General features: G+C 49.4%; 2 protein-coding genes across 3 annotated transcripts; one reads left to right on the top strand and one right to left on the bottom strand.

The window, feature by feature from the left end:
• Positions 1-645: 645 nt before the first annotated feature.
• Positions 646-10,507, bottom strand: LOC142906779 (murinoglobulin-1-like). The gene is made up of 4 exons (XM_076055252.1): positions 10,332-10,507; positions 7,173-7,401; positions 2,838-3,073; positions 646-649 (listed from the first exon to the last, which is right to left on the bottom strand). The coding sequence occupies exons 1-4, from the start codon at positions 10,406-10,408 to the stop codon at positions 646-648; spliced, it is 546 nt and encodes a 181-aa protein (XP_075911367.1). The 5' UTR covers positions 10,409-10,507.
• Positions 10,508-31,495: 20,988 nt separating this feature from the next.
• LOC116957173 (alpha-2-macroglobulin-like) lies at positions 31,496-135,335 on the top strand. 2 transcript variants are annotated; one of them, XM_076055184.1, is made up of 36 exons: positions 31,496-31,685; positions 33,662-33,890; positions 41,558-41,714; positions 45,474-45,526; positions 46,282-46,302; positions 47,211-47,388; positions 48,795-48,879; positions 49,735-49,855; positions 51,456-51,570; positions 52,731-52,840; positions 63,988-64,161; positions 65,206-65,445; positions 67,509-67,569; positions 68,122-68,264; positions 72,612-72,761; positions 76,584-76,733; positions 79,407-79,521; positions 85,244-85,328; positions 86,333-86,558; positions 90,664-90,790; positions 91,902-92,023; positions 92,551-92,602; positions 93,573-93,659; positions 95,099-95,275; positions 96,250-96,331; positions 97,600-97,759; positions 103,640-103,708; positions 104,731-104,893; positions 107,955-108,202; positions 109,457-109,714; positions 111,428-111,552; positions 122,356-122,446; positions 123,043-123,114; positions 125,531-125,633; positions 126,984-127,066; positions 132,599-135,335. In XM_076055184.1, exons 1-35 carry the CDS (start codon positions 31,609-31,611, stop codon positions 127,031-127,033), a joined length of 4,476 nt encoding a protein of 1,491 aa, XP_075911299.1. In that variant the 5' UTR covers positions 31,496-31,608; the 3' UTR covers positions 127,034-127,066; positions 132,599-135,335. The 2 variants fall into 2 exon arrangements, with proteins under 2 accessions (XP_075911299.1, XP_075911298.1); XM_076055183.1 differs by having other exon boundaries at positions 79,407-79,566.
• The last annotated feature ends 8,844 nt before the right edge of the window (positions 135,336-144,179 follow it).

Here is a 144,179-nt window from a genome sequence, read left to right as displayed (position 1 = left end):
TATACTACACCACACCATACACCACACTAGACACTACACTATACACTGCACTGCTACACAATACAATATACACTACACTATACTATACACTATACTAGACACTACACTATACACTACACTAGACACTACACTATACACAACACTAGACACTACACTACACTATACACTAAACTATACTATACACTACACTAGACACTACACACCACACTATACACTACACTATACACTGCACTATACACTACACTATACACTATACTACACCACACTATACACTACATTATACACCACACTATACACTACACTATACACTACACTATACACTGCACTGCTACACACTACACTATACACTACACTATACACTACACTATACACCACACTATACACTACACTATACACTACATTATACACTACACTATACACTACACTACTATACACTACACTATACACTACACTATACTACACCACACTACACAATACACTATACACCACACTATACACTATACTACACCACACTATACACTACATTATACACTACACTATACACTGCACTGCTACACACTACACGGTGGTGTAGGCGAGTCAGCGCTACGCTGCAAAACCCGGCGACCCGAGGTCGATTCCCGCTCGTGGCCATCACCGGTGACGTCATCTGCATCGGCACCCCGGGCCTCCCCGAGTGCGATGTGCAAAACAGCAGCGCCACGGGGGAGACAAAGGCGGCCGGGCGTGGTGTTGGCCACCCGCGGTTTAAGCAACCTCGGCCCTCTTCCTTCTCCTCCCCAACACTTAAACCCCCTTCCCCCCCCCCCCCATCAAATAAATAACGAATAGAACACTCGACATTCCTGTAAAGCTCTTCGACATAAGCGCTGCGTGTAAAAGCCTGGATAGGTTAATGTAAGGTGCTGCTACTCGCTAACTAACAGCACTTGCCCCGACAGTCTGTTAGAGGCTACACGGGGGATCTTTGTCTGTGTATAGGCGCTGCTGCTACTCGATAACAGCACTTGCCCCTACTGTCTGTTAGAGGCTATACGGGGGATCTTTGTCTGTGTATAGGCGCTGCTGCTACTCGCTAACGGCACTTGCCCCTACATCCTGTTAGAGGCTACACGGGGGATCTTTGTCTGTGTATAGGCGCTGCTGCTACTCGCTACTACTAACAGCACTTGCCCCCTGCAGCCTGCTAGAGGCTACACGGGGGATCTTTGTCTGTGTATAGGTGCTGCTGCTACTCGCTACTAACAGCACTTGCCCCTACAGTCTGTTAGAGGCTACACGGGGGATCTTTGTCTGTGTATAAGCGCTGCTACTCGCTACTACTGACAGCACTTGCCCCTGCAGTCTGTTAGAGGCTACACGGGGGATCTTTGTGTATAGGCGCTGCTACTCGCTAACAGCACTTGCCCCTACTGTCTGTTAGAGGCTACACGGGGGATCTTTGTCTGTGTATAGGCGCTGCTGCTACTCGCTAACGGCACTTGCCCCTGCAGCCTGTTAGAGGCTACACGGGGGATCTTTGTCTGTGTATAGGTGCTGCTGCTACTCGCTAACGGCACTTGCCCCTACAACCTGTTAGAGGCTACACGGGGGATCTTTGTCTGTGAATAGGTGCTGCTGCTACTCGCTAACGGCACTTGCCCCTGCAGCCTGTTAGAGGCTACACGGGGGATCTTTGTCTGTGTATAGGTGCTGCTGCTACTCGCTACTACTAACAGCACTTGCCCCTGCAGCCTGCTAGAGGCTACACGGGGGATCTTTGTCTGTGTATAGGTGCTGCTACTCGCTACTAACAGCACTTGCCCCGACAGTCTGTTAGAGGCTACACGGGGGATCTTTGTCTATGTATAGGTGCTGCTACTACTCGCTACTAACAGCACTTGCCCCTACAGTCTGTTAGAGGCTACACGGGGGATCTTTGTCTGTGTATAGGCGCTGCTGCTACTCGCTAACAACACTTGCCCCTACAGCCTGTTAGAGGCTACACGGGGGATCTTTGTCTGTGTATAGGTGCTGCTGCTACTCGCTAACAGCACTTGCCCCTACAGCCTGTTAGAGGCTACACGGGGGATCTTTGTCTGTGTATAGGTGCTGCTGATACTCGCTAACGGCACTTGCCCCTACTGTCTGTTAGAGGCTACACGGGGGATCTTTGTCTGTTTATAGGTGCTGCTGCTACTCGCTAACAGCACTTGCCCCGACAGTCTGTTAGAGGTTACACGGGGGATCTTTGTCTGTGTATAAGCGCTGCTACTCGCTACTGACAGCACTTGCCCCTGCAGTCTGTTAGAGGTTACACGGGCGATCTTTGTCTGTGTATAAGCGCTGCTACTCGCTAACAGCACTTGCCCCTACAGCCTGTTAAAGGCTACACGGGGGTTCTTTGTCTGTGTATAGGCGCTGCTGCTACTCGCTAACAGCACTTGCCCCTACAGCCTGTTAGAGGCTACACGGGGAATCTTTGTCTGTGTATAGGTGCTGCTGCTACTCGCTAACAGCACTTGCCCCGACAGCCTGTTAGAGGCTACACGGGGGATCTTTGTCTGTGTATAAGCGCTGCTACTCGCTACTACTGACAGCACTTGCCCCTGCAGTCTGTTAGAAGCTACACGGGGGATCTTTTTCCGTGTATAGGTGCTGCTGCTACTCGCTAACAACACTTGCCCCTACAGCCTGTTAGAGGCTACACGGGGGATCTTTGTCTGTGTATAGGTGCTGCTGCTACTCGCTAACGGCACTTGCCCCTACAGTCTGCTAGAGGCTACACGGGGGATCTTTGTCTTTGCACACACACACACACAGAAAGACAAAGCCCCCCCCCCCCGTATAGCCTGAACAGACTGTTGTGGAAAGGGTGGGTGGGGGTGGGTGGGTGTGGGAGTGGGGGTGGGGGTGGAGGGAGGCCTTCCCATTCACCGCTCTGGCCGGGCTTGTAGACGGGCTTGTCCGTCTGCACGAAGACGACGTTCTTGGCCCTCCTCACCACCACCGCGTGCTTCTTGCTGAAGTTCAGCCCCGCGCCGGCCACCCGCACCACGAGATCGGCTTTCGTCGTCCCCTGGACGTCGGGGACCTGCGACATTGTTCGCCGCGCGAGCCGGAGGGGTCGACGTCAACGGGGGTCGTCGTCATCACCGTCATAGTCGTCGTCAACGCCGTCATAGCCGTCGTCAAGCACGTGACCTGCTGACGATCTACTCATTGTTCCCGCTTGGCAATGCGGTCTCCTCGCCGTTTGGTGTGTGTGTGTGTACGTGCGTGTGTGTGTACGTGTGTGTGTACGTGTGCGTGTGTGTGTACGTGTGTGTGTACGTGTGCGTGTGTGTGTACGTGTGTGTGTACGTGTGTGTGTACGTGTGTATGTGTGTACGTGTGTGTGTACGTGTGTGTGTACGTGTGTGCGTGTGTGTGTACGTGTGTACGTGTGTGTGTACGTGTGTGTACGTGTGTGTGTGTACGTGTGTGTGTACGTGTGTACGTGTGTGTGTGTGTATGTGTGTGCGTGTGTGTGTACGTGTGTGTACGTGTGTACGTGTGAGCGTGTCGGTGGGGGAGCGGTAGTGTAGCGGCTAGCGCAACATCGGTCACGGAAATAATGAGGGAGTGAAGGAATAAGGCGAGAAAGGAAGGAAGCAGGGATGGATTGAGGGAAGTGTAGCCAGTGAGAACTCTCACCTGTGATGAATCGCACCGTGTGTAATTGTGCACTCTGTAGCATATGGGAAGCTAAGCCACCATTTTGCATAGCTACAGGAAGAATCCACGTGCGTTGTCTTATGATTATTAAGATCAGGAAATATGTTTCTCACTGGCAAAGATGTTCAATTAGGGGGATCCCCGTTTTGCAAGCATAGAGAAGGGAGGGCATGGCCGTGGCTGAGAAGACCCGAAGCTTCGTGTAGAGCGACATACCAGGTAGCTTCCACACAGCGTTACGCAACCGATTAAAAGATAACGCCGTTCGACTGATTCGGAGTGAGACCTCTGCTGTCAAACTGTAGCCGGTCATGAGCACACTGCCTAGGAATGGAAAACTCTCCACTCTCTCAACAAATGCCCCATCACCAATTGGGATTTGTGGAGGTGGAGTGTTTGATGTCACAAAATACCCAGGCAGGTGCTTAGTTTTGGTGGGGCTGATAGTAAGGCCCCACCTCTTAGTGGCACACTCCAGGTTCATCAGCAGCGCCTCAAATTCCTCCTCTATGTGAGCAGCAATCACCAGATCATCAGCATAAGTAACACGATTGACCAATAGGGAGCCATCCCTTGACTGCACCTGGGCATCGATCAGCGTCCCACTGTATCTGTACCAGGTGGAAAGTCCTGACGAACCATCTGGTCGAAAGAGATGTTAAATAATTTGGGAGCCAGAGGACATCCATATCACACCCTAAGGTTTTCAAGTTTCAAGTTTTCAAGTTTCATTTATTAGGTATAGCCCTGTAAGCCATGCGGCTCTTGAATCGGGTGCAACTGCAACAAACAAAATATGAACAGAGAAACATCTTAAAGCGAGGACGCGCAACAGAAACATCCTGGGATAGAGCAGCAAACCTTCCAGAAAGAAAACCCACCGGTGAACAGGGAATGGCTCCAACTCCCGGCCACGTAGTTTTACCCGGGCCTTGCCCACCATAATGAGGTTCCTTAATGATTTTGAGATCAGAGTCTGGATCGCCTTCTGTACTTCCTCAGTAGATGTACACTTCAGCCAAACTCAGCAGGATCATCCCCACTTTGCGCCATTATGTTTTCAGGAGGAGGGATTTCCCCTAATCCAAAGACTTCACAGAAATGCTCAGAAAATCTGCAAACCTGCTCCTGGGGGTCAGAGATTAGATCGCCCAATTTTTGTTCCGCTGATGGCGATGGAGTCAAAAAGTGATTTGTGATCGCGGGCTGCTGCGGCAAACTCCATCTCCTCAGCAACGCACGACCACCAGCCATCCTTGCAGCGCCAAGTGAAGGCTGTGGCAAACCTCCGCATTCTCCGATGTGGGATGCTGTAGACGTTGTGAGTGGGCCTGTCACTTTTTCTCAGCTAGCCGAAACACCTCCTACATCAGCCAGGGTCTCTGGGGAGGCTCAGACTGTGTACCCAAAGCAGCCATTGCAGCTGCACGAGTCACAGTCCTAAACCTTACCCCATTTCCTCTCGGCATCAGGAAGATGCCAACTCCAGCCGCAAGCGATGATTAAATTCCCACTTGCAACTTTCATCAGCGAGCTGAGACCAGGCTTCTGTGGGTTTGAATGGGGGTCCTGGGTGTACACCCACCACCGGAGTGTAAGAATGACAGGCGCGTCTTACATATGACAAGAGGATAGTCAGTGGGCAGATCAGCTCCACGGTAAGTTCTGGTGTCAAGGAAATTGGCACGCATGTGCTGTTCCGTCACTATGTAGTCCAGCAGATGTTCTTGCTTGGACCCGGAGTGCATCCATGATGTGTGGATGCGCCGATGCCAGAAGAAAGTGTTAGTAATTACAAGCCCATAGGCTGCATAGAAGTCTAGCAGCCTCCTACCGTTGTGATTGAGCTGATCTGGTCCATGCCTTCCAATCACTCCAGCCCAGGTGCCAGCAGCATGACCAACTCGGGCAATTGAAGTATCCCAACAAGATGACTCTATCCCGAGGGGCCACTTTAGCTAGCACCGGTGACAGAAAGTCATAGAAGACACCTGACTCATCCGCCTTGCCTGCATCCCTCCACGGATGTTCATCTTCGGTGGTGGCATAAGTAACAACCACCACCACTCCAGGGGCTTACAGCTTCCCACACCTCACTGCCATGTCCCCATGCCCCCTTCATTGTTTTTTTCAGAAGAAGAGCCGCTCCACTTTGTTTCATAGTCTCCTGCCCCGAGTGGAGGATTATCCACACATCATGTTGGCTGGAGCCAGAGCCGGTCCACCGGGCCTCCTGAATACCGGAGAGATCCAGGCGGTACCGGTCCAGCTCCCGACAGAGGAGTGGCAGCCTCTACCCCGCAGTGAGCGTTCGAACATTCCGCGTGGGCCACCCGCAATGGCTTTTTGCTGTTTCTGGAGGAACTCCAATGGTAAGGATTCAGTCTCCTGGCTCTGCCTCGTCGGATCTTCTTTACGAAAAGGTCAAAATGCAATGCTAAGCGGTATTCAAAAGTTGGGCGCACCACAAAAGCGCGTGAACCACGGATCGCCTCCCGGCGCGTTGCGTTGCGCTGTTCGTTGGGAAGGCAATGAAGAGCGCACAACGAGCTTACATTTAACTGCTGAGCTAATGGGGGGGTTGAGCCGGGCCCAGGCTTTTCCCGCACAGGTTACTTTGCCAATTCGCGTACAAGAAAGACCAACATGCTTTACACGTTTAGCGGTCGAAGTATTTCCATGGTTTTGAATATTGTTAACGCGTGAATTAGTTCATTATTAATTGCATAAGCACGTATTGTCGCGTTCACGTAGCATTAGCAGGAGCCGCGGGGAGGCGCTACGGATGTTTGATGTTACGTATTTAAACGTTTCCTGTTAAATGCCTGTTAAATAATAATCACGTTGAATGATGCTGAGTGCGATAAGCAGCTGCTAATCACGACAGAGACGTGGGGCTCACGTCAGGACCAAGACATACAGCTGTGGCGTTGTGACGTTGTCGGGTTATCTCCGATCGCTTTTGCAGATTTCACAATTGTCCCTTCCGACGAGGGCTTTTGAGAAGACGTGTTTGCCATTCCGCAGAACTCACAAACCCCCCCCTACCATCGTCAAGTCATCCCACGTCTCCCCGGAGGACATCGTCTCACAGCTCCATGATTTTATTGGTGTTGTCTAGAAGGCCGACCTGTTGCCCCCTCCGCCCACCCCCCGACCTCGTTGAAAGGATTAACGATGGGAGGAGAGGAAACAGGCAGCACCGTCTACAGAACGAATGAGGGAGGGAAGGAATGAACGAAGGAGAGAATGAAGGGGAAGGAATGAATGAATGAGGGAATGAAGGGGAAGGAAGGAAAGAATGAATGGGGGAAGGAATCAGGGAATCAGGGAGGGAAGGAGGAAGGGAAGGAGCGAAGGAATGAGGGATGGAAGGAGCGAAGGAATGAACAAATGAGAGAATGAAGGTGAAGGAAGGAATGAATGAGTGAAGGAATGAGGAAACGAAGGGGGCGTCGCAAGTGGGTTGTCCGCACCGTGAAGGAGAGGCAGCGGTGGAGGTCACCGCCGCTGGGATGGAGCACCACGCCCGCCTCCCCTTCTCCCACCACGGTGTGGTTCTGCGCCACGTGGCTGGTATCTTGCCAGTCCTTGTAGTGGAGCGTCGCTCGGAACGTCACCTCCCCGGGCACGCCCAGCAGCGAGAAGCAGAGCCGCTCCGCTGATAGCGCATGCAGCTCGGACGGCACGAACACCAGATAGTGCCTAGCACCACGCACACAGACACCAGCCAGTGCCTAGCGTCACTCACACAGACACCAGCTAGTGCCTAGTGTCACTCACACAGACAACATCTAGTGCCTAGCGTCACTCACACAGACACCAGCCAGTGCCTAGCGTCACTCTCACAGACACCAGCTAGTGCCTAGCGTCACTCACACAGACACCAGCTAGTGCCTAGTGTCACTCACACAGACAACAGCCAGTGCCTAGCGTCACTCTCACAGACACCAGCTGGTGCCTAGCGTCACTCACAGACACCAGGTAGTGCCTAGCGTCACTCACACGGACACCAGGTAGTGCCTAGCGCCACGCACACAGACAACAGCCAGTGCCTAGCGTCACTCTCACAGACACCAGCTGGTGCCTAGCGTCACTTTCACAGACACCAGCTGGTGCCTAGTGTCACTCACACAGACACCAGCTAGTGCCTAGCGTCACTCACACAGACACCAGCTAGTAACTAGCATCACTCACACAGACACCAGGTAGTGCCTAGGGTCACTCACACAGACACCAGCTAGTGCCTAGGGTCACTCACATAGACACCAGCTAGTGCCTAGCGCCACGCACACGGATAACAGCCAGTGCCTAGCGTCACTCACACAGACACCAGCTAGTGCCTAGTGCCACTCACATAGACACCAGCTAGTGCCTAGCATCACTCACACAGACAACAGGTAACAGCTAGTGCCTAGCGTCACTCTCACAGACACCAGCTGGTGCCTAGCGTCACTCTCACAGACACCAGCTAGTGCCTAGCGTCACTCACACAGACACCAGCTAGTGTCTAGCGTCACTCTCACAGACAACAGCTAGTGCCTAGCGTCACTCACACGGACAACAGCTAGTGCCTAGGGTCACTCACAAAGCCACCAGCTAATGCCTAGCGTTACTCTCACAGACACCAGCTAGTTCCTCGCGTCACTCTCACAGACACCAGCTGGTGCCTAGCGTCACTCAAATGGACACCGGCCACTCGCATGTACACCGCTTAGTGTCTAGCGCCACTTGCACGGACACCGGCCAATGCCTGGCTTCACTCGCACGGACCAACCATCGACGATTCACTTGTGCTATCGTATGTTGGGCTTCTTTCATACCATGCGTAGCCAGCTAAAACCTGAAATTGACGGTGACGTCACCAAGGGGCTTGTGCCAGGCTAGGTGCACGTTGAGTCCGCTGGCAGGAGGTCACAGGGCAGACCCAGCAGGTGCCACGGTGTCGATTGACTGAGATGAGTTGCCGATGCACCACCTGCGCCCCCTACCGTGCCAGGCTAGGTGCACCAGAAGGTCACGGGACAGACCCAGTAGGTGCCACGGGGCCGACTGAGATGAGTTGCCGATGCACCACCTGCGCCCCCTACCGTGCCAACCTGCTGTGCTTTATCCACCCGGCGCTCCACACTGCCCGCACAACACAAGGCAAAGATCCCCCGTATAGCCTGACCAGACGGTTGGGGCAAGTGCTGTTAGTGAGCACCTATGAAGGCCGACACGGCACACGAGGAGGTGGGTGGCCAGCACCACGCCCGGCCGCCTTTGTCTCCCCAGTGGCGATGTTTATACATTGCACCAGGTACTCATTTGAGGCTGAGTCGGGATAAAAATCGCCACTGGTGTTGGCCGTGAGCGGGAATCGAACTAGGGTCGCCAGGTTCATAGTGCAGCGTAGCGCTAACCGCTACGACACTACCGCTCCCCGTACAACACAAAACACACACAACAACAACAACCGCCATTCGCCACTAAGTGGCGGTGACGTCACCACGACGCTTGTGCCAGGCCATGTGCACCTTGAGGCCACGTGAAGTGTCGAACGCCCGCTGGCAGGAGGTCACGGGGCAGACCCCGGTGCCACGGGTCGACTGACTGAGATGACTGGCTGATGCACCACCTGTGCCCCCTACTGTGCCAACCTGCTGTGCTTTAGCCACCCGGCGCTCCGCTTGTTGTTGTGAGCGTCGCTCCTCTGCCCTCCGTTGTTGTTGGCGTGCGACTGCCTCCAACTGCCCAGTAGCATCCTTCACGAGCCTCCTCCACAGAGGCCGATCTTGACACCGCTGCTACCGGTCATCGGCAAGACCACTCAGCTCCACATCCTCCTGTACCACATCACTCCATCTCTTCTCTAGCCCGTGCCACGCCCGTTTAGCCCCCTCGATCCGGCCAAACAAAAGCTGTTTTGGCATGCGGTGGCTGGGCATGCGGGCTACATGACCCAGCCAACGCAGCCTTGCCTGCCAGAGGAGCTCACCGATGGGACCTTGCCCAGATCTTTCAAAGATTTGTGAGCTCCTCACACAATTCGGCCTAGTCAAACCCAGGATGGATCGTAGGCAGGCTAGCCTAAATATTTCTAACCGGCGAAGATGTTCCATTAGGGGGGTCCACGTTTCGTAAGCGTAGAGAAGGGAGGGAATGACCGTGGCCGAGAACACCTGAAGCTTAGTGCGGAGTGACAGACCAGGTAGCTTCCATAGAGCGTTATGCAACTGATGAAAAGATATTGCCGCTCGACTGATTCGGAGTGAGACCTCTGCTGTTAAACTGGAGCCGGTCATAAGCACACTGCCCAGGTATGGGAAACTCTCCACTGTCTCCACAACTGCCCCATCACCGATTGGGAGTTGTGGTGGTGGAGTGTCCAATAGTACAAAATACCCAGGCAGGTGCTTAGTTTTGGTGGGGCTGATGGTAAGGCCCCACCTCTTAGTAGCACGCTCCAGTCTCAGCAGCAGCAGCGTCTCCAACTCCTCCTCTGAGTGAGCAGCTATTACCAAATCATCGGCATGCATAACGTGGTTGAGCAATAGGGAGCCATCCCTTGACCGCACCCGGGCATCGATCACACACAGACACACACAGCTGGAGCAACTGCAGCAGCAGCCTCTGTCCATCCCCCGACTCACCCGGAGGTCTGCTCGTCCGCGCTCACGACAGCGGCCAGGGCACAGAGGAGGAGGAACGCGTGCCCGGCCATACCCATGGCTCTTGCGTGGGTGAGTGGGTTGGGTTGGGTGCGTGGGTGGTTGGGCGCGTGCCTCGTGTTGGGAGCACCGTCCGGTTGATCGGTCGAGACGTTAATTTGGGAGAGGTAGAGAGGCTTTTATATGTGGGGAGGGAGGGGGAAGGGAGGGAGGGAGGGGGGAGGGAGGAGGGAGAAGCGGGGAGGGTCTGGAGACGGGTGGGGCTGGGGTGGGGCTGGGGTGGGGGCGTGGTGATGCTGAGAGAGGGGTGGGGTTGGGGTGGGGTTGGGGTGGGGGCGTGGTAATGCTGAGAGAGGGGTGGGGCTGGGGTAGGGGGCGTGGTGATGCTGAGAGAGGGGTTGGGCTGGGGTGGGGGCGGTGTGATGCTGAGAGAGGGGTTGGGTTGGGGGCGTAGTGATGCTGAGAGAGGGGTGGGGCTGGGGTAGGGGGCGTGGTGATGCTGAGAGAGGGGTGGGGCTGGGGTAGGGGGCTTGGTGATGCTGAGAGAGGGGTTGGGTTGGGGTGGGGGCGTGGTGATGCTGAGAGAGGGGTGGGGCTGGGGTAGGGGGCGTGGTAATCCTGAGAGAGGGGTGGGGCTGGGGTAGGGGGCGTGGTGATGCTTGAGAGGGGTGGGGCTGGGGTAGGGGGCGTGGTGATGCTGGAGAGGGGTGGGGCTGGGGTAGGGGGCGTGGTGATGCTGAGAGAGGGGTGGGGCTTGGATAGGGGGCGTGGTGATGCTGGAGAGGGGTGGGGTTGGGGTGGGGGCGTGGTGATGCTGAGAGAGGAGGGTGGAGGTAGCGGCAGCCTCTCTCTGCGCTCCGAACCCGGCGACCCGGGGTTCGATTCCCGCTCACGGCCAACACCGGTGACGATTATCTAAACCGGGTCCTGGGCCTGCCCTAGGTCGACTCGGCCTCAAGTTAGTGCCTGGTGCGGTGTATAAACATCGCCACTGGGGAGACAAAGGCGGCCGGGCGTGGTGTTGGCCACCCACCCCCCCCTCGTGTGCCATGCCGACCTTTGTAGGTGCTCGCTAACAGCACTTGCCCCTACAGCCTAAGACTATACGGGGGATCTTTGTCTTTGGTATGTCCCCGAGTGTGGCGTGTGAAGGATGCTGCTGCTGCTGGGGGCAGTTGGGGGCAGTCGTCCTCCAACAACAACAGAGGGCGGAGGAGCGACGCTCACAACATCGAGATGAGCGCCGGGCGGATAAAACGCCGAAAGTTGGCGCAGTAGGGGGGCACAGGTGGTGCGTTGGCCACTCATCTCAGTCATTCGACCCGTGGCACCTGCTGGGTCTGCCCCGTGACCTCATGCCAGCGGGCGTTCGATACTTCACGTGGACTCAACGTGCACCTAGCCTGGCACAAGCCCCTTGGTGACGTCACCGCCACTTCGTGGCGAACGGCGGTTGATGTTGTTGTTGTGTGCTTCGGGGAGTGGAGGCACAGCAGTTAGCGTGATGCACAACAAAGCCAGCCAATGTATTACTAGTAGTGAAGCACACCGGTGTGTTGGAGAGCAAATCCACAACATTTGCAATGTATTTTGATATAAAGCTTTCGTGACTGCAGGGATTCATATTCTTGGTTCTTTCGGTAAAGTCACCACGTAGAAGGGAAACAAAATAATAAAAATATAAAACAATACAATTCTCACGACGTTTCGACTGCAACACAAGCAATCATCATCAGGTGTGAAAACCACAGCAAGAAGATTTGAAAAAAGTGGCGGTTATTTTTAACGTTAGCACCACGGAGAGCGATTTGACAGTTTGTTCAGATGGACGAGTCCATCTATGTTCGGAAAAGAGGAGGGGAGAGACGAAAAATAATTGATGCGGGCGTGATCAATCAATTAAGACCCGAAATGGTTTATCAAATCCTTCCAATGATTGCTAATCTATAATCCATCTTCTCGGTTGAAATTGTCTCCGTGTTTGTATATGTGGATAGCCTCATGAACGAATCCCACCTACAAACTGGCTCGTTTTCTGTCTGGAATCCTGCGGCCTTTCACTGGAAAAACCACCTCTGCGGTACAAAATTCTACTCACCTGGTATCGACAATCAAGGGTATTTCCCTTTCCCCAGACGACCTGCTTGTCAGTTTTGATATAGTTTCCTTATTCACCAAAGTTCCTGTACCTGACACCATCGCAATCATTGAAGACTTGGTTCATCAAGGACTAAACACTGAGGTACCCCGCTGGTAAGACACTGCTTAACCAATACATACTTCACTTGGAATAGAACTTTCTACAAATAAACTGAGGGCACCCCAATGGGCTCCCCCCTATCTCCGGTTGTAGCCAACATTTTCATGGAGAAATTTGAGACTGACGCCATCCAGACTGCCACTCTGCGCCGAACCTTATGGAAGAGGTACGTGGATGACACTTTTGTCATCTGGCCACATGGCCGGCCTGCTCTAGACCAATTCTTCGACCACATCAATTCCATACACCCAGCCATCAGATTTACCATGGAAGTCGAAAAAGATGGCAAGCTACTTTTTTTGAATGTCCTAATAAAAAAGAGACCTGATGGTTCAATGAGCCACTCTGTCTACAGGAAAGCTACCCATACGGATGCTTACCTGAAACCGGATTCCCACCACCATCCATCCCAGAAGAATTCCCTCATCAAGACTCTGTACCATAGAGCCCAATTCATATCCGACCAGGAACACATAGCAAGTGAACTCAAGCACGTACACCAAGCTCTTAAGGCTCATGGTTATTCCGATTACACAATCTGCAAAGCTATCACTCCAACCATGAAGAAGGACCCTCTTGAGGAACCTTTAAAAACCATCACTTTACCCTACATTGTGGGGATCACAAAAAAGATCTCCAAAATCACAAGATCCAGGTCGGATTCTACAAATTACATAAAATCCGTCATCTGGTTCCGTCTGTAAATATGTGATTCCGGACATACAGTACCCTGGTGTCTACAAACTAAGTTGCCTCTGTGGTAGTAGTAACATTGGAAAAACCAAACGCCATGTCTCGGACCGCATTCGTGAACACAAAGCAGACCTTAAACACGGTAGGACCAACACCTCGGCCGTGGCAGATCATTGTTATAATTCAGTAGGTTCACATGACATTGACTTCTCCAAGACAGAGGTTCTTTGCAAGCCATCTGGCTACCATGAGAGATTCGTTCATGAGGCTATCCACATATACAAACACAGAGACAATTTCAACCGAGAAGATCGATTCTGGCTTAGCAATCATTGGAAGGATTTGATAAACCATTTCGGGTCTTAATTGATTGAACACGCTTAAGGTGGCTTTCAGACCACATCCATTATTTTTTGTCTCCCCCCTCTTCTTGTCCGAACATAGATGGACTCGTCCATCTGAACAAACTGTCAAATCGCTCTCCGTGGTGCTAACGTTAAAAAACCGCCACTTTTTTCAAATTTTCTTGTTGTGGTTTTCACACCTGATGATGATTGCTTGTGTTGCGGTCGAAACGTCGTGATAATTTTTTTGTTTTATATTTTTATTATTTTATTGTTTCCCTTCTACGTGGTGACTTTACCGACATAACCAAGAATATATATATTTGCAATGCAAATGAGAGAAAAATCCACAACATTTACTAACTGGCTGTGTCGGGTGGTGGCGGGTTTAACGACACGTTTATATTTACGCGATCTAACCCAAATAAACGCACCTACCGTATAGACCTCCGGCTTTATTGTCAGAAAAGGTAAAAGCTTAATCTTACTGGTAGGAACCTCCTGGTTACACCACCAGCCCACAGGGGATTATTGTTGTGTCCGTCCGGCCGTCATGCATCCAAAAATGGGAGGGGTGGGGCTGGGTGGAGAGGGGAGGGTGGGGAGGGGCTGGATGGGGGAGGGAGGGGCTGGGTGGGGGGTGGGAAGGGTGGGGCTGGGTGGGGAGGGGCTGGTCACCCCGTGGTTCCCTTATAAAACTCAACGTTTAAACCTACTCACGCCGGCTTGTGCCCGCCCTCACAGTCGGGCATATTTGCGGAATACACCACGCCGCCGTTGACCCTGGCCACAACATTTATACATTTACGCGGTCTAACCCCCAAAAAACCTCTGTTATGGACCAGAAGAGTTGTAGACTCGCCTCACAGACACCCCTGTGTGGTCTAGAGTTGAAATAGCTCCAAAGTCGACCCCTTCCACCACCCAATACCAACTCATTCCGCTACCCAATTCTGCATCTTCCACTACCCAATACCGACCCCTTCCACTACCCAATACTGATCTCTGAGACTTACTCAGAGACCCATAGACTTACTCAGAGATCCATAGACTTACAACAGATATCCATAAACTTACTCAGACACCCAAAGACTTACTCAGATATCAATAAACGTACTCAGCAATCCATATACTTACTCAGAGATCCATAGACTTACTCAGAGATCCATAGACTTACATAGAGATACCCATACTCAAATAGAGACACACAGACTTTCACAGAGATCCATAGACTCACAGATACACAGACTGACACAGGGTGATGGTGACTGGGTGTATAGACAGACATGACCATTATTACTCTTTGGTTCTTTCGGTAAAGTCACGTAGGTATAAAATGAAATTAAATCACGACGTTTCGATCGCAACACAAGCGGCCGTCCACAGGCGGAAAAAATATAATCCAGCAGTGGAACAGCTGAACTATTGAGAGAGCTATATTCTTAGTTCTTTCGGTAAAGTCACGTTGAAGGGAAACAACAAAATAATAAAATATATATAAAACAATAAAAATTCTCACGACGTTTCGACCATAACACAAACGGTCGTCTTCAGGTGTGTTGGTTTGCATCAATTTATTTTTAAACGGTGCATTTACTTATTTATAAAAAACGTTAGCGCCACGTGCAGCGATTTGGCAGTTTATTTAGGACTAGTCCATATATGTTATATATATTTTATTATTTTGTTGTTTCCCTTCAACGTGACTTTACCGAAAGAACTAAGTATATGAATTACTGCTGTCACGAAAGCTTCAAATCAAAATTTATTAAGAGAGCTGTTACAACAAGGAGGTTATATACGTGGCGATGTGCAAGCAAGCGGGGCCTGAGCTTGAAAGAAATCCCACCACCTCGGACGCAAGCACGTCAGTTGTGTTAATGAGGGAGATTAGGGAAAGAGAGAGAGATTAGTGAGGGAGATTAGCATGAATGAGCTTCCGTCGCCGTATAAGAGTATCATGCCTGCATGTGCGCACAACAGCAGTGTTGATGAGAGATTAGCACCATGAGAGTGCAATCCAAAGGGCATGTGACCATTATTAATGATCTATGTATCGTGCAATAGTTTCCGTTCCTCGTCAGAAAACACTCGTGTTGTTGTTGTTGCTGTTGTTGCTGTTCTGATTTCTGTTTACTGCGCAGCTGGGCTCTGTTGTCATTTGTGTAGCGAGTCGAAGACAAGTCACACGAAGAGCCACTTTTATTTGAAGACTTCCACAATAAGCGACCCGAGGCTTCTCGGCGGTCTTCCAACTTCTTTCTTCCTTCTCCGAACGTCCCCACTCCTCGTGCTCTCCCCCCCCCCCCTATATACCCCTCAGGCCCCCCCCCCCTTTCTCGAATGTTCCTTCGGCGTTATTCCGCTCAGCCAATCCCCTGTCTTTTCCCTCTCCAACGGATCCAAACCGTCGCCCCTGGGTCCCGCTTCGCGTCCCCGCCCATTCTCGTTCACAACTTGTCCCGCTCCAATCACTTCAAAAGCCCCTGCCTCCTGACCAATCCCTGTGGAGGCCTCTTTACATCCAATCGGAGAACCTGGTTTTGTCTTTGAATGGCCGTTAGGCTGCTGCACGTTGGCTTGGCGTCGTTTTCGGTCATTACATTTGTTTAGGTGCCGTCATTGTGGTGACCCGTACGTTCATGAAGCAGTTGGCAAATGCGCAACTCCCAGGCAGTGGAACAGTGGGCGAATGAGTGGGGTGAGTGATTGGGGTGAGTGATTGGGGTGAGTGAGTGAGTGAGTGAGAGTGAGTGAGTGAGTGATCGGGTGAGTGAGTAGGTGAGTGGGTGGCTGAGTGGGTGAGTAGGTGAATGAGTGAATGGGTGAGTGATTGGGGTGAGTGAGTGAGTGGGTGGCTGTATGGGTGACTGAGTGGTTGAGTAGGTGAATGAGTGAGTGGGTGAGTGATTGGGAGGGTGGCTGGGTGTGTGGCTGAGTGGATGAGTCAGTGGGTGAGTGGGTGACGGGGCGAGTGATCGGGTGAGACGTTTAACAAGGTAATGTAACTCAAGAGAGTCGGAATTCACTGCTAACATAGGCAGGTAGGATGGAAGCATCACAGCCAGTTATGTTAGCAGTCATTTCCGGCTCTCTGAGTTACATTACCTTGTTAAATTTATTTACATTAACAGGCTAAATGTCTCACTAACATAGCTGCCGCTCCCTTTTCCGCGATGAGGCGGTAGCACTCATTGTTTAATAAGCTGAATGCCTCTCATTAACACAGCCGCTGCTGTGTAAGCCGTCTCACATTGACATGCTAATCTATAATCTCGAGCAATACAATGGCTTCTTCAGCACCCTAGTCGTGGGGTTACATTAACACATTGACATGCGAATCTCTAGCAACGCAATAGCCGAGGTATACCAAGCTCTGCGATCTTACATTTATTTGCAAATTCCATCTCTAGCCCCGCCGACTTACCCATCTCATTTATAACCTTTGGCTGCCTCAGCAGTCCGCCTGCTGTATTTTTTCACCTGAAGACGATTGCTTGTGTTGCGATCGAAATGCGGTGATTTTATTTTATTATTTTTCTATTAACGTCACTTCACCGAAAGACACAAAGAGTATAGTATACTACACTACTATACACTACACTATACACTGCACTATACACTACACTACTATACACTACACTATACACGACACTATACACTACACTACTATACACTACACTATACACTACACTATACACTACACTATACACTACACTACTATACACTACACTACTATACACTACACTATATACTACACTCTACACTATACACTACACGATACACTACACTATACACTGCACTATAATTGTAAATGTTGTAGTGGGTTTACTCTCCAACACACAACCGGTTAGTGCTGAACTAGCATACTACACTATACACTACACTATACACTACACTACTATACACTACGCTATACACTACACTATACACTACACTATACATTACTATACTCTACACTACTATACACTACACTACTATACACTATACACTACACTACTATACACTACGCTATACACTACACTACTATACACAACGCTATACACTACACTACTCTACACTATAATTGCAAATTATGTAGTGGGTTTACTCTCCAACACACAACCGGTTATTGCTGAACTGGTATAATATACTATACACTACGCGATACACTACACTATACACTGCACTATAATTGTAAATTTTGTAGTGGGTTTACTCTCCAACACACAACCGGTTAGTGCTGAACTAGCATACTACACTATACACTACACTATACACTACACTATACACTACACTATACACTACACTACTATACACTACACTATACACTAGTAAACTATACACTACACTATACACTACACACTACACTATACACTACACTACTATATACTACACTATACACTACACTACACTATACACTACTATACACTACTATACACTACACTATACACTACACTTTACACTACTATACACTACACTATACACTACACTACTATACACTACACTATACACTACACTATATACTACACTATACACTACACTATACACTACACGATACACTACACTATACACTGCACTATAATTGTAAATGTTGTAGTGGGTTTACTCTCCAACACACAACCGGTTAGTGCTGAACTAGCATACTACACTATACACTACACTATACACTACACTACTATACACTACGCTATACACTACACTATACACTACACTATACATTACTATACTCTACACTACTATACACTACACTACTATACACTACACTACTATACACTATGCTATACACTACACTATACACTACACTATACACTACTATACACTACACTACTATACACTACACTATACACTACACTACTATACACAACGCTATACACTACACTACTCTACACTATAATTGTAAATTATGTAGTGGGTTTACTCTCCAACACACAACCGGTTATTGCTGAACTAGCATAATACACTATACACTACACGATACACTACACTATACACTACACTATAATTGTAAATGTTGTAGTGGGTTTACTCTCCAACACACAACCGGTTAGTGCTGAACTAGCATACTACACTATACACTACACTATACACTACACTATACACTACACTATACACTACACTACTATACACTACACTATACACTAGTAAACTATACACTACACTATACACTACACACTACACTATACACTACACTACTATATACTACACTATACACTACACTACACTATACACTACTATACACTACTATACACTACACTATACACTACACTTTACACTACTATACACTACACTATACACTACACTACTATACACTACACTATACATTACACTATATACTACACTATACACTACACTATACACTACACGATACACTACACTATACACTGCACTATAATTGTAAATGTTGTAGTGGGTTTACTCTCCAACACACAACCGGTTAGTGCTGAACTAGCATACTACACTATACACTACACTATACACTACACTACTATACACTACGCTATACACTACACTATACACTACACTATACATTACTATACTCTACACTACTATACACTACACTACTATACACTACACTACTATACACTATGCTATACACTACACTATACACTACACTATACACTACTATACACTACACTACTATACACTACACTATACACTACACTACTATACACAACGCTATACACTACACTACTCTACACTATAATTGTAAATTATGTAGTGGGTTTACTCTCCAACACACAACCGGTTATTGCTGAACTAGCATAATACACTATACACTACACGATACACTACACTATACACTACACTATAATTGTAAATGTTGTAGTGGGTTTACTCTCCAACACACAACCGGTTAGTGCTGAACTAGTATACGACACTATACACTACACTATATACTACACTACTATACACTACGCTATACACTACACTACACACTACACTATACACTACACTACTATACACTACACTATATACTACACTACTATACACTACGCTATACACTACACTATGCACTACACTATACACTACTATACTCTACACTACTATGCACTACACTACTATACACTACACTATACACTACACTACTATACACAACGCTATACACTACACTACTATACACTATAATTGTAAATTATGAGTGGGTTTTCTCTCCAACACACAACCGGTTAGTGCTGAACTAGTATACTACACTTTTCACTACACTATACACTACACTACTATACACTACGCTATACACTACACTATACACTACACTATACACTACTATACTCTACACTACTATACACTACACTACTATACACTACACTATACACTACACTATACACTACACTATACACTACACTACGCTATACACTACACTATAATTGTAAATGATGTAGGGGGTTTACTCTGCAACACACAACCAGTTAGTACTCAACTAGTATACTACACTATACACTACACTATAATTGTTAATGTTGTAGTGGGGTTACTTTCCAAAACACAACTGGTTAGTGCTGAATTAGTATACGACATGATACACTACACTATACACTACACTACTATTCACTACGCTATACACTACATTATGCACTACACTACAATACACTACTATACACTACACTATACACTATAATTGTAAATTATGTAAGGGGTTTACTCTCCAACACACAACCAGTTAGTGCTAAACTAGTATACTACACTTTTCACTACACTATACACTACACTACTATACACTACGCTATACACTACACTATACACTACACTATACACTACTATACTCTACACTACTATACACTACACTATACACTACACTACTATACACTACGCTATACACTACACTATACACTACACTATACACTACACTACTATACACTACGCTATACACTACACTACTATACACTACGCTATATACTACACTATACACTACACTATACACTACGCTATACACTACACTATACACTACACTATACACTACACTACTATACACTACGCTATACACTACACTATACATTACACTATACACTACACTACTATACACTACACTACTATACACTACGCTATACACTACACTACTATACACTACGCTATACACTACACTATACACTACACTATACACTACGCTATACACTACACTATACACTACACTATACACTACACTACTATACACTACGCTATACACTAGACTACTATACACTACACTTTTCACTACACAATAATTGTAAATGTTGTAGTGGGCTGAACTAGCCACGAATTGGCTACGTTCTGTTTACGTAACAAACCTTACGAATTGGCTGTGTCGGGTGGCGACGGGTTTCACGACACGTCTTTTTTTATATATACGTGGGCTGATTCACATGCGGTGTGGGGAGAGGGGGCTTGAGGTGTAGGAGCTGCAGAGGGGTAGAGCCATGTCCCCTAGTGTGGTGCGTGAAGGACGCTGCTACTGGCCATTTGGAGGCAGTCGCCCTCCAACAACAACGGAGGGCGGAGGAGCGACGCTCACAACAACGAGCGGAGCGCCGGGTGGCTAAAGCACAGCGGGTTGGCGCAGTAGCGGCGGGGGGGCGGGGGCACAGGTGTTGCATCGGGCACCTGTGTCTGTACCGTCACCTCCTGCCAGCGGGCGTCCCGACACATCACGTGGCCTCAACGTGCACATGGCCTGGCACAAAGCGCCTTCGTGACGTCGCTGGCACCGAGCGGCGAATGGCGGTTTGCGTTGAGTTCGATGCCAGTGATGATCATTCGAACCGTTCCTGGGCCTCCCCAAGGGAGGGAAAGCCAGCCCCAAGTTGAGTACTTGGTGCGGCGTGCAGCTGGACGCCGTCGCCAACTGCGGGAGACAAAGGCGGCCTGTGTGGCCCTGGCAACCCGCATCGATTTGCCGTGCCAACTTTCATACGGCGCTGCTCATTACTGACAGCGCTCGCCCCAACAGTCCGCTGCAAGCTGCACGGGCGATATTTTTGTTCTTTGTTTTGGAAGCGGTACATCAAAGTGGCGCAGACCAACATGTAAAGTAGCCCCAAATCGATCGAGGGGTTCCATGCAAATATATACGTGCGTGTGCGTGTGTGCGTGTGGATAAAATAATTAGATAAAATGTTTTTATGTTATGTATGTAGGCCCTGCACAGTTAGACAGATTATCGTAGCTACGCATGTCGTGATGGGAACGGGCAGCGGCAGAGCGTTGGACTCACGATGCGCGGATTCGCCGGTTATGGACTAATTGCAATAGATTATGCATAAAAAGTTTTTTTTGTGATAGACTGCATAAGTTCAAATGCTTCGTTAATCCCACCACCATCCAACACAGGCAAATTAGTGAGGTTTGCCACGTAAACAAAATGTGCAAATTCATCACTCGTGTAGTGACTCTCGGACAACTAGAACTGTGTAGAGGTTTCTTTACTTACTATTTAAGGCACTTCACGCTGATAACTTGGGCCAGGGATGACACGCTGATAACTTGGCCATGGATAACGCACAGATAACTTGGGCCAGGGATGACACGCTGATAACTTGGCCAGGGATAACGCACAGATAACTTGGACCAGGGATGACACACTGATAACTTGGCCATGGATAACGCACAGATAACTTGGGCCAGGGATGACACGCTGATGACTTGGACAGGGATAATGCACAGATAACTTAGACAGGGATAACGCACAGATAACTTGGGCCAGGGATGACACACTGATAACTTGGACAGGGATAACGCAGAGATAACCTTGACAGGGATGACATGCTGATAACTTGAACAGGGATAACGCACAGATAACTTGGCCATGGATGACACGCTGATAACTTGGACAGGGATAACGCACCGATAACTTGGGCCAGGGATGACACACAGATAACTTGGACAGGGATAACGCAGAGATAACCTTGACAGGGATGACACGCTGATAACTTGGACAGGGATAACGCACAGATAACTTGGACAAGGATGACACACAGATAACTTGAACAGGGATGACACGCTGATAACTTGAACAGGGATGACACGCTGATAACTTAGACAGGGATGACACGCTGATAACTTGGCCATGGATGACACGCTGATAACTTGCACAGGGATAACGCACAGATAACTTGGCCATGGATGACACACTGATAACTTGGACAGGGATAACGCAGAGATAACCTTGACAGGGATGACACGCAGATAACTTGAACAGGGATAACGCACAGATAACTTGGGCCAGGGATGACACACTGATAACTTGAACAGGGATAACGCACAGATAACTTGGGCCAGGGATGACACGCTGATAACTTGAACAGGGATAACGCAGAGATAACTTGGGCCAGGGATGGCAGGCAAGTAGCGACGACACGAAGACAGTCGACCCGATCCCACGGCAGCCCCGAGCCTCGCCTCTCGCCTCCTTTTATTCCCGGCGTGCCTCTGACTCCGCCCACTGGCAACGCCCCCTCTCTCAAACTCTCTAGCCCGTTCTCGAACTTCCCAGATGGTTCCCATTCCGTAATTGCCCCTCGTGACCACTGGGCCATGTGCTGTTACTTTACCCCCGTTGACTCTACACACGCATTGTCTCTACACTCTGATACTGGCAAAAAAAATCCCCCATGATATATCAGCACCTCCCAGCAGCGAGCAGGGAGAGTTTAAGTTTGGGGCACTGCGGTGGCTCGGATATGTTGATTACCTCGCCTGGTATGGAGGAGGTCGTGAGTTCGATCCCAGCACTGACGCTGGCTGTATATTTGTAATCTGCGTGTCTCTCTCTCTCTCATCATCACCACGGTGACTAGGAGATGTTGATGACCTCGCCTGGTATACAGGAGGTCGTCGGTTCGATCCGAACCCTGACGCCTGCTGTATATTTGGAGTTTGCGTGTCTATCGCTCTCTCTCACTCCCCATGATCCCGTGGATTTTTATCCAGTTCCTACAGTTTTTCCTTCCACATTTAGAATCAACTTGTTCGGAGAATTACGCTACTGCTATGAATTTCGACGTGATGATAAGCAACTTAATTGACCTATAATTTTGTCATAGCCCGGAGTCTATTCTGAACAATGGAATAGACCCCTGGCTCAGTGGGGCCTTACCCAAATAAAGAATAGCTTTACGTAAAGTTTAGTTTAATAATTGACTCTGAGTATCGAACACATCCCATGGCAGATGTTCATTTGAAATGGAAACTAAAGTTAAAACGAAATCCCCATGGGCAGTTTATCGTTGTCGCTGGTGGTCAAATATTTGACTCCAGCGGCATTATCGACATGCCGTGGTGCCCCGCTTCGAACCGAGGTTAAAGATAAAACAAAATCACGACCAAAAAAAGATTATTAACAGCCAGTTATGACATTGATCAACAGCATCTGCTGCCTGGGTTATCCACCTTGTCCCAGTCCGGCTCACGTGCCTACTATCTGGCACCTGTTGGGGGGGGGGGCAGATGCTGCCTCCACCTGGGCTTTGACCCCTAGGCGACCTTGATCATCGTTCCCGCTGCTGACCCAACCCCACCGGTCAGGCCACTGCATCTGCGTCAGCGCTCGCGGGGCTGTTTCAGGGCGACACCTGCGAGTGGTCCGGATGGGGGCCCCCGTTGTTGTACGGCCGTGCCGTGACCTGCTCGCTAGGCCACTCACGGCACACTCGCTCAGCCACCCACCTACTGGCTCACCCGATCACTCGCCCCCTCACCCGCTCGCTCATCTACTCACCGACTCACTCACCTGATCACTCGGGCCCTCACCTACTCACTTAACCACTCACTCACCTACTCACCCACTCAGCCACCCACTCAGCCACCCACCCATCCATCCACCCACTCAATCAGCCATTCAGCTACTCGCTCACCCGATCACCCGCCCCCTCACCCACTCACTCATCCACTCACACACTCACTCACCCACTCAGCCACCCACCCAGCCACACACCCACTCACCTACTCACTCACCCGATCACGCGCCCCCTCACCCACTCACCTACTCACTCACCCACTGACTCATCCACTCAGCCTCCCACTCAGCCACCCACCCACTCACTCATTCACCTACTCACGCACTCAGTCATCTACTCAGCCACCCACTCACCTACTCACTCACCCGATCACTCAACCCACTCACTCACCCCACTCATTCGCCCACTGTTCCACTGCCTGGGAGTTGCGCATTTGCCAACTGCTCCATGAACGTACGGGTCACCACAATGACGGCACCTAAACAAATGTAATGACCGAAAACGACGCCAAGCCAACGTGCAGCAGCCTAACGGCCATTCAAAGACAAACCACGTTCTCCGATTGGATGTAAAGAGGCCTCCACTGGGATTGGCCAGGAGGCAGGGGCTTTTGAAGTGATTGGAGGGGGACAAGTTGTGAACGAGAATGGGCGGGGACACGAAGCGGGACCCAGGGGCGACGGTTTGGATGCGTTGGAGAGGGAAAAGACAGGGGATTGGCTGAGCGGAATAACGCTGAAGGAACATTCGAGAAAGGGGGGGGGGGGGCTGAGGGGTATATAAGGGGGAAGTGGAAGCTTATTGTGGAAGTCTTCAAATAAAAGTGGCTCTTCGTGTGACTTGTCTTCGAGTCGCTACACAAATGACAACAGAGCCCAGCTGCGCAGTAAGCAGAAATCACGACAGCAACAACAACAACAACACGAGTCAATTTTTATTTAAAGCTTTTGTGACTGCAGGGATTCATATTCTTGGTTATTTCGGTAAAGTCACCACGTAGAAGGGAAACAATAGAATAATAAAAATATAAAACAATACAATTCTTACGACGTTTCGACTGCAACACAAGCAATCATCATCAGGTGTGAAAACCACAGCAAGAAAATTTGAAAAAAGTGGCGGTTATTTTTAACGTTAGCACCACGGATAGCGATTTGACATTTTGTTCAGATAGACGAGTCCATCTATGTTCGGAAAAGAGGAGGGGGGAGACGAAAAATAATGCATGTGGTCTGAAAGCCACCATAAGCGTGAACAATCAATTAAGACCCGAAATGGTTTATCAAATCGTTCCAATGATTGCTAAGCCAGAATCCATCATCTCGGTTGAAATTGTCTCTGTGTTTGTATATGTGGATAGCCTCATGAACGAATCTCTCATGGTAGCCAGATGGCTTGCAAATAACCTCTGTCTTGGAGAAGTGAACAAAAAGCAGACCTGAAACACGGTAGGACCAACACCTCGGCCGTGGCAGATCACTGTTATAATTCAGTAGGTTCACATGACATTGACTTCTCCAAGACAGAGGTTCTTTGCAAGCCATCTGGCTACCATGAGAGATTCGTTCATGAGGCTATCCACATATACAAACACAGAGACAATTTCAACCGAGAAGATGGATTCTGGCTTAGCAATCATTGGAAGGATTTGATTAACCATTTCGGGTCTTAATTGATTGATCACGCTTAAGGTGGCTTTCAGACCGCATCCATTATTTTTCGTCTCCCCCCTTCTCTTTTCCGAACATAGATGGACTCGTCCACCTGAATAACTGCTAAATCGCTCTCCGTGGTGCTAACGTTTAAAAACCACCACTTTTTCAAATTTTCTTGTTGTGGTTTTCACACCTGATGATGATTGCTTGTGTTGCAGTCGAAACGTCGTGAGAATTTTATTGTTTTATATTTTTTATTATTTTATTGTTTCCCTTCTACGTGGTGACTTTACCGAAATAACCAAGAATAACCACACGAGTGTTTTCTGACGAGAAATGGAAACTATTGCACGAAACCCACATCATTAATGATGGTCACATGCCCTTTGGATTGCACTCTCATGGTGCTAATCTCTCATTAACACTGCTGTTGTGCGCACATGCAGGCATGATACTCTTATACGGCGACGGAAGCTCATTCATGCTAATCTCCCTCACTAATCTCTCTCTCTTTCCCTAATCTCCCTCATTAACACAACTGACGTGCTTGCGTCCGAGGTGGTGGGATTTCTTTCCAGCTCAGGCCCCGCTTGCTCGCACATCGCCACGTATATAACCTCCTTGTTGTAACAGCTCTCTCGATAGTTCAGCTGTTCCACTGCTGGATTATATTTTTTTCCGCCTGTGGACGGCCGCTTGTGTTGCGATCGAAACGTCGTGATTTAATTTTATTTTATACCTACGTGACTTTACCGAAAGACCCAAAGAGTTATAATGGTCATGTCTGTCTATACACCCAGTCACCATCACCCTGTGTCAGTCTGTGTATCTGTGAGTCTATGGTTCTCTGTGAAAGTCTGTGTCTCTCTATTTGAGTATGGGTATCTCTATGTAAGTCTATGGATCTCTGAGGAAGTCTATCGATCTCTGAGGAAGTCTATGGATCTCTGAGTAAGTCTATGGATCTTTGAGTAAGTCTATGGATCTCTGAGTAAGTATATGTATTGCTCAGTAAGTTTATTGATATCTGAGTAAGTCTTTGGGTGTCTGAGTAAGTTTGTGGATCTCTGTTGTAAGTCTATGGATCTCTGAGTAAGTCTAAGGATCTCTGAGGAAGTCTATGGATATCTGAGTAAGTCTATGGAACTCTCAGTAAGTGCGTGGATCTCTTAGTATGTCTATGGATATCTACGTAAGTCTATGGACCTCTAAGAAAGTCTATGGATCTCTGAGTAAGTATATGGATTGCTGAGTAAGTTTATTGATATCTGAGTAAGTCTTTGGGTGTCTGAGTAAGTCTGTGGATCTCTGAGTAAGTCTATGGGTCTCTGAGTAAATCTGTAGATCTCTGTTGCAAGTCTATGGATCTCTGAATAAGTCTATGGGTCTCTGAGTAAGTCTCAGATATCAGTATTGGGTAGTAGAAGGGGTTGGTATTGGGTAGTGGAAGAGGCAGAATTGGGTAGTGGAATGAGTTGGTATTGGGTAGTGGAATGAGTTGGTATTGGGTAGTGGAATGAGTTGGTATTGGGTGGTGGAAGGGGTCGACTTTGGAGCTATTTCAACTCCAAACCACACAGGGGTGTCTGTGAGGCGAGTCTACAACTCTTCTGGTCCATAACAGAGGTTTTGTGGGTTAGATCGCGTAAATATATGAATGTTGTGTCGCTAAACCCTCCACCGCCCGACACAGCCAATCATTAATGGGGGTTTGTCACGTAAACCGAACGTGGGCAATTTGTTACTAGTACAGCACTAGTGGATAGCAGTGTAGTGTATAGTATAGTGTAGTAGTGTAGTGTATAGTAGTGTAGTTTATATTGTAGTGTATAGTAGTGTAGTGTATGGTATAGCAGTGTAGTGTATAGTAGTGTAGTGTATAGTAGTGTAGTGCATAGTGTAGTACACTAGTACATCACACCGGTTGTGTGTTGGAGAGCAAATCCACAACATTTCGAATCCGAGTACGACGTTTCGCCGGTAATTACCATACGCTTCATTAGGCGGACAGACATATTCGTGGAGAAATTCCCCGCTGTTTCTTTCCTTAAATAGAGGGGTAGGTGTGATGACGTCACTAATGAGCTCTCACGTGTGAAGGGTGGGTGGTGGTGGGGGGCATTAATGAATGAAAAACAGATGCACATGTCCGTTTATTATACCTTGACACATCCAACCAGCCACAGTCACTTTTCAGAGGTGATTATTTATTTTAAATTAACGGGACCCTTTTTTCCAGCGTCAGAGTATGAAAATGAAGAATAAGCTTTCACCTTTTCTAACAATAAAGCCGGAGGTCTATACGGTAGGTGCGTTTTTTTGGGGATAGATCTCGTAAATACCGACGTGTCGTTAAACCCGCCACCACCCGACACAGCCAATTAGTAAATGTTGTGGATTTTCTCTCATTTACATTGCAAATGTTGTGCATTTGCTCTCCAACACACCGGTGTGCTGCGCTACTAGTGATTGATTGGCTGGCTTTGTTGTGCATCACGCTAACTGCTGTGCCTCCACTCCTCGAAGCACACAACAACAACAACAACATCAACCGCCGTTCGCCACTAAGTGGCGGTGACGTCACCACAGCGCCTGTGCCAGGCTATGTGCACGTTGAGTCCACGTGAAGTATCGAACGCCCGCCGGCAGGAGGTCACGGGGCAGTCCCAGCAGGTGCCACGGGCCGAATGGTTGAGATGAGTGGCAGATGCACCACCTGTGCCCCCCTACTGCGCCAACTTTCGGCGTTTTATCCGCCCGGCGCTCATCTCGATGTTGTGAGCGTCGCTCCTCCGCCCTCTGTTGTTGTTGGAGGGCGACTGCCTCCAAATGCCCCCAGCAGCAGCAGCAGCATCCTTCACACGCCACACTCGGGGACATACCAAAGACAAAGATCCCCGGTATAGTCTTAGACTGTAGGGGCAAGTGCTGTTAGCTAGCACCTATAAAGGTCGGCATGGCACACGAGGGGGGAGGTGGGTGGCCAACACCACGTCCGGCCGCCTTTGTCTCCCCAGTGGCGATGTTTATACACCGCACCAGGCACTAATTTGAGGCCGAGTCGACCTAGGGGAGGCCCAGGACCCGGTTTAGATAATCGTCACCGTTGTTGGCTGTGAGCGGGAATCGAGCACCGGGTCGCCGGGTTCGGAGCGCAGAGAGAGGCTGCCGCTACCTCCACCCTCCTCTCCAGGATCACCACGCCCCCACCCCAACCCCACCCCTTTCTCAGCATTACCACGCCCCCGACCCCAGCCCAACCCCTCAGCATCACCACGCCCCCTACCTAAACCCAACCCCTCTCTCAGCATTACCACGCCCCCTACCTCAGCCCCACCTCTCTCCAGCATCACCTCGCCTCCTACCCCAGCCCCACCCCTCTCCAGCATCACCACGCCCCCTACCCCAGCCCAACCCCTCTCAGCATTACCACGCCCCTACCCCAGCCCAACCCCTCTCTCAGCATCACCACGCCCCCTACCCCAACCCAACCCCTCTCTCAGCATTACCACGCCCTCTACCTCAGCCCCACCCCTCTCGCAGCATCACCACGCCCCCTACCCCAGCCCCACCCCTCTCCAGCATCACCACGCCCCCTACCCCAGCCCCACCCCTCTCCAGAATCACCACGCCCCCGCCCCAGCCCCACCCCTCTCTCAGCATCACCACGCCCCCTACCCCAGGCCCACCCCTCTCCTCGAGCATCACCACGACCCCTACCCCAGCTCCACCCCTCTCGGGCATCACCACGCCCCCTAACCCAGCCCCACCCCTCTCTCTGTATAACCACGCCCCCACTCCAGCCCCACCCCTCTCTTAGCATCACCACGCCCCCTAACCCAGCCCCACCCCTCTCCTCTAGCATCACCACGCCCCCCACCACAACCCCACCCCTCTCCAGCATCACCACGCCGCCTACCCCAACCCAACCCCTGTCTCAGCATCACCACGCCCCCTACCCCAGCCCCACCCCTCTCTCAGCATCACCACGCCCCCTACGCCAGTCCCACCCCTCTCTCAGCATCACCACGCCCCCTACCCCAGCCCCACCCCTCTCGAGCATCACCACGCCCCCTAAACCAGCCCCACCCCTCTCTCTGTATAACCACGCCCCCTAACCCAGACCCACCCCTCTCCAGCATCACCACGCCCCCACCCCAACGCCACCCCTCTCTTAGCATCACCACGCCCCCACCCCAACCCCACCCCTCTCTCAGCATCACCACGCCCCCTACCCCAGCCCCACCCCTCTCCAGCATCACCACGCCCCCACCCCAGCCCCACCCCTCTCTCAGCATCACCACGCCATCTACCCCAACCCCACCCCTCTCGAGCATCACCACGCCCCCACCCCAGCCCCACCCCTCTCTCAGCATCACCACGCCCCCTACCCTAGCCCCACCCCTCTCTCAGCATCACCACGCCCCCACCCCAGCCCCACCCCTCTCTCAGCATCACCACGCCCCCTACCCCAGCCCCACCCCTCTCCAGCATCACCACGCCCCCACCCCAACCCCACCCCTCTCTCAGCATCACCACGCCCCCTACCCCAGCCCCACCCCTTTCCAGCATCACCACGCCCCCACCCCAACCCCACCCCTCTCCAGCATCACCACGCCGCCTACCCCAACCCAACCCCTGTCTCAGCATCACCACGCCCCCTACGCCAGTCCCACCCCTCTCGAGCATCACCACGCCCCCACCCCAACCCCACCCCTCTCTCAGCATCACCACGCCCCCTACCCCAGCCCCACCCCTTTCCAGCATTACCACGCCCCCACCCCAGCCCCACCCCTCTCTCAGCATCACCACGCCATCTACCCCAACCCCACCCCTCTCGAGCATCACCACGCCCCCACCCCAGCCCCACCCCTCTCTCAGCATCACCACGCCCCCTACCCCAGCCCAACCCCTCTCTCAGCATCACCACGCCCCCTACCCCAGCCCCACCCCTCTCTCAGCATCACCACGCCCCCCACCCCAGCCCCACCCCTCTCTCAGCATCACCACGCCCCCCACCCCAGCCCCACCCTTCTCTCAGCATCACCACGCCCCCCACCCCAGCCCCACCCCTCTCTCAGCATTACCACGCCCCCTACCCCAGCCCCACCCCTCTCTCAGCATCACCACGCCCCCCACCCCAGTCCCACCCCTCTCTCAGCATCACCACGCCCCCCACCCCAGCCCCACCCCTCTCTCAGCATCACCACGCCCCCCACCCCAGCCCCACCCCTCTCTCAGCATTACCACGCCCCCTACCCCAGCCCCACCCCTCTCTCACCATATCACCACGCCCCCACCCCAACCCAACCCCTCTCTCAGCATATTACCACGCCCCCTACCCCAGCCCCACCCCTCTCTCAGCATCACCACGCTACCACTCCAGCCACACCCCTCTCCAGCATCACCACGCCCCCTACCCCAGCCCCACCCCTCTCTCAGCATCACCACGCTTCTCCCCCCTCCCTCCCTCCCTTCCTCCGAACTCCCCACATATAAAAACCTCTCGACCTCTCCCAAATTAACGTCTCGACCGATCAACCGGACGGTGCTCCCAACACGAGGCACGCGCCCAACCACCCACGCACCCAATCCAACCCACTCACCCACGCAAGAGCCATGGGTATGGCCGGGCACGCGTTCCTCCTCCTCTGTGCCCTGGCCGCTGTCGTGAGCGCGGACGAGCAGACCTCCGGGTGAGTCGGGGGATGGAGATAGGCGGCGGCTGCTGCTGCTGCTGCAGTTGCTCCAGCTGTGTGTGTGTCTGTTTGTGTCACTTTAACAGCAGAGGTCTCACTCCGAATCAGTCGAGCGGCAACATCTTTTCATTGGTTGCGTAAACGCTGTGTGGAAGCTACCTGGTCTGTCGCTCCGCACTAAGCTTCAGGTCTTCTCGGCCACGGTCATTCCCTCCCTTCTCTACGCTTGCGAAACGTGGACCCCCCTAATGGAACATCTTCGCCGGTTAGAGACATTTAGGCTGGCCTGCCTAGAATCCATCCTGGGTTTAACCAGGCTGGATTGTGTGAGGAGCTCACAAATCCTTGAAAGATCGGGGCAAGGTCCCATCGGTGAGCTCCTCCGGCAGGCAAGGCTGCGTTGGCTGGGTCATGTAGCCCGCATGCCCAGCCACCGCATGCCGAAACAGTTTTTGTTCGGCCAGATCGAGGGGGCTAAACAGGCGCGGCACGGGCTAGAGAAGAGATGGAGTGATGTGGTACAGGAGGTTGTGGAGCTTGAGTGATCTTGCCGATGACCGGTACCAGCGGTGTCAAGATCGGCCTCTGTGGAGGAGGCTCATGAAGGACGCTGCTACTGGGCAGTTGGAGGCAGTCGCCCTCCAACATCAACGGAGGGCAGAGGAGCGACGCTCACAACAACGAGCGGAGTGCCGGGTGGCTAAAGCACAGCAGGTTGGCACAGTAGGGGGCACAGGTGGTGCATCGGCCACTCATCTCAGTCAGTCGACCCCGTGGCACCTACTGAGTCTGCCCCGTGACCTCCTACCAGCGTGTGTTCGACACTTCACGTGGCCTCAACGTGCACCTAGCCTGGCACAAACGCCTTGATTTCAGGTTTTGGTTCCTTGTCTTTCGGCGCCCCTATGATTAGCTAATCACTAGCTGGTGTCTGTGTGAGTGTCACCAGGCACTAGCTGGTGTCTGTGTGAGTGACGCTAGACACTAGCTGGTGTCTGTGTGAGTGTCACCAGGCACTAGCTGGTGTCTGTGAGAGTGACGCTAGGCACTGGCTGTTGTCCGTGTGCGTGGCGCTAGGCACTAGCTGGTGTCTGTGAGAGTGACGCTAGGCACTAGCTGGTGTCTGTGAGAGTGACGCTAGGCACTAGCTGGTGTCTGTGAGAGTGACGCTAGGCACTAGCTGTTGTCTGTGTGAGTGACGCTAGGCACTAGCTGGTGTCTGTGAGAGTGACGCTGGGCACTAGCTGTTGTCCGTGTGCGTGGCGCTAGGCACTAGCTGGTGTCTGTGAGAGTGACGCTAGGCACTAGCTGGTGTCTGTGAGAGTGACGCTAGGCACTAGCTGTTGTCTGTGTGAGTGACGCTAGGCACTAGCTGTTGTCCGTGTGCGTGGCGCTAGGCACTAGCTGGTGTCTGTGTGAGTGACGCTAGGCACTAGATGTTGTCTGTGAGAGTGACGCTAGGCACTAGCTGGTGTCTGTGAGAGTGACACTAGGCACTGCCTGTTGTCTGTGTGCGTGGTGCTAGGCACCAGCTGGTGTCTGTGTGAGTGACGCTAGGCACTAGATGTTGTCTGTGTGAGTGACGCTAGGCACCAGCTGGTGTCTGTGAGAGTGACGCTAGGCACTAGCTGGTGTCAGTGAGAGTGACACTAGGCACTGGCTGTTGTCTGTGAGAGTGACACTAGGCACTAGCTGGTGTCTGTGAGAGTGACGCTAGGCACCAGCTGGTGTCTGTGTGAGTGACGCTAGGCACTAGCTGGTGTCTGTGAGAGTGACGCTAGGCACTAGCTGGTGTCTGTGTGAGTGACACTAAGCACTGGCTGTTGTCTGTGTGAGTGACGCTAGGCACTAGCTGTTGTCTGTGTGAGTGACGCTAGGCACCAGCTGGTGTCTGTAAGAGTGACGCTAGGCACTAGCTGGTGTCTGTGTGAGTGACGCTAGGCACTAGCTGTTGTCTGTGTGCGTGGCGCTAGGCACTACCTGGTGTTCGTGCCGTCCGAGCTGCATGCGCTATCAGCGGAGCGGCTCTGCTTCTCGCTGCTGGGCGTGCCCGGGGAGGTGACGTTCCGAGCGACGCTCCACTACAAGGACTGGCAAGATACCAGCCACGTGGCGCAGAACCACACCGTGGTGGGAGAAGGGGAGGCGGGCGTGGTGCTCCATCCCAGCGGCGGTGACCTCCACCGCTGCCTCTCCTTCACGGTGCGGACAACCCACTTGCGACGCCCCCTTCGTTTCCTCATTCCTTCCCTCATTCATTCATTCCTTCCCCTTCATTCTCTCCTTCGTTCATTCCTTCGCTCCTTCCATCCCTCATTCCTTCGCTCTTTCCCTCCCTCCTTCCCTCCCTGATTCCCTGATTCCTTCCCCCATTCATTCTTTCCTTCCTTTCCCTTCATTCCCTCATTCATTCCTTCCCCTTCATTCTCTCCTTCGTTCATTCCTTCGCTCCTTCCATCCCTCATTCCTTCGCTCCTTCCCTCCCTCCTTCCCTCTCTGATTCCCTCATTCCTTCCCTCCCTCATTCCTTCTGTAGACGGTGCTGCCTGTTTCCTCTCCTCCCATCGTTAATCCTTTCATCGAGGTCGGGGGGGTGGGCGGAGGGGGCAACAGGTCGGCCTTCTAGACAACACCAATAAAATCATGGAGCTGTGAGACGATGTCCTCCGGGGAGAAGTGGGATGACTTGACGATGGTAGGGGGGGGTTTGTGAGTTTTGGGGAATGGCAAACACGTCGTCTCAAAAGCCCTCGTCGGAAGGGAAAATTGTGAAACCTGCAAAAGCGATCGGAGATAACCCGACAACGTCACAACGCCACAGCTGTATGTCTTGGTCCTGACGTGAGCCCCACGTCTCTGTCGTGATTAGCAGCTGCTTATCGCACTCAGCATCATTCAACGTGATTATTATTTAACAAGCATTTCACAGGAAACGTTTAAATACGTAACGTCAAACATCCGTAGCGCCTCCCGCAGCTCCTGCTAATACTACTTGAGCGAAATAACACGTCCTTATTCAATTAATAATGAAATATTTCATACATTAACAATATGCAGACCACAGAAATAATTCGACCACTAAACGTGTAAAGCAGTTGGTCTTTCTTATACGCGAATTGGCAAAGTAACCTGTGCAGGAAAAGCCTGGGCCCGGCTCAACCCCCCCCCATTAGCTCAGCAGTTAAATGTAAGCTCGTTGTGCGCTCTTCATTGCCTTCCCAACGAACAGCGCAACGCAACGCGCCGGGAGGCGATCCGTGGTTCACACGCTTTCGTGGTGTGCCCAACTTTTGGACACCGCTTAGCATTGCATTTTGACCTTTTCGTGAAGAAGATCCGACGAGGCAGAGCCAGGAGACTGAATCCTTACCATTGGAGTTCCTCCAGAAACAGCAAAAAGCCACTGCGGGTGGCCTACGTGGAATGTTCGAACGCTCACTGCGGGGTAGAGGCTGCCACTCCTCTGTCGGGAGCTGGACCGGTACCGCCTGGATCTCTGCGGCATTCAGGAGGCCCGGTGGACCGGCTCTGGCACCAGCCACCATGATGTGTGGATAATCCTCCACTCGGGGCAGGAGACTACGAAACAACATTGAGCGGCTCTTCTTCTGAACAAAATAATGAAAGGGGCGTGGGAACATGGCAGTGAGGTGTGGGAAGCTGTAAGCCCATGGAGTGGTGGTGGTGGTGGTGGTAACTTATGCCACCACCGAAGACGAACATCAGTGGAAGGATGCAGGCAAGGCCGATGAGTCAAATACCTTCTATGACCTCCTGTCACAGGTGCTAGCTAAAGTGGGCCCTTGGGATAGAGTAATCTTGTTGGGAGGCTTCAATGCCCGAGTTGGTCACGATGCTGGCACCTGGGCTGGAGTGATTGGAAAGCATGGACCAGATCAGCTCAAACACAACGGTAGGAGGCTGCTAGACTTTCTGTGCAGCCCATGGGCTTGTAATTACTAACACTCTCTTCTGGCATCGGCGCATCCACACAACATCATGGATGAACTCCGGGTCCAAGCAAGAACATCTGCTGGACTATATCGTGACGGAACAGCAGATGAGTGCCAATTTCCTTGACACCAGAACCTACCGTGGAGCTGATCTGCCCACTGACTATCCGCTTGTCATATGTAAGATGCGCCTGTCATTCTTTCACTCCCGTGGTGGGTGTACACCCAGGACCCCATTCAAACCCACAGTAGCCTGGTCTCAGCTCGCTGATGAAAGTTGCAAGTGGGAATTTAATCATCGCTTGCGACTGGAGTTGGCATCTTCCAGATGCCGAGAGGAAATGGGGTGAGGTTTAGGACTGTGACTCGTGCAGCTGCAATGGCTGCTTTGGGTACACAGTCTGAGCCTCCTCGGAGACCCTGTCTGATGTAGGAGGTGTTTCGGCTAGCTGAGAAAAAGTGACAGGCCCACTCACAACGTCTACAGCATCCCACATCGGAGAATGAGGAGGTTTGCCGCAGCCTTCACTTCGCGCTGCAAGGATGGCTGGTGGTCGTGCGTTGCTGAGGAGATGGAGTTTGCCGCAGCAGCCCGCGATCACAAATCACTTTTTAACTCCATCAGCGGAACAAAAAGATGGGGGATTTAATCTCTGACACCCAGGAGCAGGTTTGCAGATTTTCTGATCATTTCTGTGAAGTCTTTGGATTAGGGGGAATCCCTCCTCCTGAAAACATATTGGGGCAAAGTGGGGATGATCCTGCTGAGGCTGTGGTGCCTAAAATATTGGAAGAAGTAGTCACCTGTTGTGAGTGGCTGGCTGAAGTGCCATCTATTGAGGAAGTACAGAAGGCGATCCAGACTCTGTGCTCAAAATCATTAAGGAACTTCATTATGGTGGGCAGGCCCAGGTAAATCTACGTGGCCGGGAGTTGGAGCCATTCCCTGTTCACCTTGGGGTGTGATATGGATGTCCTCTGGTTCTCACATTATTTAACATATATTTCGACCACATGGTTCGTGAGGACTTTTCATCTGGTACAGATACAGTGGGAGGCTGGTCGATTCAAGGGGTGGCTCCATATTGCTCAACCACGTTATGTATGCTTATGATCGGGTAATTGCTGCTCACTCAGAGGAGGATTTGGAGGCACGGCTGCTGAACCTGGAGCTTGCCACTAAAAGGTGGGGCCTTACCATTAGCCCCACAAAAACTACGCACCTGCCTTGGTATTTTGTACCATCGGACACTCCACCCCCACAACTCCCAATTGGTGATGGAGCAGTTGTGGAGAAAGTGGAGAGTTTCCCATACCTGGGAAGTGTGGTCATGACCGGCTCTAATTTGACAGCAGAGGTCTCACTCCAAATCAGTCGAGTGGCATTATCCTTTCACCAGCTGCCTAACGCTGTGTGGAAGCTAACTGGTCCGTCGCTCCACACGAAGCTTCAGGTCTTCTCGGTCACAGTCATTCCCTCCCTTCTTTATGCTTGTGAAACGTGGACCCCCCTAACGGGACTTTCTTCGCTGGTTGGAAACATTTAGGAGCTCATGAATCCTTGAAAGATCTGGACAAAGTCCCATTAGCGAGCTCCTCCGGCAGGCAAGGCTACGTTGGCTGGGTCATGTAGCCTGCATGCCCAACCACCGCATGCCTAAACAGCTTTTGTTCGGCCGGAGAGGACTCCCTATTGGTCAATCATGTTACTTATGCTGATGATCTGGCGATTGCTGCTCACATAGAGGAGGAATTGGAGGCGCTGCTGATGAACCTGAAGTGTGCCACTAAGAGGTGGGGCCTTACCATCAGCCCCACCAAAACAAAGCACCAGCCTGGGTATTTTGTGACATCAAACACTCCACCTCCACAAACCCCAATTGGTGATGGGGCATTTATTGAGATAGTCGAGAGTTTTTCCATACCTAGGCAGGGTGCTCATGACCGGCTACAGTTTGACAGCAGAGGTCTCACTTTGAATCAGTCGAACGGCATTATCTTTTAATCGGTTGCGTAACGCTGTGTGGAAGCTACCTGGTCTGTCGCTTTACACGAAGCTTCGGGTCTTCTCAGCCACGGCCATGCCCTCCCTTCTCTATGCTTGGAAAACGGGGATCCCCCTAATTGAACATCTTCGCCAGTGAGAAACATATTTCCTGATCTTAATAATCATAAGACAACGCACGTGGATTCTTCCTGTAGCTATGCAAAATGGTGGCTTAGCTTCCCATATGCTACAGAGTGCACAATTACACACGGTGCGATTCATCACAGGTGAGAGTTCTCACTGGTTACACTTCCCTCATTCCATCCCTGCTTCCTTCCGTCCTTCATTTCTTCCTTCCCTCATCCCTCCTTCCCTCATCCCTCCTTCCTTAACATCTCTCCTGTGCCGGCCTTCATGCCACAAGGCAAAGATCCCCCGTATAGCCTTAACAGACCGTAGGGGCAAGTGCTGCTAGCGAGCACCTATCAAGGCCGTAACGGTACACGAGGTGGACGGTGGCCAGCAACCACGCCCGACCACCTTTGTCTCCCCAGTGGCGATGTTTACTACACACCGCACCAGGTACTCATTTGAGGCCGAGTCGACCTCGGGGAGGCCCAGGACAGGTTCAGATAATCGTGACCGATGTTGCGCTAACCCCTACTCTACCGCTCCCCACCGACAGGCACACACATACACACACGTACACACACAAAGACAACAACAAACAAAGATCCCCCATATAGCCTTAACAGACTGTAGGGGCAAGTGCTGTTAGCGAGCACCTATGAAGGCCGGAACGGTACACGAGGGGGTGGGTGGCCAGCACCACGCCCGACCGCCTTTGTCTCCCTAGTGGCAATGTTTAGACACTGCACCAGGTACTCATTTGAGGCTGAGTCGACCTAGGGGAGGCCCGGGACCGGTTCAGATAATCGTCACTGGTGTTGGCCGTGAGCGGGAATCGAACCCGGGTCGCCAGGTTTATAGCGCAGCGCGCTAACCGCTACACTATCGCTCCCCACAACAGGCACACACATACACACATGCACACACACGTACACACACGTGCACACACACGCACACACACGTACACACACACGTACACACACACGCACACACACGTACACACACGTGCACACACGTGCACACACGTAAACACACGCACACACACGTACACACACACGTACACACACACGTACACACACGTACACACACGCACATACACGCACACACACGTGCACACACGTGCACACACACGTACACACACGTACACACACGCACACACACGTGCACACACGTGCACACACGCACACACACGTACACACACGTACACACACGCGCACGCACGCGCACACACGTACACACACGTGCACACACGCACACACACATATGGCATCTGTGCAGGACCGCCCTTTCCTAAAACCGCACTGGGGCTCCGAAAGCCTCTCCTCAGCGTGCCTGGCAAGGCGATGTTGAATAATCCTTGCCAGGACCTTTCCCGGCACACTGAGGAGTGAAATGCCCCTGTAGTTGTTACAATCTGTGCGTTCCCCCTTCTTAAAGAGGGGGACCACTAGGGCATCCTTCCAATCCTACGGAACCCGTCCAGTGGTCCTGACTGTTGTTATGATGTCATATAGGGCAGTCTGTGCACAAACTCCACCTTCCCTCAGCATTTCGCTTGGGAGATCATCTTTGCCCGCTGCCTTTCCTGGTCTCAGACTCCGGATCGCCCTCAGTACTTCCTCAACAGATGGCACCTCAGCCAGCCACTCACAGGGGGTGACTTCTTCCAATATTTGAGGCACCGCAGCCTCAGCAGGGTCATCCTCACTTTGTGCCAAGATGTTTTCCTGGCTGAGGGATTTTCCCTTCCCCAGGACCTCACAGAAATGCTCAGCAAATCTGCAAACCTGTTCCTGGGGGTCAGAGATTGGATCACCGTTTTTTCCCCTAATGATGGTAATAGGTGTGGCGCTGCAGGATACTTTTTTGATGGAGTTAAATAGAGATTTGTGATCGCGGGCCACTGAGGCAGACTCCATCTCCTCAGCAACCCGCGACCACCACCCATCCTTGCAGCGCCTCACGGCTCTCCGAACCTCCGAGCGAAGGTTGCGGTAAGCCTCCTCATTCTCTGACGTGGGATTCTGTAGCCGATGACAGTGGGCCTGTCGCTTTTTCTCAACCATCCTGAACACCTCCTCTGTCAGCCAGGGTATCTGGGGAGGTCCTGACCGTGTACCCAAAGCAGACATTGCAGCTGCATGAGTCACAGTTCTAAACCTCGCCCATTTACCCTCTACATCAGGAGGAGTGGGGGACGATGCCAACCCCAGCCGCAGGCGATGATGAAATTCTCGCTTGCAACTTTCATCAGGTAACCGAGACCAGGCCAATTTTGGTTGGAATGGGGTCCTGGGTGTACACCTACCACCGGAGCGGAAGAATGGGCGGCGCATCTTACAGATGACAAGTCGATGGTCAGAGGGAAGATCAGCTCCACGGTAGCTCCTGGTGTCAAGGACATGGGCTCGCATCCGCTGGTCCGTCACTATGTAGTCCAGCAGATGTTCTTGCTTGGACCCGGCATGCATCCATGATGTTGTGTGGATGCGCCAATGCCGGAACAGCGTGTTGGTAATTACAAGTCCATGGGCTGCACAAAAGTCTAGCAGCCTCCTACCATTGTTATTAAGCTGATCCGGCCCATGCCCTCCAATCACTCCAGGCCAGGTGCCAGCATCATGACCAACTCGGGCATTGAAGTCACCCAACAAGATGACTCTATCCCGAGGGGCCACTTTAGCCAGCACCTGTGACAGGAGGTCATAGAAGGCATCTGCCTCATCGGCTTTGCCTGCATCCCTCCACGGATGTTGGTCTTCGGTGGGGGCATAAGTAACCACGACCACCAATCCTCGCCTCCGATTGATGGGAAGGCGAGCCCAAAGTAGCCTGGGTCTTACAGCTTCCCACACCTCACCGCCACGCTCCCACGCCCCCTTCATTTTTTTGTTCAAAAGAAGAGCCACACCCTGTTGTTTGGCAGTCTCCTGCCCCGAGTAGAGGACTGTCCACCCCTCATGGTGGCAGGAGCCAGAACCGGTCCACCGGACCTCCTGAATGCCACAGAGATCCAGGCGGTACCGGTCCAGCTCCCGACAGAGGAGTGGCAGCCTCTCCTCCGCAGTGAGCGTTCGAACATTCCACGTGGCCATCCGTAATGGCTTTTCGTTGTTTCTGGAGGAGCCCCGAGGGTTGAGATTCAATCTCCTGGCTCCACCTATTGGGGTTTGGCCAGGAGACGTCATAGACGCCTGTCCCCCCGGGGCCTCCGGCACAAGCTTATTAGTTACATATTTAAGTTTAAGTCGTAGTTTCGTGGTAATTTTTTGAAGGTGGAGGGGTTACCAGCCCCTCGCACCCGTCCAGAGCCCCCGTTTAGCCACTGTGGTGGTCACAGATGCCATGAGGGGAGGAACCAATCGAAATTCGCCCTCCCTACCACAGCACTGTCCACGACAGAGTTGCCCGTCCGGCACCGCGAGGAGGTAGGGGGTTGTTTTGCCGCACGCACGTACACACACGTACACACACGCACACACACGTACACACACACGTACACACACGTACACACACGTACACACACCAACACACACGTACACACACACGCACACACACGTACACACACACGCACACCGAACGGAGTGAAGACCGCGGGGCCAAGCGGGAAGAATGAGTCGATCAGCAGCAGGTCACGTGGTTGATGACGATGATGACGACGATCGCCGTGACGACGACGACGATCGCCGTGACGACGATCGCCGTGACGACGACGACGGCGGCCGCCTGCGGGTCGAACGGCGAGCGACGACCCCCGTTGACGTCGACCCCTCCGGCTCGCGCGGCGAACAATGTCGCAGGTCCCCGACGTCCAGGGGACCACGAAAGCCGACCTCGTGGTGCGGGTGGCCGGCGCGGGGCTGAACTTCAGCAAGAAGCACGCGGTGGTGGTGAGGAGGGCCAAGAACGTCGTCTTCGTGCAGACGGACAAGCCCGTCTACAAGCCCGGCCAGAGCGGTGAATGGGAAGGCCTCCCACCACCCCCACCCCCACTCCCACACCCACCCACCCTTTCCACAATAGTTTGTTCAGGCTATACGGGGGGGCCTTGTCTGTGTGTGTCTGTGTGTGTGCAAAGACAAAGATCCCCCGTGTAGCCTCTAGCAGGCTGCAGGGGGCAAGTGCTGTTAGTAGTAGCGAGTAGCAGCAGCGCCTATACACAGACAAAGATCCCCCGTGTAGCCTCTAACAGACTGTAGGGGCAAGTGCTGTTAGCGAGTAGCAGCAGCGCCTATACACAGACAAAGATCCCCCGTGTAGCCTCTAGCAGACCGTCGGGGCAAGTGCTGTTAGTAGTAGCGAGTAGCAGCAGCACGTATACACAGACAAAGATCCCCCGTGTAGCCTCTCACAGGCTGTAGGGGCAAGTGCTGTTAGTAGTAGCGAGTAGCAGCAGCGCCTATATACAGACAAAGATCCCCCGTGTAGCCTCTAACAGACTGTAGGGGCAAGTGCTGTTAGCGAGTAGCAGCAGCACCTATACACAGACAAAGATCCCCCGTGTAGCCTCTAACAGACTGTTGGGGCAAGTGCTGTTAGTAGTAGCGAGTAGCAGCAGCGCCTATACACAAAGATCCCCCGTGTAGCCTCTAGCAGACCGTCGGGGCAAGTGCTGTTAGTTAGCGAGTAGCAGCACCTTACATTAACCTATCGAGGAATTTACACGCAGCGCCTTTGTTGAAGCACTTTACAGGAATGTCGAGTGTTCTATTCGTTATTTATTTGATGGGGGGGAAGGGGGGATGGGAGTTTAAGTGTTGGGGAGGAGGAGGAAGAGGGCCGAGGTTGCTTAAACCGCGGGTGGCCAACACCACGCCCGGCCGCCTTTGTCTCCCCCGTGGCGCTGCTGTTTTGCACATCGCACTCGGGGAGGCCCGGGGTGCCGATGCAGATGACGTCACCGGTGATGGCCACGAGCGGGAATCGACCTCGGGTCGCCGGGTTTTGCAGCGCAGCGCTGACCCGCCTACACCACCGTGTAGTGTGTAGCAGTGCAGTGTATAGTGTAGTGTATAATGTAGTGTATAGTGTATTGTGTAGCAGTGTAGTGTATAGTGTAGTGTCTAGTGTAGTGTCTAGTGTAGTGTATAGTGTAGTGTATAGTGTGTAGTGTATAGTGTAGTGTATTGTGTAGTGTGGTGTAGTATAGTGTAGTGTATAGTGTATTGTGTAGCAGTGCAGTGTATAGTGTAGTGTATAATGTAGTGTATAGTGTGGTGTAGTATAGTGTAGTGTATAATGTAGTGTATAGTGTGGTGTAGTGTATAGTGTAGTGTCTAGTGTGGTGTAGTGTATAGTGTAGTGTATAGTATAGTGTAGTGTATAGTGTATTGTGTAGCAGTGCAGTGTATAGTGTAGTGTCTAGTGTGGTGTATAGTGTAGTGTATAGTGTGGTGTATAGTGTAGTGTATAGTATAGTGTAGTGTATAGTGTAGTGTCTAGTGTGGTGTGTAGTGTATAGTGTAGTGTCTGGTGTAGTGTATAGTGTAGTGTATAGTGTAGTGTATAGTATAGTGTAGTGTCTAGCGTAGTGTATAGTGTAGTGTATAATGTAGTGTATAGTGTGGTGTAGTATAGTGTAGTGTATAGTAGTGTAGTGTATAGTAGTGTAGTGTATAATAGTGTGGGGTATAGTGTAGTATATAGTGCAGTGTCTAGTGTGGTGTATAGTGTAGTGTATAATAGTGTGGTGTATAGTGTAGTGTTTAGTGTGGTGTATAGTGTAGTGTTTAGTGTCGTGTATAGTGTAGTGTATTGTATAGTGTATTATAGTGTGGTGTATAGTGTAGTGTATAATAGTGTGGTGTCTAGTGTGGTGTATAGTGTAGTGTATAATAGTGTGGTGTATAGTGTAGTGTATAGTGTAGTGTATAGTGTAGTGTATAATAGTGTGGTGTTTAGTGTCTAGTGTGGTGTATAGTGTAGTGTATTGTATAATAGTGTAGTTTATAGTGTAGTGACTAGTATAGTGTATAATACTGTGGTGTATAGTGGAGTATATAATAGTGTAGTGTATAGTAATGTGTCTAGTCTAGTGTCAAGTATAGTGTATACTAGTGTAGTGTATAGTGAAATGTGTATAATAGTGTAGTGTATAATAGTGCAGTGTATAGTGTAGTGTATAGTAGTGTAGTGTCTAGTGTAGTGTATAGTGTAGTGTATAGTGTATTGTATAATAGTGTAGTGTATAGTGTAGTGACTAGTGTAGTGTATAATAGTGTGGTGTATAATGTAGTGTATAGTGCAGTGTATAGTGTAGTGGATCATAGTATAGTGTATTGTATAATAGTGTGGTGTATAATGTAGTGTATAATAGTATTGTGTAGCAGTGTAGTGTATAGTGGAGTGTATTATAGTGGAGTGTATTGTAGAGTGTAGTGTAGTGTGTAGTGTATAATAAGGTAGTGAAGTGTATAGTAGTTTAGTGGCTCTTACCCACACATATGCGCGTACAAAGGGGGTCACCATCGTGATTTGATCTGGCAGGGAGGCGGGGGGGTTATCCGGTCCGTCTCACGAACGCTCGGTTCGCGATAATAAACAACCCCCCACACGGCGTGGACGTGCTCTGTCCAGCGGGTCGATGACATTTTGGAATTTTTTGCGTGCGCGAAGAAAAAATTGTCACGTCGGCACGCGAGGTCGTCACAGAGACTCACACAGAGACTCACACAGAGACTCACACAGAGGCCCATAGACTCACACAGAGACTCACACAGAGACCCATAGACTCCCACAGAGACTCACACAGAGACTTACACAGAGACCCATAGACTCACACAGAGACTCACACAGAGACTCGCACAGAGACCCACAGACTCACACACAGACTCACACAGAGACTCACACAGAGGCCCATAGACTCACACAGAGACTCACACAGAGACTCACACAGAGACCCATAGACTCCCACAGAGACTCACACAGAGACTCACACAGAGACCCATAGACTCACACAGAGACTCACACAGAGACTCACACAGAGACCCACAGACTCACACAGAGACTCACACAGAGACTCACACAGAGACCCACAGACTCATACAGAGATTCACACAAAGACTCACACAGAGACCCGTAGACTCACAGAGACTCACAGACTCACACAGAGACCCATAAACTCACACAGAGACTCACACCGAGACTCACAGAGACTCACAGAGACTCACAGACTCACACAGAGACCCACAGACTCACACAGAGACTCACACAGAGACCCTCACACAGAGACTCACAGACTCACACAGAGGACCACAGACTCGCACAGAGACCCATAGACTCACACAGAGACCCACAGACTCACACAGAGACCCACATACTCACACAGACTCACACAGAGACCCACAGACTCACACAGAGACCCACAGACTCACACAGAGACCCACAGACTCGCACAGAGACCCATAGACTCACACAGAGACTCACACAGAGACCCATAGACTCCCACAGAGACTCGCAGACTCGCACAGAGACCCACAGACTCGCAAAGAGACTCGCACAGAGACCCACAGAGACTAGCACAGAGACCCACAGAGACTAGCACAGAGACCCACAGACTCGCACAGAGACCCACAGACTCACACAGTGACCCACAGACTCACACAGAGACTGAAACAGAGGTCTTCATATGTGCTGCTCGCTAACAGCACTTGACCCAACAGTCTGTTCACACTAGACGGGGGATGGTTGTCGTTGTTTGTGTCTCTGTGTGTGCAGTTAAATTCAGAGTGGTCACCTTGGATGAGAATTTTGCAACCGTCTTGCAAACGGTAAGACATCGTCTCTAAGAGTTTCTGAACCAAATGGTTCTTATAACCTTCAGTGCGGCATTGCACCCATTTGGTTCACAAACGTAAATGTGAGCGGGAATCGAACTCGGGTCGCCAGGTTCGTAGCACAGTGCGCTAACTGCTACACCACCGCTGCCCACACACACAGACACACACACAGACACAAAGACACACACGCAGACACACAAACACACGCAGACACACATGCAGACACGCAGATGCACACACACACACAGATACACACAGAAACACACACACGCGCAGACACACAAACACACAGCCACACGTGTCTCAAAGTTGGCGAGCAAATCTCAAAGTAAGCGGACATCAAGGACGACGCGAGGCCATGTGTGCAGATAAGGCTTTGTAATATTTAACCGGGCATTGCCGTTTTTCGCTGACTCGCCATTTCCACGCCTGACCCAGGGGTGGGTTCTGTAAACACCTGGGGGCAGATCCACCAGCTTTGGTTCGAGCAGAGCCCGACCCTGCTGGTGATGATGCTGATGAGACACTGAATGTTGAAACCAGACCTTGTCAGGAACCATCTGGAGCACTTCCACCAGCGTCGGTGCTAGCAGAGCCTGACTGCTGCTGCCGCTGATGAGACACTGAATGTTGAAACCGGACCTTGTCTATAAACATCTGGGGGCAGTTCCACCAGCGTCGGTTCAAGTAAATATCTGTGTGACCGTTGATAACCAATCGTGCTATGTGTTTCGTATCTTTTGCAGTACGCTCTCATATATATCGAGGTAAGATGCCGCAATGGATACCTATATTATTAGAGTTTATTATTATCTGTAATAAGTCCCACATTCCTCCTGTCGATTGCAAACATGGTGTACAGCATTTACACTCAACACGATGAATGTTTTCGAAAGTTGTATAATCTCCTGTAGATGTAGATGCCACTGGTTCTTCACCTTCTGCAGATGTAGATGCCACTGGTTCATGTTCTGTAGATGTCTAGAATTAATGTCACTGGTTCTTCACGTTCTGCAGATGTAGATGCTACTGGTTCTTCACGTTCTGCAGATGTAGATGCCACTGGTTCTTCACGTTCTGCAGATGTAGATGCCACTGGTTCTTCACGTTCTGCAGATGTAGATGCCACTGGTTCTTCACGTTCTGCAGATGTAGATGCCACTAGTGTCTTCACGTCCAACCACTATCATCACCCCATTCACCACCGTCACCACCACCACCAGTATCTTCACCCCAACCACCACCGTCATCACCACCGTCACCACCACCACCACTATCATCACAACTACCGCCACCGTCATCACCACCGTCACCACCACCACCATCATCACCCCAACCACCACCGTCACCACCACCACCATCATCACCCCAACCGCCAACTGCCATCACCCCAACCGCCACCAACAGCACCACCACCACCACCATCACCACCACCACCATCACCGCAACCACCACTACCACCACCACCACCCCAACTGCCACCACCATCACCCCAACCGCCAACTGCCATCACCCCAACCGCCACCAACAGCACCACCACCCCAACCACCACCCCAACGACCACCCCAACCACCACCCCAACCAACACCAGCACCACCACCCCAACCAACACCACCACCCCAACCACCACCCCAACCAACACCAGCACCGCCTGAGTGTCCACACGTCACCGCAGGACCCGCAGAGGAACCGCATCGCGCAGTGGAGGAACGCGAGCGGCCGGGCGGGCATCGTGCAGCTCGAGCTGGCCATGCCCTCCGAGCCGCCGCTGGGCACCTACAACGTGGCGGTGTTGGAGCAGCAGAGCGATGGGGACGTCGTCGCCTCGCACACCTTCACCGTGGAGGAGTACGGTAGGGGAGAAAGGGCTGTGGGGGGCGGGCGGTGGATAGGAGGTCGACGTCCGTTCAGTCGAAATGTCACATGGGGGCGGCTAGGGGGTTGCCTCTGTGGGAGGAGTCTGTGGGTGTCTCTGTGTGAGTCTGTGGGTATCTGTGTGCTGAGTCTGTTGGTCTCTGTGTGAGGAGTCTGTGGGTCTCTGTGTGAGTCTGTGGGTGTCTGTGTGAGGAGACTGTGGGTCTCTGTGTGAGGAGACTGTGGGTGTCTGTGTGAGTCTGTGGGTATCTGTGTGCTGAGTCTGTTGGTCTCTGTGTGAGGAGTCTGTGGGTCACTGTGTGAGTCTGTGGGTGTCTGTGTGAGGAGACTGTGGGTCTCTGTGTGAGGAGACTGTGGGTCTCTATGTGAGTCTGTGGGTGTCTGTGTGAGGAGACTGTGGGTCTCTGTGTGATCCTGTGGGTGTCTGTGTGATGAATCTGTGGGTGTCTCTGTGTGAGTCTGTGGGTGTCTCTGTGTGAGTCTGTGGGTGTCTGTGTGAGTCTGTGGGTGTCTCTGTGTGAGTCTGTGTGTGTCTCTGTGTGAGTCTGTGGGTGTCTCTGTGTGAGTCTGTGGGTGTCTCTGTGTGAGTCTGTGGGTGTCTGTGTGAGTCTGTGGGTATCTATGTGCTGAGTCTGTTGGTCTCTGTGTAAGGAGTCTGTGGGTCTCTGTGTGAGTCTGTGGGTGTCTGTGTGAGGAGTCTGTGGGTCTCTGTGTGATCCTGTGGGTGTCTGTGTGTTGAATCTGTGGATGTCTCTGTGTGAGTCTGTGGGTGTCTCTGTGTGAGTCTGTGGGTGTCTGTGTGAGTCTATGGGTGTCTCTGTGTGAGTCTGTGTGTGTCTCTGTGTGAGTCTGTGTGTGTCTCTGTGTGAGTCTGTGGGTATCTGTGTGAGTCTTTGGGTCTCTGTGCGATCCTGTGAGTGTCTGTGTGAGGAGTCTGTGTATCTCTGAGTGAGGAGTCTGTGGGTCTCTGTGTGAGGAGTCTGTGGGTCTCTTTGTGAGGAGTCTGTGGGTGTCTTTGTGAGTCTGAGTCTGTGGGTGCCTGTGTGAGTCTATGGGTATCTGTGTGAGTCTGTGGGTGTCTGTGTGAGTCTGTGTTTCTCTGTGTGAAGAGTTTGTGGGTCTCTGTGTGAGTCTGTGGGTCTCTGTGTGAGTCTGTGGGTCTCTGCCGCGAGTCCGTGGGGCATTGTGTGAGTCCGTGGGTCTCTGTGTGAGTCTGTGGGTCTCTGCATGAGTCTGTGAGTCTCTGTGTGGCAACAGGGAGGCCATCATCCAGCAGTGGATTGACAAGAGTGCTTTACGTGTGCACAGTGTATTTTAATTAACCATGCACATGATGATGATGATGATCGCTACGCGATAATTGTTGTTTCCATTCTGATTGCAGTGCTCCCAACTTTCGAGGTCTCCATTCAGACGCCATCCTACCTGAACTATCTGGATGAGAGTGTCACTCTGAAAGTCTGTGGCAGGTATGCACTGAGCTGAGTTTCTCTCTGGGTTGGTTCACAATGGCAGTGTCAGAGACATTGAGAAAATATTCACGAAAACCTGAGTTTGAGCCCTGGGTCTGGGTGTCTTTCCTGATTGGTTCACAATGGCTATGTTGGAAACATTGGCCCAGTATGTATGAAAACTTGGGGTTGAGCCCTGTATCTGGGTGTCTCTCTCTCTTTGGGTTGGTTTACATTTGACCATGTTTGAGACATTGAGCCAGTATGTAAGAGTCCTGGGTTTGAGCCCTGGGTCTGGGTGTCTTTCTCTGGGGGTTCATAATGGCCATGTTAGAGACATTTAGCCAGTATTTATGAGACCCTGGGTTTGAGCCCTGGGTCTGGGTGTCTTTCTCTGGGCGTTCATAATGGTCATGTTAGAGGCATCTAGCCAGTATTTATGAGTTTCTGAGTGAGACACTTCAGTATTTTATTAAATGAAAGTAGATTTTGTGTGACCCTGGTGAGAATTCACGAGACCAAGACGAGAGCCGCATTAGGCTGAGGAGTCATCAACGTGACAACACAAAACTCATAAACGAGAGCACATCACGTCTGTATGTGAATGGATGTGGGGTTAAAAAAAATGGGTGGGTGGGATTCCTCTCTCCCTTCCTCCCTCCCCCCCCTCCTCACCCTCCTCCCCCCTCTCCCTCCTCCTCCCTCCCCTTTCTCCTCCTCCCTTCCCCCTCCACCCCCCTCCTCCTTCCCCAGTCTAAAATAAAGATTCCGAACCTCAATATATAATCGGAACCATTTCATTTAAGCTGCAGTGCCGGGTGTTTCATTTTTTTCGTACAATTTCGTCATTTTGCCTTTTCTGCATGTCCACAGGTACACGTACGGGAAGCCAGTGCACGGTACTGTGAATGCAAGCGTGTGCATTCAGGGTCAGCCCAGGTTCTGGTGGCGGGAAGACTGCATCACTCCAGTCTGCAACGAGTTCTTCAAGGAAGTAAGCGAGTTGGCGGTGCGGAGCAGGGTTGGCTGTGCCTTGCTGTCGTGTAGCGTTTAGCCCGCGACGGAACCCGGCGACCCAAGTTTGATTCCCGCTAACGGCCACTAATCCATAGTGACCGGTTTCTCCCGGAACAATTGTTATTTTTTTACTTGAAAAATGTCACTGAAGAATCCATCTCGGCCACTGGACATTGGTGGGGAAAAAACAAACTGCTGGTACATCCGGTAGAAAAAAAGAGCTTCATAGCTTCTCAGATTTCCTCCAGTAGACAGTTAATGCGGGGCACTCCTTAACGTTCATGGACAGATACGCTCCTGGAAAGGGATTTGCGTAGCTCCAACGTCGCGTTACGTCAAAAAGCAATTTTCCCCTTAAAAAATTAATGTTGAAGGGTTTAGGGGATATCACTAACGGCTCGCACACATTCTCGCCGATATTATCCTAACCTGTATCGATACAACACGTATACGCAATATAATACTCGGTCCTTCATTCTTAACAACTTGCTACAGCACCCTCTCATTCATTATCCCTTCACAACCTGTACTCTTATTCTTGGTTCTTTCGGTAAAGTCACGTAGAAGGGAAACAATAAATAAAAAATATATAAAACAATAAATTCTTACGACGTTTCGACTGCAACACAAGCAATCATCAGCAGGTGTGAAAACCACAGCAAGAAAATGTTTTCACACTTGCTTGTGTTGTAGTCGAAACATCGTGAGAATTTTTTTGATTTATATATTTTTTATGTTTTATTTTGTTTCCCTTCTACGTGGTGACTTTACCGAAAGAACCAGTAATATGAATCCCTGCAGTCACGAAAGCTTTATATCAAAATTTTCACCTGTGCTCTCTCTAATTTCTCCTGGCACCTAATTTTTGTTATTTATAAATCTGCAGCAGCTCCGCGTTTAGGCCCCCGGCTTGTAACTCTGCCCGCCTTGCGCTGGGGAGACGAAGGAGGCGTAGACGCAGCGAGGTCGCCGTGCCGTTGAGCAGCGGCACTTGCTTATCGTACCGCACTGGCCACTGGCAATGCCGTTGGGATGCGGCGATTGGCTCGGGCGGCGCGTACCTCGCGTTGCCACGGGTCACGTTGCTCCCGGCAATTGCCTCGGCGCACGTCAACGAAACGGAGAAGAAACGTTACCCGGAGCCACTGAAAGACGTTTGCAATGGAGGAGAACGCAGACGCTGATGGAAATGCGGTTAAGGGATGATCAATGAGAGGGTACCGTAGGAGGAGGAGACAGGTGGCTGAGATTTCAGGACTGGGAGGCAGATTTAAAGGGGGAGCGTCGCCTGCCGTAGGCGCGCTTGCCTGGGACGAAAGACGGAGGCTGCACAGCTACGCTGGAGCTCTTACTCGTCAAGAGTTCTGAAACGCCCCCCCCCTCCCCACCCACCTTGGTAAACTGTTAATGAAAGGCTCTTACCTTCCTTGTCTTCATCACCGCGTCAGAGCTTCTTCACAAAAAGGTCTCAACGCAAAGCGAGCGGTATTCGAAAGCGGGCACGCCGCAGAAGGGCGCGAAACTGCGGATCGCATCGCATTCTGCATCTGACCCATCGCGAACGTCCGATATGCCAGGTGGGGAAGGACGGATGCGCGGAGTGGCAAGTGGACAACGCCAAGCCAAGCAACGCCTCCTGTCACACGACGCACATTCTGAAAGTCGTGGCTGTGCTGGAGGAGGAGGGAACAGGTTTTGTTTTTGTTATTGCCGATCTTATTTCGTTTTGAATGATATTTTGCCTCGGTGGCTGGGAGATGTTGACTACCTCGCCTGCTATGCAAGGAGCCCGTCGCTTCGATCCCCCGACCCTGAAGATGCCCGTTGTATATTTGGAGTTTGGCACATCTGTCTCTCTCCCCGTAGTGGTCGCATTGATTGAGTGAGTGGGTGGGTTAGTGTGTGTGGGTGAGTGGGAAAACCTCTTCTCATATTTTGTACTGGCAATGGAGGTCCCATGATGAAGTCTTAGAGTGTTTGGCCGCTATACATTTCCACGTGATAATGGTGATGATAAGATGCCACTCCGTTGGGCGATCATTTTCGATAGCCAGGGGCCGGCTTCTGACAAAAGGGCTACGAATCCAATCAGTGGGGCCCTTACGCTTTGTAAAATTAAAACTTTTGATGCTGGAACATTACCGGCGAATTCCTCGATGTTAATGGCACACACGCAGACAGCAGCAACATCGCCCCCCCCCATCTGCCTTACATCTGCGACAACACTAAAGTACCCCCCCACGCCCCCTCCCCCCCCCCCCCCCCCCGAAACATTCCTCCGCTTCGACGCTCGATATTCCAGTTGAAAGCGTTCGCTTGCTTTTCCAACGTTTCCAGGGTAAAAAAAACAAAACCCAAATCGATTGCCACATTCCCACCCCCACTGCCCCCCCCTCTCCACCCCTGCCGCGTCAGGTGGTGGAGGGTTAATGGTGCGAGACCATCTCTCGCCTATGAAGGGCCTTCTTAGGTGACACTACTCGCTCACGGCACTCATGCCAACGGGTTGTTAAGGCTAAATGGGGGATCTTTGTCACCCCCGGTACTGTAGCAGTTAGCGTTGCACTGCAAACCCAGGTCCAATTTCCCGCTCACGGCCAACACCAGCGACGATGATCTAAACCGGTTCCTGGGCTTCTCCTGGGTCAAATTGTCCTCAAATGAGTACCTGGTGCAATGTGTAAACATCGCCACTGGGGGGAGACAAAGGCGGCCGGGGGTGGTGCTGGCCACCCACCCCCTCGTGTGCCACAGTGCCGGTAGCCTTCATAGGTGCTGCTACTCGCCCACAGCACTTGCCCCAACAGTCTGTTAAAGGCTCTTTGTTTCCCCCCCCCCCACCGCCTGCACAGGAATGAAAATGAAACAGAAGGCAGAGAAGAACTTTGAGACGGACATATCCCGGATCTCGTTCGTCGACATGCCCTCGTGGTACCGATACGGGCTTCCGATTGTGGGAAAGGTAACCCGAGCAGAGCACATCCCAGCAGAACTGCGGTGTATCATGACCCATCATTACGCCTTCATCCTCCTCGTTATAAGTCGCCGCCCTCCCAGCTCGTGAACAACCAGGCCCCCCGGCATTGCATCTACAAAGTCGAACCTCTCTCTGTCTCTCCCCGAGTCGTTAGTTTATCTTTAAAGTGACTCCTGTAACTGCCCGTCGTCGCGTGATGGGTTCGTATGAAAATTTAATTTTTCGTGACTGAAATGTAAATATTGGGTTTGAATTTATTTAATCCGAATTATTTTTCCCCCTCTAATACACGTGAAGTTTGGGTGTAAGACAATTTGACGGTCATCTACACGAAAAGTTTTCCTCGCGATTTAATTTGTTGTTGTTGTTAAATCCACACTTTGGTGACGTTATTCAGAAATTTTCGTTGCATCTTGGCAAAGCGGCAACTGAGTAAAGTTGCCCGTTGTGGAATAAAAAGAGCAGGTTCGTTGAGATCAAAGCCATTGTACTCGAAAGGCATTTGTGCTTGTGACTTATTGACAGCGATAGCAAATGCAGGAATGATAACTGGATAGATTACTTATTATTATTCTGTAACTGTGCAAAACGAACATATAAAATACTAAAACAGGGGCACGCGCCAATGTATATTTTTTGGGAAAATTGATGATCCTTAGTAATAACAAACTAACAATTAGTTACAATTTAAAAAATAAGCCTTTCGTCAACAACAAATACACTTAAAATTGCATGAAAATCCACGCAGCCTAGGCATCAGCGTAATGCACGGCGGTACAGAGCATCAGGCGTTAGGCACAGATCACCAAAACTACATGGATTATTGCAAAAGAGGTCGCAGACTTTTCTTGCACTGTAACACAGCCAAAGTATCCCCGTCTCATACCAGATAGGATTGGGGTGGATTCATTCAGACTCTTGTAGACATTGCTTGTAAGCTATGCTATGTGTGATAGGTAGCCAGTGTAACCCATCTCGTATCACTGCTGGGCCGAGATAGAATTGGGGTGGAATTGATCCATGCTCTTGTGGATGAGTTTAATGCATTGGACGACCAATATTATCCGTAAGTATTTTTTTGGGGTAAATATAGATTTGTATTGTTGAATCCACCACCACCTGACACAGCCAATTACTAAAGGATTGTCATGAAAACAAAACGTGTGACCAATTTGTTACTCGTACAGCACTAACCAGTTATGTATTGGAGAGTAAACCCACGACAACATTTGCCAATCGAGTACTTGTGGAATGGGTAGAAGTAGTTTGTAAGGGATGCTACGTTTTGATGGGCAGCCAATGTAACCCATCTCGTATTGAGATCGTGATCGGACTAATCTACCTACTCTACAGTAGTATCTACCTACTCTATAGTCCTATATACCGACTCTACAATAGTATTTATTGACGCTATGGCAGTGAACCACTAACTTAACAGAGTGCTGTGGGGAGGCCTAGTCCTGTGGAGAGCCCCCGGCCTCGCCTAGCTTGCCCAGCCGGCCGATGTGGTGCCTTGGCCGGCTGGGCCGCTATCCCCCCCCCCCCCCCACTATCCCGCCGCCCACACTACGGTAGTATCTATGGACTATAGGATTATTTACCGACCCTATAGTAGTGAGTGCACACATTAGCATGGAGGGGGGGAGAAGAGGACATCACACTGTGAAGAATTGACCTCAGCGTTGTGTGTATTTTTTTGCATTTTCAACGCAAATGAGAATTCCCCCCTCCCCCCACCGATCGCGTGTGTGCGTTGCTAGGGCAACCACGGGTCAGCTTTTTTGTGCATGCCCAAATGATAAATAGTACTAAATTGTTAATTTAACTACTTTAAAGTCGACGGATGTGAAATAGGAATAGCGCTGGCTCACCACCGGGCTTATCGCGTGGTATCTGGGTACTTTTTTGAAATGCAAACCCCACAGTTTGCGAGTTAAATCTGTCACAAGCTGCGTCCACACACAGACACACACACAGACAGACAGACAGAAAACTATTGATATACTACTATAGGATTAGCAGATGCTACTATAGTCAGTATACACTACTGCACCGTTAGTAGATACTGCTATAGAGTTGGTAGTTACTAATATAGAGTTAGTAGATACTACTATAGTCAGTAGATAGTACTGCAATCAGTAGATAGTACTACAGTCAGTAGATACTACTACCATCGGTGTATACTGATATCAAGTCGGTAGATACTAATATGGAGGCAGTAGATACTACTATAGTAAGTATATACTACTGTAGTGATAGTAGAAACTACTATAGTTAATATATACTACTTTATTGATAATAAATACTATGATAGTCAATATATACTAATTTAGTGATAATTGATACTACTGTAAAGAAGAGAAATATGCTATGCACACAGGTAAGTAGTGTAACTAAGGTCGAACAGATGTGAGTGTGGCAAAATGAGGCTTGCACGGATAAACCGCCAGTTATTCTTTGGTTCTTTTGGTAAAGTCACGTAGAATGAGAATAAAATAATAAATTGATAAAATAAAATAACACAATAATATTCTCACGACGTTTCGGCCACAACACAAGCAGCCTTCATCAGGTGAAAGGACGAGACTGTCTGGAGGACAGCGCTGGAGTGAAAAAGCCACGCTCAGATCACAACCTTTAAGCTGTGTGAGAAGAAACAAAGCGCCTTGACAAAGGAATTAGCATATAATTTAGCATTGAAATGGCTGAGTGATTAGCTTGTGACTGGTCACAGAAATGGCTATGTTAAAGTTAAAGCATACACATCCGCAAAGGCACCCCTTGACAAAGGAATTAGCATAGAATTTAGCATTGAAATAGCTAAGTTAAAGTATACACATCCGCAGAGGCACCCCTTGACAAAGGAATTAGCATAGAATTTAGCATTGAAATAGCTGAGTGATTAGCTTGTAACTGGTTACAGAAATAGCTATGTTAAAGTCAGAGCATATACATTCACCGAGGCACCTAGTACAAATCAAACAGGAGAATTTAGCATTGAAATAACTAGGCGAATTTAGCATTGAAATAACTGAGTGATTAGCTTGTGACTGGTCACAGAAATGGCTATGTTGAAGTCAAGGCCTTCACATCTGAGCTATTCACAGTAACTGGGTATACAATACAATATATAATGAATACTACATAGTGAACCAATAAAAAACTAAAATATATATTACCTCAATGTTATCAATAAACTCTATATTCTCCAATCAGCTAAGCTACCAACAATAAGTCGTTATATATCACAATGTTATATGGCGAAAAAATGGGTGGATTCTTACCCTAAACTTTAGCAACACGGATAGCTACGGGTCCCGTTCAGACGGACGAGTTCATCCATGGTCGGAACAGAGGAGGGGGAGAGAGACAGCTGCGAGGCGCTGTTATACTCCATGTTGTAAACCATACCTCTCACACCGTGGTGTGAGAGGTATTAAGAGTCAATGCCAGCGAAAGAGCTGCGGTCTGAAGGTCATCGTAAAATACAATTAATTAAGAACGGAAATGGTTTAAAACATCTTTCCAATGGTTACTAAGCCAGAATCCAACTTCTCGGTTGAAATTGTCTCTGTGCTTGTATATGTGAATGGCCTCATGAACGAATCTCTCATGGTAGCCGGTTGGTTTGCAAAGAACCTCCGTCTTGGAGAAGTCAATGTCATGTGAGCCCACTGAATTATAACAGTGATCTGCCACGGCAGAGGAGTTCGTTCTACCGTGTTTCAAGTCTGCTTTATGTTCGCGGATGCGGTCCGAGATATGTCGTTTGGTTTCTCCAATGTAGCTACTACCTAGAGGCACTTTAGTTTGTAAACGCCCGGGTACTGTATGTCTGGAACAGCATCTTTTACAGATGGAACTAGATCACGGATTTTATGTACTGTGTTGAATCGGACCTGGATCTTGTGTTTATTCAGGATTTTGGAGAACTTTTTAGTGACCCCTGCAATGTAGGATAAGGTGATGGTTTTGAGTGGCTCCACAAGAGGATCCTTCTTCATGACTGGAGTGATGGCTTTGCGGATTGTGTAGTCGGAGTAACCATTAGCCCTGAGAGCCTGGTGTACGTGCTTGAGTTCACTGGTAATGTGTTCCTGGTCGGAAATGCATTGGGCTCTATGGTATAGAGTCTTGATGAGGGAGTTCTTCTGGGATGGATGGTGGTGGGAATCCGGTTTCAAGTAAGCATCTGTATGGGTAGCTTTCCTGTAGACAGAGTGGCTCATTGAACCATCATGTCTCCTTTTAATTAAGACATCCAAAAAGGGTAGTTTGCTATCTTTTTCGACCTCCATGGTAAATATGATGGCTGGGTGTATGGAATTTAAACTGCTAGTTATTAAGGGGAGAAGCGGGTGCAACTAAGGTTGAACAGGTGCTATGCTGTGACCGGAGGTTGGTGCTTAGCAGACGGGAGATAGGGGGTGATGATAATAGATTAACGGGACAACTGGCACCGGCCTGGCAGCAGCTTATGTAGAAGCACGTGAGGACTCAGGATGAGCCGGGGGATATAAGCGGGAGTGTGTGTGAGCGAGGGGAGTTGTTGCCCGGAACCAAGAGTGAAGACATCTGACCCCTGCTGATCCAGCCGTCAACGGGACCGCAATCCTCACGCTGCCACCGGGTGGGTGTTGGCTGATGGGTGAGCGGGTCTGAGAGAGCATAGGTGAGGGCAGCGGTGGAGATGCGAAGTTGCTGTGTGCAGAGTCGCTGAGTATGGAGCTGCTGTGTGTAAAGTCGCTGAGTGCGAGGACGCTGTGTGCGGAGTCGCTGAGTGTCAAGACGCTATGTGCGGAGTTGCTGAGAGCAGAGCTGCTGAGTACAGGATAAGTGAGGTGCAGAAGAGATAAGACCGGGGAGAAGTTAAGTAAATGTGACCGTACAGATAGTTATAGGAGTGTCTATAACTGGTGCAAAAACAGGTGAATAAAGTGTAAGCAGGTGACTTGTTACAACATGTCAGTGTGAGTATTTTTTGAAGACAATACACTACCAAAGAGTCAAAATATGCTTCTGTAGTGGGTAGAAAGGGAGAGCGAGACTTCACTGGAGGCTACACGTTTATTGTAACAATAATAACCCTTAACCCGAAGGGGTAACGAACCCTTTCACCCGATACTCTAAGGAGGTATATCCTCTGGGCTAAAATGCCATAACACACTGGGGAGGTTAACTCCGACCCGGCTCCGGTCTGGGTCCGGGTCCTGTCTTCTGGCTCCTCTTCAGGATGACGGCTCCAGGTCTTCAGGTGGTGGCTTCGGGTCTTCAAGTGTACCACAGCAGCCGGACCCATTCAGGGGTACAGCTCATATAGTCAGTCCCGGTTCTCTCTGCCTCCAGCCATGCCCTTCTTCTTGAACCTCAGAAGGACCTGGCTGTCGACACGTCATCCACCCAGCCCCCTCTTGGGGGTCCTGGAGTCCGTACCTCCAGCCACGAGCCCCCCTGGGTTCAACCTGAGTGCCACGGCCCAACTCTATCCGGGCATTCTACCGCCCCCTGTTTTCCCGGGGCTGACACTACATCTAGAGAGCGGTGGCATTGCTGCTTCACAACCAGTAATGCCACGACTCTACTGTAGTGCTAGTAGATACTACTATAGTCAGTATATACTACTGTAGTGCTAGTAGATACTACTATAGTCAGTATATACTACTGTAGTGATCGTAGATACTACTGTAGTCAGTATTTACTACTGTAGTGATAGTAGATACTACTATAGTCAGTAGATACTACTGTAGTGATAGTAGATACTACTGTAGTCAGTATATACAACTGTAGTGATAGTAGATACTACTGTAGTCAGTATATACTATTGTAGTGCTAGTAGATGCTACAATAATCAGTATATACTACTGTAGTGATAGTAGATACTACTATAGTCAGTATATACTACTGTAGTGATAGTAGATACTACTATAGTCAGTATATACTACTGCAGTAATAGTAGATACTACTATAGTCAGAATATACCACTGTAGTGATAGTAGATACTACTATAGTCAGTATATACTACTGCAGTCATAGTAGATACTACTATAGTCAGTATATACTACTGTAGTGATAGTAGATACTAATATAGTCAGTATATACTACTGCAGTGATAGTAGATACTACTGTAGTCAGTATATAATACTGTAGTGCTAGTAGATACTACTATAGTCAGTATATACTTCTGCAGTGATAGTAGATACTACTATAGTCAGTATATACTACTGTAGTGATAGTAGATACTACTGTAGCCAGTATATACTACTGCAGTGATAGTAGATACTGCTATAGTCAGTATATACTACTGTAGTAATAGTAGATACTACTATAGGCAGTATATACTACTGTAGTGATAGTAGATACTATTGTAGTCAGTATATACTACTGTAGTGCTAGTAGATACTACTATAGTCAGTATATACTACTGCAGTGATAGTAGATACTACTATAGTCAGTATATACTACTGTAGTGATAGTAGATACTACTATAGTAAGTATATACTACTGTTGTGATAGTAGATACTACTGTAGTCAGGATATACTACTTTAGTGATAGTAGATACTACTGTAGCCAGTATATACTACTGTAGTGCTAGTAGATACTACTATAGTCAGTATATACTACTGTAGTGATAGTAGATACTACTATAGTCAGTATATACTACGGTAGTGATAGTAGATACTACTGTAGTCAGTATATACTACTGTTGTGATAGTAGATACTACTGTAGTCAGTATATACTACTGTAGTGATAGTAGATACTACTATAGTAAGAATATACTACTGTAGTGCTAGTAGATACTGCTATAGTCAGTAGATACTACTGTAGTGATAGTAGATACTACTCTAGTCAGTATATACTACTGTAGTGCTGGTAGATACAGCTATAGTCAGTATATACTACTGTTGTGATTGTAGATACTACTGTAGTCAGTATATACTACTGTAGTGATAGTAGATACTACTATAGTAAGAATATACTACTGTAGTGCTAGTAGATACTACTATAGTCAGTAGATACTACTGTAGTGATAGTAGATACTACTATAGTCAGTATATACTACTGTAGTGATAGTAGATACTACTATAGTCAGTATATACTACTGCAGTGATAGTAGATACTACTATAGTCAGTATATACTACTGTAGTGATAGTAGATACTAATATAGTCAGTATATACTACTGCAGTGCTAGTAGATACTACTGTAGTCAGTATATAATACTGTAGTGCTAGTAGATACTACTATAGTCAGTATATACTACTGCAGTGATAGTAGATACTACTATAGTCAGTATATACTACTGTAGTGATAGTAGATACTACTGTAGCCAGTATATACTACTGCAGTGATAGTAGATACTGCTATAGTCAGTATATACTACTGTAGTAATAGTAGATACTACTATAGGCAGTATATACTACTGTAGTGATAGTAGATACTATTGTAGTCAGTATATACTACTGTAGTGCTAGTAGATACTACTATAGTCAGTATATACTACTGCAGTGATAGTAGATACTACTATAGTCAGTATATACTACTGTAGTGATAGTAGATACTAGTATAGTCAGTATATACTACTGTTGTGATAGTAGATACTACTGTAGTCAGGATATACTACTGTAGTGATAGTAGATACTACTGTAGCCAGTATATACTACTGTAGTGCTAGTAGATACTACTATAGTCAGTATATACTACTGTAGTGATAGTAGATACTACTATAGTCAGTATATACTACGGTAGTGATAGTAGATACTACTGTAGTCAGTATATACTACTGTTGTGATAGTAGATACTACTGTAGTCAGTATATACTACTGTAGTGATAGTAGATACTACTATAGTAAGAATATACTACTGTAGTGCTAGTAGATACTGCTATAGTCAGTAGATACTACTGTAGTGATAGTAGATACTGCTATAGTCAGTAGATACTACTGTAGTGATAGTAGATACTACTCTAGTCAGTATATACTACTGTAGTGCTGGTAGATACAGCTATAGTCAGTATATACTACTGTTGTGATAGTAGATACTACTGTAGTCAGTATATACTACTGTAGTGATAGTAGATACTACTATAGTAAGAATATACTACTGTAGTGCTAGTAGATACTACTATAGTCAGTAGATACTACTGTAGTGATAGTAGATACTACTATAGTCAGTATATACTACTGTAGTGATCGTAGATACTACTGTAGTCAGTATTTACTACTGTAGTGCTAGTAGATACTAGTATAGTCAATAGATACTACTGTAGTGATAGTAGATACTACTGTAGTCAGTATATACTATTGTAGTGATAGTAGATACTACTATAGTCAGTATATACTACTGTAGTGATAGTAGATACTGCTGTAGTCAGAATATCCTACTGTAGTGATAGTAGATACTACTGTAGTCAGTATATACTATTGTAGTGACAGTAGATACTACTATCGTCAGAATATACTCCTGTAGTGATAGTAGATACTACTGTAGTCAGTATATACTACTGTAGTGATAGTAGATACTACTATAGTAAGAATATACTCATGTAGTGATAGTAGATACTACTGTAGTCAGTATATACTACTGTAGTGATAGTAGATACTACTATAGTCAGTATATACTACGGTAGTGATAGTAGATACTACTGTAGTCAGTATATACTACTGTTGTGATAGTAGATACTACTGTAGTCAGTATATACTACTGTAGTGATAGTAGATACTACTATAGTAAGAATATACTACTGTAGTGCTAGTAGATACTGCTATAGTCAGTAGATACTACTGTAGTGATAGTAGATACTGCTATAGTCAGTAGATACTACTGTAGTGATAGTAGATACTACTCTAGTCAGTATATACTACTGTAGTGCTGGTAGATACAGCTATAGTCAGTAGATACTACTGTAGTGATAGTAGATACTACTATAGTAAGAATATACTCATGTAGTGATAGTAGATACTACTGTAGTCAGTATATACTACTGTAGTGATAGTAGATACTACTATAGTCAGTATATACTACTGTAGTGCTAGTTGATACTACTATAGTCAGTAGATACTACTGTAGTGATAGTAGATACTACTATAGTCAGTATATACTACTGTAGTGATCGTAGATACTACTGTAGTCAGTATTTACTACTGTAGTGCTAGTAGATACTAGTATAGTCAATAGATACTACTGTAGTGATAGTAGATACTACTGTAGTCAGTATATACTATTGTAGTGATAGTAGATACTACTATAGTCAGTATATACTACTGTACTGATAGTAGATACTGCTGTAGTCAGAATATCCTACTGTAGTGATAGTAGATACTACTGTAGTCAGTATATACTATTGTAGTGATAGATACTACTATAGTCAGAATATACTCCTGTAGTGATAGTAGATACTACTGTAGTCAGTATATACTACTGTAGTGATAGTAGATACTACAATAGTCAGCATATACTACTGTAGTGATAGTAAATACTACTATAGTCAGTATATACTACTGTAGTGATTGTTGATACTACTATAGTCAGTATATACTATTGTAGTGATAGTAGATACTACTATTGTCAGTATATCTACTGTAGTGATAGTAGATACTACTGTAGTCAGAATATATTACTATAGTGATAGCAGATACTGCTATTATCAGTATATACTATTGTAGTGATAGTAGATACTTTAGTCAGTATATACTACTGTAGTCAGTATATACTACTTTAGTCATAGTAGATACTACTGTATTCAGTATATACTACTGTAGTGATAGTAGATACTACTGTTGTCAGTATATATTACTGTAGTGCTAGTAGATACTGCTGTAGTCAGTATATACTATTGTAGTGATAGTTGATACCGCTATAGAGTCTGTAGATACTGCTATAGGGTCAATAAATACTACTATAGTTTCAGTAGGTACTACCATAGTCATTAAATACCATGGCAGTATCAGTAGTTACTACTATAGAGTCGGTTCATATTACTTCAGAGTCTGTAGATTATACTCGAGTCAGTAGATACCACTATAGTCAGTATATTCTGCTGCAGAGTCAGTAGATACTGCTATAGAGTCAGTTGATACTGCAATCGAGTTAGTAATTATTACTACAGTCAGTAGATACTACTATAGAGTCGGTAGATACTACTGTAGAGTCAGTAGATACTACTATAGTTAGTAGATACTACTGCAGTAAGCAGATACCCCTGAAGAGTTTCAACAGTTACTACTATAGAGTCATTTGATATTACTATAGAGTCAATAGATACTCCTATAGAGTCAGTAGTCACTACTGTAGAGCCAGATACTACTATAAAGTCACTAGATACTACTCTATTGTATGGAGGGTGTTTAGCCCCACTTTCTATTACTTTTTTATTCAGGACTTCGGCAAGCCTCTCATAATTTTGTTGATCGACAAATGGATAGACAAACAGAACGCCGGGCTTTCACAATAGCTTAGAATTTGTGTACGTATATGTTATGTTTTTAAGAGAAGACAAGTTTTTTAAATATATTTTCCCCCGGGCAATGCCGGGTACTTTCCACTAGTATGTTATAAAGGAACCCTGAATAAAAAAAAACATTTGAAAAATTCATTTGTAACTTGCATAGTAATTGTATTTTTTCCTTTGCTATACAGCCAGATAATACAACAAATCGCAAACCCTAAACACCCAGTCGTTTGTAAAAGTTGAAGGCGGTATATTTCTGTAGTGATAGAGCAAGTGCAGAATCGCTGAACCGAAATTGATAGTTTGAAAGCATCTAGTAAGGGGGCCTTGAAAGTGCAGGGCCTGTAGCATATTATACTTTTGCTACTAGGATCGCCCGTCACTGCCGTGGTCGCGTGGATTTTTTCTCTGGGTCCTCCGTTGTTTCCCTTCCACATTTAGAAACATGCGCTTAAGAGTAATTGGCTGCTATGCATTATCACGCAATAAGCCACTTCCTTGAGCTAGCATTTGTGATAGTCGTGTCACTTCTGAAAAAGAGCTTCATATGTCAGTGGGCCTTACCTGGTAAGGGAGTTAACAAAAAAAAACCCGAAGGTAAAAATTGGCCACATTTTAGTTTTAGCGCGTCAGGTAATCGCCACCTTTGCCGTGACTCGAACTCGTCCATCCCTGTTTCCGCAGGTGAAGGTGGAGAGGCCTGACGGCAGTCCGGTCCCACACAAACTCGTCAGCCTGGCCGTGAAGCAAGGCAACGGCGGTCCTACCGGAAGCCAGCACCACACCGGGGCAGACGGAACGTTCACTTTCACCATAGACACGGGCGACTTCAATAAGTCCGGCACGATCCTCCTGGAGGTGAATCACGGACCCACGGTCTTTCCCAGTAGAGGTGCATCCCGCTGCTGACCTGAAGAGGCACTCGATGCTATTGGCCCCCGCAATATTCGCAAGGAACCGAGTCATGTTTTACTCTCCGACGAGGTCCCCCCTGAGATCTTCGGATCGACGTCTTCTAAGGACTCCGAGAGGTCAAGGCGCTGTTCCTGGGGTGATGGGGCTCTTGCCACTGTTCAGCTCCCAGGCATTGTAACTTGAAGGCCTGGGTTTCACCGAGGCCTAGGTTACATGAAAGCCTTAGTTACATAAGGCCTGGGTTTTATGAATGAGTGGGTTACATGAAAGCCTCAGTTCCATAAGAACTGGGTTTCATTAATGCCTGGATTACATGAATGTCTTAGTTACATAAGGCCCCAGTTTAATTAAGACCTGGGTTACATTAAAGCCTTAGTTACATAAGAACTGGGTTTCATTAATGCCTGGGTTACATGAATGCCTTAGTTTGATAAGGCCTGGGTTTTATTAAGACCTGGGTTACATGAAAGCCTTAGTTACATAAGAACTGGTCTTCATTCATTCCTGGGTTACATGAAGGCCTTAGTTAGATAAAGCCTGAGTTTAATTAAGACCTGGATTACATGAAAGCCTTAGTTACATAAGAACTGGGTTTCATTAATGCCTGGATTACATGAATGTCTTAGTTACATAAGGCCTGAGTTTAATTAAGACCTGGGTTACATTAAAGCCTTAGTTACATAAGAACTGGGTTTCATTAATACCTGGGTTACATGAATGCCTTAGTTTCATAAGGCCTCGGTTTTATTAAAACCTGGGTTACATGAAAGCCTTAGTTACATAAGAACTGAGTTTCGTTAATGCCTCTGTTACGTGAAGGCCTTAGTTACATGAAGGCCTCAGTTACGTAACCCTTAGCTACATGAAGGCATTAATGATACATTCTGTGGAATTTTCCCAATTTGTGTTGTATCGCTTTAAGAGAAGCATCCGCATGTGTTACCCCCACACCACCAACCCCCAACCCCACCACCATGAACCCCACAGGCCACAGACCCCGAGTTCAACTCTACCGCCCATCCGGGTGTGACCTACCAGCAGGGTTACAGCACCATCAGCGCGTTCTTCTCGCCCAGCGACAGCTTCCTGCAGCTGGAGCGCGTCGCTCACACGCTCGAGTGCGGCTCCTCCGTCTCTCTGCACCTGCTTCTGTTGCTGAAAGAGAACAGGAGCAGCGCCGGTGACGACCGCGCGGGAGGAGTTGTGCGGCCCGTTATCAATGTTCTGGTGAGCGCCGTCGCTTCCGTCCCTCTGCCTGCGAATCTCTTTTTTCACCGTCGTTATGGCCAGAAGTCACTCGCGCGCTCACCCGCAACAGCAGCGACTCACTAAACCCTCTCACTCACCCACACAGTAACTCGCTCACTAACCCACTCACCCACACAGTAACTCGCTCACTAACCCACTCACCCACCCGCACAGCGACTCACTCACTAACCCACCCACCCGCACAGCGACTCACTCACTCACTCACCCACACGTCAACTCACTCACTAACCCACTCAATCATCCACACAGTAACTCGCTCACTAACCCACTCACCCACCCGCACAGCGACTCACTCACTAACCCACTCACCCACCCACACAGCAACTCAACCCACTCACCAACTCACTCACTCACCCACACAGCGACTCACTCACTAACCCACTCACCGACCCACACAGCAATTCACTCACCCACTCACTCAATCACACAGTGACTTTTCGATTTAAAGCTTTCGTGACTGCAGGGATTAATATTCTTGGTTCAATCGGTAAAATCACATGTGACCCACGACATACTGCATACCAGGCGAGGTGGTCAACAAATAAAATTCTCAAAACGTTTCGACCACAACGTAAGCAGCCATCCTCAGGTGAAGAACAGAGCTGTCGGAAAGACAGCGTCCCAATGAACACTGCTAAGCTTGGCAGCGTCTTTTAAGCTGGGTGGGAGGAGATCGCCTTGACAAAGGAGTTTACATATCAACATAGGAATTTAGCATGTTGATGACAAATGCAGATATGGGGTTAGTCATTCCTTGTGGAATGTGTAGGCGGTGGTGGGTCTCAAAGTCATATGATGCTCGTGTATTATGTAGGATTGGCAGTAATAAAGGAAGGGAAATTTTAATAATAAAGAACTGCAGCAGCCAAACCACCGCGTATCAAGCTAGTGCATTGTGGGAAACAAAAAAGGAGTTTCTAAAGAACTGCAAATACCCTACTGCCATACAATAAACCGATGTGAAAAAACTAAATATAAACTACATCAATGTATTTTGATTTAAAGCTTTCGTGACTGCAGTAATTCATATTCTTAGTTCTTTCGGTAAAGTCATAAATTTATGCAAACCGACACACCTGAAGACGACCGTTTGTGTTATGGTCGAAACGTCGTGATAATTTTTATTGTTTTTTATTTATTTTATTATGTTGTTGTTTCCCTTCAACGTGACTTTACCGAAAGAACTAAGCATATACATCAATGTACTCAATATACTCTCCAATAAGCTGAGCTACTAACAATAAGTCATTATACATTACACTTCCATGTCGAAGAAAATGGCGTTTTTTTTGTCCTTAAGGTTAGCACCACGGAAAGCGACGAGCTTTGATAAGACGGATGAGTCCATCTATGCTCGGCGAAGATCCCACTGAAACGGCCCCTAGTCTCCCTTGTATATAAACATGAGGCCACGCCCCCCTTCTCAATCATTCTTTCCGACTCTGGACGCTCTCTCTATCGGCAGACTCTACCTTCCGCTTCCATCACCTGACCACGCTCCCTCCTCGAACATTCCGGTAGCCACCGGTTCCTTCACACTCACAGCTGATACCCCTGTCATTACCTCCCGTGGCCACCAGTACATTCATACTGCAGGCTGACTCCCCTGTCATTACCTCCCATGGCCACTAGTCCATTCATACCGCAGGCTGACACCCCTGTCATTACCTCCCATGGCCACTAGTCCATTCATACCGCAGGCTGACTCCCCTGTCATTACCTCCCGTTGCCACCAGTCCATTCATACCGCAGGCTGACTCCCCTGTCATTACCTCCCGTTGCCACCAGTCCATCCGCACTGCAGGCTGACTCCCCTGCCATTACCTCCCATGGCCACTAGTCCGCTCACACCACATAAGACACTATTGTCTATACACATACATAGCACGGTTGGCTATGTACGGCGCAGAAGAAGTTCAACATACACACGCAGCATCTTATGTAAGATATACATGAAGCGCCGAAATGCAGGTGTGCTTTGAGGTGATATTGTTGGCATTGTAGTTTTTCTTGTTGTTCAGGTCATGTCAAGAGGAAATATCATGCACACGGAGTCATTCACAATGGACAACGTGTACCTGGGTACGTGAATTAATGACACCACCTGTATTCTAATACATTATGGATTACACAGGGAGGTGGAAAGTGTTCACAATAGCCATGTATGTGTATCTGCGTAAGTCTCTGTGTGTCTGTGTAAGTCTGTGTAAGTCTGTGTATGTCTGTGTATTCCAAACTGGAGTTAGACATATACACACTGCGCAGGTACAAAAACTTCTAGACTCTCTTTCTCTCTCTCCACAACTCATGGGCGAGTTGAGGGGATGGAGTATTTTGTTAGTCTAAGATACCCATGCAGGTGCTTTGTTTTTATGGGGCTGATGGTGAGTCCCAACCCTCTTAGTGGACCGGCCAGGGAGCATTCGACACTTCACGCAATAGCCTTAATGCGCGAATGGCGGTTGTTGTTGGTGCGTGTGTACGTGCGTGTTTGTGTGTACGTGCGTGTTTATGTGTGTGTGTGTGTACGTGCGTGTTTATGTGTGTGTGTGTACATGCGTGTTTATGTGTGTGTGTGTGTACGTGCGTGTTTATGTGTGTATGTGTACGTGCGTGTTTGTGTACCGCGCGCAGGCAAAACGCATTCCCATCACTTTGACCTCAAGGTTAAACACAGCTTCGCGCCGACGGCCCGACTCCTCGCCTGGATGGTCTTCGACAACGAGACGGTGGCCGACACGCTCGCCCTGACCGTGCGCAAGTGCTTCCCCAACAAGGTGCGCCAGGCTGGCGGCCACGGTGGCGAGGAGATGTTGACCACCTCGCCCGGTATGCAGGAGGTCGTGGGTTCGATCCCGACCTCGACGATGCCTGCTGCTGTATGCTGGGAGTCCGCGTGTCTCTCTCGCATCATTACCACGGTGCCGAGGAGATGTTGACCACGTCGCCTGGTATGCAGGAGGTCGTGGGTCACATGAATGCCTTAGTTACCCGAAAGCTATAATTACATAAGGCCTTGGTTTATTAAGGGCTGGGTTACATAAAGGCCTTAGTTACAAAAGGCCTGGGTTTCATAAAGATCTTAGTTACATGAAAGCCTTAGTTACATAAGGCCTGGGTTTCATTAAGGTCTGAGTTACATGAAGGCCTTAGTTACATGACACCTGGGGTATATTTGTGGTTTGTGTCTTTCTCTCACCGTTGTCACGTGGATTTTTCTACGGGGGTCCTCCGTGTTTTTTTTCCCCTCCACATTCAAAAATTCACGTCACGCGTTTAGAAGCATTTGGCAGCTCAACGTAACATTCGCACGTGGTGGCATTTAAGCCGCCAACTTCGTTGAAGCTATCAACGGTCGCTTCTTGAAAAAGAGGCTGCCCGGCATCTCAGTAGCTGGAGCCTTCCACCCGGTGGACAGGGTCCACCCGGTTTCCGACGTGACCCGTGCTCGTCCGCTCAGAGTGACGATGTTTTAGCGCTTCAAATACCCGAGCTAGGCACGGCCGATGAAAGGTTGGCACAACAACATCGGGCGCAAGTGACGTTTCTGCTCTAGCCTGTGGGGAGTTTCGAGGAACGCTGTGCGATGTCGTGAAGCTAAACGGTTTCTATTTTTCGATTTCTTTAGCTTGCGTGACTGCAGGGATTCATGTCCTTGGTTCTTTCGGTAAAGTCACATAGAAGGGAAATAATAAAATGATAAAAATTTAAAATGATAAAATAAATTCTTACGACGTTTCGGCCACAACGCAAGCAGCCGTCCACAGCTCTGTTCTTCACCTGAGGACGGCTGCTTGCGTTGTGGCCGAAACGTCGTGAGAATTTTATTCTATTTTATTATATTTTATTTTTATTAGTTTCTATTTTGCCAGGTGTAAAGCCCCACTGCAGCTATGTATAACATACCTGTCAACCCAAACGGTTCACCTCGTATTATTGTGCAGGGAATTTAGTTTTTAGGTCTATACGGCATACAGCCGTTCCATTACGGTCACTATCATTGTTTTGTCTGTTTATGTTCGTCCCTTGTGATGGGACTTTGCAGGCTAAACGTTGATATTTATACGGGCACAGGGTGAATTTTGATTTAAAGCTTTAGTGACTGCAGTAATTCATATTCTTAGCTCTTTCGGTAAAGTCACGTTAAAGGGAAACAATAAAATAATAAAATATATATAAAACAATAAAAAAATTCTCACGACGTTTCGACCATAACACAAACGGTCATCATCAGGTGTGAAAAGCAACGGCAATAAACATTTGAAAGAAGTGGCGGTTAGCATTTACTTATTTATTTTAACGGTGTTTTATTTATTTAAAATCAATACGTGGATGACACTTTTGTCATTTGGCCACATGGCCGGCCTGCTCTAGACCAATTCTTCGACCACATCAATTCCATACACCCAGCCATCAGATTTACCATGGAAGTTGAAAAAGATGGCAAGCTACCTTTTTTGGATGTCCTAATAAAAAAGAGACCTGATGGTTCAATGAGCCACTCTGTCTACAGGAAAGCTACCCATACGGATGCTTCTCTGAAACCGGATTTCCACCACCATCCATCACAGAAAAATTATCTCATCAAGACTCTGTACCATAGAGCCCAATGCATATCCGACCAGGAACACATAGGCAGTGAACTCAAGCACGTACACCAAGCTCTTAAGGCTAATGGTTACTCCGACTTTACAATTTGCAAAGCTATCACTCAAACCATGAAGAAGGACCCTCTTGAGGAGCCTTTCAAAACCATCACTTTACCCTACATTGCGGGGATCACAAAAAAGATCTCCAAAATCTTGAACAAACACAAGATCCAGGTCCGTTTCAACACATTACATAAAATCCGTGATCTGGTTCCGTCTGTAAAAGATGTGATTCCGGACATACAGTACCCTGGTGTCCACAGACTAAGTTGCCTCTGTGGTAGTAGTTACATTGGAGAAACAAACGCCATGTCTCGGACCGCATTCGTGAACACAAAGCAGACCTTAAACACGGTAGGACCAACACATCGGCCATGGCAGATCATTGTTATAATTGAGTAGGCTCACATGACATTGACTTCTCCAAGACAGAGCTTCTTTGTAAGCCATCTGGCTACCATGAGAGATTCGTTCATGAGGCTATCCACATATACAAGTACAGTGACAATTTCAACCGAGAAGATGGATTATGGCTTAGCAATCATTGGAAGGATTTGATAAACCATTTCAGGTCTTAATTGATTTTTCACACTTACGGTGGCTTTCAGACAGCAAACATTAATTTTTCGTCTTCCCCCTCCTCTTTTTAGAACATAGATGGACTCGTCCTTCTAAATAAACTGCCAAATTGCTGCCCGTGGCGCTAACGTTTTTTTTTTAAATAAATAAAAACACCGTTTAAAAATAAATAAATGCGAACCGCCACTTCTTTCAAATGCTTCTTGCCGTTGGTTTTTCACACCTGATGATGACCGTTTGTGTTATGGTCGAAACGTCGTGAGAATTTTTTTTATTGTTTTATATATATATTTTATTATTTTATTGTTTCCCTTTAACGTGACTTTACCGAAAGAGCTAAGAATATGGGCACAGGGTGATCAATAAGGTCTGAATTGGTCTGTAACAAGGTAGGGCACTGATCAGGGGTTGACAGGTATGTAGTAGTGTAGTGTATAGTAGTGTAGTGTATAGTGTATGGTAGTCTGAATTGGCCTGTAATAAGGTAGGCATTGATAAGGGGTTGACAGGTATGTAGTAGTGTAGTGTATAGTAGCATAGTGTATAGTGTAGTGTATAGTGTAGGGTAGTCTTCATTGGCCTGTAATAAGGTAGGGCATTGATAAGGGGTTGGACAGGTATGTAGTAGTGTAGTGTATAGTAGTGTAGTGTATAGTGTAGTGTAAAGTGTAGGGTAGTCTGAATTGGCCTGTAATAAGGTAGGGCATTGATAAGGGGTTGACAGGTATGTAGTAGTATAGTGTATAGTAGTGTAGTGTATAATGTACGGTAGTCTGAATTGACGTGGAATAAGGTAGGGCATTGATAAGGGGTTGACAGGTATGTGTATAGGTTTTTTCCAGAAGCGACCTGGCCATCACACATTTAGAGCAGCAACCAAATACCTCTAAACACGTAGAGACATTGATTCTAAATGTTGAGGGAAAAACCGGAGGACCCGGAGAAAAATCCACGCGGCCACGGGGAGAGACTGTAAACCAGGATCTCCTGTACATCAGGCGAGGTAGTTAACATCTCCTAGCCACCGTAATGGTGATGATGAGAGAGTGAGAGACACGCAAACTCCAAATATACAGCAGCAGCAGCAGGCATCGCCACGGCCGGGTTCGAATCCACGACTTCCTGCATACCAGGCGAGGTAGTTAACATCTCCTAGCCACCGTGGCTGAATTCGGCCGATGAAAGGAAAAAAAAGCATCGGCAAGTGACGTTGCTACCGATTCTACTCATAGTCTATGGGGAGAACAGGGGGTGGGGGGTTCCCAGGAACAGCATTGTGACGTCATAAAAGCGGGGGGGGGGGGTAGGGGAGGGGCCTCCCATTCTGCTGCAGTGGATTGGACGTGTTTCCGCGTGACGAGCGGTGGTGCAGCGGTTAGCGCTACGCTGCGCTACGAACTCCGGCGGCTCGAGTTCGATTCCCTGTCACGGCCAATGCCAATGACGATTTTCTGAACTGGTCCTGGGCCTCCCCTAGGTCGACTCAGCCACAAATGAGTACCTGGTACGGTGTGTAGTAAACATCGCAACCGGGGGAGACAAAGGCGGCCGGACGTGGTGTTGGCCACCCACGCCCTCGTGTGCCACAGTGCCGGCCTTCATCAGTGCTCGCGAACAGTACTTGGCCCTACATCCTGCTAGAGGCTATACGTCTTTGTGTGTGTGTTTGCGTGTGCATTCATGTGCGTGCTTGTGCGTGCGTGTGCATGCGTGTGCATGCATGTACGTGTGTACGTGTGTGCGTGTGTGTGTGTGCGTGTGTGCGTGTGTGCGTGTGTGCGTGTGCGTGTGTACGTGTGTGCGTGTGTGTGTGTGCGTGTGTGCGTGTGTGCGTGTGTACGTGTGTGTGTGTGTGTGTGTGCGTGTGTTCGTGTGTGTGTGCGTGCGCGTGCGCAGGTGTCTGTGGGATTTGAGCATGAGCAGGAACTTCCGGGAGCCGTGTCCACGCTGTCGATCCGTGCGTCTCCCGGCTCTCTGTGCGCGCTGCGCGTCGTCGACAAGAGCGTCCTCCTCCTCAAGCCCGAAGCTCAGCTGTCGGCCGAGTCGGTAAGGGGGGCAACAATAACAACAACCATAACAATAACAACAACAACAATAACAACAACCATAACAATAACAACAATAACAACAATAACAACAACCATAACAACAATAACAACAATAACAACACATTCTGGACGCACGACCCGAACAACATCAACCGGCCCCCCTCCAGGGAAGCAGCAATTTAGGGGATCTGCCCACGGGCACCTGTGGACCAATCGCACGGGGAAATGTGAGCCCCCTTCAGCCGCTCGTTAGCCAACTGTCCGGCTCGGGAGTTGACCCTGGAAGCTTCCCGTGCTTCGGAGAGCTTTTCAGGAGTGACATGGAATCTTTTGACGCTTTCACGGCCGGCGCGGCCCGCCCGCAACTGTACGTCGATGGGAGGATCATATTCCTGTCCATACATCAAAAATAATGGAGAGTAGCCGGTGGACGAGCGAGGGGCCATCCTGGAGGGCGGCGAGAACCGCAGGGACATGCAAGTCCCAATCCAGCTGTGACTCGCTGACCAGGTGACTCAACATGGAGGTCGGCGTTCTGTTCAGGCGTTCGACCGTGCCGTCCATCGGTGGATGGTATGGTGACGTGCGCACCTTCTTTGCCCCCAGCAAATCGCAAAACCTCACCTTAGCAGTTTCAAGTAAAATATTTTACCTGGATCGGTCAAAAGGCGTTCGGGGGGCACCCTTATCCAGGACATAGGCCATTAAGGAACGCCTCGGTCACGGCTACAGCCGATTGATTCGGGAGCGGCCAGGCCATAGGCCAGCGTGAGAAATACTCAACGCCAACGAGCAAGTATTTGTTGCCTCGCGCGGATGTTGGAAATGGACCAAGATTACAGAGGGCAAACGGCTCCTTGATTCGCGGCACCTGAATGGATTGTAGCGGAGGGAAACAAGATTTCGCCAGTGGCTTCGCTGGTGGCTTCCGCCATGCACATTGTACGCAACCTTTCAGCACATTTTCAACGTCCGGGCCCATGACCAGACAATTAAAATCCAATTTGAGCGCGGCCAGAGTTTTTTGCACCCCCAGATGCAACAGACGTTTATGTACGGCCCAAACAACCTCACCACAGCAGAGTGGTGGGGGACAACAATAGCGTACCGGCATAATCCACCGTCCCAGTGCATGAACAGCCTGCCCCGCGGGACAACCGAGGCGACACCACGTGTGGCCGTCTCACCGGCGGCCTCTCTGACTCGCCGACGTGATTTTAATCGAGGACGCGTCTTCCGCCTGCGGGATTTCAAGCCAGCGTGACAATTGGCCCGAGGGCTGATCCACACGCAGCGCGTATTGGAGCGCTGCGTGGTCGGAGCCACGCAGATAAGGCCGGTATTGATTTTCACGAAAAACCACAATGGGCCAACAAATTCCCGGCGCGTAACGCAGTACCGCTGCTCGGCCGGGGAGACAGCACCCTGCTCCCCTCAGGGTTCGAATGCCTGGGACTGACGTTTTACGAACAAGGTCCCTTCCTGAATTGTTACCGGGGTGTCGGCCGTGTGTTGAGGACCTGCGTGAACAGAGGCGTGTCAGCTGCTGCCAAACAGTGGCGACCCACCACTGACACCACTGCGGAGACGATGAGCGGCGCATCCGACCGGGAAGTGACGAGCGGGGCTGCGATATCGGAGCGGCACCAAGACCTGCGCACCAGAGGCGGGATCGAGAACCGTAGTCCTGATCAGCGTCTGAACTCGCGTGAGCTGCTTCGCTTCCCCATCTGGGCACAAGAAATACAAGCAACCCTCTCCCCCCCCCCCCCGACGGGGTCTCGACGCAGCCTCCGTCCGTCAGAATGCGAAGGGGCATGAGCCCCAACAGGTCCGTGCCCAGCAGGCAGGGAACCGTGAGCACACTGGAGACCAGTACCGGAGCACGACGTACCTCCAGCTCCCCGGTGCGGACCGGCACTACCACTTGGCCCACTATCCCCATACTTCCCCCATTCGCGGCTACGTGTCTGGCCTGCGTCGGCGCGAGACGGCGCTGTCCCTCCGGTAACAGGTCAAAGATACGCGGGGACGTGATGCTCGCCGACGCACCGGCGTCGGCCAACACGCGGACGCTGACCCCTGCCACCGAGCCTACCGACGCGGACCAACCGACGCCACTTTTTAACCGTGTCCGGCCACGGTGCCCGGACCGTCAGCGGGAATCCTAGCCTGCGCCCCCGAGCGATGGGACGCATGACGGGGTAAACATGGCGGCTTCTGCCGTCGCCACCGGTTCCGTCCTGAGGACCGGGAACGATTCGGATGCTTCACGCCGGCGGCCTAGAAACCTCTGGCGCACTCCGGACGGAGGATCCAACAACGTCCGCCATCTCCCTGCAGGCACCCTGCAGGGTTCCTCGTTTTTCAGCCAGAATCCGGTCGAACGCCACCAGCCTGCGGTCGTCCAACAACGCTGGGCAGCATCGTCAGGGCTTGCTCACTGCGTCCACCTCATTGCCCCGGGGTGGCCGTCTCAAACCGGCGGGCGAACGCGCGACAATTCTCCCGATCTGGACGCAAACTTCCTGCATCGCGGCCCAGCTGGCGGCTCCATCCTGATCCTTCCTCCGCGGGCCGCCTCGCCCGGAGGTTCCGGCTGCATCTCGCCCCCCCCGGTTGCCGCTGCTGTCGGAGGATCTCGGGAGGACCGACTGGAGCGCTCGCCCAGGTCCCGCGCCGGACGCACGGTCGGCGGCATCGTTGATGCTGCTCCATCCCCGGAGAGATGCTGCGGAGTGCCTGGTCGGGAAGGCTGAGTGACACCCCCGTCTCCTCGCTGGGGTTGGTGGAGGAAGGTGGCCGCACGGGACGAGCAGCTGCCACGGATCTCGTCGATGAGCCGGGAGGCGAATCCCGACTCGTCCGTTCCGTTACGGAGCAGATATCGTCCCGGGCACCCAGAGCGTCTTCTTGCTGTGTCTCCCCAACGTGGGTTCTTGCTTCGGGTGAGGCGAGACATCCCACCGCTGCCACCAGATGAAGAGGAGTCGAGAATGGTTGGAAGCACTTCTTTAATTCGCCAATGCACAGCAACACTCATTCCACAACCAACCCCGAACACCCGTCCCACAGCGCCCTTTAACCCATCTCCAATACACATTCCCGTCTGGCACGCCTTGGTCCCGGTGACGTCACTGCCCTTTGACCCCTGACCCGCGCATTCCCACGCGTGCGATTTGGTGCGTCTCGTCGTGAGAGCGGAGGCGTCGTGTTTGCGTGGTGCATGTGGGTGGCTCGCAGATCCCCTACAATAGTAACAATAATAACAATAATAAAAATAGCAACAATAATAACGGCAATAATAATAACAATAACAACATTAATAACAACAATAATAAGAACAATAATAACAACAATAAACTAAAACCTTATTTTCCCGTGGGTCTGTGTCGAGGAGGAGCTGTACCCCATGGCTCTGCCAGGAGAAGGCGGTGGGTAGACAGGCAGAGTGTGTGGACTAATCTCCATCTGTTCCATCTCACTGCCTATTACAGCAGAGTGTGTGGACTAATCTCCATCTGTTCAATCTCACTGCCTATTGCAGCAGTGTGTGGACTAAGCTCCATCTGTTCCATCTCACTCTCTCCTACAGCAAAGTGTGTGGACTAATCTCCATCTGTTCCATCTCACTCTCTCCTACAGCAAAGTGTGTGGAATAATCTCCATCTGTTCCATCTCACTCCCTCCTACAGCAGAGTGTGTGGACTAATCTCCATCTGTTCCATCTGATCTCCCACGCGAATCGTAGAACAAAAGAAAGTCAACTCTTTCTCCTCGCCGCATATCTGTCTGCTCCCGTGGCGATTTGTCCCGACAGATTTTCCAAAGGCTTCAGGTGCAGGACCTCAGTTACTACGACTACAGAATCGAGCGGATGGATTGCGGCCTGGAAAGTGGTCGACGGCGCAAACGATCGTACGGTGTTTGGATGGATGATTTCCAAAATACCGTTCATCGGCTGTTCAAGGTGTGTGCTCCACAACGCCCGCACCACCACCACCAAGAACAATAACAACAGCGTGACCACCAGTAACATCGTAACCACCACTATCATCGTCTCCACCATCACTATCATCATCTCCACTACCACCACTACCACCACCACCACTACCACCACAATCATCATCTCCACAACCACTATCATCATCTCTGCCACTTCCACCATCTCCACCAGCACCATCTCCACCACCACCACCATCTCCACCACCAGCGCTGTATCCTGGATGTGCCAGGAGAAGGTGGTACAGCAAAGTGTGTGTGTGTGTCACTGTGTGTGTGTCACTGTGTTTGTGTGGCACTGTGTGTGTATGTCACTGTGTGTGTGTGTCACTGTGTGTGTTTGTCACTGTGTTTGTGTTTGTCACTGTGTTTGTGTGGCACTGTGTGTGTGTGTGAGGGTAAATGTGCGAGGTTTATGACTGTGAAGCATGCAGCTGCAATGGCTGCTTTGGGTACGCGGTCCAGACCTCCCCAGAGACCCTGGCTGACAGAGGAGGTGTTCAGGATAGTTGAGAAAAAGCGACAGGCCCACTGTCATTGGCTACAGAATCCCACGTCAGAGAAGGAGGAGGCTTACTGCAGCCTTCGCTTGGAGGTTTGGAGAGCCATGAGGCGCTGCAAGGATGGGTGGTGGTCGCGGGTTGCTGAGGAGATGGAGTCTGCCTCAGTGGCCCGCGATCACAAATCGCTATTTAACTCCATCAAAAAAGTAACCTGCAGCGCCACACCTATTACGATCATTAGGGGAAAAAACGGTGATCCAATCTCTGACCCCTAGGAACAGGTTTGCTGATTTTCTGAGGATTTATGTGAGGCCTTGGGGGAGGGGAAATCCCTAAGCCAGGAAAACATCGTGGCACAAATTGGGAATGACACTGCTGAGGCTGCGGTGCCTCAATTATTGGAGGAAATCACCCCCTGTGAGTGGCTGGCTGAGGTACCATCTGTTGAGGAAGTACTGAAGGTGATTCAGAGTCTGAGACCAGGAAAGGCAGCGGGCGGAGATGATCTCCCAAGCGAAATGCTGAGGGAGGGAGGCGTTTGTGCACAGACTGCCCTATATGACATCATAACAGCAGTCTGGAGCACTGGATGGGTTCCGCGGGATTGGAAGGCTGCCCTGGTGGTCCCCCTCTTTAAGAAGGGAGACTGCACAGACTGTAACAACTACAGGGGCATCTCACTCCTCAGTGTGCCGGGAAAGGTCCTTGCAAGGATTATTCAACATCGCCTTGCCAGGCACGCTGAGGAGAGGCTTGCGGACCCCCAATGCGGTTTCAGGAAAGGGCGGTCCTGCACAGATGCCATATTTTATGTCCGTCTGCTACACCAGAGGTGTAGGGAATTCCAGCAAGACCTACATCTGCTTTATTGACCTGGTCAAGGCCTATGATACTATCAGTAGGCCTCGGCTCTGGTTGTTCTTCGTGCTTTTGGAGTCCCTGACCCTCTGCTTACGATCATTAAGGACCTTCATGATGGTGAGCGGGCCCGGGTAAAACTACGTGGCCGGGAGGCAGAGCCATTTCCTGTACACCTTGGGGTCCTCTGGCTCCCACATTATTTAACATCTATTTTGACCACATAGTTCGTGAAGCCTTCAATAGCTGTACCGGGGGAATCTCCATTTGGTACAGATATAATGGGAGGCTGATCGATGCCCGGGTGCGGTCAATGGATGGCTCCCTATTGCTCAATCAAGTTATGTATGCCGATGATTTGGTAATAGCTGCTCATTCAGAGGAGAAGTTGGAGACGCTGCTGCTGAGACTGGAGCATGCCACTAAGAGATGGGGCCTTACCATCAGCCCCATCAAAACTAAGCACCTGCCTGGGTATTTTGTACTATCGGACACTCCACCCCCACAACTCCCAATCGGTGATGGGGCAGTTGTGGAGAGAGTGGAGAGTTTCCCATACCTGGGCAGTGTGCTTATGACCGGCTCCAGTTTAACAGCAGAGGTCTCACACCGAATCAGTCGAGTGGCAATATATTTTCATCGATTGCGTAACGCTGTGTGGAAGCTACCTGTTCTGTCGCTCTGCACTAAGCTTCAGGTCTTCTTGGCCACGGTCATTCCCTCCCTTCTCTATGCTTGTGAAACGTGGACCCCCCTAACGGGACTTTCTTCGCTGGTTGGAAACATTTAGGAGCTCACAAATCCTTGAAAGATCTGGACAAAGTCCCATCAGCGTGCTCCTCTGGCAGGCAAGGCTACGTTGGCTGGGTCATGTAGCCTGCATGCCCAACCACCACATGCCTAAACAGCTTTTGTTCGGCGGGAGAGGGCTAAATGGGCATGGCATTTGCTAGAGAGGAAATGGTGTAATGTGGTACAATTGGACGTAGAGCTGCGTGGACTTGCCGATGACTGGTATCTGTGGAGGAGACTCGTGAAGGCCGCTACTGGGCAGGTGGAGGCAGTCGCCCTCCAGCAACAATGGAGGGCAGTGGAGCGATGCTCACAACAACGAGCAGAGCGCCGCGTGGCTAAAGTACAGCAACTTGGCACAGTAGAGGGCACAGGTGGTGCATCAGCCAGTGATCTCAGTCAGTGGACTGATAATAATAATAATGATTATTATTACCATCACCACCACCACCATCACCACCACCACCGTTATCTTCTTCAACTCACAGGGCATGGGCCTGGTGGTTCTGACCGACACTACCGTGAAGAGTTCGGTGGATTGCCATCAGCTGATGCACCATCGACATCACGTCGCCTATTCCATGGAAACTCTCAGTGGCCCAGGTCTGGTGTTACATGATTATCAGAATATTCGTCCTATGGGGCAAGGTACCAATCTCAGATGTGCATCACCGCCACCACCACTATCACCGTCTTCAACACCACTATCTCCACCAACACTACTATCTCCACCAACACCACCACCTCCACCACTATCGCTGTCTCTACCACCACCACTATCGCTGTCTCTACCACCACCACTATCACTGTCTCCACCACCACTACCACCACTATCACTGTCTCCACCAACACCACTATCACTGTCTCCACCACCACCACTGTCTCCACCACCACCACCACTATCACTGTCTCCACCACCACTATCACTGTCTCCACCACCACTATCACTGTCTCCACCACCACAACTATCACTGTCTCTACCACCACTATCACTGTCTCCACCACCACCACTATCACTGTCACCACCACCACTATCACTGTCACCACCACCACTATCACTGTCTCCCCCACCACCACTATCACTGTCTCCAGCACCACTATCACTGTCTCCGCCACCACTATCACTGTCTCCATCACCACCACCACCACTCTCCCCACCATCACTATCACTGTCTCCACCACCACCACCACCACTGTCTCCACCACCACCACCACCACCACTATCACTGTCACCACCACCACTATCACTGTCTCCACCACCACTATCACTGTCTCCACCACCACCACCACCACTATCACTGTCTCCACCACCACCACTATCACTGTCTCCACCACCACCACTATCACTGTCTCCACCACCACCACCACCACTCTCCCCACCATCACTATCACTGTCTCCACCACCACCACCACCATCACTGTCTCCACCACCACCACCACCACTATCACTGTCACCACCACCACTATCACTGTCTCCACCACCACTATCACTGTCTCCACCACCACCACCACTATCACTGTCTCCACCACCACCACTATCACTGTCTCCACCACCACCACTATCACTGTCCCCACCACCAATATCACCGTCTCTACCACTATCACCACCATTATCACCACTATCACCATCACCACTACCACCACCAATCTCCACCACCACGTTGTATGTATTGTTATTAAAGTGAATATTAAATAAGAAAAGATTTTTAAAAATACAAAAATAACAATTAAAAATGTAAAAAATTGCAACTAAAAATGTTTATTCATGTAAATAAGTGTTATTAACTACAAATGTGTGTTAAGTGTAATTAATTACACGTGTCTTAGCACGAAATTACGTGCGTGTGTATGTGATTATGTGAATGTGATTATGTGTGCCTGTGTGTCACCTCATGTACAATTATTAGGTGGTGCGATTATCAGTATTGGCTCTCTCGTTGCCTCGGAGTATGCTTCACCAATTGTGAAAATATCAATGGTTCTCGCTTTCATCTCAACATTTATGATTCTCTGCCTCTACATTCAGGATTATTGCTTTCACAATGATGATGTGTAACTGTGTCAGGTCTCGGGATTCAGATCTCACCGCGGGATACAGTTCATCATTACGACGATGAGCACGAGTTTAGGATAGGGCCACTCGTAAACCCGTTTTTTTTATTTAAATCTCAGCAACTTTAACCTGCCCCAACATCAAACTCTCATCATCGGGATGCCGACAGCGGAGCCCGTGCAAAAAAAAAAAATACTCAACGAGTCAATCCGTACTGGACGATCACAAAAGCATCAATGGTCAAACCTCGCGATCACGTGACTAAACCATAACAATGGGCAGCACCTCAGAGTGGCGATATCCACGCAGAATGCCTTTCTCGGCGAATGCCTATCGAATACATTCCGATTTAAAGCTTTTTCGCGACTGCAGGGATTCATCTTCTCGGTTCTTTCGGTGAAGTCACCACCGCGTAGAAGGGAAATAATAAAATAATAAAAATAAAACGTAACAAAATAAAACTAGAATTTTTTTTATTACGTATAAAACATAAAAAAACACAAAAAAATAAAAATATATATTTTGTTTTGCTTTATTTTTATTGTTTTATTATTTCCCTTCTACGTGGTGGTGACTTTACCTAAAGAACCATGAAGGTATTATATATTCTATATATTCTTAGTTTTTTGTGTAACTGTGTCAGATATATATAAAACAATATTGTTATATTGTTGTTTTATATATATTTTATTATTTTGTTGTTTCCCTTCAACGTGACTTTACCGAAAAAACTAAGCATATGAATTACTGCAGTCACGAAAGCTTTCAATCAAAATGTAACCATGAAGGTGCGTATCGAATAGTTGTAAAGTGTCGACGGTCGGAGCTCGTGAGCACGTGGTTCAACTGAAACAATATGGCCGTCACGTGACTTAAAGCTTTCGTGACTGCAGGAATAAATATTCTTTGGGTCTTTCGGTAAAGTCACGTAGAGAGCGTGAAGATAGACATTCCGTGTCGCTAACACCCGCGGCCACCCGACACAGCCAACTAGTAAGGGTTATCACGTAAACAGAACGTGGCCAATTCGTCACTAGTACAGCACTAGTGTGTAGTGTATAGTGTAGTGTATAGTGTAGTGTGTAGTGTAGTGTAAAGTGTAGTGTATAGTCGTGTAGTGTATAGTAATGTCGTGTATGGTAGTGTAGTGTATAGTGAAGTGTATTGAAGTGTAGTGTATAGAAGTGTAGTGTGTAGTAGTGTCGTGAATAGTAGTGTAGTGTATAGTAGTGTCGTGTATGGTAGTGTAGTGTATAGTGTAGTTTATAGAAGTGTGGTGTATGGAAGTGGTGTATAGTAGTGTAGTGTATAGTGTAGTGTATATTCGTGTCGTGAATAGTAGTGTAGTGTATAGTGTAGTGTATTGAAGTGTCGTGAATAGTAGTGTAGTGTATAGTAGTGTCGTGTATGGTAGTGTAGTGTATAGTGTAGTGTATAGAAGTGTAGTGTATAGTAGTGTAGTGTATGGTAGTGTAGTGTATTGAAGTGTAGTGTGTAGTAGTGTTGTGAATAGTAGTGTAGTGTATAGTAGTGTCGTGTGTGGTAGTGTAGTGTATAGTGAAGTGTTTAGAAGTGTAGTGTATAGTAGTGTAGTGTGTAGTAGTGTCGTGAATAGTAGTGTAGTGTATAGTAGTGTAGTGTGTAGTAGTGTAGTGTATAGTGTAGTGTATAGTGTAGTGTATTGTGAAGTGTAGTGTATAGTAGTGTCGTGAATAGTAGTGTAGTGTATAGTAGTGTAGTGTATTGTAGTGTATAGTGTATAGTAGTGTATAGTGTATAGTAGTGTCGTGAATAGTAGTGTAGTGTATAGTGAAGTGTATTGAAGTGTAGTGTATAGTAGTGTAGTGTATAGTAGTGTAGTGTATAGTAGTGTAGTGTATAGTAGTGTCGTGTGTGGTAGTGTAGTGTATAGTGTAGTTTATAGAAGTGTGGTGTATAGAAGTGTAGTGTATAGTAGTGTAGTGTATAGTGTAGTGTATAGTGAAGTGTATAGAAGTGTAGTGTATAGTAGTGCAGTGTATAGTAGTGTCGTGTGTGGTAGTGTAGTGTATAGTAGTGTAGTGTATAGTGTAGTGTATAGTGAAGTGTATAGTAGTGTCGTGAATAGTAGTGTAGTGTATAGTAGTTTAGTGTATAGTGAAGTGTATAGTAGTGTCGTGAATAGTAGTGTAGTGTATAGTAGTGTAGTGTATAGTAATGTCGTGTATGGTAGTGTAGTGTATAGTGAAGTGTATTGAAGTGTAGTGTATAGAAGTGTAGTGTGTAGTAGTGTCGTGAATAGTAGTGTAGTGTATAGTAGTGTAGTGTATAGTAGTGTAGTGTATAGTAATGTCGTGTATGGTAGTGTAGTGTTTAGTGAAGTGTATTGAAGTGTAGTGTATAGAAGTGTAGTGTGTAGTAGTGTCGTGAATAGTAGTGTAGTGTATAGTAATGTCGTGTATGGTAGTGTAGTGTATAGTGAAGTGTATTGAAGTGTAGTGTATAGAAGTGTCGTGAATAGTAGTGTAGTGTATAGTAGTGTCGTGTATGGTAGTGTAGTGTATGGTAGTGTAGTGTATAGTGTAGTGTATAGAAGTGTAGTGTATAGTAGTGTCGTGAATAGTAGTGTATAGTTGTGTCGTGTATGGTAGTGTAGTGTATAGTGAAGTGTTTAGAAGTGTAGTGTATAGCAGTGTAGTGTATAGTAGTGTAGTGTATAGTGTAGTGTATAGTGTAGTGTATGGTAGTGTCGTGAATAGTAGTGTAGTGTATAGTAGTGTCGTGTGTGGTAGTATAGTGTATAGTGAAGTGTATAGAAGTGTATGGTAGTGTAGTGTATAGTAGTGTAGTGTATGGTGTCGTGTAGAGTGTAGTATACTAGTACAGCACACCGGTGTGTTGGAGAGCCCAGCCACAACATTTACAAACTTGAGTACGACGTTTCGCCAGCAATTACAACCAGCTTCATCAGGCGACAGCCAGTTTTGTGTCGGGTGGTGGCGGGTTTTTACGACACATTTACACGATCTAACCCAAAAAACAAACTCTGTTATGGTGGATACTGGTCGCGAAAAAGCCTAACGTGTTCAACTCGCGTAGACAGGTTCAAAGAAAATAACTAACAAAAACCCACGACGTTTCTAACCCACCTACGTGACTTTACCGAAAGACCCAAACAACAGGCCGTCTCGTGGTCACGCGGCCTTTAAAAAGTACTTGAGTGTCAAAGCGAACGCGTCGCCTGCTTCTGCCTCGTTCCCAAAACGACGCCTCGAGTCCCACGGCGTCGATGAGTGGCGAGTACATTTCGATTTAAAGCTTTCGTGACTGCGGTGATTCACATTCTCGGTTCTTTCGGTAAAGTCACCACCGCGTAGAAGGGAAACAATAAAATGATAATAAAATATATATAAAACAATACAATTCTCACGACGTTTCGACTGCAACACAAGCAGTCACCATCATCATCATCAGGTGTGAAAACCAGTGGCAAGAACGGTGGCTTTCAGACAGCATACATTAATTTTTCGTCTCCCCCCCTCCTGTTTTCCGAACATAGATGGACTCGTCCATCTAAACAAACTGTCAAATTGCTATCCGTGGTGCTAACGTTTGGAAGCAAATAAATAAATAAATGCAAACCGCCACTTCTTTCAAATGTTTTTGCCGTTGGTTTTCACACCTGATGATGGTGACTGCTTGTGGTGTTGCAGTCGAAACGTCGTGAGAATTTTATTGTTTTATATAAATTTTATTATTTTCTTGTTTCCCTTCTACGCGGTGGTGACTTTACCGAAAGAACCAAGAATGTGAATCCCTGCAGTCACGAAAGCTTTAAATCGAAATTTATAATTATTTCCGTCATGGCCTCTCACCAACGTGTTCCTCCTTTGCTGCTGCATGAGTTAGGTTCGTTCCTGGGAAGCGAAATATTTTTGCGGCTTTAAAGGCCCTCCTCCTTGTCTCCTGTTACATAAATCAGGGAAGGGGGGAATGAATCGGGAAGGAAGGGAGGGAAGGAGGAAAGAAATGTGGGACGGAATGAAGGAAGTGTAGCCAGTGTAAATTGTGTAATTTGTGTGCCTTGTGTAACTTGTGTGCCTTATGTACCTTGTCTACATTATGTAACTTGTGTGCCTTGTGTACCTCGTGTTCATTATGTAACTTATTTTCCTAATGTACCTCGTGCACATTATGTAACTCGTGTTCCTTATGTAACTTGTGTACCTTATGTACCTTGTGTACCTTATGTACCATGTGTTGCTAACGTTGCCTGTCGCTTAAACTGCACAGACCGCGGAGGGATGTTCAAGATGGTGAAGGAGACCGTCAGAGAATATTTCCCGGAAACGTGGATCTGGGATCTCTACCCAGTCAGGTGAGACCAGGATCACCACCACCACCAACCACCATCGCCAACACCAACACCACCATCGCCGCCACCACCACCATCATCTCCGCCACCACCACCATAGACCACCATCAGCCGCCAATGACACCACCATCGCCACCAACGCCACCTCCACCAACCACCATCGCCACCACCATCACCGCCACCATCGCCACCAATGACACTACCATTGCCACCAATGTCACCAACGCCACCACCACCATCGCAACCACTGCCACCACCGCCACCACTACCATCGCTACCACCACCATCACCACTACTACCACCACCACTACCATCGCTAGCACCACCATCACCACTACTACCACCACCATTACCATCGCGACCACCACCATCGCCACCACCAATACCATCGCTACCACCACCATCACCACCACCGCCAGCATCGCCACCACCAGACCAAGTTCCGCCACTCGCTCGCCCCGCCAACCTTCACCGCCTCCACTTTGACAAACGCTCGGTGTAGTGAGAACCAAGACAGGGAAGTCTTCAGCAGAAGGCAGGGGTCCTGATTATCCTGGAGGCCCACTCACTCACCCACTCACTCATTCACCTACTCACCCACTCACTCACTCACTCACCCAACTCACTCACCCACCCATCCACTCACCCACCCACTCACCCACCCACCCACTCACTCACTCACTCACCCACTCTCTCACCCACTCACTCACCCACTCACTGACTCATTCATACACTCACCCAGCCACCCCTCACTCACTCATTCACCTTCTCACTCACTCACGCACCCGCTAACTCACTCACTCACCTACTCACCCACTCACTGACTCACTCACCCACTCACTCAGTCAACCCCTCACTCTCTCATTCACCCACCCAATCTCTGCCCAGGGGTTTTGCCCCCAGCTGATGGTTAACTGCCCAGCCTCCCCCGAGTCTCCGAACACCTCGTACTAATGCCACCCTAATGATGCCGCCCTCCTCTACCCCGCCCTCCCTGCCCCCCCAAGTGAGCCTGGCTTGGAGCAGGTGGCGGTGAAGGTGCCAGACTCCATCACCGAGTGGAAGGCCTCGGCGTTCTGCTCGTCGCCGGCGGGTTTCGGCCTCTCCGAGGTCTCCTCGCTCCGAGTCTTCACCCCGTTCTTTGTCGAACCCGTGCTGCCCTACTCCGTGGTGCGTGGCGAGACCTTCCCGCTCGCCATCAGCGTCCACAACTACCTGCACAGCTGCCTCAAGGTGACCGGCGCCTCTCCTGCTGCTGCTGCTGCTGCTGGTGGTGGTGGTGGTGCTGGTGGTGGTGGTGATGTTCCACTCCGGTGGTGGGTGTCCATCTAGGACCCCCATTCAAACCCACAGTGGGCCTGGTCTCAGCTAGCTGATGAAAGTTGCAAGCGAGAATTTCGTCATCGCATGCGGCTGGGGTTGGCATCGTCCCCCACTCCTCCTGATGTTGAGGGTAAATGGGCGAGGTTTAGGACTGTGGCTCATGCAGCTGCGATGGCTGCTTTCTTTGGGTACGCGGTCCAGACCTCCCCAGAGACCCTGGCTGACAGAGGAGGTGTTCAAGCTGGCTGAGAAAAAGCATCAGGCCCACTCTTATCAGCTACAGCATCCCAGGTCTGAGAATGAGGAGGCTTACCGCAGCCTTCGCTCGGAGGTTAGGGGAGCCGTGAGGTGCTGCAAGGATGGGTGGTGGTCACAGGTTGCTGAGGAGATGGAGTCTGCCTCAGTAAGCCCGTGATCACAAATCGCTCTTAAACTCTATAAAAAAAGTAACCTGTGCTGCCACATCTATTACCATCATTAAGGGAATGAATGGTGATCGGATCTCCGACCCCCACGAACAGGTTTGCAGATTTGCTGAGCATTTCTGTGAGGTCCTGGGGGAGGGGACATCCATCACCCAGGAAAACAACGTGGGACAAAGTGGGGATGACCCTGCCGAGGCTGCGGTGCCTCAAATATTGGAAGAAGAAGTCATCCCCCTGTGAGTGGCTGGCTGAGGTGCCATCTGTGGAGGAAGTACTGATGGCGATCCAGAGTCTGAGACCAGGAAAGGCACCGGGCAGAGATGATCTCCCAAGCGAAATGCTGAGGGAGGGTGGCGTTTGGGCACAGACTGCCCTACATGACATCATAACAACAGTCTGGACCACTGGACGGGTTCCGCAGGATTGGAAGGATGCCCTGGTGGTCCCCCTCTTTAAGAAGGGGGACTGCACAGACTGTAACAACTACAGGGGCATCTCACTCCTCAGTGTGCCGGGAAAGGTCCTGGCAAGGATTATTCAACATCGCCTTGCCAGGCACGCTGAGGAGAGGCTTGCGGAGCCCCAATGCGGTTTCAGGAAAGTTCATAGTTCATTTCATAGTTCATTTATTTGGTATAGCCCTGTGAGCCATTCTGCTCTTGAATCGTGTGCAACCGCAACAAACAAAAAAACATGAACAAGAAAACATCTTAAAGTGATTATGTGTGACTGTGCAAACAGAAAATCCAGGAAAACAACATCAAAAATATTCCTGAAATAGCACCGTACACCAACGCTGTGTGCAAAAAATCCCAGTGGGATGCAAGTCAAAATAACAACAACAACCACAAGACAACTAAGATTAAGGACATCAGTCTAACTCCGTATACAATAAACAAAAACATGGCCAAAACAAAAAAAACGTTTTCGAAATCACCAAAATTAAAGCCATAAATGCAATGTAACAGTGATCATAGGGACTGTGACCAAATTTTTAACAATAAACTACATAAATAAATTATAACACCAAAATCTAGAGCCATATTTTAGGCCACTGAATAGCAGTGGCAGCTAGGGGTGTACAACTCCTCTAGAGCAGTTTTGAGTGAAGATCTCATAGGTAGTGATTCAAGTTGCAGTTTATTGGTAATAGCATTCCAGACCCTGGGGGCATCAATAGCAAAGGCCCTTCCTCCGGTTTTTGTACGGCAATAGGGAATGTGAAGCTGGTACATGAGTGAAGACCTGAGGTCAAATTTGTTCTTTGAAACAGAGAGGAGATCCAGTAGTTAGTCTGCGGATTTTTTTGTAAGTACATCGTGAATAAATAAGATCTGGTGCACAAGCCGTCGAACATTAAGAGATGTTAAGTTTGACCCAATGTAGAGATCACCGTGGTGAGTCCTATATGGGCAGTTCAATGCAAATCTTAAGGCCGAGTGATAGATGGAATCAAGCTTTTTCAGTACAGTACTTGGGGCTGATTTATACAAGATGTCACAGTAGTCAAGTAGAGGCAGTATGGTAGCTTTTATCAATTCCAAACGGAACATTGGGGGGAAGCAATGCTTGTGTCGATACAGAAAACCAATTTATATTTTTGTCTTTTTACCAATATAATCAATGTGATCTTCAAAATTAAGTTTTGAATCCAGGATGACCCCAAGATACTTATAGATCTTAACCTGCTCTATTTGATAATTATTCAAGGAATGTAATTGGGGAAAAATAACTTCCTGCTTTAGTCCCGGTGAGAAGCATAGCACCTTGGTTTTTGAGGTATTCAAGACTAGTTTAAGAGAAACTAGCTGATGTTGTAGTTTGTTGAAATCACCCTGGGTGCTCCTGCACAGATTCCATATTTTCTATCCATCTGCAACAGCAGAGGTGTAGGGCATTCCAACAAGACCTACATCTCTGCTTTATTGACCTGGTCGAGGCCTATGATACCATCAGTAGGCCTGTGATCTGGTTTGTTCTTCGTGCTTTCAGAGTCCCTGATCCTCTGCTCACGATCATTAAGGACCTTCATGATGGTGAGCGGGCCCGGGTAAAACTATGTGGCCGGGAGTCGGAGCCATTCCCTGTACACCTTGGGGTGAGACAGGGATGTCCTCTGGCTCCCACGTTATTTAACATCTATTTTGACCACGTAGTTCGTGAAGCCTTCAATAGCTGTACCGGAGGAATTTCCATCTGGTACAGATATGATGGGAGGCTGGTCGATTCCCGGGTGCGGTCTAGGGGTGGCTCCCTATTGCTCAACCACGTTATGTATGCTGATGATCTGGTAATTGCTGCTCACTCAGAGGAGGAGTTGGAGGCGCTGCTGCTGAACCTGGAGCTTACCACTAAGAGGTGGGACCTTACCATCAGCCCCACCAAAACGAAGCACATGCCTGGGTATTTTGTACCATCGGACACTCCACCCCCATAACTCACAATTGGTCATGGGGCAGTTGTGGAGAGATTTGAGAGCTTCCCATACCTGGGCAGTGTGCTCATGACTGGCTCCGTTTTAACAGCAGAGGTCTCACTCCGAATTAGTTGAGCGACATTATCTTTTCTTCGGTTTGATAACGCTGTGTGGAAGCTACCTGGTCTCTCGCTCCACACAAAACTTCAGGTCTTCTCGGCCATAGTCATTCCTTCCCTTCTCTACGCTTGCGAAATGTGGACCCCCCTAATGAAACACCTTCGCCGGTTAGAAATATTTAGGCTGGCCTGCCTACGATCCATCCTGGGTTTAACCAGGCTGGATTGTGTGAGGTGCTCACAAATCCTTGAAAGATCTGGACAAAGTCCCATCAGTGAGCTCCTCCGGCAGGCAAGGCTGCGTTGGCTGGGTCATGTAGCCCGCATGCCCAGCCACCGCATGCCTAAACAGCTTTTGTTCGGCCAGATCGAGGGGGCTAAACGGGCGCAGCACGGGCTAGAGAAGAGATGGAGTGATGTGGTACAGGAGGACGTGGAGCTGAGTGGACTTTCCGATGACTGGTGCCAGCGGTGTCAAGATCGGCTTCTGTGTAGGAGGCTCGTGAAGGACGCTACTGGGAAGTAGGAGGCAGTTGCACTCCAACAACACCGGAGGGCGGAGGAGCGATGCTCACAACAATGAGCGGAGCGCCGGGTGGCTATAGCACAGCAGGTTGGCACAGTAGGGGGCACAGGTGGTGCATTAACCAGTCGTCTCAGTCACTCGACCCGTGGCATCTGGGTCTGCTCCATGACCTCCTGCCAGCGGGCGTTCGACACTTCACGTGGCCTCAAGGTGCACATAGCCTGGCACAAGCGTCGTGGTGACGTCACTGCCACTTAGTGGCGAATGGCGGTTGTTGTTGTTGGTGATGGTGGAGGTTGAAGTGTTGGTGGAGGTGGTGATGGTGGCGGTGAAATTGGTGATGGTGGTGATGCTGGCAGTGGCGGTGATGTTGTTGTGGTTGTTGTTTTTGATGTTGTTGATGTTGTTGTTGATGTTGTTGTTGATGTTGTTGTTGTTGTTGTTGATGTTGTTGTTGATGTTGTTGTTGTTGATGTTGTTGTTGATGTTGTTGTTGATGTTGTTGTTGATGTTGTTGTTGCTGCTACAGATCGAGGTGACGCTGCTGGACTCGGAGCACTTTGCAGTGGCCGCGGGAGGCCCCCGTGGTGCCGCGAGCTGTGTGTGCCCTGACAGGAAGGGCCTCTTCAGCTTCCTCATCGAGCCGCTCTCCCTGGGTGAGCCCCCAACTCGCACCCTCTACCCCTACCTCTACCATTACCACTATCACTACTCATACCCCTACCTCTACCACTACCCCTACCTCTACCATTACCACTATCACTACCTCTACCCCTACCACTATCACTACCTCTACCACTACTCATACCCCTACCACTATCACTACCTCTACCCCTACCACTACTCATACCCCTACCTCTACCTCTACCACTATCACTACCTCTACCCCTACCACTACCTCTACCCCTACCACTACTCATACCCCTACCACTACCCCTACCACTATCACTACCTCTATCCCTACCACTACCACTACTCATACCACTACCACTACTCATACCACTACCCCTACCACTATCACTACCTCTATCCCTACCACTACCACTACTCATACCACTACCACTACTCATACCACTACCCCTACCACTATCACTACCTCTACCCCTACCACTACCACTATTCCTACCACTATCACTACTCCTACCACTACCACTACTCCTACCTCTACCACTACCACTATTCCTACCACTACCCCTACCACTACTCCTACCTCTACCACTACCCCTACCACTATCACTACCTCTACCCCTACCACTACCTCTACCACTACTCATACCCCTACCACTACCCCTACCACTATCACTACCTCTATCCCTACCACTACCACTACTCATACCACTACCACTACTCATACCACTACCCCTACCACTATCACTACCTCTATCCCTACCACTACTCATACCACTACCACTACTCATACCACTACCCCTACCACTATCACTACCTCTACCCCTACCACTACCACTATTCCTACCACTATCACTACTCCTACCACTACTCCTACCTCTACCACTACCACTATTCCTACCACTACCCCTACCACTACTCCTACCTCTACCACTACCCTAACCCCTACCTCTACCCCTACCTCTACCCTGGGTGAGTCCCCAACTCGCACCCTCTACCACTACTCCATGCTGGGGTATCGATGGAGGCAGTGGCACTGAGTTGAGCTCCCTCCCTCCCTTCTCCCTCCCTCCCTCCTTCCCTGCCCCTCCACCCTTCCCCCCTCGCCTGTCTCTCGTCCCACTGGGGGCGCGGTGCCAGGCACGGTGAACGTGAGCGTGAGGGCGGCGGCGGTGCGCAGTGAGGAGCCCTGCGGGAACGAGGTGGTGGTGGTGCCGGAAGAGGGGGCCGTGGACACGGTGGTGCGGAGTGTCATCGTCGAGGTGATGTCGCCGTCGTCACCATCGTCATCACCATCGTCATTACCATCGTCATCACCATCGTCATCGTCATAGTCACCACCATCGTCATCGCCATCACCATCGTCATCATCATCGTCATTACCATTGTCATCACCATCGTCATCGCCATCATCATCACCATCGTCATCGCCATCACCATCGTCATCATCATCGTCATCACCATCGTCATCGTCATCACCATCGTCATCGTCATCACCATCGTCATCGCCATTGTCATCGCCATCATCATCACCATCCTCATCGCCATCATCATCACCATCATCATCACCATCGTCATCACCATCGTCATCACCATTGTCATCACCATCGTCACCATAGTCACCATCGTCATCATTGTTGAGGTGACATCACCGCCACCACCATCATCGGCGATATCAGCAGGAGCATTGTTTTCGTTATCAATGTGGTTGTTGATGTGGTTGTTGTTGATGTTGTTGTTGATGTTGTTGTTGATGTGGTTGTTGACACGGTTGTTGTTGTTGTTTCAGCCGGAGGGGATTCCAAAGGAGCTTGCATATAGCTCCCTGCTGTGCCCCAAATGTGAGTCTCCTGTGGGACTACTCACACAGTCCCACTCATGGAGCTCCTCCCTGGGGACACTCACACAGTCCCACTCTTGGAGCTCCTCCCTGGGGCCACTCACACAGTCCCACTCATGGAGCTCTTCCCTGGGGCCACTCACACAGTCCCACTCATGGAGCTCCTCCCTGGGACCACTCACACAGTCCCACTCATGGAGCTCCTCCCTGGGACTACTCACACAGTCCCACTCATGGAGCTCCTCCCTGAGACCACTCACACAGTCCCATTCAGGGAGCTCCCCCCACCACCACTGCCACCACCACCACTGCCACCACCATCGTCACCACCACCACCACCATCGTCACCACCACCGTCACCGCCACCACCGCAGTCACCACCACCACTGTCACCACCACCATCGTTACCACCACCACTGTCACCACCACCATCGTCACCACCACCACCGCCACCACCACCACCACCGCCACCACCACCACCATCGTCACCACCACCACCGCCACCACCACCATCGTCACCACGACCACCACCACCACCACCATCGTCACCACCACCACCACCACCATCGTCACCACCACCACCACCACCACCATCGTCACCACCACCATCGTCACCACCACCACCATCGTCACCACCACCATCGTCACCACCACTATCGTCACCACGACCACCACCACCATCGTCACCACGACCACCACCACCATCGTCACCACCACCACCACCATTACCACCACCACCACCATCGTCACCACCACCATCATCACCACCACCATCGTCACCACGACCACCACCATCGTCACCACCACCACCACCATCGTCACCACCACCACCTTCGTCACCACGACCACCACCACCACCATCGTCACCACCACCATCGTCACCACCACCACCGCCACCACCACCATCGTCACCACCACCACCACCACCACTTCTGTTTCGATTTCTCTCTGCCTCATCGTCTCCTTCCCAGCGCCAGCGTCCGAGCGCTTCGTCTTCAACCTGTCCCTGCCGGCCAACGTGATCCTGGGCTCTGCCCGGGCGTACGCCACCATCGCCGGTGAGTCTCCCTCTCGGCCCCAGCCTGGCGCTGCCATCAGCGATTAAAACACTCCGGGCCCTGGCAGAAGTCAGGGGCCGTCATTATCAGATAGGCCACAGCAGGGCCCACTCACCCACTCACCCACTCACTCACGCACCCACCAACTCACCCACTCACTCACCCACTCACTAACTCACACACTCATCCACTCACCCACTCGCTCACCAACTCACGCACTCACCCACTCACCCACTCACTCACTCACTCACCCACTCAATAACTCACACACTCACCCACTCACCCACTCACTCACCCACTCACTCACTCACCCACTCACCAACTCACGCACTCACCCACTCACTCACCCACTCACTCACCCACTCACTCACCCACTCACTCACCCACTCACTCACGCACTCACCCACTCACTCACCCACTCACCCACTCATTCACTCACTCACTCACCCACTCACTCACCCACTCACCCACTCATTCACTCACCCACTCACCCACTCACCCACTCACTCACGCACTCACCAACTCACTCACTCACTCACCCACTCACTCACTCACTCACCCACTCACTCACCAACTCACGCACTCACCCACTCACGCACTCGCTCACCAACTCACGCACTCACCCACTCACTCACCCACTCACTAACTCACACACTCACCCACTCACTCACCCACTCACTCACTCACACACTCACTCACTCACCCACCCACTCACTCACACACTCAGCAACTCACTCACTCACACACTCACCCACTCACTCACTCACCCACTCACCAACTCACTCACTCACTGTGGCTAGGAGATGTTAACTCTCTCACCTTGTGTGCAGGAGGTCGCGGGTTCGATCCCAAACCTGCCGCCTGCTGCTGTATATTTGGAGTTTGCGTTCCCCTCTCTCTCCCACGTGGTCGCGTGGATCTTTCTTCGGGTCCCCCGGTTTTCTTTTTCCATCCACATTTAGTATCAGCAGCACACCCTGTGACTATGCTTGGCTGCTGCTGCTGTAAATGTTGACGTGACGACGACTGATAGCCCCCCCCCCTCTTCATTGGGCTACCATTTGTGATCGCCACGTCGCTAATGAAAAAGCAGCCACGTGGCAGCTCAGCCGGGCCTTGGCTGGTAAATAAAAACTTCGGACGTTTTACGTTTTTAACACAGCACGGTTGGCTAAGTATGGTGTGAAAGGAGTTCAGACACACACACACACAGCACGGTTGGCTACGTACGGTGTGAAGAAAGTTCAACACACACACACATAGCACGGTTGGCTATGTACGGTGTGAAAGAAGTTCAACACACACACACACACTTGGCTAAGTATGGTGCAAACCAAGTCCAACACACGTAGCAAGGATTGCAGGGCCGTGCCTTTGCCCTCCGGGGTGAGCGACGGCTCCGTCCCTCTTGACTGGCGCCTTCCCCGTCGGCCCTCCAGGGGACATCATGGGCTCGGCTCTCCAGAACCTGGACAAGCTCCTCACCCTACCGACGGGATGCGGCGAGCAGAACATGGTCAAGTTCGCGCCCAACATTTACATCCAGGAGTACCTGCAGAACTCCGGGCAGCTGACGGACGCGGTCCGAGACAAAGCGCTCAACTTCCTGCGAGTTGGTAGGTGTCGGATCGGTTGTGTCTGTCTGTCAGTGTCTAGAGATCCCATCAGAGACCAGTCTGTCTGTCTATCAGTGTCTGGAGATCCATCAGAGACCAGTCTGTCTGTCAGTGTCTAGAGACCCATCAGAGACCAGTCTGTCAGTGTCTAGAGACCCATCAGAGACAAGTCTGTCTGTCAGTGTATAGAGATCCCATCAGAGACCAGTCTGTCTGTCACTGTCTAGAGATCCCATCAGAGACCAGTCTGTCTGTCAGTGTCTGGAGACCCATCAGAGACAAGTCTGTCTGTCAGTGTCTAGAGACCCATCAGAGACCAGTCGGTCTGTCAGTGTCTGGAGACCCATAAGAGACAAGTCTGTCTGTCTGGAGACCCATCAGAGACCAGTCTGTCTGTCTGTTTAGAGACGCATCAGAGTCAAGTCTGTCTGTCAGTGTCTAGAGACCCATCAGAGACCACTCTGTCTGTCTAGAGACCCATTAGAGACCAGTCTGTCTATCACTGTCTAGAGATCCCATCAGAGACTAGCCTGTCTATCACTGTCTAGAGATCCCATCAAAGACCAGTCTGTCTATCACTGTCTAGAGATCCCATCAGAGACCAGTCTGTCTATCAGTGTCTAGAGATCCCATCATAGACCGGTCTTTCACCTGCAAAACACAAAATCGGATAATTAATTAAAAAAGTGTTTTACTTTCGTAATCAATGGATACGTTTCGCTGCTGAGTACGTCGCTACTATTTTCCATTATTATTCCCGTGTGCATTAACATGCCTCCTTACCCTTGGGTGACACCCACCTCAAACCTTTATGTAACCTCTTGTCGAAGAAGGTCGTGATTTATTATTTATTTTTCTACCTACTCGGTGACTTTACCGAAAGAACCAAATGGGTATGGATTCCCTGCCGTCACGAAAACTCAAACTCAAGATTGTTGCGAATATTGTTACCTCTGCGCTGTTCAACTTCGCAGGGTACCAACGGCAGCTGACCTACAAACGTGGCGACCATTCCTACAGCGCGTTCGGAACGAACGACCCTGAGGGAAACACGTGGTACGATGTCATCGGTCGCCAACGAGACATCGACAAATCATCTCTAATCGATTCACGCGTTATTGGGGGTCAGATGTGGTAATTGTACTCACCCCTAGTGTTGTTATTCTACTCACCCCTAGTGTTGTTAATCTACTCACCCCTAGTGTTGTTATTCTACTCACCCCTAGTGTTGTTATTCTACTCACCCCTAGTGTTGTTATTCTACTCACCCCTAGTGTTGTTATTCTACTCACCCCTAGTGTTGTTATTCTACTCACCCCTAGTGTTGTTATTCTACTCACCCCTAGTGTTGTTGTTCTACTCACCCCTAGTGTTGTTATTCTACTCACCCCTAGTGTTGTTATTCTACTCACCCCTAGTGTTGTTATTCTACTCACCCCTAGTGTTGTTATTCTACTCACCCCTAGTGTTGTTATTCTACTCACCCCTAGTGTTGTTATTCTACTCACCCCTAGTGTTGTTATTCTACTCACCCCTAGTGTCGTGATTCTACTCACCCCTAGTGTCGTTATTCTGCTCACCCCTAGTGTTGTTATTCTACTCACCCCTAGTGTTGTTATTCTACTCACCCATAGTGTTGTTATTCTACTCACCCCTAGTGTCGTCATTCTACTCACCCCTAGTGTTGTTGTTCTACTCACCCCTAGTGTTGTTATTCTACTCACCCCTAATGTTGTTATTCTACTCACCCCTAGTGTTGTTATTCTACTCACCCCTAGTGTTGTTATTCTACTCACCCCTAGTGTTGTTATTCTACTCACCCCTAGTGTCATTATTCTACTCACCCCTAGTGTTGTTATTCTACTCACCCCTAGTGTTGTTATTCTACTCACCCCTAGTGTTGTTATTCTACTCACCCCTAGTGTTGTTATTCTACTCACCCCTAGTGTTGTTATTCTACTCACCCCTAGTGTGGTTATTCTACTCACCCCTAGTGTTGTTATTCTACTCACCCCTAGTGTTGTTATTCTACTCACCCCTAGTGTTGTTATTCTACTCACCCCTAGTGTTGTTATTCTACTCACCCCTAGTGTTGTTATTCTACTCACCCCTAGTGTTGTTATTCTACTCACCCCTAGTGTTGTTATTCTACTCACCCCTAGTGTTGTTATTCTACTCACCCCTAGTGTTGTTATTCTACTCACCCCTAGTGTTGTTATTCTACTCACCCCTAGTGTTGTTATTCTACTCACCCCTAGTGTTGTTATTCTACTCACCCCTAGAGTCGTTATTCTGCTCACGCCCTTCGCCATTTGTGCCCCCAGGCTCACGGCGTTTGTGCTCAAGTCCTTCGTGAGAGCCTCCAAGCACATCGCCGTCTCTGAGGACCACATCACCGGGCCGTTCTCCTGGCTCAGAGAGCACCAGAACGCCTCCACCGGCTGCTTCATCAGCGTCGGACGGCTCTTCAACAACGCCATGAAGGTGCCGCTTTTGACACCAGAGTCGGAATGCTCGTTCCCACTGGAGCTGTGGAGCATGTCCAGGTTCCCGGGGGCCACGGGGTCAGAACGTCACAACGACGAGCACAATACACAAACTTTAGAACTAGTACAAATTATTTGGGTCATTTGGGTAAAGTCACGTCGATAGGTTAAAATTAATTAAAAAAAATAACATAAACAAAAGCAACGACGTTTCGATCACGATACAAGCGATTGTCATCAGGAGGTTAAAGGAGGGGGAAAGCTGCTGAGGCAGACTGTTTAAAATGTTTAAAATGGGCGCAGCTCAAGGGTCATAAACGAAGTGGGCGGGGCTAGTGGTGTTAATTTGAGAAATTTGCATGTTAATGTAAGATCGGAGAGTGGCCTGCATTATGAGGGCACGGAGGTGGCTGTGTTAATGTCAAAGATTAGCATTTTAACGTGAGATGGGAGAGATTAGCATGAGAAACTTCACGGTGACCATCTTGCATGAGTGACTTTACGGTGGCCATCTTGCCTGAGTGACTTCAAGGTTGCCATCTACAATAGGTGACTTCACAGTGGCCATCTTGAATGGGTTACTTCACGGCGGCAATGTTGCACGGTTGATTATGCGGCAGCAATCTTGCATGGGTGACTTTGCGGCGGCCATGTTGCATGGGTGACTTCACTGTGACCATCTTGCATGAGTGACATCACGGTGGCCATCTTGCATGAGTGACGTCACGGTGACCATCTTGCATGAGTGACGTCACGGTGGCCATCTTGCATGAGTGACATCACGGTGGCCATTTTGCATCAGTGATGTCACGGTGGCCATTTTGCATGAGTGATGTAACGGTGGCCATCTTGCATGAGTGACGTAACGGTGGCCATCTTGCATGAGTGACGTCACGGTGGCCATCTTGCATGAGTGACTTCACGGTGGCCATTTTGCATGAGTGACTTCAAGGTTTCCATCTACAATAGGTGACTTCACAGTGGCCATCTTGAATGGGTTACTTCATGGCGGTCATATTGCACGGGTGATTATGCGGCAGCAATCTTGCATGGGTGACTTTGCGGCGGCCATGTTGCATGGGTGACTTCACTGTGACCATCTTGCATGAGTGACTTGACGGCGGCCACCTTCCATGAGTGACTTCACGGTGGCCATCTTGCATGAGTGACATCACGGCGGCCATGTTGCATGGGTGACGTCGCGGCGGCCATGTTGCATGGGTGACTTCGCGGCGGCCATGTTGCGTTGGCCATGTTGCAGGTGGATTGTCTTCCTTGCAGCTGATTGTTTCCTGCACACTTTTTGAAGTTGTGTGGCCTGGGTGGGGGGGGGGAATGTTCCTATTTGTAGTCCCAATTGAGTAATGTTGCAGGTGTTTTTATCTTCAGCATTGGAGTGTCTTTGGCCAATACCAGTTACATTCTATGCACGGGGGTTTTGTTGTTGTTATCTATGGGAATAAACTGGAGAACGTGGAGGAATCTCGTGTTGAACAGGGGTAGGAGGGAAGACTTTGAGACTCCTGAGTTGTTATTCAAACCCAGGCACTTTTCACTGTGAAGCAGAAACTCTACGACTGCATCACCCCTACCGAGCCAACACTCGACCACTACCACTCTACCCCTGACACTAACACTCTACCACTACCACTTTACCCCAACCCTAACACTACCCCAACCACTAACACTCTACCCCTAACACTCTACCCCGAACACTTTACCCCGAACACTCTACCCCGAACAATCTACCCCTACCACTCTACCCCTACCACTAACACTCTACACGTACCACGACCACTCTACCCGTACCACGACCACTCTACCCGTACCACTAACACGCTACCCGTACCACGGCCAGTCTACCCGTACCACTAACACTCTACCCGTACCACTAACACTCTACCCGTACCACTAACACTCTACCTGTACCACGAACACTCTACCCGTACCACGAACACTCTACCCGTACCACGACCACTCTACCCATACCACGACCACTCTACCCGTACCACTAACACTCTACCCATACCACGACCACTCTACCCATACCACGAACACTCTACCCGTACCACGAACACTCTACCCGTACCACTAACACTCTACCCATACCACGACCACTCTACCCGTACCGCTAACACTCTACCCGTACCACGACCACTCTACCCATACCACGACCACTCTACCCGTACCACTAACACTCTACCCATACCACGACCACTCTACCCATACCACGAACACTCTACCCATACCACGAACACTCTACCCGTACCACGAACACTCTACCCATACCACGAACACTCTACCCATACCACGAACACTCTACCCGTACCACGACCACTCTACCCGTACCACGAACACTCTACCCATATCACGAACACTCTACCCGTACCACGACCACTCTACCCATACCACTAACACTCTACCCGTACCACTAACACTCTACCCATACCACGACCACTCTACCCATACCACGAACACTCTACCCGTACCACGAACACTCTACCCGTACCACTAACACTCTACCCATACCACGACCACTCTACCCGTACCGCTAACACTCTACCCGTACCACGACCACTCTACCCATACCACGACCACTCTACCCGTACCACTAACACTCTACCCATACCACGACCACTCTACCCATACCACGAACACTCTACCCATACCACGAACACTCTACCCGTACCACGAACACTCTACCCATACCACGAACACTCTACCCATACCACGAACACTCTACCCGTACCACGACCACTCTACCCGTACCACGAACACTCTACCCATATCACGAACACTCTACCCGTACCACGACCACTCTACCCATACCACTAACACTCTACCCGTACCACGAACACTCTACCCGTACCACGACCACTCTACCCATACCACGACCACTCTACCCATACCACTAACACTCTACCCGTACCACGGCCACTCTACCCATACCACGAACACTCTACCCATACCACGAACACTCTACCCATACCACGAACACTCTACCCGTACCACGACCACTCTACCCGTACCACGGCAACTCTACTCATACCACGAACACTCTACCCGTACCACTAACACTCTACCCATACCACGACCACTCTACCCATACCACGAACACTCTACCCATACCACTAACACTCTACCCATACCACGACCACTCTACCCATACCACGAACACTCTACCCGTACCACGAACACTCTACCCGTACCACTAACACTCTACCCATACCACGACCACTCTACCCGTACCGCTAACACTCTACCCGTACCACGACCACTCTACCCATACCACGACCACTCTACCCGTACCACTAACACTCTACCCATACCACGACCACTCTACCCATACCACGAACACTCTACCCATACCACGAACACTCTACCCGTACCACGAACACTCTACCCATACCACGAACACTCTACCCATACCACGAACACTCTACCCGTACCACGACCACTCTACCCGTACCACGAACACTCTACCCATATCACGAACACTCTACCCGTACCACGACCACTCTACCCATACCACGACCACTCTACCCGTACCACTAACACTCTACCCATACCACGACCACTCTACCCATACCACGAACACTCTACCCGTACCACGAACACTCTACCCGTACCACTAACACTCTACCCATACCACGACCACTCTACCCGTACCGCTAACACTCTACCCGTACCACGACCACTCTACCCATACCACGACCACTCTACCCGTACCACTAACACTCTACCCATACCACGACCACTCTACCCATACCACGAACACTCTACCCATACCACGAACACTCTACCCGTACCACGAACACTCTACCCATACCACGAACACTCTACCCATACCACGAACACTCTACCCGTACCACGACCACTCTACCCGTACCACGAACACTCTACCCATATCACGAACACTCTACCCGTACCACGACCACTCTACCCATACCACTAACACTCTACCCGTACCACGAACACTCTACCCGTACCACGACCACTCTACCCATACCACGACCACTCTACCCATACCACTAACACTCTACCCGTACCACGGCCACTCTACCCATACCACGAACACTCTACCCATACCACGAACACTCTACCCATACCACGAACACTCTACCCGTACCACGACCACTCTACCCGTACCACGGCAACTCTACTCATACCACGAACACTCTACCCGTACCACTAACACTCTACCCATACCACGACCACTCTACCCATACCACGAACACTCTACCCATACCACTAACACTCTACCCATACCACGACCACTCTACCCATACCACGAACACTCTACCCGTACCACGAACACTCTACCCGTACCACTAACACTCTACCCATACCACGACCACTCTACCCGTACCGCTAACACTCTACCCGTACCACGACCACTCTACCCATACCACGACCACTCTACCCGTACCACTAACACTCTACCCATACCACGACCACTCTACCCATACCACGAACACTCTACCCATACCACGAACACTCTACCCGTACCACGAACACTCTACCCATACCACGAACACTCTACCCATACCACGAACACTCTACCCGTACCACGACCACTCTACCCGTACCACGAACACTCTACCCATATCACGAACACTCTACCCGTACCACGACCACTCTACCCATACCACGACCACTCTACCCGTACCACTAACACTCTACCCATACCACGACCACTCTACCCATACCACGAACACTCTACCCGTACCACGAACACTCTACCCGTACCACTAACACTCTACCCATACCACGACCACTCTACCCGTACCGCTAACACTCTACCCGTACCACGACCACTCTACCCATACCACGACCACTCTACCCGTACCACTAACACTCTACCCATACCACGACCACTCTACCCATACCACGAACACTCTACCCATACCACGAACACTCTACCCGTACCACGAACACTCTACCCATACCACGAACACTCTACCCATACCACGAACACTCTACCCGTACCACGACCACTCTACCCGTACCACGAACACTCTACCCATATCACGAACACTCTACCCGTACCACGACCACTCTACCCATACCACTAACACTCTACCCGTACCACGAACACTCTACCCGTACCACGACCACTCTACCCATACCACGACCACTCTACCCATACCACTAACACTCTACCCGTACCACGGCCACTCTACCCATACCACGAACACTCTACCCATACCACGAACACTCTACCCATACCACGAACACTCTACCCGTACCACGACCACTCTACCCGTACCACGGCAACTCTACTCATACCACGAACACTCTACCCGTACCACGAACACTCTACCCGTACCACGAACACTCTACCCATACCACGAACACTCTACCCGTACCACGACCACTCTACCCGTACCACGGCCACTCTACCCGTACCACGACCACTCTACCCGTACCACGGCCACTCTACCCGTACCACGGCCACTCTACCCATACCACGACCACTCTACCCCTGACACTCTACCCCTGACACTCTACCCCTGACATTCTACCCCTGACACTCTACCCTTAACACTCTACCCCTACTGCTAACACTCTACTCGTACCACGACCACTCTACCCGTACCACTAACATTCTACCCCTAAGACTCTACCCTGAACACTCTACCCTTAACACTAACTCTCTACCCCTAACACTAACTCTCTACCCCTAACACTCGACCCCTAACACTTTACCCCTAACACTTTACCCCCAATACTTTACCCCAAACACTTTACCCCTAACACTCTACCATTTCCGCTCTACCCCTTCCCCGACCCCTCCGTCCATACCCCTAACACACTACACATAGCACTCTGCCAAAAAAGTCTGTTAAGTTAACACGGGGTGTCGTTGTCTTGGCAGGGAGGAGTGGCGGACGATGTCTCGCTCACGGCCTACGTCACCGCCGCTCTCCTCGAGTCCAACATCTCCGTGAGTTCCTCGATTGAGGAGAAAACCACGTGCACGCCTCGAGCGTCATCGCTCTCTCTACACGAAGGGGTCTCAGTGGTAGCTCTGTGATATCCGCTTCTGCGGGTTCCGTTCTGCGTGGAACAGAGACGTCACTTGAATGAGAGGAAGACAACTCGGAGCTAGCTCTGTGATATCCGCTTCTGCAAGGTTGTGTTCTGCGTGGAGCAGAGCCATCACTTGGATGAGAGAAAGGGAACTCAGAGCCAGCTCTGTGATATCCGCTTCTGCGGGTTCCATTATGGGAAATATTTTTTTTCTTGGATGGACTCTTCTCTGGAACTGGAGGCCACCGAAATCATGCGAGGGAATTAAAACCACTTTTTTTCAACAGGTAAGGGGCCCCAACTGACCTCGTTCTCAGAAACGACCTGGCCATCACAAATGATAGATCAACGAAGTGGCTTATCACGTGGACATTTATGAGCAACCAAGTACTCTGAACGTGTCATGTCGATTCTAAATGTGGATGGAAACACCGGGGGACCCAGATAAAATTTCACGCAACCACGGAGAGAGAGAGACACGCAAACTCCAAATATAACGCAGGAATCAAGTTTCAGGGATCGAACCCACGAACTCCTGCATACCAGGCGAGGTAGTTAACATCTCCTAGCCACCGTGATGGTGATGAGAGAGAGACGCAAACTCCAAATATACAGCAGCAGGCATCAGGATCGGGGATCGAACCCACGAACTCCTGTAGACCAGGCGAGGTAGTCAACACCTCCCAGGCACTGTGAGAGGCTTCACGGTGGTGGTGGTGGTGGTGGGGCCGCTGGGGCAGCTGGGGCCACCCACCACCCTTTACCCCCCCACCCCCCCTTTACCCCCCACCACCCCCCCATTTATCCCCCCCACGACCCCCCTACCTCCCCCACCCTTTACCCCTTTATCTCCCCCTACCCCCCTTTAACCCCGTACCACCCTCCAACTCCTTCATCCCCACCCCCCCCTCCCCCCCTCCCCCTTCGCCTTGGCAGGGCCCCGTCGTGGAGCGGGCTCTGGGCTGTCTCCGTCCCTACGTGCTCGAGTCCAGCAATCCGTACCTGCTGGCGCTCGCCTCCTACACCTTCAGCCTCTCCGCAGACGGCGCCACGGCACAGGCACTGCGAGACTCCCTGCTGTCGCGTGCCGTCACCAAAGGCAAGTTGGGGTGGGGCTGGGGGGAAGAGATACAGGGGCAGTGATGGTAGTGGTAGGGGTAGTGATAGGGGTAGTGATAGGGGTAGTGATAGGGGTAGTGATACAGGGGCAGTGATACAGGGGCAGTGATGGTAGGGGTTGGGGTAGTGATAGGGGTAGTGATAGGGGGAGAGATACAGGGGCAGTGATGGTAGTGCTTGGGGTAGTGATAGGGGTAGTGATAGGGGTAGAGATACAGGGGCAGTGATGGTAGGGGTTGGGGTAGTGATGGTAGGGGTAGTGATAGGGGCAGAGATACAGGGGCAGTGATGGTAGGGGTAGGGGTAGTGATGGCAGGGGTAGTGATATGGGTAGTGATAGGGGTAGAGATACAGGGGCAGTGATGGTAGTGATAGGGGTTGTGATAGGGGTAGAGATACAGGGGCAGTGATGGTAGTGGTAGGGGTAGTGATAGGGGTAGTGATACAGGGGCAGTGATGGTATGGGTAGAGATAGGGATAGTGATAGGGGTAGAGATACATGGGCAGTGATTGTAGGGGTAGTGATTGGGGTAGAGGTACAGGGGCAGTGATGGTAGAGGTTGGGGTAGTGATAGGGGTAGAGATACAGGGGCAGTAATGGTAGAGGTTGGGGTAGTGATAGGGGTAGAGATACAAGGGCAGTGATGGTAGGGGTAGGGGTAGTGATAGGGATAGTGATAAGGGTAGAGATATGGGTTGGTGTAACGATAGGGGTAAGGGGAGTGATAGAGGCAGTGATAGGGTTAAAGAAATCTCGGTCATTTCAAAACCTGGTTAGTAAAGAAATCTCTCTCATTTCACAAACTGGTTAGTAAATACATCTCTCTCATTTCAAAATCTGGTTAGTAAAGAAAGTTTAAAAAGCGGCCGTGGTTTACTGCCAAGAAAGGTCCCATTCTGTAAATGCTCACCCCGAGCTAGAAATGCCCTGACAGGTGGCATTGTCTTTGTGCTGTTCACCTTTTGGCTTCCTCTGGGGTAACACTTTGAGACTAGGCTGTAAAGAAAGCTGTCTCTGGTGCGGACCAATCAGCTTCAAAGACAATGCATCATATACTACCAGAGTGACTTTCGAGAAGTGGCTCGCCATTTTGCTGCTGCAGCGAAAGGATTTGGGCCAAAACTGAACGCGTGTAAGACCGAGACGTCGTCAATGCAACCAGCAAACAGACGAAACGTAATTGACGATCACCCCGAAATCCTCGTCAATTGGCGGCGCTCTCCGATGTTGTGAACTCCGTTCACAACATCGACGAAACGTCGTACTGCTCAAATTTACTCTCCAACACGCCGGTGGGCTGAAGTAGTAAACTACACTATAAACTATACTATAAATTACACTATACACTACACTATACACTACTACACCCTTTTCATTACACTATACACTACTATACACTACACTATACATGACTATGCACTACACTATACACTACTACATGCTACACTATACACTACTATACACTTTCCATTACACTATACACTACTATGCACTACACTATAAACCAATATACACTGCACTATACACCACTACACACTACACTATACACTACTATACACTTTTCATTACACTATACACTACTATACACTACACTATAAACCAATATACACTGCACTATACACCACTATACACTACACTGTACACTACTACACACTACACTATACACTACTACACACTACACTATACACCACTATACACTACACTATACACTACTACACTATACTAGTAACTAATTGGCGCATTGTTTGCGTGACAAACCTTACTGGCTGTGTCGGGTGGTGGAGGGTAATGACACAACATTTATACTTCTAAACCAAAAACCTTTATTATGAAGAGGTCCATATTCTTGGTTCTTTCGGTAAAGTCACCACTTAGAAGGGAAACAATAAAATAATAAAAATATAAAACAATAAAATTCTCACGACGTTTCGACTGCAACACACAAGCAATCATCATCAGGTGTGAAAACCACAGCGAGAAAATTTTCTGATGTTTGCTTGTGTTGCAGTCGAAACGTCGTGAGAATTTCATTGTTTTATATTTTTATTATTTTATTGTTTCCCTTCTACGTGGTGACTTTACCGAAAGAACCAAGAATATGAATCCCTGCGGTCACGAAAGCTTTAAATAAAAAAAAAATTCATGAATAGGTCGCGAAAGCCTTCTTCATGCTAAACCGATCTTAGCACCTCCTGTTTCGTGACGATTGTAAAGCGCTGCCTTGGACGGAGGCGCTGCCGAGTCAATGGAGAGAGGAATGAGACGTGGCCGCCACAGGCGTCGGGATGTCAAGTCGGGTGTTGATGTGTGTACGCTGAACTTCTTTTGCACCGTACTTAGCCAACCGTGCAATGTGTGTGTGGGTGTTGAACTTCTATTGCACCGTACGTACCCAACCGTGCTATGTGTGTGTTGAACTTCATTTGCACCGTACGTAGCCAACCGTGCTGTGTGTGTGGTTGAATTTCTTTCGCACCGTACGTAGCCAACCGTGCTATGTGTATGTGTACGCTGAACTTCTTTTGCACCGTACGTAGCCAACCGTGCTATGTGTGTGGTTGAATTTCTTTCGCACCGTACACAGCCAACCGTGCTGTGTGTGTGTATGTTGAACTTAATTTGAACCGTATGAGGCCAATCGTACTATGCTAAACTAGTTTTATATATTTTTTTTACCAGGTAAGGCTCACTGAGCTTTTTAGCTATATAGCTCTTTTTTTCAGAGCTCAACGAAGTGGCTTATCATCATCATGTGGATATTTATAGCAGCAGCCAATACTCTGAGTGTATGTTGATTGTACATGTGGAGGGGAAAACAGGAGGACCTGGAGATGCATCCATCGTCAGGTTCGGGATCGAACCCACGACCTCCTGTATACCCGGCGAGGTAGTCAACATCTCCTAGCCACCTTGATAATGACGAGAGAGAGAGAGACACGCACACTCCACATATACAGCAGTATGCATAAGTCAGGTTCGGGATCGAACCCACGACCTCCCGCGTGACCGACCTGACGATCGTCGCCGCCCCCTGTGCCAGGCGGGCTCACGCACTGGGAAGAGGCCAAGAAGGAGGAGGACGACGAGGACGACGAGGAGGGGGGCTTCAACTTCCGACGGCCCTACGGCGGGGCCACGTCGGCCGCCGTGGAGACGACGGCGTACGCGCTGCTGAGCCGCCTGGCGGCTCCCCGGCGGCTCGACGCCTCGGCGACGAGCTCCAACATCGGCGTCGTGCAGTGGCTGAGCAAGCAGCGGAACGCCTACGGGGGGTTCTCGTCCACGCAGGCGAGGAGGCGGTCGCCACCGCTCGTTGTGGCAGCCCGTCACCGTAGCCCGTCACCGTAGCCCGTCACCGCAGCCAGTCACCGTAGCCCGTCACCGCAGCCAGTCACCGCAGCCAGTCACCGCAGCCCGTCACCGTAGCCAGTCACCGTAGCCAGTCACCGTAGCCAGTCACCGCAGCCAGTCACCGCAGCCCGTCACCGTAGCCCGTCACCGTAGCCCGTCACCGTAGCCCGTCACCGCAGCCCGTCACCGTAGCCAGTCACCATAGCCCGTCACCGTAGCCAGTCACCGTAGCCCGTCACCGCAGCCCGTCACCGTAGCCAGTCACCGTAGCCCGTCACCGTAGCCCGTCACCGCAGCCCGTCACCGTAGCCCGTCACCGCAGCCCGTCACCGCAGCCCGTCACCGTAGCCAGTCACCGCAGCCCGTCACCGTAGCCAGTCACCGCAGCCCGTCACCGTAGCCAGTCACCGCAGCCCGTCACCGTAACCAGTCACCGTAGCCAGTCACCGCAGCCCGTCACCGCAGCCCGTCACCGTAGCCCGTCACCGTAGCCAGTCACCGTAGCCCGTCACCGTAGCCAGTCACCGCGGCCCGTCACCGCGGCCCGTCACCGCAGCCCGTCACCGCGGCCCGTCACCGCGCCCGTCATCATCACGCTCGTTGTGGTGTTCATGGCCACTGTGGTGGTGGTTGATGATGATGATGATGGTGTTTGATGGCGATCATGTTTGATGATGATTGATCTTTATGATTGATGATTGTGGTAATCGATGGTGATGATTGATAATGATGGTGATGATGATGATCACCACGACAGGGTAAGATCTGCTTGCATGCAAGTGTCCTTGCATGTAAGCAGATTTTTCTGACCTCTGACTCCATTGGTCACCTCCTGAATCAGATCCTTCTACTGCTGGTGGGTCTACAGACCTGGAGTTAGATCTTCTTGCTGCTGATGTGTCTACAGATCTTGAGTTAGATCTCCTTGCTGCTGATGTGTCTGCAGATCTTGAGTTAGATCTCGTTGCTGCTGATGTGTCTACAGAACTTGAGTTAGATCTTCTTGCTGCTGATGGGTCTACAGATCTTGAGTTAGATCTTCTTGCTGTTGGTAGGTCTACAGACCTGGAGTTAGATCTTCTAGCTGTTGGTAGGTTTATAGACCTTGAGTTAGATCTTCTTGCCGTCGTGTTGAGCTCTTGTCCCTCCCTCCCTCCCTGCCTCCCTCCCTCTTTGACCAACCCCAAGCAGGACACAGTAGTTGGCCTGCAAGCCCTGTCGGCCTTTGCCGCCCTGATGCACAGTGGTGGAGGCAGTGGCGCTGGTGGTGGTGGTGGCGGTATCAAGGCGGTCGTGCTGGACTCGGCTCGCACTTTGCTCCGGGAGGTCTCCATCGACGCCACCAACGCCCTAATCCTGCACCAGGTGCAGCTGCCTCCTCCTGTTCCTGCTCCCCTGGTGTCCTCCTGCATCGTGGAGGCCACGGGCCAGGGCTGCGTGCTCTTCCAGGTGAGGGCGCGGGTGGGGCCCACACCACAGGGGCGAGGAGATGTTGACTACCTCGCCTGGTCTGCAGGAGGTCGCGGGCTCAATGCCGACCCTGACGATGCCTGTATTTGGCGATGTTCCATACTCGTTGGTTCTATTCGGTAAAGTCATGTAGGTAAAAAAATAAAATACCAAAAATCACGACGTTTCGGCCACAACACACGTGGCCTTCATCAGGTGAAGGGACCGTGCTGTCATGATGATGATGATGATCACCATGACAGGGTAAGATCTAACTCCAGGTCTGTAGACCTACCAACAGGAAGAAGATATAGGCGAGGTGTTAACAAGGCCACTTGTGTTGTGGCCGAAACGTCGTGATTTTTGTTATTTTATTTTTTACCTACGTGACTTTACCGAATAGAACCAAAGAGTATGGATCCCTGCAGTCACGAAAGCTTCAAATCTAGAATTTGGCGAGGTGTTCACTCGGAATCCGATGAGCTATACAGCTGTTTTGTTCACAGATTTCCCAGACAGGGGCACACGGGGGTAAGAACGTTACAACAACAACAACACAGTTACACAAACACGATAGCAGTGCAAAGTACAAGAAAGTTAAACGCATCACTCAATCACACACAAATACAATGCTAAATCATCCCCATCCTACCAGGCAGAGCCCACTGAGGTATTCGCTCGTTGTTCGCAAGCGACCTGGCCACAAATGATATCTCAACAAAAGTGGCTCATCCTTTGGACATTTATAGCAGCAAAATAATAAAAATCCACAAGACCACGGGGAAAGAGAGAGAGAGAGAGACGCAAACTCCAAATATACAGCAGGCGTCAGGGTCGGGATCGAACCTCCGACCTCCTGTATACCAGGCGAGACGCCGGTTCGACCGAGGGGCACAGTTAGTCTGTGTGTAGGCATTGCTACTCGCTACTAACAGCACTTGCCCCATCAGTCTGTTAGAGGCTACACGGGGGATCTTTGTCTGTGTATAGGCATTGCTACTCGCTACTAACAGAACTTGCCCCAACAGTCTGTTAGAGGCTACACGGGGGATCTTTGTCTGTGTATAGGCATTGCTACTTGCTACTAACAGCACTTGCCCCAACAGTCTGTTAGAGGCTACACGGGGGATCTTTGTCTCTGTATAGGCATTGCTACTCGCTACTAACAGCACTTGCCCCAACAGTATGTTTGAGGCTACACGGGGGATCTTTGTCTGTGTATAGGCGCTGCTACTCACTACTACTAACAGCACTTGCCCCAACAGTATGTTAGAGGCTACACGGGGGATTTTTGTCTGTGTATAGGCGCAGCTACTCGTTACGACTAACAGCACTTGCCCCAACAGTCTGTTCGAGGCTACACGAGGGATCTTTGTCTGTGTATAGGCATTGCTACTCGTTACTAACAGCACTTTGCCCCAACAGTCTGTTAGAGGCTACACGGGGGATCTTTGCCTGTGTATAGGTGCTGCTGCTACTCGTTACTAACAGCACTTGCCCCAACAGTCTGTTAGAGGCTACACGGGGGATCTTTGCCTGTGTATAGGTGCTGCTGCTACTCGTTACTAACAGCACTTGCCCCAACAGTCTGTTAGAGGCTACACGGGGGATCTTTGCCTGTGTATAGGTGCTGCTGCTACTCGTTACTAACAGCACTTGCCCCAACAGTCTGTTAGAGGCTACACGGGGGATCTTTGTCTGTTGTCGCTGCAGGTCTCCCTCAAGTACAACGAACCCCCCAAAGCTTCGAAGCCCAAGATCAGCCTCTCCGTGGCGACCTACCCGGCAAATTGCTCCAAGGCAGCACGCAAGGGCTTCCAAATCAACGTGGAAGTCAGGTGGCCATTGCATGGGGTTCACGATGGCCGTGTGAGGGGACACTGCACCCAGCATAGCTTAGAGCCTGGGTTCGAGTCCTGGGTTTGGCTGTCTCTCTCTCAGTAGGTTCACGATGGCCGTGCCAGGGGGACACTGGACCCAGCATAGCTTAGAGCCTGGGATCGGGCAACGCTGAGCCTATGGACAGTGCTGAGTTTATGAGTTTATGGACAGTGTTGAATCTATAGGCAGTGTTGAGTCTATGAGTCTATAGGCAGTGCTGAGTCTATGGACAGTGCTGAGTCTATGCGTATATGGATAGTGCTGAGTCTATGAGTCTATGGACAGTGTTGAATCTATAGGCAGTGCTGAGTCTATGAGTCTATAGGCAGTGCTGAGTCTATGAGTCTATAGGCAGTGCTGAGTCTATAGGCAGTGCTGAGTCTATAGGCAGTGCTGAGTCTATGAGTCTATAGGCAGTGCTGAGTCTATAGGCATTGCTGAATCTCTGAGTCTATAGGCAGTGCTGCGTCTATGAGTCTATAGGCAGTGCTGCGTCTATGAGTCTATAGGCAGTGCTGAGTCTATGAGTCTATGTGCAGTGCTGAGTCTATGAGTCTATGGGCAGTGCTGAGACTATGAGTCTATAGGCAGTGCTGAGTCTATGAGTCTATAGGCAGTGCTGAGTCTATGAGTCTATAGGCAGTGCTGAGTATATGAGTCTATAGGCAGTGCTGAGTCTATGAGTCTATGGGCAGTTCTGAGTCTATGAGTCTATGGGCAGTTCTGAGTCTATGAGTCTATAGGCAGTGCTGAGTCTATGAGTCTATAGGCAGTGCTGAGTCGATGAGTCTATAGGCAGTGCTGAGTCTATAGGCAGTGCTGAGTCTATGAGTAGGCAGTGCTGAGTCTGAGTCTATAGACAGTGCTGAGTCTATGAGTCTATAGGCAGTACTAAGTCTATGGGCAGTGCTGAGTCTATGAGTCTATGGGCAGTGCTGAGTCTCTGAGTCTATAAGCAGTGCTGAGTCTATGAGTCTATGGGCAGTGCTGAGTCTCTGAGTCTATAGGCAGTGCTGAGTCTATAGGCAGTGCTGAGTCTATGAGTCTATAGGCAGTGCTGAGTCTATAGGCATTGCTGAGTCTATGAGTCTATAGGCAGTGATGAGTCTGTAGGCATTGCTGAGTCTATGAGTCTATAGGCAGTGCTGAGTCTATGAGTCTAAAGGCAGTGCTGAGTCTGAGTCTCTGAGTCTATAGGCAGTGCTGAGTCTATAGGCATTGCTGAGTCTATGAGTCGATAGGCAGTGTTGAGTCTATGAGTCTATAGGCAGTGCTGAGTCTATGAGTCTATAGGCAGTGCTGAGTCTATGGGCAGTGCTGAGTCTATAGGCAGTGCTGAGTCTATGAGTCTATAGGCAGTGCTGAGTCTATGGGCAGTGCTGAGTCTATAGGCAGTGCTAAGTCTCTGAGTCTACTGGCAGTGATGAGTCTATGAGTCAATAGGCAGTGCTGAGTCTATGAGTCTATAGGCAGTGCTGAGTCTATGGGCAGTGCTGAGTCTATAGGCAGTGCTGAGTATATGAGTCTATAGGCAGTGCTGAGTCTATAGGCAGTGCTGAGTCTATGAGTATATGGGCAGTGCTGAGTCTATAGGCAGTGCTGAGTCTATGAGTCCATAGGCAGTACTGAGTCTATGAGTCTATAGGCAGTGCTGAGTCTATGAGTCTATAGGCAGTGCTGAGTCTATGAGTCTATAGGCAGTGCTGAGTCTATAGGCAATGCTGAGTCGATGAGTCTATAGGCAGTGCTGAGTCTATAGGCAGTGCTGAGTCTATAGGCAGTGCTGAGTCTATAGGCAGTACTGAGTCTATGAGTCTATTGGCAGTGCTGAGTCTCTGAGTCTATAGGCAGTGCTGAGTTTATAAGTCTATAGGCAGTGCTGAGTCTATAGGCAGTGCTGAGTCTATGAGTCTATGGGCAGTGCTGAGTCTATAGGCAGTGCTGAGTCTATAGGCAGTGCTGAGTCTATGAGTCTATGGGCAGTGCTGAGTCTATAGGCAGTGCTGAATCTATGAGTCTATAGGCAGTGCTGAGTCTATAGGCAGTGCTGAGTCTATGAGTCTATGGGCAGTTCTGAGTCTATGAGTCTATGGGCAGTTCTGAGTCTATGAGTCTATAGGCAGTGCTGAGTCTATGAGTCTATAGGTAGTGCTGAGTCGATGAGTCTATAGGCAGTGCTGTGTCTCTCAGTCTATAGGCAGTGCTGAGTCTATAGGCAGTGCTGAGTCTATGAGTCTATAGGCAGTACTAAGTCTATGGGCAGTGCTGAGTCTATGAGTCTATGGGCAGTGCTGAGTCTCTGAGTCTATAGGCAGTGCTGTGTCTCTCAGTCTATAGGCAGTGCTGAGTCTATAGGCATTGCTGAGTCTATGAGTCTATAGGCAGTGATGAGTCTGTAGCCATTGCTGAGTCTATGAGTCTATAGGCACTGCTGAGTCTATGAGTCTATAGGCAGTGCTGAGTCTATAGGCATTGCTGAGTCTATGAATCTATAGGCAGTGTTGAGTCTATGAGTCTATAGGCAGTGCTGAGTCTATGAGTCTATAGGCAGTGCTGAGTCTATGGGCAGTGCTGAGTCTATAGGCAGTGCTGAGTCTATGAGTCTATAGGCAGTGCTGAGTCTATGAGTCTATAGGCAGTGCTGAGTCTATGGGCAGTGCTGAGTCTATAGGCAGTGCTGAGTCTGAGTCTATAGGCAGTGCTGAGTCTATAGGCAGTGCTGAGTCTATGAGTCTATGGGCAGTGCTGAGTCTATAGGCAGTGCTGAGTCTATGGGCAGTGCTGAGTCTATAGGCAGTGCTGAGTCTATGAGTCCATAGGCAGTACTGAGTCTATGAGTCTATAGGCAGTGCTGAGTCTATGAGTCTATAGGCAGTGCTGAGTCTATGAGTATATAGGCAGTGCTGAGTCTATAGGCAGTGCTGAGTCGATGAGTCTATAGGCAGTGCTGAGTCTATAGGCAGTGCTGAGTCTATAGGCAGTACTGAGTCTATGAGTCTATAGGCAGTGCTGAGTCTATAGGCAGTGCTGAGTCTATAGGCAGTACTGAGTCTATGAGTCTATAGGCAGTGCTGAGTCTATGAGTCTATAGGCAGTGCTGAGTTTATGAGTCTATAGGCAGTGCTGAGTCTATAGGCAGTGCTGAGTCTATGAGTCTATGGGCAGTGCTGAGTCTATAGGCAGTGCTGAGTCTATGAGTCTATAGGCAGTGCTGAGTCTATGAGTCTATGGGTAGTGCTGAGTCTATAGGCAGTGCTGAGTCTATAGGCAGTGCTGAGTCTATAGGCAGTGCTGAGTCTATGAGTCTATAGGCAGTGCTGAGTCTATGAGTCTATAGGCAGTGCTGAGTATATGAGTCTATAGGCAGTGCTGAGTCTATGAGTCTATGGGCAGTTCTGAGTCTATGATTCTATGGGCAGTTCTGAGTCTATGAGTCTATAGGCAGTGCTGAGTCTATGAGTCTATAGGCAGTGCTGAGTCGATGAGTCTATAGGCAGTGCTGAGTCTATAGGCAGTGCTGAGTCTATGAGTAGGCAGTGCTGAGTCTGAGTCTATAGACAGTGCTGAGTCTATGAGTCTATAGGCAGTACTAAGTCTATGGGCAGTGCTGAGTCTATGAGTCTATGGGCAGTGCTGAGTCTCTGAGTCTATAAGCAGTGCTGAGTCTAAGAGTCTATGGGCAGTGCTGAGTCTCTGAGTCTATAGGCAGTGCTGAGTCTATAGGCAGTGCTGAGTCTATGAGTCTATAGGCAGTGCTGAGTCTATAGGCATTGCTGAGTCTATGAGTCTATAGGCAGTGATGAGTCTGTAGGCATTGCTGAGTCTATGAGTCTATAGGCAGTGCTGAGTCTATGAGTCTAAAGGCAGTGCTGAGTCTGAGTCTCTGAGTCTATAGGCAGTGCTGAGTCTATAGGCATTGCTGAGTCTATGAGTCGATAGGCAGTGTTGAGTCTATGAGTCTATAGGCAGTGCTGAGTCTATGAGTCTATAGGCAGTGCTGAGTCTATGGGCAGTGCTGAGTCTATAGGCAGTGCTGAGTCTATGAGTCTATAGGCAGTGCTGAGTCTATGGGCAGTGCTGAGTCTATAGGCAGTGCTAAGTCTCTGAGTCTACTGGCAGTGATGAGTCTATGAGTCAATAGGCAGTGCTGAGTCTATGAGTCTATAGGCAGTGCTGAGTCTATGGGCAGTGCTGAGTCTATAGGCAGTGCTGAGTATATGAGTCTATAGGCAGTGCTGAGTCTATAGGCAGTGCTGAGTCTATGAGTATATGGGCAGTGCTGAGTCTATAGGCAGTGCTGAGTCTATGAGTCCATAGGCAGTACTGAGTCTATGAGTCTATAGGCAGTGCTGAGTCTATGAGTCTATAGGCAGTGCTGAGTCTATGAGTCTATAGGCAGTGCTGAGTCTATAGGCAATGCTGAGTCGATGAGTCTATAGGCAGTGCTGAGTCTATAGGCAGTGCTGAGTCTATAGGGAGTGCTGAGTCTATAGGCAGTACTGAGTCTATGAGTCTATTGGCAGTGCTGAGTCTCTGAGTCTATAGGCAGTGCTGAGTTTATAAGTCTATAGGCAGTGCTGAGTCTATAGGCAGTGCTGAGTCTATGAGTCTATGGGCAGTGCTGAGTCTATAGGCAGTGCTGAGTCTATAGGCAGTGCTGAGTCTATGAGTCTATGGGCAGTGCTGAGTCTATAGGCAGTGCTGAATCTATGAGTCTATAGGCAGTGCTGAGTCTATAGGCAGTGCTGAGTCTATGAGTCTATGGGCAGTTCTGAGTCTATGAGTCTATGGGCAGTTCTGAGTCTATGAGTCTATAGGCAGTGCTGAGTCTATGAGTCTATAGGCAGTGCTGAGTCGATGAGTCTATAGGCAGTGCTGTGTCTCTCAGTCTATAGGCAGTGCTGAGTCTATAGGCAGTGCTGAGTCTATGAGTCTATAGGCAGTACTAAGTCTATGGGCAGTGCTGAGTCTATGAGTCTATGGGCAGTGCTGAGTCTCTGAGTCTATAGGCAGTGCTGTGTCTCTCAGTCTATAGGCAGTGCTGAGTCTATAGGCATTGCTGAGTCTATGAGTCTATAGGCAGTGATGAGTCTGTAGCCATTGCTGAGTCTATGAGTCTATAGGCACTGCTGAGTCTATGAGTCTATAGGCAGTGCTGAGTCTATAGGCATTGCTGAGTCTATGAATCTATAGGCAGTGTTGAGTCTATGAGTCTATAGGCAGTGCTGAGTCTATGAGTCTATAGGCAGTGCTGAGTCTATGGGCAGTGCTGAGTCTATAGGCAGTGCTGAGTCTATGAGTCTATAGGCAGTGCTGAGTCTATGAGTCTATAGGCAGTGCTGAGTCTATGGGCAGTGCTGAGTCTATAGGCAGTGCTGAGTCTGAGTCTATAGGCAGTGCTGAGTCTATAGGCAGTGCTGAGTCTATGAGTCTATGGGCAGTGCTGAGTCTATAGGCAGTGCTGAGTCTATGGGCAGTGCTGAGTCTATAGGCAGTGCTGAGTCTATGAGTCCATAGGCAGTACTGAGTCTATGAGTCTATAGGCAGTGCTGAGTCTATGAGTCTATAGGCAGTGCTGAGTCTATGAGTATATAGGCAGTGCTGAGTCTATAGGCAGTGCTGAGTCGATGAGTCTATAGGCAGTGCTGAGTCTATAGGCAGTGCTGAGTCTATAGGCAGTACTGAGTCTATGAGTCTATAGGCAGTGCTGAGTCTATAGGCAGTGCTGAGTCTATAGGCAGTACTGAGTCTATGAGTCTATAGGCAGTGCTGAGTCTATGAGTCTATAGGCAGTGCTGAGTTTATGAGTCTATAGGCAGTGCTGAGTCTATAGGCAGTGCTGAGTCTATGAGTCTATGGGCAGTGCTGAGTCTATAGGCAGTGCTGAGTCTATGAGTCTATAGGCAGTGCTGAGTCTATGAGTCTATGGGTAGTGCTGAGTCTATAGGCAGTGCTGAGTCTATAGGCAGTGCTGAGTCTATAGGCAGTGCTGAGTCTATGAGTCTATACGCAGTGCTGAGTCTATGAGTCTATAGGCAGTGCTTAGTCTATAGGCAGTGCTGAGTCTATGAGTCCAGAGGCAGTGCTGAGTCTATGAGTCTATAGGCAGTGCTGAGTCTATAGGCAGTACTGAGTCTATGAGTCTATAGGCAGTGCTGAGTCTATAGGCAGTGCTGAGTCTATAGGCAGTGCTGAGTCTATAGGCAGTGCTGAGTCTATGAGTCTATAGGCAGTGCTGAGTCTATAGGCAGTGCTGAGTCTATAGGCAGTGCTGAGTCTATGAGTCTATAGGCAGTGCTGAGTCCATAGGCAGTGCTTAGTCTATGAGTCTATAGGCAGTGCTGAGTCTATGGGCAGTGCTGAGTCTATGAGTCCAGAGGCAGTGCTGAGTCTATGAGTCTATAGGCAGTGCTGAGTCTATGAGTCTATAGGCAGTGCTGAGTCTATGGGCAGTGCTGAGTATATGAGTCCAGAGGCAGTGCTGAGTCTATGAGTCTATAGGCAGTGCTGAGTCTATGAGTCTATAGGCAGTGCTGAGTCTATAGGCAGTGCTGAGTCTATAGGCAGTGCTGAGTCTATGAGTCCAGAGGCAGTGCTGTGTCTATTAGTCTATTGGCAGTGCTGAGTCTATAGGCAGTGCTGAGTCTATGGGCAGTGCTGAGTCTATGAGTCCAGAGGCAGTGCTGAGTCTATGAGTCTATAGGCAGTGCTGAGTTTATGAGTCTATAGGCAGTGCTGAGTCTATAGGCAGTGCTGAGTCTATGAGTCTATGGGCAGTGCTGAGTCTATAGGCAGTGCTGAGTCTATGAGTCTATAGGCAGTGCTGAGTCTATGAGTCTATGGGTAGTGCTGAGTCTATAGGCAGTGCTGAGTCTATAGGCAGTGCTGAGTCTATAGGCAGTGCTGAGTCTATGAGTCTATACGCAGTGCTGAGTCTATGAGTCTATAGGCAGTGCTTAGTCTATAGGCAGTGCTGAGTCTATGAGTCCAGAGGCAGTGCTGAGTCTATGAGTCTATAGGCAGTGCTGAGTCTATAGGCAGTACTGAGTCTATGAGTCTATAGGCAGTGCTGAGTCTATAGGCAGTGCTGAGTCTATAGGCAGTGCTGAGTCTATAGGCAGTGCTGAGTCTATGAGTCTATAGGCAGTGCTGAGTCTATAGGCAGTGCTGAGTCTATAGGCAGTGCTGAGTCTATGAGTCTATAGGCAGTGCTGAGTCCATAGGCAGTGCTTAGTCTATGAGTCTATAGGCAGTGCTGAGTCTATGGGCAGTGCTGAGTCTATGAGTCCAGAGGCAGTGCTGAGTCTATGAGTCTATAGGCAGTGCTGAGTCTATGAGTCTATAGGCAGTGCTGAGTCTATGGGCAGTGCTGAGTATATGAGTCCAGAGGCAGTGCTGAGTCTATGAGTCTATAGGCAGTGCTGAGTCTATGAGTCTATAGGCAGTGCTGAGTCTATAGGCAGTGCTGAGTCTATAGGCAGTGCTGAGTCTATGAGTCCAGAGGCAGTGCTGTGTCTATTAGTCTATAGGCAGTGCTGAGTCTATAGGCAGTGCTGAGTCTATGGGCAGTGCTGAGTCTATGAGTCCAGAGGCAGTGCTGAGTCTATGAGTCTATAGGCAGTGCTGAGTCTATGAGTCTATAGGCAGTGCTGAGTCTATGGGCAGTGCTGAGTCTATGAGTCCAGAGGCAGTGCTGAGTCTATGAGTCTATAGGCAGTGCTGAGTCTATGAGTCTATAGGCAGTACTGAGTCTATGGGCAGTGCTGAGTCTATGAGTCTATAGGCAGTGCTGAGTCTATGAGTCTATAGGCAGTACTGAGTCTATGGGCAGTGCTGAGTCTATGAGTCTATAGGCAGTGCCGAGTCTATGAGTCTATAGGCAGTACTGAGTCTATGAGTCTATAGGCAGTGCTGAGTCTATAGACAGTGCTGAGTCTATGAGTCTATGGGCAGTGCTGAGTCTGAGTCTATAGGCAGTGCTGAGTCTATAGGCAGTGCTGAGTCTATGGGCAGTGCTGAGTCTATGAGTCTATAGGCAGTGCTGAGTCTATCGGCAGTGCTGAGTCTATGAGTCTATAGGCAGTGCTGAGTCTATAGACAGTGCTGAGTCTATAGGTAATGCTGAGTCTGAGTCTATGAGCAGTGCTGAGTCTATGAGTCTATAGGCAGTGCTGAGTCTATAGACAGTGCTGAGTCTATGAGTCTATGGGCAGTGCTGAGTCTATGAGTCTATAGGCAGTGCTGAGTCTATAGACAGTGCTGAGTCTCTTTGTCTATAGGCAGTGCTGAGTCTGAGTCTATGGGCAGTGCTGAGTCTATGAGTCTATGGGCAGTGCTGAGTCTATGAGTCTATGGGCAGTGCTGAGTCTATAGGCAGTGCTGAGTCTATGAGTCTATAGGCAGTACTGAGTCTATGGGCAGTGCTGAGTCTATGAGTCTATAGGCAGTGCCGAGTCTATGAGTCTATAGGCAGTACTGAGTCTATGAGTCTATAGGCAGTGCTGAGTCTATAGACAGTGCTGAGTCTATGAGTCTATGGGCAGTGCTGAGTCTGAGTCTATAGGCAGTGCTGAGTCTATAGGCAGTGCTGAGTCTATGGGCAGTGCTGAGTCTATGAGTCTATAGGCAGTGCTGAGTCTATGGGCAGTGCTGAGTCTATGAGTCTATAGGCAGTGCTGAGTCTATAGACAGTGCTGAGTCTATAGGTAATGCTGAGTCTGAGTCTATGGGCAGTGCTGAGTCTATGAGTCTATAGGCAGTGCTGAGTCTATAGACAGTGCTGAGTCTATGAGTCTATGGGCAGTGCTGAGTCTGAGTCTATAGGCAGTGCTGAGTCTATGGGCAGTGCTGAGTCTATGAGTCTATAGGCAGTGCTGAGTCTATAGACAGTGCTGAGTCTCTTTGTCTATAGGCAGTGCTGAGTCTGAGTCTATGGGCAGTGCTGAGTCTATGAGTCTATGGGCAGTGCTGAGTCTATGAGTCTATGGGCAGTGCTGAGTCTATAGGCAGTGCTGAGTCTGAGTCTATAGGCAGTGCTGAGTCTATAGACAGTGCTGAGTCTGAGTCTATAGACAGTGCTGAGTCTATAGGCAGTGCTGAGTCTGAGTCTATAGGTAGTGCTGAGTCTGAGTCTATGGGCAGTGCTGAGTCTATGAGTCTATAGGCAGTGCTGAGTCTATGGGCAGTGCTGAGTCTATGAGTCTATAGGCAGTGCTGAGTCTGAGTCTATGGGCAGTGCTGAGTCTATAGGCAGTGCTGAGTCTATGGGCAGTGCTGAGTCTATGAGTCTATGGGCAGTGCTGAGTCTGAGTCTATGGGCAGTGCTGAGTCTATGGGCAGTGCTGAGTCAATAGGCAGTGCTGAGTCTGAGTCTATAGACAGTGCTGAGTCTATGAGTCTATAGGCAGTGCTGAGTCTGAGTTTATGGGCAGTGCTGAGTCTATGAGTCTATAGGCAGTGCCGAGTCTATGAGTCTATAGGCAGTACTGAGTCTATGAGTCTATAGGCAGTGCTGAGTCTATAGACAGTGCTGAGTCTATGAGTCTATGGGCAGTGCTGAGTCTGAGTCTATAGGCAGTGCTGAGTCTATAGGCAGTGCTGAGTCTATGGGCAGTGCTGAGTCTATGAGTCTATAGGCAGTGCTGAGTCTATGGGCAGTGCTGAGTCTATGAGTCTATAGGCAGTGCTGAGTCTATAGACAGTGCTGAGTCTATAGGTAATGCTGAGTCTGAGTCTATGGGCAGTGCTGAGTCTATGAGTCTATAGGCAGTGCTGAGTCTATAGACAGTGCTGAGTCTATGAGTCTATGGGCAGTGCTGAGTCTGAGTCTATAGGCAGTGCTGAGTCTATGGGCAGTGCTGAGTCTATGAGTCTATAGGCAGTGCTGAGTCTATAGACAGTGCTGAGTCTCTTTGTCTATAGGCAGTGCTGAGTCTGAGTCTATGGGCAGTGCTGAGTCTATGAGTCTATGGGCAGTGCTGAGTCTATGAGTCTATGGGCAGTGCTGAGTCTATAGGCAGTGCTGAGTCTGAGTCTATAGGCAGTGCTGAGTCTATAGACAGTGCTGAGTCTGAGTCTATAGACAGTGCTGAGTCTATAGGCAGTGCTGAGTCTGAGTCTATAGGTAGTGCTGAGTCTGAGTCTATGGGCAGTGCTGAGTCTATGAGTCTATAGGCAGTGCTGAGTCTATGGGCAGTGCTGAGTCTATGAGTCTATAGGCAGTGCTGAGTCTGAGTCTATGGGCAGTGCTGAGTCTATAGGCAGTGCTGAGTCTATGGACAGTGCTGAGTCTATGAGTCTATGGGCAGTGCTGAGTCTGAGTCTATGGGCAGTGCTGAGTCTATGGGCAGTGCTGAGTCTATAGGCAGTGCTGAGTCTGAGTCTATAGACAGAGTCTATGAGTCTATAGGCAGTGCTGAGTCTGAGTCTATGGGCAGTGCTGAGTCTATGAGTCTATAGGCAGTGCTTAGTCTATGAGTCTATAGACAGTGCTGAGTCTATGAGTCTATAGGCAGTGCTGAGTCTGAGTCTATGGGCAGTGCTGAGTCTATGAGTCTATGGGCAGTGCTGCTTAATGCACCGCGGACGTCGATCCGAGAGATGGAGGCCTACAAAGTGCGGGAGCCAAACATTGCCATCAATGAGCGTCGCCACGTGACGCTCATCCTCCTCCTCATCCTCCTCCTCATCCTCCTCCTCATCCTCCTCCTTCTCCCTCCCTCCTTGTGATTTCTATTCTCCCTCCCTCCCTCCTTCTTCAGCTACCAAGGCGAGAGAGGCGAGTCGAACATGGCCCTCGTGGAGGTGAAGATGATCTCCGGGTACAGCCTGGTGAAGTCTTCTCTTAAAGAGGTTGGTGTGTCTCCATCGTCTCCATCGTCATCATCGTCGTCATCGTCATCGTCGTCATCGTCGTCAATGGCCATCAGCAGCCGTGGTCAATCTGCTGCTGGATGAAAGCTCGTCCACTAACAGTCAGCCACCACCACTTGTGGTGGAACAATCCACAGGCTCCGATGTCACATCACATCACATCACCACTCCAATGTCACATCACATCACTGCTCTGATGTCACATCACATCACATCACCCCTCCGATGTCACATCACATCACTGCTCCAATGTCACATCACATCACTGCTCCGATGTCACATCACATCACATCACCCCTCCAATGTCACATCACATCACATCACCGCTCCAATGTCACATCACATCACATCACCCCTCCAATGTCACATCACATCACATCACCCCTCCAATGTCACATCACATCACATCACCCCTCCGATGTCACATCACATCACCCCTCCGATGTCACATCACATCACATCACCGCTCCGATGTCACATCACATCACCGCTCTGATGTCACATCACATCACCGCTCTGATGTCACATCACATCCCTCCAATGTCTCTTGAACCCGCGTATTGTCTCTAACACAGCTGCAGAGTTTCTACGACTTCGTGAAGAAGGTCGAGGTGGATGCAAGCCGCGTGGTCATTTACCTGGACAAGGTGAGCAGCCGGGGAACTCCAACTTGAGTGGTGGTGCTCATGGTGTCTTGGTGTGGTCTGGGACCCCTCCCCACCTCATCCCCCCTCCCCCTCATCCCCCCCCCTCCTGCCCCCCCCTCCTTCTTCCCCCTCCCTCCCTCATCCCCCTCATCCCCCTCATCCCTCTCCTCCTCTCTCCCCCCTTCTCCTCCTCCCTCTCCCCCCCCTTCTCCTTCTACTCCGCCCCCTGCTCCCCCCCCCTCCTCCTCCCCCCCCTCCTCCTCCTCCCCCCCCCCTCCTTTCCCCCCCCTCCTCCCCCCCCCTCCTCCTCCCCCCCTCCTCCTCCCCCTCCTCCTTCTCCTCCTCCTCCCCCCCCTCCTCCTCCTCTTCCTCCCTCTACCCCCCCTCCTCCTCTTCCTCCTCCCCCCCTCCTCCCTCTCCCCCCCCCCCTCCTCCTCCCCCCCCTCCTCCTCCCCCTCCTCCCCTCCCCCCCTCCCCCCTCCCCCTCCCCCCCTCCCCCTCCTCCCCCCCTCCTCCCCTCCCCCCCTCCCCCCTCCCCCTCCCCCCCTCCCCCCCTCCCCCTCCTCCTCCAGTCTAAACACAGATTCTGAGTCGTAATCCCCTAACAAGGGATGCGAACCTTCTGATTGGCAGCCACCACGAATCAGAATCTTGATGTCGTCCCTGGAGAAATCCGATGAGCCACGAAGCTCTCTTTTTTTCCGCAGACGTCCAGCAGGGTCCTGTAAGAAACTATTAAACTATAAACTTATTTTCATTTCACCAGTTGTAAGGCCCCGCTAGGCTGCTATTTAGTTGCTCTTTTGTCAGAAGCTACCCCTGGCTACTACGAATTATAGCCGATCAAGGAAGATGCGGCTTGATCGTCATCATCATCATCGTCGTCTTTCTCATCGTGTGCAAATGTATAGCGGCAGACAAATACTCTACATGCGCGGCGATGTTCATTCGAAATGTGGAGAGAGAGAGAGAGACAAGCAGACTCAACAGCAGGCGTTAAGGTCGGAATTGCATCCACGACCTCTTGTAAACCAGGCGAGGTAGTTAACATCTCCTAGCACCGTCATGATGATGATGATGGTGATACTGAGAGAGAGAGAGAGAGACACGCAAAGTCCAAACATACAGCAGGCATCGTCAGGGTGGGGATTAAACCCACGACCTCCTGTACACCAGGCGAGGTAGTTAACATCTCCTAGTCACCGTGATGTCCAGTAGGGGGCGCTGTCGTTCTGACCCATCTGATTCGAACATATTCCAAACCGTCTGCAACGTTGCCACAACAACGTTGCCACACAACAACGTTGCCACTCAACAACGTTGCCACAACAACGTTGCCACTCAACAACGTTGCCACTCAACAACGTTGCCACACAACAACGTTGTCACACAACAACGTTGCCACAACAACGTTACCACAACAATGTTGCCACACAACAACGTTGCCACACAACAACGTTGTCACACAACAACGTTGCCACAACAACGTTACCACAACAATGTTGCCACACAACAACGTTGCCACAACAACGTTGCCACACAACAACGTTGTCACACAACAACGTTGCCACACAACAACGTTGCCACACAATAACGTTGTCACACAACAATGTTGCCACAACAACGTTGCCACACAACAACGTTGCCACACAACAACGTTGTCACACAACAACGTTGTCACACAACAATGTTGCCACAACAACGTTGCCACACAACAACGTTGCCACAACAACGTTGTCACAACAACGTTGCCACACAACAACGTTGCCACTCAACAACGTTGCCACTACAACGTTGCCACAACAACGTTGCCACAACAACGTTGCCACAACAACGTTGCCACAACAACGTTGCCACTCAACAACGTTGCCACAACAACGTTGCCACACAACAACGTTGCCACAACAACGTTGTCACAACAACGTTGCCACACAACAACGTTGCCACAACAACGTTGCCACAACAACGTTGCCACACAACAACGTTGCCACTCAACAACGTTGCCACTACAACGTTGCCACAACAACGTTGCCACAACAACGTTGCCACAACAACGTTGCCACAACAACGTTGCCACACAACAACGTTGCCACACAACAACGTTGCCACACAATAACGTTGTCACACAACAACGTTGCCACACAACAACGTTGCCACTCAACAACGTTGCCACAACAACGTTGCCACAACAACGTTGCCACACAACAACGTTGCCACAACAACGTTGCCACACAACAACGTTGTCACACAACAACGTTGCCACAACAACAACGACATCGGCCTACCACGTGTTTTTTTCCCCCCGTGTTCACACTAAGTTTCCCTTTATCTTATTTTCCTCTTGCCGAGCGAGCGAGGGTTGTCGATCTCTCGTTGTCGGATGCCGTTCGCAAATTTTGAATCCAACCTCCCCTAGGTCGAGAAGAAGCCAATTTTGCTCATGCTGTCCGTCACTCAAGACATAGCCGTGGACAACCTGCAACCGGCCACCGTCAGAGTCTACGATTACTATGCCACAGGTGAGTAGGGCCCACTGCCTCAGAGTGTAGATTACTACTCTACAGGTGAGTAGGGTCCACTGTGTCAGAGTGTAGATTACTACTCTACAGGTGTGTAGGGCCCACTGTGTCAGAGTGTAGATTACTACTCTACAGGTGAGTAGGGCCCACTGTGTCAGAGTGTAGATTACTACTCTACAGGTGAGTAGGGTCCACTGTGTCAGAGTGTAGATTACTATGCCACAGGTGAGTAGGGCCCACTGCCTCAGAGTGTAGATTACTACTCTACAGGTGTGTAGGGTACACTGTGTCAGAGTATAGATTACTACTCTACAGGTGAGTAGGGTACACTGCCTCAGAGTGTAGATTACTACTCTACAGGTGTGTAGGGCCCACTGCCTCAGAGTGTAGATTACTATGCCACAGGTGAGTAGGGCCCACTGTGTCAGAGTGTAGATTACTACTCTACAGGTGAGTAGGGCCCACTGTGTCAGAGTGTAGATTACTACTCTACAGGTGAGTAGGGTCCACTGCGTCAGAGTGTAGATTACTACTCTACAGGTGAGTAGGGCCCACTGTGTCAGAGTGTAGATTACTACTCTACAGGTGTGTAGGGTCCACTGCGTCAGAGTGTAGATTACTACTCTACAGGCGAGTAGGGCCCACTGTGTCAGAGTGTAGATTACTACTCTACAGGTGTGTAGGGCCCACTGCGTCAGAGTGTAGATTACTACTCTATAGGTGAGTAGGGCCCACTGCGTCAGAGTGTAGATTACTACTCTACAGGTGTGTAGGGTCCACTGTGTCAGAGTGTAGATTACTACTCTACAGGTGTGTAGGGTCCACTGTGTCAGAGTGTAGATTACTACTCTACAGGTGTGTAGGGTCCACTGTGTCAGAGTGTAGATTACTACTCTACAGGTGTGTAGGGTCTACTGTGTCAGAGTGTAGATTACTACTCTACAGGTGTGTAGGGTCCACTGTGTCAGAGTGTAGATTACTACTCTACAGGTGTGTAGGACCCACTGTCTCAGAGTGTAGATTACTACTCTACAGGTGTGTAGGGCCCACTGCGTCAGAGTGTAGATTACTACTCTACAGGTGAGTAGAGTCCACTGTGTCAGAGTGTAGATTACTACTCTACAGGTGAGTGGGGTCCACTGCAACGCTACGCAGGCTACCTGGGTGACCTTTGTTTGTGTCTCTCTGTCTCTCTACCTGGTCTTGTCTCTCTACCTGGTCTTGTCTTTCTACCTTTGTCTCTCTACCTTTGTCTTGTCTCTCTACCTTTGTCTTGTCTCTCTACCTTTGTCTTGTCTCTCTACCTTTGTCTTGTCTCTCTACCTTTGTCTTGTCTCTCCACTTCCACAGAGGATGCAGCGACGTCCATGTACAGCGCTCCGTGCACTCACAGCCAGTGAGGCAGCAGCGGTCGCTAGGCAACCAGAGCACAGGTAACCTGGGGGGGTGTGAGATTGGTGGTAACATGGGGGTGGGGTTGGTGGTAACGTGGCGGGGTGGGGTTGGTGGTAACCTGGCGGTGGGTGGGGTTGGTGGTAACCTGGCGGGGTGGGGTTGGTGGTAACCTGGGGGTGGGGTTGGTGGTAACCTGGGGGTGGGGTTGGTTTCAACCTTGGGTTGTGCTGTATGCGTGAGTTGTGTGTGCTGTGTGTGAGTGCTGTATGTGTGTGTGCTGTATGTGAGTGCTGTATGTATGTATGTGAGTGTGCTGTATATATGCGTGAGTGGTGTGTGTGCTGTATGTGAGTGCTGTATGTATGCGAGTGCTGTATGTATGTATGTGTGCTGTGTGTATGAGCCCGGCAAAAACAATCCCCTACCACCTCGTGGTGCCGGATGGCAATGCTGTGGTGGGCAGTGCCGTGGGGGGAGGGCTAATTTAGATAGACCATTCCCCTCATGGCATTTGTAACCACCATAGCGGCCAAATGGGGGCTATGGATGGATGCGAGGGGCTGGTAACCCCTCCACCTTCAATTAATTACCACAAACCACGTATAAAATATGTACTTAATAATCTTTGGCTGGAGTCCCCTGGGCGGACAGGCGTCTATGATGTCTCCTGGCCAAACCCCATTTGGCAGAGCCAGGAGATTGAATCTTTTCCCTTGGGGCTCCTCCAGAAACAACGAAAAGCCACTCCGGATGGCTACATGGAATGTTCGAACGCTCACTGCGGAGGAGAGGCTGCCACTCCTCTCTCGGGTGTTCAACCCGTACCGCCTGGATCTCTGTGGCATTCAGGAGGTCCGGTGAACCGGCTCTGGCTCTTGCCAGCATGAGGGATGGACAGTCCTCTAATCGGGGCAGGAGACTGCCAAACAACAGGGTGTGTCTCTTCTTCTGAACAAAAGAATGAAAGGGGCGTGGGAGCGTGGCGGTGAGGTGTGGGAAGCTGTATGCCCCAGGCTACTTTGGGCTCGTCTTCCCATCAACCGGAGGCGAGGAGTGATGGTCGTGGTTACTTATGCCCCCAACGAAGACGAACATCCGTGGAGGGATGCAGGCAAGGCTGATGAGTCAGGTGCCTTCTATGACCTCCTGTCACAGGTGCTGGCTAAAGTGGCCCCTCGGGATAGAGTCATTTTGTTGGGTGACTTCAATGCCCGAGTTGGTCATGATGCTGACACCTGGTCCGGAGTGATTGGAAGGCATGGGCCATATCAGCTTAATAACAACGGTAGGAGGCTGCTAGATTTTTGTGCAGCCCATGGGCTTGTAACTACCAACACGCTGTTCCGTCATCGGCGCATCCACACAACATCATGGATGCATGCCGGGTCCAAGCAAGACCATCTGCTGGACTACATAGTGACGGACCAGCGGATGCGAGCCCATGTCCTTGACACCAGGACCTAACGTGGAGCTGATCTGCCCTCTGACCATCGACTAGTCATCTGTATGATGCGCCTGCCATTCTTCCACTCCGGTGGTGGGTGTACACCCAGGACCCCATTCCAACCTATGGTGGCCTGGGCTAAGTTAGCAAGTTAGTTAGTTAGAAAGTTGCAAGCGAGAATTTCATCATCACTTGTGGCTGGGGTTGGCATCGTCCCTCACTCCTCCTGATGTCGAGGGTAAATGGGTGAGGTTTAAGACTGTGACTCATGCAGCTGCAATGGCTGCTTTGGGTACGTGGTCCAGACCTCCCCAGAGACCCTGGCTGACACAGGAGGTGTTCAGGATGGTTGAGAAAAACGACAGGCCCACTCTAATCGTCTACAGCATCTAAGGTCAGAGAATGAGGAGGCTTACCGCAGCCTTCGCTCAGAGGTTCGGAGAGCCGTGAGGTGCTGCAAGGATGGGTGGTGGTCGCGGGTTGCTGAGGAGATGGAGTCTGCCTCAGTGGCACGCGATTACAAATCCCTATATGACTCCATCAAAAAAGTAACATGCAGCGCCACACCTATTACCATCATTAGGAGAAAAACGGTGATCCAATCTCCGACCCCCAGGAACAGGTTTGCAGATTTGCTGAGAATTTCTGTGAGGTCCTGGGGGAGGGGAAATCTCTCAGCCAGAAAAACAATGTGGACAGTGGGGATGACCCTGCTGAGGCTGCGGTGCCTCAAATATTGGAAGAGGAAGTCCCCCCATGTGAGTTGCTGGCTGAGGTGCCATCTGTTGAGGAAGTACTGAAGGCGATCCAGAGTCTGAGACCAGGAAAGGCACCGGGCAGAGATGATCTCCCAAGCGAAATGCTGAGGGAGGGTGGCGTTTGTGCACAGACTCCCCTACATGACATCATAACAACAGTTTGGACCACTGAACGGGTTCCGCAGGATTGGAAGGATGCCCTGGTGGTCCCCCCTCTTTAAGAAGGGGGACCGCACAGACTGTAACAACTACAGGGGCATCTCACTCCTCAGTGTGCCGGGAAAGGTCCTGGCAAGGATTATTCAACATCACCTTGCCAAGCACGCTGAGGAGAGGCTTGCGGAGCCCCAATCCCATTTCAGGAAAGGGCGGTCCTGCACAAATGCCATATTTTCTGTCCATCTGCTACAGCAGAGGTGTAGGGAATTCCAACAAAACCTACATCTCTGCTTTATTGACCTGGTCAAGGCCTATGATACCATCCGTAGGCCTGGGCTCTGGGTTGTTCTTCGTGCTTTCAGAGTCCCTGACCCTCTGCTCATGGTCATTAAGGACCTACATGATGGTGAGTGGGCCCGGGTAAAACTACGTGGCCGGGAGTCAGAGCCATTCCCTGTACACCTTTGGGTGTGATAGGGATGTCCTCTGGCTCCCACATTAGTAGCTGTACCGGGGAAATCTCCATATGGTACAGATGTAATGGGAGGCTGATCGATGCCCGGGTGCGGTCAAGGGATGGCTCCCTTTTGGTCAACCACGTTATGTATGCCGATGATTTGGTAATTGCTGCTCATTCCGAGGAGGAGTTGGAGATGCTGCTGCTGAAACTGGAGCGTGCAACTAAGAAGTGGGGCCTTACCATCAGCCCCACCAAAACTAAGCACCTGCCTTGGGTATTTTGTACCATCGGACACTCCACCCCCACAACTCCCAATCAGTGATGGGGCAGTTGTGGAGAGTGGAGAGTTTCCCATACTTGGGCAGTGTGCTCATGACCGGCTCCGGTTTAACAGCAGAGGTCTCACTCCGAATCAGTCGAGCGGCAATATCTTTTCATTGGTTGCGTAACATTGTGTAGAAGCTACCAGGTCTGTCGCTCCGCACGAAGTTTCAGGTCTTCTTGGCCATGGTCATTCCCTCCCTTCTCTACGCTTGCGAAACGTGGACCCCCCTAATGGAACATCTTCGCCGGTTAGAAACATTTAGGCTGGCCTGCCTACGTCCATCCTGGGTTTAACCAGGCTGGATTGTGTGCGGAGCTCACAAATTCTTGAAATATCTGGGCAAAGTCCCATCGGTGACCTCCACCGGCAGGCAAGGCTGCGTTGGCTGGGCCATGTAGCCCGCATGACCAGCCACCGTATGCCGAAACAGCTTTTATTCGGCTGGATAGAGGGGGCTAAACGGGCGTGTTACGGGCTAGAGAAGAGATGGAGTGATGTGGTACAGGAGGACGTGGAGCTGAGTGGACTTGCCGATGACTGGTATCAGCGGTGTCAAGATCGGCCTCGGTGGAGGAGGCTCGTGAAGGACGCTACTGGGCAGTTGGAGGCAGTCGCCCTCCAACAACAACAGAGGGCAGAAGAGCGACGCTAAAGCACATCAGGTTGGCACAGTAGGGGGCACAGGTGGTGCATCAAGCCAGTCGTCTCAGTCAGTCGACCCGTGGCACCTGGGTCTGCCCCGTAACCTCCTGCCAGCGGACGTTCAACACTTAATGTGGCCTCAAGGTGCACATAGCCTGGCACAAGCGTCGTGGTGACGTCACCACCACTTAGTGGCGAATGGCGATTGTTGTATATATGAGGTGAGTAGTGTGTGTGCTGTATGTGAGTGCTGTATGCATGTGTGTGCTTTATGTATGTATGAGTGAGTGGTGTGCGTGTGCTGTATGTATGCGAGTGCTGTATGTATGAATAAGTGGTGTGTGTGCTGTATGTGAGTGCTGTATGTATATGTGATGTATGTATGAGTGGTGTAAATTTGCTGTGTGAGTGCTGTATGTATGAGTGCAGTATGTGATTGCTGTATGTATGTATGAGTGAGTGGTGTGTGTGTGCTGTATGTATGAGTGAGTGAGTGGTGTGTGTGTGCTGTATGTATGAGTGAGTGGTGTGTGTGTGTGCTGTATGTATGTGTGAGTGAGTGGTGTGTGTGTGCTGTATGTATGAGTGAGTGAGTGGTGTGTGTGCTGTATGTATGTATGAGTGGTGTGTGTGTGCTGTATGTATGTATGAGTGAGTGGTGTGTGTGTGCTGTATGTATGTATGTGTGAGTGAGTGGTGTGTGTGTGCTGTGTGTGCTGTATGTATGTATTAGTGCTGTATGTGAGCGCTGTATGTATGTGAGTGGTGTATGTGTGTGTGCTGTATGTATGAGTGGTGTATGTATGTGTGTGTGCTGTATGTATGAGTGCTGTATGTGAGTGCTGTATGTATGTATGAGTGGTGTATGTATGTGTGTGTGCTGTATGTATGAGTGGTGTATGTATGTGTGAGTGAGTGGTGTGTGTATGAGTGCTGTATGTATGTGTGAGTGGTGTATGTGTGTGTGCTGTATGTATGAGTGGTGTATGTATGTGTGTGTGCTGTATGTATGAGTAGTGTATGTATGTGTGAGTGAGTGGTGTGTGTATGAGTGCTGTATGTATGAGTGAGTGGTGTATGTATGTGTGTGTGCTGTGTGTATGAGTGCTGTATGTATGAGTGGTGTGTGTATGTATGTACGAGTGCTGTATGTGAGCGCTGTGCGTATGTTTGAGTGAGTGGTGTGTGAGTGCTGTATGTATGTAAGAGTGCTGTATGTGTGAGTGAGTGGTGTATGAGTGGTGTATGTATGTACGAGTGCTGTATGTGAGCGCTGTATGTATGAGTGCTGTATGTGAGTGCTGTATGTATGAGTGCTGTATGTGAGTGCTGTATGTATGTATGAGTGGTGTATGTATGTGTGAGTGAGTGGTGTGTGTATGAGTGGTGTATGTATGTGTGAGTGAGTGGTGTGTGTGTGCTGTATGTACGAGTGCTGTATGTGAGTGCTGTATTTATGTATGAGTGGTGTATGTATGAGTGAGTGAGTGGTGTGTGTGAGTGCTGTATGTATGAGTGCTGTATGTGAGCGCTGTATGTATGTATGAGTGGTGTATGTATGTGTGCTGTGAGTGCTGTATGTATGAGTAGTGTGTGTATGAGTGCTGTATGTATGTGTGTGTGCTGTATGTATGTGTGTGTGCTGTATGTGTGTGTGCTGTATGTATGAGTGGTGTATGTATGTGTGAGTGCTGTATGTGAGCGCTGTACGTGAGCGCTGTGCGTATGCGTCGTGCGTGAGTCCCATCTCGCCCCAGCTAACCCCCCGGTGTGCTCCCACAGGAATCCTCAGCACGTGGCCAGCCAACTCAACGCTGCCACCACTCTGCGTTGCCTCCGAACGTCGCTTGTGTATCGAACGTCGCTTGTGTATCGAACGTCGCTTGTGTATCGAACGTCGCTTGTGTATCGAACGTCGCTTGTGTATCGAACGTCGCTTGTGTATCGAACGTCGCTTGTGTATCGAACGTCGCTTGTGTATCGAACGTCGCTTGTGTATCGAACGTCGCTTGTGTATCGAACGTCGCTTGTGTATCGAACGTCGCTTGTGTATCGAACGTCGCTTGTGTATCGAACGTCGCTTGTGTATCGAACATTGTCCTGCCTCACGGCAGGTGTGGGGGGGTGTGTGTACACAGGAATTTCCTATTTGGAAGTTGAGTTTGGTCACGTGACCAAGAAGTTACGATTGGACATCCTCTAAGCCATGCGTCAGCCATTACACAGAGTACAAAATGGTGGCACAAATAATACTGGGAATGATGTTATAATGTTAGAATGGCTGTTATAATGCTGTAAATGCCTTTATAATGCTGTTAAATTGTTACGTTAAATATGAGGCCTAGTTAACAAGGAAGCCTGCCACTTACCTTATTGTGGACATTACTTGTAATTGAATAAGTTGAGTCAGACTTGCACCCATGTAATTTTATTGCGATCTTGAGAGCAAGGATGACGAAATATCTCATCCACAGCTTCTTGGTTCTTTCGGTAAAGTCACGCAGAAGGGAAATAATAAAATAATAAAAATTAAACATAATAAAATAAAATTCTCACGACGTTCCGGCCACAACACAAGTAGCCTTCCTCAGGTGAAGGAACAGAACTGTCGGAAAGACAGCGCTCCAGTGAACACCGCTAAGCTTGGCAGCGTCTTTTAAGCTGGGTGGGAGGAGCAGAGCGCCTTGACAAAGGAGTTTACATATCAACAGAAGAATTTAGCATTGAAGTAGCTGTGTTAATGTGAGAGATTAACAGGATGTTTAAGTCAGAAATTAGCATGTTACTGGGAGATTAGCATGTAACTGGTCACGGAAGTAGCTATGTTAAAGTCAGAGTTTACATATCAACAGAGGCATTTAGTATATTGACGCTAAATTACTGCAACTACCCAACTACCCAACTATCATACAATAAACCGATGTGAAAGAACAAAACTCGTCGCTTTCCGTGGTGCTAACGTTGAGGAAAAAAGAAACCGCCACTTTTTTCCTACGTAAAATTGTAATGTATAACGACTAATTGTTAGTAGCTCAGCTGATTGGAGAGTATATTGATAATATTGATATAGTTTATATGTTAGTTTTTTATCAGTTTACTATATGGTATTCATTATACAGTGTAGTGTATACCCAGTTACTTTATGTTAATAGCTCAGCTTATTGGAGAATATATTGAGTACATTTATTATATTGATGTAGTTTATACTTAGTTCTTTCACATCGGTTTATTGTATGATAGTCGGGTAGTTGCAGTTATTTAGCGTCAATATACTAAATGCCTCTGTTGATATGTAAACTCTGACTTTAACATAGCTACTTCTGTGACCAGTTACATGCTAATCTCTCACACTAACATCATGCTAATCTCCCAGTTGCATGCTAATTTCTGACTTTAACACCCTGCTAATCTCTCACATTAACACAGCTACTTCAATGCTAATTTCTTCTGTTGATATGTAAACTCCTTTGTCATGGCGCTCTGCTCCTCCCACCCAGCTTAAAAGACGCTGCCAAGCTTAGCAGTGTTCATTGAAGCGCTGTCTTTCCGACGGTTCTGTTCCTTCACCTGAGGAATGCTACTTGTGTTGTGGCCGGAACGTCGTGAGAATTTTATTTTATTATGTTTTATTTTTATTATTTTATTATTTCCCTTCTACGTGACTTTACCGAAAGAACCAAGAAGATGAATCCCTGCAATCACGAAAGCTTTAAATAGAAATCTCATCCACAGTTCAGCGTTATGTGTAATGATGTACGCTTAGGATGCAGTATGGTGATTACACAATGTGGCCTTAACAGAGTAGCTTATTCTCTTGCATAGCTATTCAGTGCTAATGTAGGTGTCTGGTCCATCCAGGATCTCTTGGTCAGCATCATGTTATCTAAGACAATGTTATGATGCTGTAGTGTTCATTCACTGCACCTGAAATGAGTTAAATGATGACGTCACCCTGCTGCTCTATTTAAGACCGGGAGCAAGCGAGGGCTTTACCATTCTGGCGAATTGGCCGATGATGCTGGATGTAATTACCAGCGAAACGTCGTACTCAAACTGTAAATGTTGTGGATTCACTCTTCAACACACCGGTGGGCTAAAGTAGTGAACTATTTGTCGTTTGTCAACGCGACACTTGATTTTGCTGATTGGCCGTGTCGGGTGGTGGAGGGTTACGACACATTTATAAATAACGCGATCTAACCCAAACACCTTTATTATGAATTCATTCCTTGTATTGATATTTCCAAGTATTAACAGATGCTGTATTTGTGCTGTGTTTTTCCCATCAGTTTTACCTCGTTCAATTCATTGAATGCGCTCGGAGTCGGGATGTTCACCCTGGCTGTGAAGGTTTAATGAATGCGACGTTATCTACTCGGGTAGTGGTGCAACGCATCGCACAGCGAGGCCGAGACGAGTGTCGCTTGCGTATCGATGTTGCAGGACGTGCAAGCTACCCAATAATAAAAAACCCTTTCGGTGCGGCCTGGCCGTAGACCGCCGGGGGCCTCGTGCTGGGCGTGTTTGTTTCCGCTTGGTCTTTTACAGCCTCCGTTTGCATTTTTCGATTTAAAGCTTTTCGTTTCCGCGGGTATTCATATTCTTGGTTCTTTCGGTAAAGTCACCACCGCGTAAGAAGGGAAACAATAAAATAAAAATATATATAGAACAATACACTCTCACGACGTTTCGACTGCAACACAAGCAATCATCATCAGGTGCAACACAAGCAATCATCATCAACATCTGATGATGATTGCTTGTGTTGCAGTCGAAACGTCGTGAGAACTGTATTGTTTAAAAAAAATTAAAATTAGAAAAATGTTCTTGCTGTGGTTTTCACACCTGATGATGATTGCTTGTGTCGCAGTCGAAACGCCGTGAGAATTTTATTGTTTTATATATTTTTTTAATTTGAAAAATTTTCTTGCTGTGGTTTTCACACCTGATGATGATTGCTTGTGTTGCAGTCGAAACGTCGTGAGAATTTTTATTGTTTTATATTTTTATTATTTTATTGTTTCCCTTCTACGTGGTGGTGACTTTACCGAAAGAACCAAGAATAAGCCTCCGTTTGCTTTGTAAACTCACGAGGCTCGTGTTGTTGTCGTCTTTGTCGTTGTTGTTGTTTACTTGAACCAGGTACATTCCCACCCGCTGGCTGTCGCGATAATGATAGCTTGCTGAACGGAGCGGCGGGCTCATCGTCAACGTCGTCCGGAAGTTTGTAGCGGACAAATAACTCTGGATGCGTGTTTATAGAGACTTGTAGAGACTCGTAGAGCCCCATAGACCCACAGACACCCATCGAGACTCGTACTCATAGAGACCCATAGACAGTGCCGGATTAAGCTAGTGCGGGGCCTGGGGCATATGTTATAAAGTGGCCCTAAATTAAAACCAAAAACACGTACATTTAAAACACACATTGTTTATTTCTAAAGGAAAGTAATTGTCATTTTTTTCATTTGCTAGACAGCCCAGATAATACGACAGATCGCTAACCTTAAACACACAGTCGTTTTTAAAAGTTGAAGGCAGTATAGTACTATAGTAATAGAGGAAGTGCACAATTACTGAACCGGAATTGATAGCTTGAAAGCATTTAGCATATGCAGCTACTTTTGCTACTAGGATAATCCAGCACTGGCCATAGACCTACAAAGTCCCATAGAGATCCATAGGCCCACAGAGACCCATAGAGACCCATACTCATAGAGACACATACGCATAGAGACCCATAGAGACCCATACTCTGAGACCCACAGAGTGAGACACTGGTAGTGAGACACTGGGTAGTGAGACACCGCTAGTGAGACAACGCTAGTGAGACATCGGTAGTGAGACACAGAGTGAGACACCGCTAGTGAGACACTGGGTAGTTAGACACTGGTAGTGAGACACTGGTAGTGAGACACTGGGTAATGAGACACTGGTAGTGAGACACTGGGTAGTGAGACACTGGGTAGTGAGACACTGCTAGTGAGACACTGCTAGTGAGACACTGGGTAGTGAGACACTGGGTAATGAGACACTGGGTAATGAGACACTGGTAGTGAGACACTGCTAGTGAGACACTGCTAGTGAGACACTGGGTAATGAGACACTGCTTGTGAGACACTGGGTAGTGAGACACTGCAGGTGAGACACTGGTAGTGAGACACTGGTAGTGAGACACTGGGTAGTTAGACACTGGTAGTGAGACACTGCTAGTGAGACACTGGGTAGTGAGACACTGCTAGTGAGACACTGCTAGTGAGACACTGGGTAGTGAGACACTGGGTAGTGAGACACTGGTAGTGAGACACTGGGTAGTGAGACACTGGGTAGTGAGACACTGCTAGTGAAACACTGCTAGTGAGACACTGGGTAGTGAGACACTGCTAGTGAGACACTGCTAGTGAGACACTGGGTAGTGAGACACTGGTAGTGAGACACTGGGTAGTGAGACACTGGTAGTGAGACACTGGGTAGTGAGACACTGCTAGTGAGACACTGCTAGTGAGACACTGGGTAGTGAGACACTGGGTAGTGAGACACCGCTAGTGAGACACTGCTAGTGAGAAACTGGTAGTGAGACACTGCTAGTGAGACACTGGTAGTGAGACACTGCTAGTGAGACACTGCTAGTGAGACACTGGGTAGTGAGACACTGCTAGTGAGACACTGGTAGTGAGACACTGGGTAGTGAGACACTGGTAGTGAGACACTGGGTAGTGAGACACTGCTAGTGAGACACTGGGTAGTGAGACACGTAGTGAGACACTGGGTAGTGAGACACTGGGTAGTGAGACACTGGTAGTGAGACACTGCTAGTGAGACATTGGGTAGTGAGACACTGGTAGTGAGACACTGCTAGTGAGACACTGCTAGTGAGACACTGGGTAGTGAGACACTGCTAGTGAGACACTGCTAGTGAGACACTGCTAGTGAGACACTGGTAGTGAGACACTGCTAGTGAGACACTGCTAGTGAGACACTGCTAGTGAGACAAGGCCATACAGAAGGGCCTCTGCTATCTCTGATGTGGACCAATCAGTTTCAAAGACGATGCCCATCTATTATCAGAGCCACGTTTTTGTTGTATTGTTCACCACAAGTACTGCGTGTGGTTAATGCAGACGCGATGCCTTGCAAACATGCCCTGATGATGAATGGCATCGTCTTTGAAAGTCGTTGAAAAGACAATGCTGATATTTCATAGACAATGCCCCTTCTATTATCAGAGCCACGTGCGTTTGCAAGTTCACCGCAAGTACCGTGTGTCTGATTAATGCGGTAACTTCATTCCTCGCGCAAAATGTTTCTATTTGGTGTCTGAACATCTTAACACGACACCTGTTTTAGTATGGCCAGAAAGGGTAGAACTCACATTCTTATATATATATTTTTCATGCGTAACTTTAATTCTTTTGAGAGAAAAATAAATGTATCCCGTGATGTAGCTGCTCAACCCTGAGCTGTAAATGTCCTGATAGTGGCATCGTCCATGCGCTGTTCACCTGTCGGCGTTGTTCTGGGGTCTGACGCCCGTAGTGAGACAAAGCCATACAGAATCTTCTTTGGTTCTTTCGGTAAAGTCACCACGTAGAATGATAATAAAATAATAAATTGATAAAATAAAATAACACAATAATAATTTATTTTATCAATTTATTATTTTATTATCATTCTACGTGACTTTACCGAAAGAACCAAAGAAGATGAATCATTGCAGTCACGAAAGCTTTAAATCGAGAGCCATACAGAAGGCCGGTGTCTCTACTGTAGGTCAGTCAGTTTCAAAGGCAATGCCCGTACATTATCGAAGCATGATAGTGTTTGCATGTTCAGCGCAAGTACTGGGTGTGTGGTTAATGGCAGTAAATTGATTCCTTCTAGATTTGAAGTTTTCGTGACTGCAAGGATCACTACGCTTTGGCTCTTTCGGTAAAGTCACGTAGATGAAAAATGAAAATAATAAAATGAAAATAACTAAATTTAAATCACGACGTTTCGGGCCGCAACACAAGCGTCCATCATCAGGTGGTGGTACCTGCTATCACTACAGCCGTGGATACTGACTGTGGTGGTACCTGCTATGATTACAGCATTGCATGCTGACTGTGGTGGTATCCTTCTATGATAACAGCAGTGCATACCGACTATGGTGGTGCCTGCTATGATTACAGCTTTCACTACAGTAGCACATGCTGACTCTGTCTATCTTATATATTTGTGAATATGTGTGTCTGTTCGAAATGTTTAGCATACTTGCCGACATGCAACAAACTTATATTATCATACACTCACTCACACAACCACTCACCCGTTCACTCATCATACACTAATTCCCTCATCATACACTCACTCATCATACGCTGACTCACTCACACATCGTACACTGACTCACTCACACATCATACACTGGGAGTGTCATGCTGCCAGATATGGCTGCTAGTTTGGTCGTACATGTTATTAATATCGTGTATCTAACAGAAAGAAAAAAATAATATTGCCGTGGTTTTCCCACCTGATGATGATTGCTTGTGTTGCAATCGAAACGTCGTGATTTAATTTTGATACCTACGTGACTTTACCGAAAGAACCAATGAATATTGCGACTCAAGTTCATCCGGCATTTCACGAGGTTCGTGTTCACATTTGTGCACGAGGGGGCGATGCTGCTGCTGCTACCGCTACTGCAAATGGCACGTGAGTTGTGAACACGATATGTTCAACTTCTACGTAGCCAACCGTGCTATGTGTGTGTGTGTGTTGAACTTCTTTCGCACCGTACGTAGCCAGGGGGAGATCATACAAACTCCACTCACTCTCACTCTGTAGAAGATGGGGAGATCATACAAACTCCACTCACTCACTCTGTAGAACGGGGGGAGATCACGCAAACTCCACTCACACTAACTGTAGAACAGGGGGAGATCACACAAACTCCACTCACACTAACTGTAGAACAGGGGGAGATCATACAAACGCCGCTCACTCTCACTCTAGAACGGGGGGAGATCATACAAACTCCACTCACTCACTCTGTAGAACAGGGGGAGATCACACAAACTTCACTCACTCACTCTGTAAAACAGGGGGAGATCATACAAACTCAACTCACTCACTCTGTAGAAAAGGGGGAGATCACACAAACTCCACTCACTCACTCACTCTGTAGAACAGGGGGAGATCACACAAACTCCACTCACTCACTCTGTACAACAGGGGGAGATCATAAAACTCCACTCACTCTCACTCTGTAGAACAGGGAGAGATCACACAAACTCCACTCACTCTAACTGTAGAACAGGGGGAGATCACAAAAACTCCACTCACTCACTCTGTAGAACAGGGGGAGTTCACACAAACGCCACTCACTCTGTAGAACAGGGGGAGATCATACAAACTCCACTCACTCACTTTGTAGAACAGGGGGAGATCATACAAACGCCACTCACTCACTGTAGAACAGGGGGAGATCATACAAACTCCACTCACTCACACTCTGTAGAACAGGGGGAGATCATACAAATTCCACTCACTCACTCTGTAGAACAGGTGGAGATCATACAAACTCCACTCACTCACACTCTGTAGAACAGGGGGAGATCATACAAACTCCACTCACTCACTCTGTAGAACGGGGGGAGATCACACAAACTCCACTCACACTAACTGTAGAACAGGGGGAGATCATACAAACGCCGCTCACTCTCACTCTAGAACGGGGGGAGATCATACAAACTCCACTCACTCACTCTGTAGAACAGGGGGAGATCACACAAACTTCACTCACTCACTCTGTAAAACAGGGGGAGATCATACAAACTCGACTCACTCACTCTGTAGAATAGGGGGAGATCACACAAACTCCACTCACTCAATCTGTAGAACAGGGGGAGATCATAAAACTCCACTCACTCACTCTGTAGAACAGGGGGAGATCATAAAACTCCACTCACTCTCACTCTGTAGAACAGGGAGAGATCACACAAACTCCACTCACTCTAACTGTAGAACAGGGGGAGATCACAAAAACTCCACTCACTCACTCTGTAGAACAGGGGGAGTTCACACAAACGCCACTCACTCTCACTCTGTAGAACAGGGGGAGATCATACAAACTCCACTCACTCACTTTGTAGAACAGGGGGAGATCATACAAACGCCTCTCACTCACTGTAGAACAGGGGGAGATCATACAAACTCCACTCACTCACACTCTGTAGAACAGGGGGAGATCATACAAACTCCACTCACTCACTCTGTAGAACAGGTGGAGATCATACAAACTCCACTCACTCACACTCTGTAGAACAGGGGGAGATCATACAAACTCCACTCACTCACTCTGTAGAACAGGGGGAGATCATACAAACTCCACTCACTCTGTAGAACAGGGGGCGATCATACAATCTCCACTCACTCGCCCTGTACAACAGGGGGAGATCACAAAAACTCCACTCACTCACTCTGTAGAACAGGGGGAAATCACACAAACTCCACTCACTCTATAGAACAGGGGGAGATCACAAAAAACTCCACTCACTCACACTCTGTAGAACAGGCGGAGATCATACAAACTCCACTCACTCACTCTGTAGAACAGGGGGAGATCATACAAACTCCACTCACTCACACTCTGTAGAACAGGCGGAGATCATACAAACTCCACTCACTCACTCTGTAGAACAGGGGGAGATCATACAAACTCCACTCACTCACTCTGTAGAACAGGGGGAGATCATACAAACTCCACTCACTCTGTAGAACAGAGGGAGATCATACAAACTCCACTCACTCACTCTGTAGAACAGGGGGAGATCAGACAAACTCTACTCACTCGCTCTGTAGAACAGGGGGAGATCACACAAACTCCACTCACTCTGTAGAACAGGGGGAGATCATACAAACTCCACTCACTCACTCTGTAGAACAGGGGGAGATCATACAAACTCCATTCATTCTGTAGAACAGGGGGAGATCATACAAACTCCACTCACTCACTCTGTAGAACAGGGGGAGATCACACAAACTCCACTCACTCACTCTTTAGAACAGGGGGAGATCATACAAACACCACACACTCTCACTCTGTAGAACAGGTGGAGATCATACAAACTCCACTCACTCTAACTGTAGAACAGGGGGAGATCATACAAACTCCACTCACTCACTCTGTAGAACAGGGGGAGATCATACAAACTCCACTCACTCTCACTCTGTAGAACAGGCGGAGATCACACAAACTCCACACACTCTGCAGAACAGGGAGAGATCACACAAACTCCACTCACTCTCACTCTGTAGAACAGGGAGAGATCACACAAACTCCACTCACTCACACACTGTAGAACAGGCGGAGATCACACAAACTCCACTCACTCACTCTTTAGAACAGGGGGAGTTCATACAAACTCCACTCACTCTCACTCTGTAGAACAGGCGGAGATCACACAAAACTCCACACACTCTGTAGAACAGGGAGAGATCACACAAACTCCACTCACTCACACACTGTAGAACAGGCGGAGATCACACAAACTCCACTCACTCACTCTTTAGAACAGGGGGAGTTCATACAAACTCCACTCACTCTCACTCTGTAGAACAGGCGGAGATCACACAAAACTCCACACACTCTGTAGAACAGGGGGAGATCATACAAACTCCACTCACTCACACTCTGTAGAACAGGGGGAGATCATACAAACTCCACTCACTCTCACTCTGTAGAACAGGCGGAGATCACACAAACTCCACACACTCTGTAGATCAGGGGGAGATCACACAAACTCCACTCACTCTCACTCTGTAGAACAGGGGGAGATCATACAAACTCCACTCACTCTCACTCTGTAGAACAGGGGGAGATCATACAAATTCCAGTCACTCTCACTCTGTAGAACAGGGGGAGATCATACAAACTCCACTCACTCTCACTCTGTAGAACAGGGGGAGATCATACAAACTCCACTCACTCACTCTGTAGAACAGGGGGAGATCACACAAACTCCACTCACTCTCACTCTGTAGAACAGGGGGAGATCATACAAACTCCACACACTCTGTAGAACAGGGGGAGATCATAAAACTCAACCCACTATATTGGGGTGTCTTTGTGTGTGTGTCTACCTGTGTGTGTCTGTGTGTATGTGTGTCTGTGTGGGTGTGTGTGTGGGTGTCTGTGTGTGTGTGTGTGTCTGTCTGTGTGTGTCTGGGTGACTGTGTGTTTGGGGAGCGGTTAGGGGAGGGTGTGGGAGGTTGGACAATTATTTACGCCTCTTAAAACAACGATCAAAAAACCCCGCCCGGCCATTGTGTATATCTGCATACCTATAGACAAACAAAGACAAAGATCCCCCGTGTAGCCTCTAGCAGTCTGTTGAGGCAAGTGTTGTTAGCAGGAGCGAGTAGCAGCGCCAATACACAAAGATCCCCCGTGTAGCCTCTAACAGACTGCAGGGGCACGTGCTGTTAGCGAGTAGCAGCAGCACCTATACACAGACAAAGATCCCCCGTGTAGCCTCTAACAGACTGCAGGGGCAAGTGCTGTTAGTAGCGAGTAGCAGCAGAACCTATACACAGACAAAGATCCCCCGTGTAGCCTCTAACAGGCTGTAGGGGCAAGTGCTGTTAGTAGTAGCGAGTAGCAGCAGCATCTATACACAGACAAAGATCCTCCGTGTAGCTTCTAACAGGCTGTGGGGGCACGTGCTGTTAGCGAGTAGCAGCAGCACCTATACACAGACAAAGATCCCCCGTGTAGCCTCTAACAGGCTGCAGGGGCAAGTGCTGTTAGCGAGTAGCAGTAGCACCTATACACAGATAAAGATCCCCCGTGTAGCCTCTAACAGGCTGTAGGGGCAAGTGCCGTTAGCGAGTAGCAGCAGCACCTATACACAGACAAAGATCCCCCGTGTAGCCTCTAACAGACTGCAGGGGCAAGTGCTGTTAGTAGCGAGTAGCAGCAGCACCTATACACAGACAAAGATCCCCCGTGTAGCCTCTAACGGACTGTCGGGGCAAGTGCTGTTAGTTAGCGAGTAGCAGCAGCGCCTATACACAGACAAAGATCCCCTGTGTAGCCTCTAACAGACTGTGGGGGAAAGTGCTGTTAGCGAGTAGCAGCAGCACCTATACACAGACAAAGATCCCCCGTGTAGCCTCTAACAGAGCTGTAGGGGCAAGTGCCGTTAGCGAGTAGCAGCAGCACCTATACACAGACAAAGATCCCCCGTGTAGCCTCTAACAGGGCTGTAGGGGCAAGTGCCGTTAGCGAGTAGCAGCAGCACCTATACACAGACAAAGATCCCCCGTGTAGCCACTAACAGGGCTGTAGGGGCAAGTGCTGTTAGCGAGTAGCAGCAGCACC

Source organism: Petromyzon marinus, chromosome 70 (assembly GCF_048934315.1).
Source record: "Petromyzon marinus isolate PM22_M1 ecotype Great Lakes invasive population chromosome 70, UKy_Petmar_22M1.pri1.0, whole genome shotgun sequence".
NCBI lineage: Eukaryota > Metazoa > Chordata > Hyperoartia > Petromyzontiformes > Petromyzontidae > Petromyzon > Petromyzon marinus.
Note: the sequence above shows the minus strand (reverse complement) of the source record. Positions and strands in the feature narration are given on the sequence as shown.

Bases quoted from the DNA above. Each gene is read 5' to 3' on its own strand.
- LOC116957173 (XM_076055183.1), top strand. From the start codon at position 31,609: ATGGGTATGGCCGGGCACGCGTTCCTCCTCCTCTGTGCCCTGGCCGCT. The intron at 64,162-65,205 runs GTGAATCACGGA...TGAACCCCACAG, and splicing joins CCGGCACGATCCTCCTGGAG to GCCACAGACCCCGAGTTCAA. The intron at 67,570-68,121 runs GTACGTGAATTA...TACCGCGCGCAG, and splicing joins AATGGACAACGTGTACCTGG to GCAAAACGCATTCCCATCAC.
- LOC142906779 (XM_076055252.1), bottom strand. From the start codon at position 10,408: ATGGGTATGGCCGGGCACGCGTTCCTCCTCCTCTGTGCCCTGGCCGCT. The intron at 7,402-10,331 runs GTGAGTCGGGGG...GCGTGGTGCTAG, and splicing joins GCGGACGAGCAGACCTCCGG to GCACTATCTGGTGTTCGTGC. The intron at 3,074-7,172 runs GTGCGGACAACC...ACAATGTCGCAG, and splicing joins ACCGCTGCCTCTCCTTCACG to GTCCCCGACGTCCAGGGGAC.